This window comes from Thalassophryne amazonica, chromosome 6 (assembly GCF_902500255.1).
Source record: "Thalassophryne amazonica chromosome 6, fThaAma1.1, whole genome shotgun sequence".
Classification (NCBI taxonomy): domain Eukaryota; kingdom Metazoa; phylum Chordata; class Actinopteri; order Batrachoidiformes; family Batrachoididae; genus Thalassophryne; species Thalassophryne amazonica.
This window is the reverse complement of record NC_047108.1, coordinates 24,560,474-24,704,652: the sequence shown is the minus strand read 5'-3', so window position 1 is coordinate 24,704,652 and position 144,179 is coordinate 24,560,474. Positions and strand designations below refer to the sequence as shown.

Here is a 144,179-nt window from a genome sequence, read left to right as displayed (position 1 = left end):
ACGCGTGTGCGACTGACGTGCTTGATGAATTCCTGCGCAAAAAGTAGTTCCCAGATAATTGTGATAATTCCTGTGAGATAACGAGTATATATCATCTAAATTAATTCTAAACTTTACCAGTAATAAAATTACAAAGATAACTGAAGAGTAGCCATAATAAATATTTAAGAAACTTAAAGTTTATGAGCAACTTCACCTGTTATCGCTCAAGCACATTGTAAACATTGACACAATGGAGTTTGATGGGGAAGAGTTCAGAAAGATACGACTGGAATGTTTTGATTGCCATTTCCAGTTGGTGATGAAAGAGTTGGGTGTTAATTTTGTGTTAAAGTCAGAACAAGAAGCTGCATTGAAAGAGATCTATCTGGGAAGAGACACATTCAGTGTGTTGTTGCTCCAATGAGAGCGGCACACTGAGCAGTGTGGTGAAAGTAGTCCGGCGCGCTACCCATAAGTCCAAAATAGTAGAGATGTCCGTCCAATGAGAGCGGCACTCTGAGCAGGGTGTCCACTAAACCCTGTAATATCCTCCTTGAATCACGATGCATGGGCAGGTCACAAACATCTGGAATGCACTGCTCTATGTGGCACATTCCCTCCAAGCTATGTTGGTCCTTTTCATTAACAGGTTCGATTCCACCCTCATCTATTGTGCAGGTTCACAAAACATGAAAACTAGAGGCCTTGTGATGACGTTCTTCCTCTTGCGACTGCCAAAGCAAAATCTCCTGTTTTGCCCTCTAAAACCCCATCACATTCAGGGTTTTCATGTATCCCATAATCCCTTGCACGTTAATAAGAGACTGCTGCATGATACCCTGAAAACTTACTAAAACAATTATAACAAATAATCCGTGTCTGCTACGTTTAATCTGCGTGGAATTTAATAAACGCAAACTGAATTTCAGACATATTATAGTCTGTGATTCTCGCATGTTTACATAAAACAAACGCAATAACAATGTCTATAAACCCAGAGAATATATTCATGACAGTTTTAGGCACAATATAAAAATAGTTTTATGTTGCGATGTTAATGGTGTTGTCCATGTGCAGCGGTTAAAATGCAGCCCGATCAGAGTGTCTCAATGCAGTTCTCAATGTTACTGAGATCTCGCAGCATGGCGACCTCTCTGAGGTTTTACGGGATTTGAAACTTGAAAAGGGCGAATGGGAAGCAGAGCAGTTGGGGAGGCTTTGGAAAGTCCTCAGGTTCCTGAGGGTTGCACACTTCACCAGTTAAATCTCCTGCAGTGAGGCCACATATCAAAATTAACCTGCCATCCTGGGGTGACTTATCAATCAAAGTGTTATCACGCAACTGTTTTTGGTGGCCCAGCTCACCTAACTTTACCTCCAGCAGGTTTCCTCCAGCCTCTCATGGTTCCTTGCTGGCCCTGGCCCCATGTCTCTATTGATTTTGTTACCCTTTAGGGGGAAATTCTGGTATACTTTTAGTTATCAATTAAGCCTCAAAGTTGTCTGACATCAAACCACTACTTAACCTACCCACCAACATGCAGACAGCCAGGGTTTTGTTCAAACATGTGTTCTGCCCATGGAACTCATTTATTTGTTGAAGAACCTGTTGCCCTCTAGACGGCGTTACAGATCTGTCGAATCCCACACTGCCAGACTTACAAACAGCTTCTTCCCCCGCGCCATAAGACAGTCACAGTCTCCACTCGACCCCCTGATCACATGCACACATTGACTCACTGCGGTCTCGAGGACTTCCTTCTGCCTCAGCATATGCACCCACTGTGCACTTTAAGGTCACTGTGCAATTTTAATCGCACCGTAAACTTTAAAGACTGCCTCATCACATGGCACTATCTTGGAAGACTATTTTGTAATGTTCACACGTATTCTCTCACGAGCACATGTGTATATGCTGTTTTTAGCATTTTTTATTTTTTTTTGTAACTTACACCTTTTTTTCTTTATTTTATTTTTGTCATTTACATGTTTTTTTGGGAATGAGCACCTAAATTTCATTGTACGTGATTCTGAAACATTTTAGCACTCCATTTGGAGTTCAGATTGAAATAAGGAAAACTTATAGACCTCTCCATTCTTTGTAGGTGTGAAAACTTGCAAAATTGACAGTGGATGAAATACTTATTTGCCCCACTGTAACTGAAACAAGGCCAAGTTTGTTTGTCTTATTGGGCAATCAGGAGATGAGGTCAAGTTGTTTTTCTCATTGAGGATGTGCAGCTCAGTCAAGATGAGGGGGAGTTTGTATGACATTTCTTTTTTAGGTCATGATCAGCGCTGGCATACAAGAAGAAACAAGACTGCACTGCGCGCAGGATGAGAAGTGGACCAATCAAGAAGAATTCAACATCTTAGTGTAGTGACGCAGTGTTTAGACAGAAACTCCTATAGTATATGAGGTCTATTAGAAAAGTATCCGACCTTATTATTTTTTTCAAAAACCATATGGATTTGAATCACGTGTGATTACATCAGACATGCTTGAACCCTCGTGGGCATGCGAGAGTTTTTTCACGCCTGTCGGTTACGTCATTCACCTGTGGGCAGTCTTTGAGTGAGGAGTCGCCCACCCTCTCGTCGATTTTTTCATTGTTTAGGAATGGCTCAGAGACTGCTGCTTTGTTTGATCACAATTTTTTCAAAACTGTAAGGCACAACTGAGTGGACACCATTCGATAAATTCAGCTGGTTTTCTGTAAAAATTTTAACGGCTGATGAGAGATTTTGGTCTGGTAGTGTCGCCGTAAGGACAGCCCACGGCGCCTGACGGCGATCTGCGCTTCGAGGCGGCAGCGTCTCGCCGTTTCAAGTTGAAAACTTCCACATTTCAGGCTCTGTTGACCCAGTAAGTCGTCAGAGAACAGAGAACTTTCAGAAGAAGTCGGCATGAGGAGTTTATTCGGACATTCCATTGTTAACGGACATTTTGTAATGAAAGAACGTGCGGGCAGAGTCGCATGTCGGGCCGGACCCGACCGTGGGGGGTCGCGACAGGAAAAACACCTCCGTTGGAAACCTTAACGGGCAAGTTGGAACATGCCCAAGCTGTTAAACAATTTCTCAGTTGCTCACTTGTTGAAAGCCATCAAAAGCCGCCTGAATTTTACAAATGGTTTTCAACACGGAGGTGTTTTTCCTGTCGCAGCGCACACAGATTCACCGAGTCGTCACGGAAACGACTCGGCGAATTTGCGCACACGTCTTTCATTACAAAATGTCCTTAAACAGTGGAATGTCCGCATAAAGTCCTCATGCCGGCCTCTTCTGAATCTTCTCTGTTCTCTCACGACGTCCTGGGTCAACAGAGCCTTAAAGTAGGATGATTTCAGCTTGAAACAGGCCGACGACGGCGCCTGGAAGCGCTGCAGGACGTCCCGCTCCGTGGGAAGCTCTGACAGAGACAGAAACACCCCATAATCTCTCATCAGCCGTTAAACTTTTCACCGAAAACCAGCTGAATTTCTCAAATAGTGTCCACTTGGATATTCCTCACAGGTCCAGAAAAAAGTTTGATAAAGCAACGCGCACCGTCTCGAGCAGCGTGTGAAACAATGGAGAGCCGAGAGGGCGGGACCACATCTCACTCAAGGCCTGCCCACAGGGAAATGAAAACTCACGCATGCGCACGAGGGTTCAAGCATGATTGGTGTAATCACATGTCAATCAAATCCATATAGTTTTTTTTTTTTATAAAACTGCCGGTTAGTTTTATAAGATACCTCGTATATGGGTTCAGGGAGAGATAGACGGGGTTCCTGCTCAGAGCCTGATTGCTAGGGCAAACTAAATGTGAACCCAGATACTCTCTGTTACTTTGGCTCATTCTCTGTATTAAAGGCGAGATCAATCTGAGAACTGGACTGAACCTTGGTCATCTTTCTCTCTCTCATCAACGGACGGATGGGGTGTGACCGAGGTAAATTGTTAGTTTCATGTTGATGTTTTGGGTTTACAGTTGTGTGATACTGTAGTAAAAGGCTCGCTCCAACAGGCGCCAGCACGTGCAATTGCGCAAAGAGAATTTTGAAATGTTAAAAAAATCCTTCACGCATAAATGTCATGTTACGTGACGAAATCTGCTCACACACACGACGTGCAGCTCGTCAAGTGGAGTAAAGAAGTGAACAGAGCGAGTGGTTGCATCAATGGATCGCATCAGACCACAGCTCGTCTGAAGGATTATAATGAGATGTTAAATCTATCATAAACATACTTTAACAGCTGCAGACAAGAAGGAAAAATCATGCAACTGTTTTACCAAGCCATGACAATGTAAACATGACAAATAATTACCTTATTAGACGGCTCCAAATACATTCTCCAGCTCGTTCAGTGCGAACGGCACTACTGGAGCAGTCCTCTGTGATTCAGGAAGCAATTAGAGCCATTTTCAAAAGACAACTTGCAGAGAAACTGATTAATCCGCTACAAATTAATTATTTTATATACACAGCGTCCAGCACAGAGCGCGTGGCAGGCGGTGGAACAAAGTGTCCAGCTGGGAACACAGCGGGTGGGATCATCACAACAACGTGCGCGCAAGTGCGTGCATCAAAGTCATGCATGCGTCAGCGTATCTTAAGAGTGTCTTAAGCAGAGAAGATGGCAGAAAAGACAGAGAGGAAGGAGAGATATTCTCTGTATGTAGAATGGCAGTGATTCAGTAACACGCTGCCTGCTTGATGGCAATGATTTTTGTGGTTGGCTTCATCAGGAATGAGCTGACTTGTCACACACAGCGTAGTAACATAATAACACCTGAGATGAAGGTCATCACAACATTGTGATACTTGGCTATGGGAAAAATGCAAATTGCATGTAAATACATATTTAGATAAATACATACACACACACACACACACACAGACATATATATATGTATATGTGTGTGTGTGTGTGTGTGTGTGTGTAAATGGACTGCATTTATCTAGCACTTTTCCATCTGCATTAGATGCTCAAAGCGCTTTACAATAATGCCTCACTTTCACCCCGATGTCAGCGTGCTGCCATACAAGGCTCTCACGACACACCATGAGCAACTAAGGGATTGAGGGGATATATATATATATATATATATATATATATATATATATATATATATATATATATATATATATATATATATATATATATACGAGGGCTGTCAATAAAGTAACAGTCCTTTTTATTTTTTTCAAAAACTATATGGATTTCATTCATATGTTTTTACGTCAGACATGCTTGAACCCTCGTGCGCATGCGTGAGTTTTTCCACGCCTGTCGGTGACGTCATTCGCCTGTGAGCACTCCTTGTGGGAGGAGTCGTCCAGCCCCTCGTCGGAATTCCTTTGTCTGAGAAGTTGCTGAGAGACTGGCGCGTTGTTTGATCAAAATTTTTTCTAAACCTGTGAGACACATCGAAGTGGACACAGTTCGAAAAATTAAGCTGGTTTTCAGTGAAAATTTTAACAGCTGATGAGAGATTTTGAGGTGATTCTGTCGCTTTAAGGACTTTTCACGGTGCGAGACGTCGCGCAGTGCTCTCAGGCAGCGTCATCAGCCTGTTTCAAGCTTAAAACCTCCACATTTCAGGCTCTATTGATCCAGGACGTCGTGAGAGAACAGAGAAGTTTCAGAAGAAGTCGGTTTCAGCATTTTATCCGGATATTCCACTGTTAAAGGAGATTTTTTTAATGAAAGACGTGCGGACGGATCCGCGCGTCGGGACGCAGCCGACGCGGTGCGGCGGCACAGGAAAAACACCTCCGTGTTGATAACCATTTGTAAAATCCAGGCGGCTTTTGATGGCTTTCAGTGGAGTGAGTATATGAGAAATTGTTTAACAGGCAGGACATGTTCCAACTTGTCCTTAAGGCTTTCAACAGAGGTGTTTTTCCTGGCCGCACGTCTTTCATTAAAAAAATCTCCTTTAACAGTGGAATATCCGGATAAAATGCTGAAACCGACTTCTTCTGAAACTTCTCTGTTCTCTCACGACGTCCTGGATCAATAGAGCCTGAAATGTGGAGGTTTTCAGCTTGAACAGGCTGATGACGCCGCCTGAGAGCGCTGAGCAACGTCTCGCACCGTGAAAAGTCCTTAAAGCGACAGTCTCACCTCAAAATCTCTCATCAGCCGTTAAAATTTTCACTGAAAACCAGCTTAATTTTTCGAACCGTGTCCACTTCGATGTGTCTCACAGGTTTAGAAAAAATTTTGATCAAACAATGCGCCAGTCTCTCAGCAACTTCTCAGACAAAGGAATTCCGACGAGGGGCTGGACGACTCCTCCCACAAGGCGTGCTCACAGGCGAATGACGTCACCGACAGGCGTGGAAAAACTCAGGCATGCGCACGAGGGTTCAAGCATGTCTGACGTAAAAACATATGAATGAAATCCATATAGTTTTTGAAAAAAATAAAAAGGACCTATACTTTATTGACAGCCCTCGTATATACACATATATATATATATATATATATATATACGAGGTCTGTTAGAAAAGTATCCGACCTTTTTATTTTTTGCAAAAACCATATGGATTTGAATCACGTGTGATTGCATCAGCCAAGCTTGAACCTTCGTGCGCATGCGTGAGTTTTTTCACGCCTGTCGGTTGGGTCATTTGCCTGTGAGCAGGCTTTGTGTGAGCAGTGGTCCACCCCTCTCGTCAGATTTTTATTGCGAATAAATGTCTGAATGATTTGGAGCTTTGCTGCATCAAATTTTTCCAGAAACTGTGAGAGACCTCCAGCTGGACACCATTTGGAAAATTTAGATGGCTTTCAGCAACGATTTTATTGGGATTACACAGATTAAGGAGTGCTCCAGCCGGTTTAAAGACCGCAAAGAGCTGCTGAGAGCGCAGCGCGCTGAGAGTGCCCCATGCGCGGAATTCCTCCGCACGTCTGTCTCAATGTGCCGAAAAAGTACTGATGTCCACGTCTTCCGCAATTCCTGTGCTAGTCAGACGACATACCGGATCAAGACAGCGTCCAGTTTAGAAATAAACGGCACATTCCACTGTTACAGGAGTTTTTGTCATGGAAAGAGGAGCGGAGGAATTCCGCGAGTCACGGCAGAGCCGCATGGCGCAAAACAACGCCGTGATGAAGCCTCACAGGACATGTTGGGGCATGTCCAGCTCATGCATAATTTCTCGGATACTCACACGACTGAAAAGCAACCGGAAGCCGTCTGAAAGCCACCTGAAAGCCGTCCTGTGAGACCAACACGGAGGTGCTTTTGTCCCGCGCCATGAGCGGCACGGTGGTGCAATCCTCTGCTTCTCTTTCCATGAAAAAACTCCTGTAACAGTAGAATGTGCTGAAAAAGTGCTGATGTCCACGCCTTCTGCCTTTTTTGTGAAAGTCAGACGACGTCCTGGATCAACAAAGCCTTCACATTGGAAATGATCTGGTTGTTTCAGCGGGGTTTCAGCCTGTCGATCGGCGCTCGGAGCGCGGCGCACTCTCAGCAGTTGTGGGCGGTCTTTAAACTGGCTGGAGCACTCCTTAATCTGTGTAATCCCAACAAAATCATGCCTCAAAGCCATTTGAATTTTCCGAATGTTACCACCTGGAGGTCTCTCACAGTTTCTGGAAAAAATTGATGCAGCAAAGCTCCAAATCGTTCAGACATTTATTCGCCATAAAAATCCGACGAGAGGGGTGGACCACTGCTCACACAAAGCCTGCTCACAGGTGGATGACGCAACCGACAGGCGTGAAAAAACTCACGCATGCGCACGAAGGTTCAAGCTTGGCTGATGCAATCACACGTGATTCAAATCCATATGGTTTTTGAAAAAAATAAAAAGGTCGGATACTGTTTGGACAGACCTCGTGTATATACGAGGGCTGTCAATAAAGTAAGGGTCCTTTTTATTTTTTTAAAAAACTATATGGATTTCATTCATGTTTTTACGTCAGACATGCTTGAACCCTCGTGCGCATGCGTGAGTTTTTCCACGCCTGTCGGTGACGTCATTCGCCTGTGAGCACTCCTTGTGGGAGGAGTCGTCCAGCCCCTCGTCGGAATTCCTTTGTCTGAGAAGTTGCTGAGAGACTGGCGCATTGTTTGATCAAAATTTTTTCTAAACCTGTGAGACACATCGAAGTGGACACGGTTTGAAAAATTAAGCTGGTTTTCAGTGAAAAACACCTCCGTGTTGATAACCATTTGTAAAATCCAGGCGGCTTTTGATGGCTTTCAGTGGAGTGAGTATATGAGAAATTGTTTAACAGGCAGGACATGTTCCAACTTGTCCTTAAGGCTTTCAACAGAGGTGTTTTTCCTGTGCCGCCGCACCGCGTCGGCTGCGTCCCGACGCGTGGATCCGTCCGCACGTCTTTCATTAAAAAAATCTCCTTTAACTTTGGAATATCCGGATAAAATGCTGAAACCGACTTCTTCTGAAACTTCTCTGTTCTCTCACGACGTCCTGGATCAATAGAACCTGAAATGTGGAGGTTTTCAGCTTGAACAGGCTGACGACGGTGGCTGAGAGCGCTGAGCGACGTCTCGCACCGTGGGAAGTCCTTAAAGCGACAGTATCACCTCAAAATCTCTCATCAGCCGTTAAAATTTTTTAACTGAAAACCATCTTAATTTTTCGAACCGTGTCCACTTCGATGTGTCTCACAGGTTTAGAAAAAATTTTGATCAAACAACGCGCCAGTCTCTCAGCAACTTCTCAGACAAAGGAATTCCGACGAGGGGCTGGACGACTCCTCCCACAAGGAGCGCTCACAGGCGAATGACGTCACCGACAGGCGTGGAAAAACTCACGCATGCGCACGAGGGTTCAAGCATGTCTGACGTAAAATCATATGAATGAAATCCATATAGTTTTTGAAAAAAATAAAAGGACCGTTACTTTATTGACAGCCCTCGTGTATATATATATATATATATATATATATATATATATACGAGGTCTATTAGAAAAGTATCCGACCTTATTATTTTTTTCAAAAACCATATGGATTTGAATCACGTGTGATTACATCAGACATGCTTGAACCCTCGTGGGCATGCAAGAGTTTTTCACGCCTGTCGGTTACGTCATTCGCCTGTGGGCAGTCTTTGAGTGAGGAGTCGTCCACCCGCTCGTCGATTTTTTTCATTGTTTAGGAATGGCTCAGAGACTGTTGCTTTGTTTGATAAAATTTTTTCAAAACTGTAAGGCACAACTGAGTGGACACCATTCAATAAATTCAGCTGGTTTTCGGTAAAAATTTTAACGGCTGATGAGAGATTTTGGTCTGGTAGTGTCGCTTTAAGGACGGTCCACGGCGCCTGACGGCGATCTGCGCTTCGAGGCGGCAGCGTCTCGCCGTTTCAAGTTGAAAACTTCCACATTTCAGGCTCTGTTGACGCAGTAAGTCGTCAGAGAACAGAGAACTTTCAGAAGAAGTCGGCATGAGGAGTTTATTCGGACATTCCATTGTTAACGGTCATTTTGTAATGAAAGAACGTGCGGGCAGAGTCGCATGTCGGGCTGGACCCGACCGCGGGGGGTCGCGGCAGGAAAAACACCTCCGTTGGAAATCTTAACGGGCAAGTTGGAACATGCCCAAGCTGTTAAACAATTTCTCAGTTACTCAGTTGTTGAAAGCCATTAAAAGCCGCCTGAATTCTACAAATGGTTTTCAACACGGAGGTGTTTTTCCTGTCGCGGCGCACACAGATTTGCCGAGTCGTCACGGAAACGACTCGGCGAATTTGCGTGTACGTCTTTCATTAAAAAATGTCCTTAAACAGTGGAATGTCCGCATAAATTCCTCATGCCGGCCTCTTCTGAATCTTCTCTGTTCTCTCACGATGTCCTGGGTGAATTAAGCCTTAAATTAGGATGGTTTCAGCTCGAAACAGGCCGACGACAGCGCCTGGAAGTGCTGCAGGACGTCCCGCTCCGTGGGAAGTCCTTACACCGACAGAAACACCCCATAATCTCTCATCAGCCATTAAACTTTTCACAGAAAACCAGCTTAATTTCTCGAATAGTGTCCACTCGGATATTCCTCAGAGGTCCAGAAAAATTTTTGATAAAGCAACGCGCGCCGTCTCGAGCAGCGTGTGAAACAAAGGAATTCAGCCGAGAGGGCGGGACCACATCTCACTCAAGGCCTGCCCACAGGGAAATGACGTCACCGACACGCGTGAAAAAAGTCACGCATGCGCACGAGGGTTCAAGCATGATTGGTGTAATCGCATGTCATTCAAATCCATATAGTTAAAAAAAAAAATAAAAGGGGTCGGTTTATTATCTAAGAGGACCTCGTATATATATATATATATATATATATATATATATATATATATATATATATATATATATATATATATATATATATATATATATATTTAGGCCCTGCAACGGACTGGCATCCTGTCTGAGGTGGGCCCTGCCTTATGGTCTATGATTGCTAGCATAGGCCCCAGCCCCCCGTGACCCTTAATTGGACTGAGCGGTTGAAGGTGAGTGTGCATGTGAGTGTATAATTTTATCTTATATTTGTACATAGAGATTTTCATTGCACTGTTCTGTAGCATTTTATACTTATAACTATTTATTATACCTTTGTTTTGTTTTTTTACTTTATCTGTTTGCTTTGACACAGGAGTAGTTCTTTCCAACGTTATTGTACATTTTGTATAATTACAATAAAGGGCATTCTATTCTAAAGTCTATAACATTCATACAATTATTAATATCAAATAAATGTCACCAGCCGTATCCTAAACCCACCTATTTGAGATGAACTTTGCTTGTGTGCTGCAATCTCTGCTCTTGCTTTTGATTACAGCACGTACAAGCACTTCTCACATTCACCATTTGTGAGTAAACATAAGAATAACCTAATCAATATAACGTGTGTTGCCCGTGGGAATCCACAGGCAACACACTAGTTATATTGAGTTATATTGGGTACATTCACAAAAATGACTCAATGGATGAACTCAATTCAATTATGTGCAGGATTTCCATGTAATAAATATATATAGCCCCAACTAAAAAAAGCACATCCATGCAAGATAATTTAATTTAGTTTAGGACTACATATGCTTATTAGATGGAAATCCAATCCAATGAGTCAGGTTTTTGAGCGTAGTGTTTCTAAAATAGGTAGCTGACATTTTTCAAGGGTGGTAATTTTATGCAAAGTTTCTATATTGAATTGGAATGGAGCATGAGTCCAGAATGTTTTTAGAACCTAAAGGACCTTTCACACTGCACATGTTCAGGGCATTAAATATCATCAGTCTTTATTCCAGACACAAAAGGTCCATAAAAACATATACAATCATACAAAAATATATATAAATAAATAAGTTAATAGGATCTAAAAGACCACCGTACATGACATTATTCATAAAGTCACATATAAACTGTGACGCCAGTGATTCCATACTCTTGAAGTGAATCTGACTGTACTCATTGCAGGATTCACTAACATTAAAATTATGCTGTTGCATGACACAGTAAGTCTACAATTACATCTATACATAAGATTCCTGAGTACAGCAGGACATGTGGGTACATTAACATTTACAAACAAATGGCTAGCGCTACTCCATTTTGGTACTTTGAGCTGTAACTTCATACCATCATTGTATGCCACATAGAGTTTCTGTAAACTGCTTCTTTTATATTGACGCCACAAATGGGCATGTACATTGGGATACAGAAAGCTCTAAAAAGTGCTATTTTTATGGAAAATGAACATGATGAAACTGTTTAACAGTTTACCTCGGTCACACCCTGTCCATCCGTTGATGAGAGAGGGAAAGATGACCAAGGCTCAGTCCATTTCTCAGATTGACCTCTCAAGAGACACCCAAGCAATTTTGAATTATGGTGCATTACATACAACTGACACAACATATTTACATCAACCTCGGTGCAAGGCTTTGCCTTAGTTATAGTAATTATTTAAACAACTGCAAATGATAAAGAACACAATGCTCATATGGCTGAAGGTATTTTAGCATTGCGTTATATTTTTTAAATTACTGTCACTTTAGACAAATTTGCAGAAGCAAAATTGCTCAAACTGGGTGTTTGTATATATACAAAAGTGGAGAATTTTGGATTGAATGGGTCTGCTCCATCACCCCGGCTGCTTCATGTGGCTCTGCTTGGTCTGTGTCCTGAACCACAGCTGCTGCGTGTTGTCAAGTGTCACGGTCTGATCGATCGCACCATCTGATCAGTCCTCCCACATCTCTGCAGAGACTCGGGTTAAGTATTGAATATTTATATTGAAAAGTCATGTACAAAACATGAGCAAAAAAAAAAAATTAAGTCTTTCAAAATGAAGTGTGGTTTATTACCCAGATACACAAAAGTCATTTTCAAAATAGTTGCAAAGTGACCTAATGTAGTTTTATTACAAATAACTGCAAAAATGGCTTGAATGAAAACATTAATAGTATTAAAAACAAGAAATTCTGTTGGGGTCCACATAACGTGTTTTCAGGTTAAGTCTGGGAGCATGCCCTGGTGTTGTGCTTCATTGCATTTGCGCTTCAATGGAACCACTTTGGATCCTGTATGCCAACCACCCAGGGAGAGACAACTGGTCTATCCTCACCTCTCCAAAGTTACCATCTATCTGCTGCAGCAACGTGAAGGGTGAGCATCATCATGGTCTTCCCAGCCACTTGCGTCCTCAACACTGAGGACGTAGTGTATCTCTAGGTTCCTCGCACCCCGTGGCACATAATCACACACCTCTTCCACTTTTACCTGTTGCCTGTCACGATCCACACCTCCTAGGAACTCCAGCCTACTTCTCTCCTTTCTTGCTCTGCAGTCCATCTCAACATCATTTTTGGGTTTTCTCTTCTTTTTCCTTCTGGTGCCCAGGTCATTGCGCATTACAACCATTATCATGATCTTTATGGCCAGTCATCTTCATCTTGTACATTTGCACACCCATTCAATATCGTAACAATAGTACAGACTTGGAAAAACCAAGATAAGGGAGTGGACTTTCACCTTCAGGGATATTTATTTAATGATATGAATAGAAATAATAAGAATGGGGGTGGTGTGCCTGTGTATCTAAATTATAAAGTGGTTGAAAATATGACATCAGTGGTTGACAACATATTCGGATGTATACCAACAGAAATCTGAGTGGAGAAAAAGAAAAATGTAATTGTGAGTTGTGTATATATACGAGGTCTGTTAGAAAAGTATCCGACCTTTTTATTTTTTCAAAACCATATAGATTTGAATCACGTGTGATTGCATCAGCCAAGCTTGAACCCTCGTGCGCATGCGTGAGTTTTTTCATGCCTGTCGGTTGCTTCATTCGCCTGTGAGCAGGCTTTGAGTGAGGTGTGGTCCACCCCTCTCGTCTATTTTTTATTGCGAATAAATGCCTGAACGATTTGGATCTTTGCTGCATCAATTTTTTCCAGAAACTGTGAGAGACCTCCAGGTGGACACCGTTCGAAAAATTAATATGGCTTTCAGGGACGATTTTATGGGGATTAAACAGATTATGGGGTGTTACTGCCTCTTTAAGGACGGCCCACAACTGCTGAGAGCGCAGCGCGCTCCTAGGGCCGATGGACAGGCTGACACCCCGCACAAACAACCAGATCATTTCCAACGTGAAAGCTTTGTTGATCCGGGACTTCGTCTGACTTTCACAAAAAGGCAGAAGATGTGGACATCAGCACTTTTTCCAGCACATTCCACCGTTACAGGAGATTTTTTTTCATGGAAAAAGAAGCCGGGGGACGCGCCATGGAGCCGTTCATTACGTGGGACAAAACCACCTCGGTGTTGGTCTCACAGGACGGCTTAAAGGTGGATTTCAGACGGATTCCGGTTGCTTTCCAGTCGTGTGAATATCCGATTGTGATTGTGCATGAGCTGGACATGCCAGAACATGTCCTGTGAGGCTTCATCACGGCGTTTCTTTTCGCCATGCAGCTCCGCCACGACGCGCGGAATTCCTCCGCCTTTGTTCCTCTTTCCATGACAAAAACTCCTCTAACAGTGAAATGTGCCGTTCATTTCTAAACTGGACGCTGTCTTGATCCGGTATGTCCTCTGACTAGCACAGGAATTGTGAAAAGACGTGGACATCAGCACTTTTTGGGCACATTAAGACAGACATGCGGAGGAGTTCGGCGCGTCGTGGTGCAGCCGCTCAGTGCAAAGAAACGCCGTGATGAAGCCTCACATGACATGTCGGGGCTTGTCCAAGCTTGAGCTCAAGCTCAATTTCTCGGATATTCACACGACAGAAAAGCAACCGGAATCTGTCTGAAAGCCGTCCTGAGAGACCAACACCGAGGTGGTTTTGTGCCGCGTCAAGAGCCGCACGGTGGCGCGTCCCTCGGCTTCTTTTTCCATGAAAAAAAACTCCTGTAACGGTGGAATGTGCTGGAAAAAGTGCTGATGTCCACGTCTTCTGCCTTTTTGTGAAAGTCAGACGAAGTCCCGGATTAACAAAGCTTTCACGTTGGAAATGATCTGGTTGCTTGTGCGGGGTGTCAGCCTGTCCATCGGTATGAAAAAACTCATGCATGCGCACGAGGGTTCAAGCTTGGCTGACGCAATCACACGTGATTCAAATCTATATGGTTTTTGAAAAAAATAATAAGGTCGGATACTTTTCTAACAGACCTCGTAGAAGGCCAGGTTAAAATTGGTTGGATGAAACACTTTCTCAGTTGCTCCAAAAGTCATGTTCATCTGTGTGGATTTTAAAATCGATATAGTCCATCGAAATAATCATGAAATGAGTTTATTAACACAATGTACAGTATACATTCTATATCCAAAAATCACTAAGCCCACACTCTAAAAAAGGAACTGCTGTGTCAATGAGAAAAATTGATATAACAATTTGCATAGATTTTCTGACGTTATTTCAACTTAGTTATTTCAACTTTCAACTGAGTTAATGCCACAGGACTTCTCTAGTTATGTTAAAATAACTTTAGTTAAGTTGAAATAACAAACAAAATATCTATGTAAATTGTTACATCACTTTTTCTCATTGAGACAGCAGTTCCTTTTTTAGAGTGCAGTAGAATCTCAACTCGCTGTGCAGCATTAATTGACAACATATTAATTAGTAGTGATCATCTAGCAGATTTAACACTATATGACAGTATCTATATGAATGGCAATCGCAATAATAAACCAATATACTGTTCAAATGCGTGAGAACAGAGGAGTCCATGAATGCATCAAAAATAATTTACTAAAACAAAATTAGGAAATAATATACATGATATTAATGCATTTTAATCAATACTAAGGAAAATATTATATAATAAAATTGCCCACTAAAACAATACAGTAAAATAGGACTCCCCACACCACAAAAAAGAAACTGATAATCCATAATCCATGTATCACAATAGGATTTCAAAATATACATAAATGCACCACCCAACTGATTCCATCTGATACTCTTCCACTGAGGAATAGATTCCAAATCCTCAAGAATGAGGATGGACAGTGAAAATCCATCATCATCTGCTACTGCCCTGAGGGACACTCTTATAGCTGCTTGTCCCTGCCGCTCCTGCAGCTGCTGGTGGTGCTGCTGCTGCTCCTATGGACCTAATCCCTTGCTGAATTCACGACTGCTACATTCAGAAGGTGTTGTCACACTGTAGCTAACAGAGTAAATAGATTAGTTATGTAATTCATTATTTTGTCCAGAGGTAAAATTGTGTAATCCATCAGTCTCCAATGGATTTGAGGCTCTGATGGCTAGGTGACGACACATTTCCACTGGCAACACAGAGATCTGTATTCAGCAGAACCAGTTCCCAGTTTTAAGACATACACTGACAAAAAAATAAACGCAACAGTTTTGTTTTTGCTCCCATTTTTCATAAGCTGAACGCAAAGATCTAAAACACTTTCTATATACACAAAAGACCTATTTCTCTCAAATATTGTTCACAAATCTGTCTAAATCTGTGTTAGTGAGCACTTCTCCTTTACTGAGATAATCCATCCCACCTCACAGGTGTGGCATATCAAGATGCTGATCAGTGATTAGGCAGCATGATTATTGCACAGGTGTGCCTTAGACTGGCCAAAATAAAAGGCCAGTAATGTGTGTGTGTGTGTGTGTGTGTGTGTGTGTGTGTGTGTGTGTGTGTGTGTGTGTGTGTGTGTGTGTGTGTGTGTGTGTGTGTGTGTGTGTGTGTGTGTGTGTGTGTTTTAATACCTTTTGGGGAACAAAACCTGACAGCACACTCACAGTATGGGGAACAAATTTTTTGTGGGGAACAAAAACCGGGACCCCACTAGGGAATTCATTGAAATGGATGGAGGAGAGGATGCTGATATAGCTGGTGCAAAAATTTGATGAAAAAAAAAAATTCCCACTTTTCACAAAAACCTAGAGCTTTGTGTTTAAGTGTGTGTGGGGCTGGCCCCCTACAGACTGAAAAGGGTACTGCAAGTAGACTTTTTTTTAGCACTCTTCACACACGCTTCACTCCTCCCACCAATCAAACGCCGAGTTCACTGTCACGTGAGATGATGCTAATTTCCATGTTAGCTGGTGATGAGAAGAAGCGATTTAAGACAATCAAGGTAAGCTAATATAAAGGTATGTAGCTACAATTCTTACTAGATTCATATTTTGAAAGAGGAACAAGTGATTCTGACGTACGAATTTCAGAGTTTTAAAGAAGTGTAGATTTCTCTGCAATTAATTTTATTATTACCATTACGAACGTTAGCTAGGTAAGCTAACATATGAAATGCAATGTGCTAACGTTAGCTTAACTAACTAAATGTTCGATGTTATCTGAGCAAGAAGCTAGTTTATCATCTGTCATATTTTCTCAGTCAGCTGGACATTTGATGGAAGATGGCAGATTCAGTTGGTAACCAAAAAATAAGTTTAGTCAACCATTAATTTAATGACTTTAATTTACATTTATTTATTAATGTAATGTTAATCCAAAATAAATTGTACCAATAATTTGTGCGAGCGAGCCTCCATAGCACTCCGTGCCCATGACCTAGTTACACCACAGACGAGCTGTGTGCGGGCCGGGATGAGAGGAGCAGTGATGGAGCAGGTGCGGGGTGAGATCTCTCGGACAGCTCTGACCTCGGGAGGAGACACCACCGCAGGGACAGGTCAAGTGAAAGTTTTTGCGCTGGGCATTAGACATGTTCACAGTGTTTGTGCTGTTGTTTGTGCAGAGGAGAGTTAGCATCATAGCGCTAATACAAAGCTAAATGGCTACAGCCGCTAGCTAACTCGTGCTCTGTATTGGTGCACCGTGTTTGAGTTTTAAAAGAAGAGATGTAATGTTGATGTTGATGTTAATGACCTCACAAACGTGAAATGAGACGTGCAATTTTAGGAGAGAAGGGCAGAGTGCGTTGGAAGAGTGTAGTGAGCGGCTATGTAGCTTCACATTAAAGCAGTGTTGCCAGATTGGAAATATGCAACTATCGTACCTAAACCTAAAAATTATAGTATTTTGGGAGAAATTATTGTACACAAACAAAACGCATACAACGTAGCTATTTTAGCGTTTTTTTTTTTCCAGTGGTGACGGGGGTGGGCTAAGCTACGTATGTGCGCATGTGCAGCCAAAAGTCTACATTACAGGTCAGTTGTCTCTGGCCCAGGGAGGGAGGGGCAGGGCCGAGAATTGGGAACTCGTTACTTTGTATGGAGAGGGGGTGGTCTTTCAAATGACTTTGTCCCCGGGCCGGCCAAAGCTAGCAGCAGCCCTGTGTGTGGTGTGTCTTTGATGCCGCCTGAGTGCAACGCCTGCGAAATGATTCTTGGGTGTCAGAGAGAGATGCGTGTTTGGGCAACCAGCTGAAATTATCGTACATTTTGGATTTTTTTTTCCCATTATTGATCGTACAGAGGGCAAAACTATCGTACAAATACAATAATTATCGTACATCTGGCAACACTGCATTAAAGGGCCTTTCACACTAGACGCGTCAAAAGCCGAGCTACAGTGGCGCTTCTGACGGGAGCGCGCATTGCCGCTTGTCGGCAGGCTGATGCGGTCAAAGTTCAATCCAATCCAACTTTCGACACTGAGCTGTGACATACGCGTTCTTATTGGACAACACGCGTTGTCCAGTAAGAACGACGCGTCGGGCCAAAACACAGATAAGTGGCAGAAACCACTGATCTCTACAAAATGGATTGGACCAATCCATTTTCAGTGGTTTCTGCCACTGATCTCAAAACGGATCAGTGTAGAAACCACTGATATGTACAAAACATTAACGTGTCACAGGACTGCTCATTATAGAGCAGTTTTCGAAAGAAAAATCATTGGAAATGTTTTTTTTTTGTTGCTGTTACCTCAAAATTTCTGATTACTGTTAAAAAAAAGTTTAGAACACTTGTAATTAAAATAGCTAAGTAAATCAACAAATGGTTCTTTAGAAACCTTTCATCTGTAAATTAAAGCCACCTGTTATTTCAGATTAGATTTCTTGTTTAACATAAGGAACCTTGGACATTTATTTTAGACAAATAAAATAACATGGAAACTTGTACATTTTTTTAAAGTCTGGTAGATTATTTATATCTCATTTCAACCAGAAAAAGACACTAAATAAATATGTTTATTATAAATGCAACAGGAAATAATTTAACAGTGACTGCAGTGTGATTGTAAAGTAGGATTTCTGTGACATAAACCTCATGATGAATTTTTTTTATATAGTCATTTAAACTTGTAATTTCATCAAACTATGTAATTGCCTTTAATGTTGTTATCAGGACAGAGTCATTTCTAAAATATGAATTTGAGCACAATAAGTGGAGAGTTTCTCCTTGTGCAAATGTCTTTGGACTTTGATTCGTGGACATTTTTAATGATCCGTTCATTTATTGTTAAAATTAAAATGTAACAGCTTTTTAAAAATAATAAAATGGTTGCTGTTTAAAGAGCCTTTTATTTAGAAGCAGGTGATGTTCTGCTGGATTCTCGGGACCAGATGAAGGTCTCTTCTGCAGCTTTGAACTCTGGTGGTGTTGCTGAAAAGCAGAGATGTTTTCTTTCGACTGGACTTCGTGGTGTTCAGCTCATCATTGGAAGTGTAGTTGTCTGCACAGCAAATGTTCCTGATTGGGACAAATAAAAATATTTTTTTAAATATAAAGAAACACTAATCAGTTTTTTATATATATATATATATATATATATGGGGAAAAAAACACCCCAAAAGCTGTAGCTTTATTTGGTAAAAACAAAAAAGACTGAACCATTTAGAAATTAAAGTGTTCACTCAGATCAATTGTGCTAAAAGGCTACGCTAATGTTAGCCGATCATTAAACCTTCATAGCAGTTCAGTAAACGTCACGTTTTATTTTTACATTATTCTCACCTCGATAAAGCTGCAGAACTAAACTCCTTTGGGCAAACTGGGACTTTGTGTATATCCAAAAAGTGGGAGATTTCGGACTGAGTGGGTTTGCTCCATCACCCGGCTGCCTGTCTCGTTCTGCCCAGGAATGATGCTTGAAGGCCGGCTCCAACGTGCGGGTCGGCCCGCTGCCGCGGTTCGATCGATATCCCACCAAGTCTTCAGTCATCCCTCGGACATAAAGTAGCGAAAAAAAACCTTCTCCCATCAGGGTGATGGGAAAATCATTCTACTGCTGTTTTTTAAAGCTTTTTTGTGGTTCAGGCGACCCAAATTCAAGATGGCGATTGCTGAACTTTCTTCAGATTGTGGAAACAGCCAGAGTGTGACGTAGCCGCAATCTCCGCCCCCTTGCCACTTCCGAAGCAACACGTCTGACGTCATGACGCGTTGGAACGCATCGGCCTGATGCACTAGGGTGCGTTAAAGCGTCGCACTAAAGCGTTCAGTGTGAAAGGCCCTTAAAGAAGCCACTTCCAAAGTTTCCCTAAATGTGATAAAACCACTTGTCAAGTGAAATGGTACCAAATAATCATTTGACATTGTATAACAGCTAGGGTTGTCAGAGTTAAGTCTGTTTAATCATGATTAATCACAAAGAAAATTAACTGATTACTCATACATTAATCACACTGCATTTACACATTTTCACACAGATTTATGAAATACAAATGAGTTTGTCTGTTAAATGTGACCAAATACTTGGTCAGTATACTATTTTATTTCAAGTGTAGAAAAATTAATATGTAAATTACATCAATTGGTCAATAGTGATTAATACATTTTACTACACTATTTTTTTAAAATAATCCATTAACAGTGCAAATGTGTACACTATAATGTAATTATTGAAATATTTGTAGTGCAATTAATAAATGCTCTAGAAGGCAGGAAAATGGCATTGATTTCATAAAAAATGTTGACTACTTTTTGTGTTGACTCTGTAAATGATCACACATAATAATTTAATGGCAAAAGCAGCTCTACAGTTTTGAGCCCATGAGATGCTTGATTTTGGGTCAATGTTGTGAAGTGTGATCATGACGTGTGTGTATTATTACTACTCAAGCCCTAAGCAAGGTCTTACAGATGGAACCATCTGTCTTGACAAACTGAAGCATAAAATGATAAGTTGTGAACTTCCCTTTCTATCATTTCTCTACAGACAGAATGCAGAGGAGGAGAGCAAACCCTAAAAGAATGGCAGAACATCATGCCATCTAGGGCATAGATCAGACTGGCATGTTGGATATAAAATACCTAATCTCCACCAAAGGCAAGTGTTCCTCTGTAGACATACTTGATTGTGCTTGGTACCACACATATCTGATTATGATAGATTAGCACTAACTCGTGATCAAACAGCTGGCATAGTTGTGAAAATACCAGGTGACGGTGGCATTGATGGTCAGTGATAATACCGCCAAACACACTGTCTCAGGTTGTGCCCTGTGGGGAACTGGCATGAATCACATCTCCCACTCAGTCAGTCATTCTACAGCCACAGACACACACCGTCTCAGGTCGTGCCGTGTGGGGAACTGGCATGAATCCTTCCCCCCCTTAGTCAGTGATTTTACAGCTATACACACCCACAGTTTCAGGTGGTGCCTTGTGGCAACCATGCTACAAGTAATAATTTGATCACTGACTATACTACACTGACTGCACACTGCTAATTGTGCTTTTTAAGTCTGTCCTGTAACACAAGATTTTTAAAGGTACATGCCAGCTTAAATATCAAGTGGGTCACACACACAGTGACACAAAGTGATTTGTAATTTGATGCCTGTCTGTATATTATTTGTACACTATAGTGACTGCATAGTATAAGTATAGTGACTTACTTTGATTTTGTTTGGAATTACTGTACATTTGTAGAGGCCTTTTCAAAGACAGCCCTAAGTTAGGGGAATTAAAATGCTTTTCCTCCCCATGTCATGTTCCCAGTGCCACTGGCTTTTGAGAATCATTTATTTTCCGTTCATGGGTTCAGGCCAGTAGTGCAGAGAAACTCGTAGTGCACATTCTCTGTGTCAGATAATTCTGGATGATTAGAAATACTTGAATTTGCATAACCCCCACTCAGTCAGTCATTCTACAGACACACACTGTCTCAGGTCGTGCCGTGTGGGGAACTGGCATGAATCGCATCCCCCACTCAGTCATCTCGTCTCGTGTGCGTTCCCAGATCTGCTGGGGGCTACCCTACCATTTTGAGGGGGGAGCAGCACATTAGTATTTTAGCTTTTCCTCGATCCATGTAAGAGCTTTTGCAGTTTCTCTTAGTTTGATTGTATCTTCTTCAAAGATATCCTCAGTTGTTACTTTCGGGCACTCTTGGCTATTGACTTGCTGGCATTCTTCTACAACCCCTGGCAAAAATTATGGAATCACCGGCCTCGGAGGATGTTCATTCAGTTGTTAAATGTTGTAGAAAAAAGCAGATCACAGACATGACACAAAACTAAAGTCATTTCAAATGGCAACTTTCTGGCTTTAAGAAACACTGTAAGAAATCAGGAAAATTGTGGGCAGTCAGTAACGGTTACTTTTTTAGACCAAGCAGAGGGAAAAAAATATGGATCACTCAATTCTGAGGAATAAATATGGAATCACCCTGTAAATTTTCATCCCCAAAACTAACACCTGCATCAAATCAGATCTGCTCGTTAGTCTGCATCTAAAAAGGAGTGATCACACCTTGGAGAGCTGTTGCACCAAGTGGGCTGACATGAATCATGGCTCCAACACGAGAGATGTCAATTGAAAAAAAGGAGAGGATTATCAAACTTGTAAAAGAGGGTAAATCATCACGCAATGTTGCAAAAGATGTTGGTTGTTCACAGTCAGCTGTGTCTAAACTCTGGACCAAATACAAACATGGGAAGGGTTGTTAAAGGCAAACAATACTGGTAGACCAAGGAAGACATCAAAGCGTCAAGACAGAAAACTTAAAGCAATATGTCTCAAAAAAGTGAAAATGCACAACAAAACAAATGAGAACGAATGGAGGAAACTGGAGTCGACGTCTGTGGACCGAACTGCTAGAAACCGCCTAAAGGAAATGGGATGTACATACATAAAGCTAAACAAAAGCCATCATAACACCTAAACAGAGAAAAAACAAGGGTTACAATGGGCTAAGGAAAGCAATCATGGACGGTGGATGACTGGATGAAAAGTCATATTCGTGGATGAATCTCGAGATCTGCATTGGGCAAGGGTATGATGCTGGAACTTTTGTTTGGTGCCGTTCCAATGAGATTTTAAAGATGACTGCCTGAAGAGAACATGTAATTTCCACAGTCATTGATGATATGGGGCTGCATGTCAGGTAAAGGCATTGGGGAGATGGCTGTCATGAAATCATCATAATGCACAAGTCTACATGGATATTTTGGACACTTTCTTTCCCATCAATTGAAAGGATGTTTGGGGGATGATAATCATTTTTCAAGATGAATAATGCATCTTGCCATAGAGCAAAAACTGTGAAAACATTCCTTGCAAAAGACACATAGGGTCATGTCATGGCCTGCAAATAGTCCGGAGCGTAATCCAATTGAAAATCTTTGGTGGAAGTTGAAGAAAATGGTCCATGACAAGGCTCCACCTGCAAAGCTGATCTGGCACAGCAATCAGAGAAAGTTGGAGCCAGATTGATGAAGGTACTGTTTGTCACTCATTAAGTCCATGCCTCAAGACTGCAGCTGTTAAAAAGCCGAGGTGGTGCAACATAATACTAGTGATTGGTGTTGGAGCGTTCTTTTGTGTTTTCATGATCCCATAATTTTTTCCTCAGAATTGAGTGATTCCATATTTTTTTCCCTCTGCTTGGTCTAAAAAAGTACCGTTACTGACTTTTTCCTATTGTCTTATAGTGTTTCTTAAAGCCAGAAAAGTTGCCAGTTGAAATGACTTAGGTTTGTGTCATGTCTGTGATCTGCTTTTTTCTACAAAATTAAACCCTGAATGAACATCCTCCGAGCCGGTGATTCCAAATTTTTGCCAGGGGTGTCTTCCTCTTTCAGGTCTTTTCTACCTGGTGGATGGTCCTCTCATTTCTCTGTTATCTTTGAGGGTGGTGTTTTCTCTCATTGTTATCTTTGGGTGGTGTTTTCGTTATCTACATTTTATCTGTGTCCTCCTGGTGTTGCATTCTCTTGTTGTGCAAGTCGTCCTTTAATTTCTCTATTTCCATTTGGTTTGGCTGTTGCTTTTATTACTTGTTTTGTTTTCCAGCAGTTTTTTCTGCCACTGGATTAGCATTCTTTCTTTCTCCTGTTTCTGTGTAGGCTCTGTTTCTTTCTCCTCTGCCTTTGCTTCTCTTTCTTCCACTTTTTCTTCCTTTTTTTTTTTTTTTACCCTGTCGTCCTTGTCCTGTAGTTTTTCTGCTTGTCCTGGAGTTTTTCTCCAAAAGCTCTTCGCATTCCTCTCTCTCTTTTGCATCTCTCCTCCGGGTCTTTTCTTCTCTCTGTAGCAGCATTTCTTCTTGCTGTTTGAGTCGGTGTTCTTTGTCGATTGAGCTATTTTCCCACTCTGTTTCCTTTCTTTGTGTAGCAGTGTTTCCACATTAGCCTGGGCTAGGTGTTGCTGCTGGTCTGTATTTTTTCCTGTCTTTTTTGCTCCCTTTTTTCTCACATCTTGTGTACTTCTCTCTTCTTTTTGCCTTCGCTAAATGCTTTGTAGTCGAGGGTGTAGCGGTTCCTTAGGTCTCTCCTATTGAGGGAGGTTGTTGTTCCTATATCTTCCTTGCTTATTCCCTCAGTGTCTGCATCTGTGGTTTCTGTTGCCATGCTGTCATTGGCTATCTCGTCCTGGCTAAGTCCAGCCTCGTCATAATCCAAGTCCGTGTCTTCAAGTTCAGGATCCGTAATTAGTTTGGCATTTTTTTAGCTTATTGAAACAGATCTTCCAAACGTTGATCTGAGCCTTGGATGAATGATGTTACGTGCACTGTCAGGCGTGAGTGTAGGAGAGCTGAGCGAAAGTGGAAGGAGGACAGATCTCAGTTGTCCTTCCAGTTACTGCGTGACTGTTGGCGTTTTTATCAGAAAACTATGAAGGCTGCTAAATTCAAGTACTCTTCTGATGTTATTGATTCGAACTGTCATAATCCTCTTGTTCTTTTTAAGATTGTAAATTCTGTTTTAAGTGCACCACAATTGGATGGTCTGGAGAGCTCCACTGAATTGTGTGAGAATTTTGAGTTTTTTTTTTTTCTTAAAAAAGGTTGCTGGTATTAGGGCCCTCATTAGTTCTCCTGCTTATGACCCTTCTATTTCTGTGACATGCTCAGCTGTTTTTGACCAGTTTTAGTCTGTCAGTTTGCTGTCTTTGCGAGATATTATTGGTCATATGAAGCCTGCTGGTTCTTCAAATGACCCCTTGCCACCTCGTCTTCTTAAAGAGGCTTTTTCCATGTTGTCACCGTATGTATTGAATATTATTAATGGGAGTTTGGTTAATGGTATAGTGCCTACCAGTTTCAAGAATGCAGTGGTGACCCCACTTATTAAGAAATCTGGCTTGGCTTCTTCTGAATTGTCCAATTATAGGCCAATTTCCAAACTTCTGTTTCTTTCTAAAAGTTTGGAGAAAATTGTATACTGCCAGTTGAGTTCTTTTCTTAATAATCATGACACCCTGGAGTTGTTTCAGTCTGGTTTTAAATCCCGTCACAGTACTGAGTCGGCACTGCTGCGGGTTTTTAATGACATTTGTATAGCTACTGATTCTGGTCACTGTGTTGTTTTGGTCCTGTTGGATCTAACAGTGGCCTTCGATACAGTGGACCATCAGATCCTCTTGTCTTGCCTGGAAAACTGGGTGGGCATTAAGGGTGTTGTTTTAGACTGGTTTAGATCCTACCTATCAGAGAAGTTTTTGTGTCCGTATTGGAGCTGCTGAATCTTGTGCAGCGCCCCTTGCATGTGGGGTGTCTCAAGGCTCCATACTTGGTCCGCTTCTTTTTTCTTTGTATTTACTCCCAATAGGATCAATTTTTAGGAGACGTGATATCTCTTATCATTTTTATGCTGATGACTGTCAAATTTATCTGCCACTGAAGCAGCAAAATGCATACTCTGCGAACCATCTCCTAGAGTGCATTGGTGACATTAAAGCATGGTTGTACATAAACTTTGTACACCCGAATGATAAAAAGACTGAGGTGCTGCTGTTTGGGCCGAGTGACACTTCCAAAATCAATGTTGATCTGGGTCCCATGAGTCAGTATCTGACACAGACAGCAATAAACCTGGGTGTAAAGCTGGACAGTGATCTTAAATTTGCTGCTCAGATTAGGTCAGTAGTCAAGTCTAGTTTCTGTCAACTTAGACAACTGGCCAAGGTGAAGCGATTTCTTTAACTTTATGCCACGTCGCTAGCTCACTGCTTAGCTTGTGCTAAAGGAGCGCAGACCAGTAATATGACGGATCTTACCTTCGCCTGCTCGGTGGGCATGAAAGTAGCCGGTAAGTAACCCTTACCTCATATTTTAAAAGTAACAGAGATCTGGTCGCGGAATCTCAGCGAACTACCCGTAACTCCCGCCCGTCTTTAAAGAAACCGTGCCAGTGTTGTCATTTTGGAGCCACAGTGAAAACTCGCCAGTCAGTCATTCTACAGCCACAGATACACAGTCTCAGATCGTGCCGTGTGGGGAACTGGCATAAATCACATCTCCCACTCAGTCATTCTACAGCCACAGACACACACTGTCTCAGGTCATGCCGTGTGGGGAACTGGCATAAATCACATCTCACACTCAGTCAGTCATTCTACAGCCACAGACACACACTGTCTCATGTGGTGCTTTGTGGGGAACTAGACTGTCTCGACTTTAATTTGATGTCTTTTTGAGATTTTTCCAACTTTCCATTGTTTTGTTCATTCACATTTATACAGCTTTTGAACAGGGGTGACCAAACTTTCAGACTCAGCTGTACACCAAATCATTGGTGCCATTTGAAAATTCAGATTTCTTTTTACTCTGAACAATGTAAAGTTGGCAATTCATGTTTTAACCAGCTCTTAATTTTGTGAACAGGCAGGGGTGTGTTTGCAATGGCACCTTTTACAAAGGGGTAATTTGTTATGTAGTACCGTGGTCAACTGATTGACTTCATAGAGTCGGAGAGGAGAAGGAGAGTATACAATCCAAAATGCTCTGTCTTCATGTACGACTTGATGTGGCATGACAAGATGTAGTGGTAAGCATATGATGCAATATTCAGTGCATGATCTGATACCAATGATGTGCTTGGCTAAGCCACTAGGATTCTTTTTGTCTCTTGAAGCATTGATGCTGCCACTGAAGATGGGTCCTTCGGAAGGCTCGTAAATGATAACCATGTTGATCCTAATTGCAAAATGAAAAAGATCATCCTTGGGGAAAAACCACATCTGTCATTTTGTGGACAGAGACGTATACGTAATTTCCTCTCCTACGTTTAACTATGGAGATAGCAATTGGCCATGGAGACAAAAGGTTTGTAAGTGACTGATTCTGTATTGTATGCTTTATCTTTTGCATACATTTACATATTTTCATTAGTTTCTGCTTTACTGACCAAGTCATCCTTATAAAGGAGAGTTTGTTCTTTTTTTGCCCCATACTTAGGTGGAGACCCCCATCAAGCAAACGGAGGTAGAAACGGCAACTATGCAACAGGACCAGACCACACCCCACGCTTTGATGTCTTCCTTGGTCTACCAGTATGTTTGCCTTTAACAACCTTCCCATGTTTGTATTTGGTCCAGAGTTTAGACACAGCTGACTGTGAACAACCAACATCTTTTGCAACATTGCGTGATGATTTACCCTCTTTTAAGAGTTTGATAATCCTCTCCTTTTTTCAGTTGACATCTCTCATGTTGGAGCCATGATTCATGTCAGTCCACTTGGTGCAACAGCTCTCCAAGGTGTGATCACTCCTTTTTAGATGCAGACTAACGAGTAGATCTGATTTGATGCAGGTGTTAGTTTTGGGGATGAAAATTTTCAGGGTGATTCCATAATTTATTCCTCAGAATTGAGTGAGTCCATATTTTTTTTTCCCCTCTGCTTGGTCTAAAAAAGTAACCGTTACTGACTGCCACAATTATTTTTCTTGATTTCTTATAGTGTTTCTTAAAGCCAGAAAGTTGCCATTTGAAATGACTTTATTTTTGTGTCATGTCTGTGTTCTGCTTTTTTTCTACATTAAACAACTGAATGAACATCCTCCGAGGCCGGTGATTCCATACTTTTTGCCAGGGGTTGTATTTTTGGGAGTTTGCCATGGGGGGCGGGGGGGTTTATTATCAAATGCTCCAGAAAAAAAGGTATGTGCCAGTTTAGATGGCCAGCCATTTTATGATCATATCTGTAACTTTGGTTAGTTCTTCATCCTGTATGAGGTTGCTCTGACCTGTTGTTTTCTGTGGTTATGCAAGTGCATTCAAAATTACGGATTGCAGATAAACTTGTACCTCTTGTCTGTGCTGTTTCTGCTACAGCCAGTTGTTTTCCTGGAACATGCTCTACAACCACCTGAAACCTCAAAAGACACAGTTGTGTAATATGAGCTGGCGGTTGAGACGTGGCTGGTCTTGTGTCCGGTGTATTCCGGTGGTGTTGTCAGTGTCTGGTGTGTTGTTCTTATACATGATCTGGGCTGTAACAAAGATTGTACTGTTTGTGTTATGAAGCATTATGACAGTGTTCTCTTACTGAGCGCCTTGGGGCAACTGTTTGTTGTGATTTGGCGCTATACAAGAAAAAAGTTGATTGATTGATTGATTACTGTAGCTACAGCCTCGTGGATTAAGTTGTTGTGAGCTTTAGATAAAGTTTTTTTTTCTGCGTAAACACCACGTTGGTTGTGTAATGTTCAGGTTGCAATGAGTGCAGACATTTTTTTTTTTCAATAAGTGTGTAATTCAACTAATAGTAACCAAAATGATAGCCTGATGTCACACATAAGTTAATCAACTGGTATTACAGCTTATTAGCTTGTATGTTAGAATGACAATAAATGGCGCTATCCGCAACATTTAATGGATTATAATATACTGGACCCCCTTCTGTTCCTCAGAAGAACACCTTAACCTAAGATGTGTGTTAAATGTTCCTCAGAAGAATACCAAAACCTTAGGTGTGTTAAATGTTCCTCAGAAGAATACCAAAACCTTAGGTGTGTGTTGAGGGTCCCCAGTTGAATTGTTATACCCGATAAGTCCCCATATGGTGGGTCCCAGTCAGGTCTGAACCCAAGTTAAGAATATTGTTAATTTGAAGTGATTTTCATAGTCCTGAAGTGTATCTGATCATACCAGATTTTTTTCAGAGTTATGGGAGGTCTGGAAAGGGTGGCTCCCACAATGTAGGTTTCTTTCACATCTTCCCACAGCGTGACAAAAACGTGTGTGTGTGTGTGTGCGTGCACGCGCGCGCGCCTGTGGCTCCCCCAGCCTGTTGTGTGCACTTCTCCCTGTGTGAGTGTGTGGGTGTGCTCCCAAGTCTGATATGTGCACTTCTCCCTGTCTCCATCATGTAGGTGTGTGGGTGTGTCTCCCCCAGCCTGTTGTGTGAACTTCTCCCTGCTGCCGGTGTGTGTGGGTGTGTCTCTCCAGGTTCATTGTGTGTACCTGTCTCCCCACATCCTGCGTGTGTGTGTCATGCACGTTGCCACCGTACATACGCTGTGTCTTGTGTGTTTCCTGTCCCTGGCACTTGTTGATCATCGGTTTGGTTTATGTGTATGTCGTCCTGCCGCTTCGTGTGTGCATGGTTTATTTCTTTGTTCTATGTCTTTGTTTCGTGTTGATTTGGGTTTTGATATTGATCCTACTTTTTGGTTTTTGATTGTCATTCGTCTTTTATTACCTTGATGTTTCATTCATTTAGTTTTCGTATTCGGTTTGTGTTTGTCACCTCTAAGGTAGTCATTGATTTCTGTGTTGTGTGTACATCTGTATTACTGGCTGTGTCTTTATGTGTAGGGGGTGTATTTCAGTCCTCTGTCCTCTTTCTGTATTTTTATTTATATAGTTATGGTCTGTCTCCTCTGTCTGTGTGATCTAGCCCCTGTCTGTGCCCCGTTTTAAATGTCATTGTGTTTCTGTCCATATTCCTTCTGTGGGGTGTCTCTGCATTCTAATCCCGGTCGATGTCAGTTCGTCCTTGCGGCTTGTCCTCTGCCTGTGTCTTGTCTTTCCTGTCCATGTCTCTGTGTTTTGTCATTTGTCTCCTTTGTGTCAATTTCAATTTATTTTCATGCTACTGGTGCACAGGACAGGAGGATCGCCAACACGAATACAACTCCCATCTCTGGATGGAGCTGCACCTTAAACAGAGAGAAAAAACAGAATCAGGCATCAGAAAGACAAAAAAATACTGTATAATTTGCCAGCATTAAACAACAAGAAAAACAGAGAATTACTAAGGTGATCACCGGCCACTAGCCCTAAACTTCACTAAACGACCCAGAATTTAGGTAAAGTGAGGCCGCAGCCCGCATCCCAATTACTAATAATGAATTAAGAGTAAAAAGCGTAAAACAAAACTGTACCAGTATGCTAGCCATATGAAAGGGAAAATAAGTGCGTCTTAAGTCTGGACTTGAAAGTCTCCACAGAATCTGACTGTTTTATTGACGCAAGGAGATCATTCTACAGAACGGGCACGATAAGAGAAAGCTCTGTGACCCGCAGACTTCTTATTCACCTTAGGGACACAAAGTAGTCCTGCACCCTGAGAACATAAAGCCCGGGCTGGTACGTAAGGTTTAATTAGGTCAGCTAGGTAGGTAGGTGCCAGTCCGTGAATAATTTTATAGGTTAGTAGCAGAACCTTAAAATCTGATCTCACTGGGACAGGAAGCCAGTGAAGGGATGCCAAAATGGGTATAATATGGTCGAACTTTCTGCTTTGTGTCAAAAGTCTGGCTGCAGCATTTTGAACCAATTGGAGACCCCTAATGCTAGACTGCGGTAAACCAGAAAATAGAACATTGCAGTAGTCCAATCTAGAAGATAAATGCATGGATCAGGGTCTCAGCATCAGCCATAGACAGGATGGGACGAATCTTCGCTATATTTCGCAGGTGGAAGAAAGCAGTCCTAGTAATATTTCTAATGTGGAGGCCAAAGGATAACGAAGGATCAAAAATTACCCCAAGGTTCCTCACTTTGTCAGTCTGATGTATGACACACGAGCCGAGGCTGAGCGTTAACTGGTCAAATTGATGCCGATGTCTCACTGGACCAAGAACCATCATTTCAGACTTATCAGAGTTTAAAAGTAGGAAGTTTCTAGACATCCAACTTCTCACTGCTGCAAGGCAATCTTCTAAGGATTATATGTCAACGAGATTACCAGCAGTTATCGGAATGTATAACTGAGTATAATCTGCATAGCAGTGAAAGGTAATCCCAAAACGCTGCAATATGTGCCCAAGGGGTGCTATATAAAGGGAGAAAAGCAGGGGGCCTAAGACAGACCCCTGTGGAACCCCAAATTTCATGTCACTAAGGTTAGAGATAGTGTTACTGTACAAAACACAGTGAGAACTGGTCAAGTATGACGTCAGCCATGCAAGGGCACTCCCAGTAATCCCAAAATGATTTTCCAGCCTATCAAGTAGAATATGATGATCCACTGTATCAAATGCAGCAGTGAGATCTAACAGCAACAGAACCGTAGTGGTGTCTGAATCCATTGTAAGCAGAAGATCATTCACCAGTTTAGTGAGAGCTGTCTCTGTGGAATGATATTTTCTAAAAGCAGACTGCAGTGGCTCAAAGAGATTATTCTAAGTAAGATAGTCTACGAGCTGCCGTGACACCACTTTTTCCACAATTTTAGAGAAAAATGATAGATTTGATATCGGTCGATAGTTTGTCAATACACTAGGGTTAAGATTAGGTTTCTTAAGTAATGAACGGTTTAATCACTGCAGATTTGAAACATTTAGGAACAGATCCAGAAGTTAAAGAAAGATTAATCATTTCCAGCACAGTCGGCCCAAGAGTGGGCCACAGGTCCTTAAACAGTTTTGTTGGTATAGGATCAAATAAACAGGTTGTGCTTTTTGTTGACATTACGAGTTTTGTCAGCATGCCTAGTGAGATACTATCAAATTCTGTAAATCTCGGTAATACCTCAGTAGTGGCGCCCACCTCAATAGCAGGGTGTAGTGGCTGGGTTAAGGCATGCCGGGATATGTTTAACCTGATGTCTTCTATTTTCTTCCCAAAGTAATCCAGGAACTTTTGTGCTGTAAAAGGAGAGCGAACTACAGGTGGTTGTCCATGCATAAGTGTTGCAACCGTGTCCAACAAGAACTTTGAGTTATGCTTGTTTTTGTTGATCAAATCAGAGTAGTAAGTCCGCTTTGTAGCCAATAATGCATGCTTATAGTCTAAGATAGTATCACGTCACGCAAGGTGAAATACTTCTAATTTTGAACGATGCCATTTTCGTTCTAGACCTCTTGCTTTATGCTTGAGGTCACGCAGATAATCATTGAACCAAGGTGACTGTGATTTGGGGGAGTGCGGTTTTAACACAGGTGGTGCAGTCATGTCGAGTGTAGTTTTGAGCACTGAGTTTAAACTATCCACAAGTCTGTCTACTGACTGGGTATTGTTAAATGTGAAGCTAAGGGCCCTGTCCCACTGGCGTTTAGGAGGATTTTGCGGGTGGAATGAGGAGACAAAAGCTGAGCGTTCGCAACAAAGGTGGGCGGAAATGACAAATGTCCCGGGTGCATCAGCGAATACATGAGGAAGAAAAGCGGATATAACAGGGAAGAGAAGCGAAGGCGACCGCGGAGGCGCCCCCATGAGGGCCACAGTGGCCGTGATGCACTCGCTTCATCCGTTCCCACTCTGTCTGCATTAGAGGATGACATTTTTCAGGAATTCCCGTGGGTCACGTGATTCCTGCGGGATTCCCGCGGGATGGGAGTCAAAATTTTATCAATCCCGTGATTGGGATGGGACGGGAATAAAAATGAACGGGAGCGGGAATGCCAAAAATAGATGATGATTTTATCTATTTAATGCCGCGTTCACACCTGGCACGATCAGGCGCTACAAATTTGCGGGGGTCGCGTGGCAACGGACGCGCCTCCTTCGCCCGGTGTGTCGCTCTGCTTTTGCTGCGAAAATTTGCCCCAGTGCGTCATCAAATAGGAGGAGCTTCCATTCCGCTCGCCGGCTCCGGTTGTCAGTCAAGTTAACATGACGGACCTTGATCACATGGAGCGAGTTGTGAAAAGCTCCCAATACAGAGTGTATCATTATTTGCTGCAGGAGCTGCGTCTGGATGACGGCTGCTTTCAGCGGTCCTTCCGCCTCTGCAGGACCCAGTTTGAGGACCAACTGTCCCGTTCACTGCGCGCACATGTAAACAAAAAAAAAAAGAAACTCCGCTGCTTGCTGCAGCTCGCTCTTCCACCAAAAAACTGTCATAATGTTTAGAAACCAGTCACCATTTGTTCTATTATACATCTGTGTAGTTAATAAGTAAAATAATCTCCATTCGCTTGCGCGCGCATGTAACATAAAAAGAAAAAGAAACTCCGCTCCTGCTGCTGTGGTGCTGCTGCTCGCTCCAAAAACTGTCATAATTGTGAAATAAAGGACAAAAGAGACATAAGTCCTGCTCACAGGCTGCTACCAGCGACAGGACTTGTTCACATCTTCAGTCAAACTCCAGACATCTCCACGTCACTACATATACAGTCCCTGATGATCATCACGGCGCGAGACATACGGGGAGTGGAATGGGAGTGGGACTGATTTTTTTTTTTTTACTCCAGTCCAGGATTGGGACAGGATGGGATTTTTTTCTTCTGGGAGCGGGATGGGACGGGAGTGAAATCCACTCCCGTGTCATGCTCTAGTCTGCATGCGCGACATACCATTTGTGACCGTGATGTAGCCGTGCTGGGCACGCTCATATCTGTTTTGCACGCTGTCCCGGTCCGCCGCCAACCCGTCGGTTGCGGATATCAGTGGATGACAGGGATATGCGGCGCGTTGGTTGTGTATGTCCTGCGTATGTCTTCAGTATGTTGTTCAGGCAGTGATGCAGATCTCATCCGCAGCAGGATTTTGAGCCGCTCAAAAATCCTGGCTGCGGACATGCGTGCTCTGCGGATGATCACGGACGTGTTTCGGATGGCGGCCGACTCATACAGGAATGTACAACGTTATTGCGGTTGTTTGTTCGGATGTGGGCCACTTTGTGCGCATTCCATCCGCAAATCCTCCTAAACCGCCAGTGGGACAGGGCCCTAAGACATCAGGCAGTCTAGCTTCGAGTGTTCAGATCTTAGTTGAGGAGTTGAGCATCGTCCCGTAATGATTATAATGTGACTTTGCTTCCACTTCACACTTTATCCATTTTTGAGTTCCATATTACTTTTCTGCTCTTTGTTGACAGATTTAATTTTAGTCATCATTTAGTTCTTGTTTTGAATTTTTAGCAAATTTATTAAAAATAAAAACAAAAAATCACATGTACATAGGAATTATTTCACACCCTATGCAGCAATCACCGCCTCAAGTCTTCTTAAATATGATGTAACAAGCTTGGCGCACCTATCTTTGGGCAGTTTTGCACATTCTTGTTTGCAGCTCCTCTCCATCAGGTTGGATGGTGAGCATCGGTGCACTGTTACAGTTGAGCCAACTGAACCGAATGTGGACCAAAGAATACTGGGAGCTGTGGTGAAAAGCAGGTTAATAATTATTGTAAAGAAAGGATAACAGAATTTGGAAATGTACAATGAGACATTGGAGGCAGGAGACACTGACTGGACCAGAATAACTGATGTGGCAGAGAACCACGGGCTGGAATGAATAGGATTGACGTGGCTAACCTGAAAGGTAGGGTGGATGCGCATAGCCCTTGGGAGACGGAGGTGAAAAGAAATTGGATTAATAACTTTGGAAACTGGGAAAGGACCAACAAACCTGGGAGCTAGTTTTCTGGGCAGTTCTTTCAGAGGAAGATGACGTGTTGAAAGCCAAACTTTCTGTCCAGGTTCATATGCAGATGCGGAGGATCTTTTTCGATCGGACCATCTTATAGCTGCTGAGGACCGTAGTAGGGCCCTTCGTGCCCACTCTCAGGTTTGTCAGCAGCGGAGGATGAGTCCTAGGGCAGGGGGAACAGAATAATCAAGTGCTGGGATGGAAACAGAGGAGGTTGATGACCATAAACAACATGAAATGGAGAAAAACCAGAGGATGCAGTAGGGAGACTATTGTGTGCCAGTTTTATCCATGACAGTTTGAGCAGACCATCTTTCAACATCCCAGGCCACCAGCACCTCTGCTGAACAACAAAAGCTGTCTTCTTGATTCCTGGATAGCAAGAGAACGGCTGTCCGTGTCCCCACCTGATCACATCCCCCTGAGAATGTCCGGAACAAAAAGCCTACCCTGGGGACAACATGAAGGAACCGGAGTATTGCCTAAGGCAGACTGGACCTCAGACAAACAGTCGTGGTCGAAGCAAAAGGCTGGAGGTCAGGCACACACAAAGAGGCAGGCAGGACTATGGAACGCAGGAACAGAGCTGGAATGAAGGCACAAGGCACGACAAACTGGCGAGGGACAAACACACCCAGTGAGCTTATTATTATTGTTATTGTTTGCAAATGTCTTTAAAAAAGCAACTTCTGTCACATTGTCATTACGAGGTGTTCTGCATAGAATGTTGAGAGGGGAAAAAGAATTTCATCCATTTTGGAATAAGGCTGTAACATAACAAAATGTGGGAAAAGTGGAGTGTCATGAATACTTTCTGGATGCACTGTATGTTCATTTCTAATTCTCTCCATCACAGCATCTTCAGCTCTGCTACCTCCAGCTCCACCTGCATGCAGCTTGTGGAAGGCTCCACTCCACACGCTGCTCCTCCACTCACGGCAAAATATCCAGACAGCCAGCAGAAGGCAGAAAAGTGCTTCCAAAAAAATTTTTTTCACCATTTTTTGTTACAAGCAGGCATCTAGGCTAGATCAAGTCCATATATAGTAAGGTTTCACATCAGGGGCGATACCAAAAATAAAAATCATTTTTTGGCCATTTTGGGCCAAAACCCCCATTTTTGGGTCAAAATTCAAAAATGGTCCAATCCTTTTGATATATCAAATTACTCGTTTTGACGAGTAGAGTTCAAAAATATATAGTTTGACCTATTTTTGACCTTGCGTTACGTCACAGTGACCGAAAATGTGGAAAGGTCAACGCACTTTTCGTGAAGGGTCAAATTCATAAAATCTGTTATGATGGTCCGATTATGATAATTTTGGTGTCTAATTATATGTTTTCTTGCACAAGAAAACCAATAAGACAACTTACATAGACCATTATGCCAGTCTTAGCTATGAAAATATAATTGTCAGATAAGATATTGATTAACTTTATCCAACTTCAAAATAGTAATGACATCAAAATTGATCATAATTGGCCTCTTTTACATCAAGCACATTAATTAAATATAAAAACTGCATAAGTATGTTTTTTGTGAATATAAAGAAAATCAGAATACAAAAGCAAAGAAGACAGAGACATTTTAGAGTACACTATGGCTAATTTATTAAAATCATTTTTTATGATTCATTGTTTCCATTACACAACATACACTTGATACCTCAAGTATCAGAACCATTCAAAATAAGTTCAATACACCCACTGACATTTTTTTTGTTATTAGTACCAAACTGACAAATTTTAGTTACCTTAAAGGGGCATTCCATAAAAAATTAAAGTGATACCACCCATGTTATGGAAAAACATATTATGATTTGGGTAAAACTATGATTTGATGTGATTTGACATCATTTGAAGTATATTTGGGTGTAAATAGAAGGAAAAAGGGATGTGAGGCAAAATGCAAGACTGCAGCCTGTAAGTGCTTTAAGAGTGGTCAGTGTTGCATGGGTGCCTGTGGGTGCTGTGCAGAAGGCTGTTTAAACCCAAGTTGATTGCTTTAAGTAGCTAACACAACAAAACACTTAAAATGCAGTATTTTCAGTTTGGAATTTATATAGAATGTCCTTTGAATGTGTTTATTTGTAATCTAATTTCAGAATTATGCAGTTTTGGATCTACATTTATTACAAGAGAAAAAAGGTACCTCTTGGAACTTTAACAACACAATTTATAGCTCATGGCTCTGATGCTTGAACTTGCAAATTATGTGTAAAGTTAATGAATCAGAAAATGTGATTCTAAGAAAATTGATATTTTTTGCCCTAAGATGTCTTGTTTTGGTTGTTGTTTGTACCCTTTTTCCCTCTATTTACACCCAAATATACCTCACATGATGTCAAATCACATCAACTCATAGTTTTACCAAAATCATATTAATATATGTTTTTCCATAACATGGGTGGAAATCACTTTAATTTTTTATGGAATGCCCCTTTAAGGTAACTAAAATTTGTCAATTGGTACTAATAACAACAAAAAAATGTCAGTGGGTGTATTGAACTTATTTTGAATGGTTCTGATACTTGAGGTATCAAGTGTACATTGTGTAATGGAAACAATGAATCATAAAAAATGATTTTAATAAATTAGCCATAGTGTACTCTAAAATGTCTCTGTCTTCTTTGCTTTTGTATTCTGATTTTATTTATATTCACAAAAACATACTTATGCAATTTTTATAATTTAATTAATGTGCTTGATGTAAAAGAGGCCAATTATGATCAATTTTGATGTCATAACCATTTTGAAGTTGGATAAAGTTAATCAATAGACCCATCTTATCCGACATAATTGTATTTTCATAGCTAAGACTGGCATAATGGCCTATGTAAGTTGTCTTATTGGTTTTCTTGTGCAAGAAAACATATAATTAGACACCAAAATTGTCATAATTGGACCATCATAACAGTTTTTATGAATTTGACCCTTCACGAAAAGTGCATTGACCTTTCCACATTTTCGCTCATTGTGATGTAACACACGATCAAAAATAGCTCCAACTATATATTTTTGAACTCTACTCGTCGAGTAATTTGATATGCATATCAAAAGGATTGGACCATTTTTTTATTTTGACCCAACAATGGCCAAAAAATGATTTTTATTTTTGGCATCGCCCCTGATGTGAAACCTTAATATATAAGGACTTGATCTAGCATAGATGCCTGCTTGTAACAAAAAATGCCGAAAAAAAATTCTGCCTTCTGCTGGCTGTCTGATCAGGGAGATAAAAGGAAAAACTTTTCTATTTACATATACAGCTACGCGCCATCCAATCTCAATTTATTGTTGACTGAGCTGCAGCGACACTATACAGGTAGCCCCAGAACAAGGAGCTTGATCTCCTTAACACACAGCATCAGAAAACACTGAAAGGTAACTATAAGCAGGCCACAGGTACTCTAGGAAAAAAGACAAACTATTATTTCCATCTGTTTTCTATCCCTGCTTACTCCAACCATAGAAGTAGAGAAACCGGTAGGTTGAAAGATCAAGATATAATCCACATATCCCACACATGTCTGGAACTATTCCGATAAATATATCTTATATAAAACATAGATGATGCAGTCGATTAGCGACAAGGCAAGTTTTAAAAGACAGTTAAAGTCGATTTTATTTAGTCGGCTAAGGGAAGAGGAACGCAACCCTTTTATTTTTTTTTTTAAATGTGATTTCTGGTCCAAAAGACTAGCTTATCTTCTCATCCATTATTTTCTAGTCCGAATCTCTGTGCTAAATTTGTTGTCGCATACACTTCCACAGGGATACAGTTGGTATTCATTTTAATTTATTAAGATCAGTATGGACACAACTGCAAACTTACACGACTGATAGCGATCAAAAGAACCCCTTCTAAGTCTTTATATCCCAACGATGGGAAATTTCACTTTTTATTTGTGAGATACTGACAAGCCAAAATGAGGCGGGTGGTAGGGAGTTAATTAGTATAACAGGCAGGAGGTCAGTACACGTGTGGTCCAGCAGCGTGGCAGAGGTAACAGACAAGAGGCAGAGGCATAGTCAAAATAAGCACAGGTCAAAATACAGTGTTTGGTCTATCAGAGGCAAGACAAACTCGAGGTCAAAACAGGCAAAGTTAAAATACCAGCAAGCAAAATGGGACAAAACAAAACAAGGGACGGAGGCTGGAAAGTGACATGAAATCAACAATCTGGCAGAACTGTGGTGGCAGGGAGGAGTTTAAATAGGCTGGTGTTAACTAGGTGCACGTGCAGGTGTGTGGAAGGGGTGTGGCTGGGGAAGACAAAGGTAAGTGCAAAAGAGTGCAGTGAGACAAAAGCAAAGCAAACTGGGGCAAGATAACTAAGTGACTGAAAACCTAATGGTGCAAAATGTGAGGTGCTCAATAAACAATTATCGTGAACAAAACAAAATGGGAAAAACTAGGAAATAATGTGACTAAACTAAATAGCAGGAAACGTGAAGATCAATGTTTATAATCAAAACTAGAACAGAACTGATACTGATTAAAATAATAAATAAATAAACTAAATGCAATAAACGATAAGGGGTGAAACATAAATACCGGAAACGAACAGAACGACAAAACCAGAGACTACAGAGTAATGCAATAAATAAAAGGAACCAACTGATAAGCAATAAGTGACAAACGGAACATAATCAGATAAGAAACACTTGAAGATCAATAATAATCAAAACTGGTGACTAAAAAAAAAAACAATAAATGTGATAAACAGAATTAAACTGACTAAAGCAACATAAGGGATCAAGAGTGAAAGTAAAGAATAAAGCAAACCTAAATACGTGGTGAGGAAATGATACCCAGAGAATAAATGAAACAAAACCAATCATACCTAAAGCATAACCATGACAACCTGACATGATATGAATAGCAACATAGAAGGCTCCGAACCTGGAGGCCAATAAGAACCCACAACCTAAGACATGAACCCATTATGGGCAGGACCGTGACAGATCTTATTGTTCTCTGTTCAATTTTAGGTGAACTGGTGACACTAAATTGACTGTAGGTTTGAGTGAGATTGTGAATGTGTTTGTTTATATGTGGGTTCAGAGTTGGGTTGGTACTTGTATTTGCAATTACTTTTTCAGGTACTTAGACTTCGACTCAAATACTTTTTCAAAAATGATAAAAGTACTTGAACTTGCCCCAAGTACATTTGAAAAGTTTTTGAATCTTCAGGTACATTTCAAGTACTTCCAAACAGTTTTAATGTATTTTGAAATCAAGTATTTTTACATGGATTTTCCCATTAGTAAATCATATAATCAAAGTAAAATTAATTCCATATCGCATGGCTTGTTTCTTTTTTCTTAATTAAATGAACATTTGTAAACTTGATTAAAATGATATTGTTTCTCAATCAACTATGATGTTGTTTTGATGCATCCATCATAATTAGCAAATGTTTAAGTGATAGTTTGAATTTTCTTCCTTTTCATGTCTGTTAATTGATGTCATTAACAGAGCAATACATTTAAATATGTTGCCTTGATCATAAGTACTTGAGGTGGTTAATGAGTTTGTGAGTTAATTACAGTGGGTACTGAGAAGTTAAAATATTCAACTGAGAAGCTGAACTACTCTGGTGTGTGAAGTGAGGAGAATCTCAACATGAGTGAGGACTTACTGGGCTGCTGTATAAACAAGGGTGACATCTGGGACATCATTCACTCACTCAGCAAACTGACATCATGGACAAAAAGCAGTCTATTGTTTGGGATCACGACCCCTGAAGACAAATTAGCAGCTGTCAAGTCTGACATGAACTGTCTCATCACTGCCACCAGCCCAGCATCCACCACCCCCTCACCGACAGCTTCTGGTTACGACCCATACTGAGCAGTTTACAGTGTTGTCTTTTTGGTAATTGAGATACTCACATTATATACTTACGATTGTAGAAATGCATAATGAAAACAATAAAGATATACAAATTTGTTAATATTTCACATAATAGTAAAAGCAAAACCATTTATAGGTATATACTGCAATATCCTCCTCCCCCCCCCCCAACATATCACATTACATGAAAAGTACTTGTACTTGAGTACATGAGAAAATACTTGAACTTGGACTCATGTTCATTTTGCAGAATGCCAAAAGTACTTGGACCAATTACTTTTAAATGTATTTGACCCAACTCTGTGTGGGACTGCAACAGACTGGTGATCTGTCCAGGGTGTAAACCGCCTCTCACCCAATGGCCGCGGGATAGCCTCCAACTCCCCGGTGACCCTTAATTGCAATACACAGGTATAGAAAATGAATGAATGAACTTCCAGTTAAATTTTTAAAAATTGGTTTAGTAAATTTTATGCCTTGCAACTAGAGCCCATTGCCAGTAGGGAGTGCTGTAGCCCCTCAGCACTTCTAGTTCTAGCATCCCTGGTTTGTAATGGAAAGAACAAGGTCTTAACATCAGTTTACAAAACAAAACAAAAGTCGAATGGTAGAAGGGTTTCGAACTGGGTAAGGGAAGGTGGCCCCTGCTCCTTGGTGGAGGAATACTCTTTACTGAGTGTCACCACATATCTTTTTTTCATAGGTGGAAACTACATCAAGTTTAAACACAGAAGTAGAGAGACTGGAATGCCAACTCAAGATCTCGTTCCATTGTGTTATGTTTGTGAGCTTGCAACGAGATTTCAGCCACTAGGCTGTGAGAGTTGGGACAATTTACATCTGCCTGACACGGAGTTACAGAGCTGCAGCTGCATAGAGGCTTTAAATTAATTAAATAAATAATCATAAATTGTAAATATACGTAAATTTAATAGCTTAACTATTTTTATATTTATTTTGATAGCACCTCTACCTGGATTGTTGCTGTATATGGTTAAATGATTTTTAAAAAATTTGAAGTTCATTCATGAGTTCAGCGCAGTTGGAACCAAAATGGCGCTATGTTCTGAGTTGACGCCACACTCTAGTTGAAATGAGTCAGCCGGAAGTGTGGAAGTGGTAATTTAAAAATAAAACCATCTTTGTCATTTAAAAATTAGAACAAATATTAAAAATACGTGAACCATCACTGAAATAGTATGATTTTTTTTAAAAAAAAATAAGGCACTTTTTTATTACATTATTGTTTGTTTCGCTTGATTGAAATAAATTAGTGAAACACTCTTATTTTGGAAGTTTTGATTGTGGGTTTTTGTTTCGATAGCGGTAGCCTCTGTCTTGGTATTGTTAGAAGCCACGTCTCTCAGAGAACCTGATGAGCAGAGATCATTTTATCTCACTGTAGTTCTCGTGCAAATGGCTGATTTTAGCACGACTGGACTTTTACCTTCAGCTGCTCAGCATGGTATTTTACTGCTAAAAGCTAGCTATTTCAGTCAACTTCCTCTTTTATGGCATTAGCAGCTGTCTCATCAAACCGCTGGGTTTGCGGTGTTTTTGCGCAGAGAACCAGAAAGGTAAGGACGATGTACCTGTTGTCAGCGTTACAGGTATTTAGTTTAATAATAAAACCACTCGTTGATTTTTATCACTTGTGTTTTCTTTTAAACTCCACATCTGAGATATATGAAAGCTGCTGACAAACATATTGATGTTGGAAAAAACGTTATACTGTCAGCAGAGCACTAAGCTACATGAGGGGAAAAAACAACCTATTTTTAAAGTAAAGGTATGGATGCGAAGAGAAACGGGTTGATGATTCTGAGTGTGTTATTGTGCTGTTACTACCCATATGGGCTGGTGAACGGGCCCTATCTGGGCTGCCCAGCTGGGTCCCAGTTAAGCCTTGGTCACAACCCGCCGTACTTGCACGTGCGTGCAGTCTACTTGCAAAAACGTGGGCTAAATTTGGAGATCCGTACGTCGTAAGTACTGCCTCAGTACGAATTTAGGAGCACGCAGACACATGCAGACACACCGTAGAGGTTTTAGTGCATGCAGAACTTTCGCTGCGGATTCACCAGCAGTACAGATGACGCACGTTGTGAGTACTGCCTCAGTACGGATTCAAAGCAGCACATTTTCATTCAATTAAGCCCCGGTCACAACCCACCGTGCGTTTTTTTTTTTTCGCCGTACGTTTTCTGCGGATGCCACGGCCACTACGTTTTTGTGAAAACGTACGGAGGCAGTAGCAAGAGGAGGGAGGGAGTACGTTCAAATGTGCTGCTTTGAATCCGTACTGAGGCAGTACTCACAACGTGCGTCATCTGTACTGCTGGTGAATCTGCAGCCTGACCGCAGCGAAAGTTCTGCATGCACTAAAACCTCTACGGCGTGTCTGCGTGCTCCTAAATTAGTACTGAGGCAGTACTTACGAAGTACGGATCTCCAAATTTAGCCCACGTTTTTGCAAGCAGACTGCACGCACGTGCAAGTATGGCGGGTTGTGACCACGGCTTTACTATTGAATTAACCAAATCCGTACGTAGGCAGTACAGATTACGGCACTCACCACATACTATGGAGGCCGACAGACTTGCATGCACAACGCAGCTTCTCACTTGAACTTGGACTTTATTTCCAAACGTCAGCAACACACACTCCACAACTTCAGTCTGTTAACTAGCTGTAACTTTTCGAGGCAAGTAAACACTCGTACAACTGACCGCTGCAGGCTGGACATGCTCATGCATCGCTGATGCCGAAAAACACCTGCCGCTCCGGTCCCGCTCATAAAAAAGAAAAGCGACCCCACACACACACACACACACTGCTTTATTGTCAACTCTCTTTATCGTTACACTCCTAGAGACGTGCGTTGAACATACTCCCTCCCTCCTCTTGCTACTGCCTCCGTACGTTTTCACAAAAACGTATGGCCGTGGCGAAAAAAAAAAACGCACGGTGGGTTGTGACCGGGGCTTTAGTTGTGTCTGGGGCGCGAATTTGTGAAACGTAGGATGGTTGGCGAAGGTCCCGCCCTTTTCGCCTGTGATTGGCTAGAAGGTGAGCAGAAGGTTCCACCCTTTTCGCCTGTGATTGGCTAGAAGGTGAGCAGCAGTAGAAGTCTGTTTTGAAATGTTAGCTCATGCTCAAGCAGGGCAGACTGACTGACAGCTGAGCAGAGAGAAATGTTTTAAGATAAGTGGTAAATAAATCTGCAAAATAAGTAGAAGGCTGTACTTGGTTATCGCAGATGAATAGTTTATCAATGGGTGCCCACCATCGCATCTTCAGTAAAGTTACTATCCTAGTAGTAAGCAAACTAACATTAACTTTATCTATGTTACCATTTCTGCTTGACCTCCACATGGCTGCTTGCAGCTACATTTGTATGTGTTTGTATTTGTTTTTGGCTGCTCCTGCACCTTAATTTGAATATGTGCACAATCCCAGATTAAATAAGATATAGATTTATCAGTATAAACAGTCATTTCTATATTGCAGTTATTACATTTCATGTCAACCCATAAATGCAAGAGTCTGTTTTTCTTTGTTTTTTAATAATAGAATTCTACAATCGAGTAATAAACTATTACAAACTGGTTACTTTATACATGCTCATGCCTTATTTCCCTTATAGACCGTTTCTTCCTGAATGATGCCTTGAAAAAGTTCCTGGTGACCCAGTGTATCTTACTACCAGTCACCTCATTATTACTTCACATCATTAACCCATTTTATCCCAAATTTATATATATATATATATATATATATATATATATATATATATATATATAATTTCATGGAAAAGCGGGTGAAAATGTTTTTTTTTTTTTTTTTTTTTTTTTGGTCGGTCACAATAGTGACTGGTGGGATAATGTATTATCAGGGTTTTTCATGTGCAATTTACACATTTCTCTGTGTAGTCTTCAGTATTTTAACATATTTCAGCCAGAGATGTTTTGAATAGTTTGTCCTTGATCAGTTCTATGACATAGTTTTCAATGTTAAAGTTAGCATTAGTTGTTCGCATTCCAGCACGTTTGTGTGCATTTGTTTTCTGTATAATAAGTAATGGCTCTGCATTTGTTGTCGTTGTTGTTGTTGTTGTTTTCTTTGTGAATTACATCTTGATGTGCAGCAGAGCTGCAAGAGCTTAGCTTAGATGTATGGAAAGTCATTCATGCCAGTAATTTCTGAAAGGAAATGCTTTTGACAAAAACAACAGATTTTGTTTATTTCTATTTATGTTCAGAGATCAAGGATCCACCATGTAGAGTTTATTTATGTCCAGAGTTTAAGGATCCAGTGACCAATTTCATATTTATATACTTTAAGACTCATTAAAATGTTGTTGACATAGAAAACCTGTAAAGCCTACGTTTAGTACACAGAAAATTCACAAGAGGTAATGGTATCGATATCGATAAAATCTTATCAATGCCCATCTCTAATTGGGGCGAAGGTGAGACAGTGGTTGTGCTGTAAAGTGCGTAAGCATTGGGCTATTATGGCATGTTAGGCCCACTGGGGTGGGGTGGGGGGAAGTATGTTTACGATTATTATTTGAGTGTGTTGAATTAAGCTGGGACAAAATCATAGTAACATTTCTGAGTGAGATATGTTCATATTTTGATGATTGCACAGAGAAAAGTGTAAATTCTGGAAAATTTGCCAATCTTGGTGAAATGTTTATTTTAACAAACCTTTCTAAGGATTTGTTTGAGAGCATTGGTGTAACAATTTGATTCTCTCTGTGCCACTATAATGTAAACAGCTCTGGTCATGTGACAAATTGGACTAAGCACTTGATATTGCACATACTTCATTCAAATCCTTCCATGTCTCCATTTTTGCTCTACATGTCATTTACTGATGATTGATTCAGTAACATTTTTAAGCCCTTGAAAGTGTCAAATTTTTTTCCCGGTCACAGTTGTGACCGATGGGTTGAAATGGGTTAAGACTGGAGGAGATAGTTTACTGCATAGGCCTACATTTAGAATAGAATAGAATGCTTTTTATTGTCATTATACACAAGGTACAACAAAATTAAAAGACAACTCCCGTAGTGCAAAGGTGTAAAAGTAAATATAAAAAGACAAATAAGAATATGTACTTGTATTTACAAAGGAGCCACTAGGTGTATATAAATAGGTGTCTGTACTATTCATTGCATTCACCTTTATAAAAAAAAAATGCAATGAATAGTGCAGACTGTAGGCTAATGTGCATTCAATACTCGTATTGCACTTGGGTAGAACATGTTGTTGAGTCTGGATGTGCGGGCCTTGATGGACCGGTACCTCTTTCTTGAGGGCAGCAGTGAGAACAGGCTGTATCCGGGGTGTGAACCATCGAAGCTGATGCTTCTGGCCCTGCGCAGACATCTGGTGTTATAGATGTCTGACAGAGAGGACAGCTGCGCTCCTATGATGTTCTGTGCTGACTTCCTGACTCTCTCCAGAGCCTTCTTGTCAGCCTGAGAGCAGTTCCTGTACCACAGCAAGATGTTGTTGGTGAGGACACTCTCTACAGAACACCTATAGAAGGACAGCATCAGTTCCTGGGACAGGCTGACCTTCCTCATTGACCGTAAAAAATACAGACACTGCTGTGCCTTTTTCACAAGGGCATTGGTGTTGGTGCCCCATGTCAGGTCCTGAGAAATGTATGTTCCCAGGAACTTGAAGTCACTGACCCTCTCTATGGTGTCTCCCTGAATGAGAAGGGGGGGGGGGTGGGTTCTCCCTCTTCCGCCTAAAATCTAGCACCAACTCCTTTGTCTTTGAGGAGTTAAGTGCCAGGTTATTCAAGGAGCACCAAGTAGTGAGGTTCAGGACCACCTCTCTGTAGGCCGTCTCATCGTTGTTTTGAATCAGCCCAACCACAGTAGTGTCATCCGCAAATTTGACAAAGATTTGCGGATGACCCAGGCATTGCACAAGTCTGCATATGCTTTAATAGAATACTGTTCAACGCTTGAGAGCCATCAGAGTAAACAACAATCCAACATTGTGATAACATTGTAAGTTCACATTTTCATCACAAAACTACCCCAAAAAACTAAGACTAATCTAAATGCGCTCTAAAAAGGCCATGAAAATGTGAGCTTGGAATATAAATATAACGGCATGCATTTATTGCACTGTTATTATCGTTATAAGACAATGGCAGTTCCTGAACGTAAGATGACGTTTCACAGCCAAATCAAATAGCCAATCATGGTAGACACCTTCTAGCCAATCAGAGGCAAAAAAGGCGGAACTTTCCCCTATCATCCTACGTTTCGCAAATTCCATGGTGACCCCATGTGGGCTTGCCCTCATGGGCTGAAGGTGGGTTAGGGTTAGGGCACATGGGTGGTTTCGGCCATCTGGGGCCCACACTAGGTGGGACCCATGTAGGCTGATTATGGGTCCCTGGTAGGGCAGTCACAATTATTACAATATTTGTCAATCGCGATTATTTTTCATATTTGTGATTATTTTTCATATTCGCGATTACCGTGAATTATTTATTTTGTCCACAAAGTTGCATAAAACGACAAAGAATCTGACGTCATTGTGCTGCTCCAGCAGCCGCACGCAGTGTCGCAGCCTCACTCGGTCTGTTTCCCTCTCGTCTGGTCTGGTCGGATGGTTAGTGATGCTAGGATAATAGCATGGAAGGTGGGGACGTTCTGGTTCTAAAGCCACGTACCATGGCACTGCTCTGGATGCATTTCGGTTTTAAGCCTAACAATAAGGGAGAGCCCAGTAACGTGGAGGAAGTGAACTTTGCTGTAAAAAAGTACCAGTCAAAAGCGCTAACACAACAAATCTGAAACAGCATTATCCCTTATCGATACCTCGTGAATTTTGTACTAAAAGTAGGCTTTACAGGTTTTCTATGTAGTTCCTTGAGTCTTAAAGTAAATAAATATGAAATTAGTCACTGTATCCTTGATCTCTGGACATAAATAAAAATAAACAAAACTGTGTTTCGCTTTGAAGTTATTAATTCAGACTGAATTCTATCGTTCTATCTTGACTTGTCAGAGAGCCGCGCAACGTTTGGAGCTGTGTGAACAGAACGGAGGATGATTCTCGTTTCTTTCTCGCAACGAGACAGGAGTCCCAGTTAGTAACTTTAATCTGCACAAAAGTGAATCACAACTCATATTCAGGGATAAAAGTGGTGAAAAACAAAAAAAGCTGAAACCCAAAATTACCCCCCAACACCACCTGCACAAAAATGTTTGAATTCTAGAAGCTCTGAAATGCAATCTGGGACTCTTTTTGTCTCTTTCTCTAAAATTGTATATAATAATCATTTAGATTATTAATATATAAGCAAAAATAAATTTAAGGAATATTATAATTTGAAAATAAATGCACCCGAACGTGATGACGGCTGCAGTTGCTAAATGCTAACTTTTAACATTGAAAATGCCATAGACATGCTAACGCTTTAGCATCGCTCCCATTTTTAAGTTATAAAATACATCTATCAACTGTTTCAGAAGACCATTACAGGTCAGTTTAACATAGAAAAGGTAAATAATACTCACAGACGTATGCTCTTTAGGGTTTTAGCGGGGGAAAATTAAGAGAAAGAAATAAACGAAGCAATCGACCGAAGCATTACTTCAATCTGCAAACCACACTTCGATTGGTTCAAGGTTCAAAGCAAAGCCGCGCTGCAGAAAAGTTGATTAAGGAGGACCCGCTGCAGGGTCTGTAATCAGTGTAGAGAAATGATCATTTTCCTGACAAACACCCGCCAAAACAACGGCCACTCTGAAGGACCGATAACAGAATCGTTAAGCACAAAGCTTATTGATGTCGGTGGATCGAATCATTTCTTAACGATACCCGAAAGGAACCGGTTCTCGATACCCATCTCTAGTCTCAAGAGAGATGCTGTCTTAAGCCAAATAAGGTCAATATGTGTTCCTTGCCAGAAACCTACCTTGCCAGTGGGAGTGAAAACCTTGATGGGCTGCAGACATGATTAATGACAGGGATATGGTTTAGGGCAGGCCATCATATTTTTGTTATTTTCTTTTGGGGGGAGAGCAGGCACATGACTGTCACTTTAATTTCTTTGTATAGCACACAGCTATTCATGCTGTCATGTCAAAACACTTAAGTTTTTAACTTGTGTTTTGTTTTTGTTTGTTTTTTGTCATTTAATACTGTGAAAGCCAGAGTCTGAGAGACCAGTGCTGTTTACACTTTACATTGCCTAAAAGACAAAAATATACTGTTTTCCCTGTGCAGTTTTTGAAAACAGCAGAAAACGACTGTAAGTTTACTTGCTCTGGGGGGCATCTTGTTTTTCAAAACCTAAAAGGCAAAAGACACGTTGTCTGCATTGTACTGTTCAGTTTGTTTACTTTTGTACTGTGTAATTTGAAGGTTTTGTTGTGTGGGCCACCAGAAGAGGAGGTACTGCTGGCCCACCACCACCAGATGGCGCCCTGCCTGGAGTGCGGGCTTCAGGCTCGAGAGGGCGCTGCCACCACGGACACAGCCGGGGGTGACAGCTGTTACTCATCATCTCATGACAGCTGTCACCCATCTACACTTCATCATTCTCTTCCATAAAAACCGGACTTCATCTCCACCTCGTTGCTGAGATATCATCTACCAGTAAAGGTAAAACTCTCAGCCGTTGCTTTTGTCTTTTCTGACAAGTGTTTGTTACACAGTGTTTGCAGCCAGTTCCGTGAGTGCTCGCAGCCGGAGGCTGAGTGTGAGAGACGTGGAGAGCTGACGTCTTCGCTCCCCACGCTATTCTGTGATAAGTACTCTCAACTGCTGCACGTACCTGTTTTCTGGATAGGAGGTGGAGGTGGGATCTCCACCAGCGTTGTTACTGGGTGTACACACACCCACCTCTGATTGTTTCTGCTCCTCGCCAGCAGTACCAGATCCGACGCTCGGAGACGGTGGCCACCTGGGGATTCGGGACTTGGCGGCTCCAGTATTCTCCAGGTTCAGTGGCGGAGGAAATCGTGTGGTTCCGGTTCTTCTCAGGACAGACGTCTTCTATCCTCAAGCCTGCCCACACGTCACCTTTGTGATTGACTATTGTCTTACATTCTGTAATCTGTTGTATTGTGGTTGTGCTCATTCACAACAGTAAAAGTGTTCATTTTTGACTCTATCATTGTACGTTCATTTACGCCCCCTGTTGTGGGTCCGTGTCACGACACTTTCCCAACAGGATATCTCGGCCAGCGTCATGGATCCCGAGGGGCGTCACCCAGCCGTTGAACAGCCAGTGGAAGAGCAGGGTGCACAGGCGTCTGCAGGAGGCGTGTTTGGTGAGTTGCAGCAAATCCTCACCGCCTTTACTGCTCGGTTGGATCAGATGACCGAGCAAAACGTCATCCTTAATCGCAGGATGGAGGCTCTCACCGCACAGGTGGAAGCGCGCGCTCAGGGTGCTGCTGCAGCTCCTCCTCCTGCCGACCCAGTGCAGAATACAGACGTTCCACTGGTCGTTCAACGACCCCCCCACCATCCCCTGAAGCATACATAAGCCCCCCAGAGCCGTACGGGGGTTGTGTGGAGACGTGCGCAGACTTTCTTATGCAGTGTTCGCTCGTCTTTGCACAACGTCCCGTAATGTACGCGTCTGACGCCAGTAAGGTGGCTTATGTCATTAACTTGCTCCGAGATGAGGCACGCGCCTGGGCTACGGCGCTTTGGGAGCAAAATTCACGGCTCCTTCACACATATGCTGGGTTTGTGAGGGAGTTCAAAATGGTTTTTGATCACCCTAATAGAGGAGAAACAGCTTCAACTGTGCTGCTGTCAATGAGACAGGGGTGCCGGAGCGCAGCCGCTTATGCAGGCCACTTCCGCATCACGGCTGCGAGGTCTGGCTGGAATGACGCTGCGCTCCGCGCCGCCTTCATAAACGGACTGTCGTCGGTCCTGAAGGAGCACCTGTTGGCTAAGGACGAACCGTGAGATTTAGATGGGCTTATCAATCTCGTTATACGGTTAGACAATCGGTTGGAGGAACGCCATCGGGAGCGAGACGAAGGACGTGGCCGGGTACGCGCCGTCCCTCTCCCTTCCGGTTCCGAAAGGGTTCCGCCCTCCCCACGCTCCACAGCCGCAGCGCTCTGTGTGGCAACAGCTCCCCCTGCTGACGTTGCTAGGGAAACGCACAGGGCCAAAATGAGAACAGATGACAGAATGAGGAGGCTGGTCCGCGGGGAGTGTTTTCTCTGCAGCTCAAAAGAGCACATACAGAAAAACTGCCCCAAACGGCCAAAACGACAACACTCGCCCTTAGAGACTGGACTAAGGGGGGGTCATAACATTCACGTGGGACACACACGTATTGCCACACGACTCCCAGTTACAATCCTGAGCGGGGATTTAACCCTTCAAGCCCCAGCACTGGTGGACACGGGGTCGGAAGGGAATCTGGTAGACAGCAGATGGGCTAGGGAGGTAGGGCTCCCTCTGGTGGCACTCCCTTCGCCATTGCAGGTGCGGGCACTAGATGGCACCCTTCTCCCTTTAATCACGCACAAGACACAACCAGTAACTCTGGTGGTGCCTGGAAATCATCGGGAGGAGATCGAGTTTTTTGTGACTCCTTCTACCTCCCGCGTGATTTTGGGCTTCCCGTGGATGTTGAAGCACAATCCCCGGATTGATTGGCCGTCTGGGGTGGTGGTTCAGTGGAGCGAAACCTGCCATCGGGTGTGTTTAGGATCCTCGGTTCCTCCCGGTTTACATGCTAAGGAGGAGGTCAAAGTCCCTCCCAATCTGACAGCGGTGCCGGTTGAGTACCACGATCTTGCTGACGTCTTCAGCAAGGATCTGGCACTCACCCTTCCCCCGCACCCTCCATACGATTGTGCCATTGATTTGATTCCAGGCGTGGAGTTTCCGTCCAGCAGGCTGTACAACCTCTCACGACCTGAGCGCGAATCAATGGAGACCTACATCCGGGACTCATTAGCTGCTGGGCTGATTCGGAATTCCACCTCCCCGATGGGTGCAGGTTTCTTTTTTGTGGGCAAGAAAGATGGCGGACTCCGTCCATGCATTGATTACAGGGGGCTGAATGAGATTATGGTTCGCAACCGATACCCGTTGCCATTGTTAGATTCCGTGTTCATCCCCCTGCATGGAGCCAAAATATTTACAAAATTGGATCTTAGGAATGCGTATCACCTGGTTCGGGTCCGGAAGGGAGACGAGTGGAAGACGGCATTTAGCACCCCGTTAGGTCACTTCGAGTACCCGGGCATGCCGTTCGGCCTCACTAAGCCCCTGTGACGTTCCAAGCTTTGGTAAATGACGTCTTGCGGGACTTCCTGCACCGATTCGTCTTCGTATATCTGGACGATATACTCATCTTTTCTCCGGACCCTGAGACTCATGTCCAGCATGTACGTCAGGTCCTGCAGCGGTTGTTGGAGAACCGGCTATTTGTGAAGGGCGAGAAGTGCGAGTTCCACCGCACCTCTTTGTCCTTCCTGGGGTTTATCATCTCCTCCAACTCCGTCGGCCCGATCCGGCCAAGGTTGCGGCGGTGAGAGATTGGCCCCAACCAACAAGCCGCAGGAAGCTGCAACAGTTCCTCGGCTTTGCAAATTTCTACAGGAGGTTCATTAAGGGCTACAGTCAGGTAGTTAGCCCCCTGACAGCCCTGACCTCTCCAAAAGTCCCCTTCACCTGGTCAGATCGGTGTGAAGCCGCGTTCAAGGAGTTGAAACGACGGTTCTCGACTGCACCAGTTCTGGTGCAGCCCGACCCTAGCCGCCAGTTCGTGGTTGAAGTGGACGCCTCTGACTCAGGGATAGGAGCCGTGCTTTCCCAGAGCGGAGAGACCGATAAGGTTCTTCACCCGTGTGCCTATTTTTCCCGCAGGTTGACCCCGACCGAACGGAACTATGATGTCGGCAATCGAGAACTCCTTGCGGTGAAAGAGGCTCTTGAGGAGTGGAGACACCTGTTGGAGGGAGCGTCTGTGCCATTCACAGTTTTCACTGACCATCGGAACCTGGAGTATATCAGGACTGCCAAGCGGCTGAACCCCACGCAAGCCCGCTGGTCACTGTTCTTCGGTCGTTTTGACTTCCAAATCACTTACCGCCCCGGGACCAAGAACCAGAGATCGGATGCCTTGTCCCGGGTGCACGAAGATGAAGTCAAAACTGAGCTGTCGGATCCACCGGACTCCATCATTCCAGAGTCCACTATCGTGGCAACCCTCACCTGGGACGTTGAGAAGACCGTCCGGGAGGCCCTGGAACGGAGCCCGGACCCCGGAACTGGTCCGAGGAACAGACTTTACGTCCCACCAGAGGCTAGAGCTGCAGTTCCGGATTTCTGTCACGGTTCCAAGCTCTCCTGTCATCCGGGGGTGCGAAGGACCGTGGCAGTTATCCGGCAGCGCTTCAGGTGGGCGTCCATGGAGGCCGACGTCTGGGAGTATATCCAGGCCTGCACCACCTGTGCCAGGGGCAAAGCCAAGCACAAGAAGACACAAGGGCTTCTCCAGCCGCTGCCAGTGCCTCATCGCCCCTGGTCCCATATCAGCCTGGATTTCGTCACGGGCCTCCCGCCGTCCCAGGGCAACACCACCATCCTCACGATAGTGGACCGATTCTCCAAGGCGGCCCACTTCGTGGCCCTCCAGAAGCTCCCTACTGCCCAGGAGGCTGCTGACCTCCTGGTCCACCACGTCGTCTGTCTGCATGGGATACCAATTGACATTGTCTTGGATCGTGGTCCCCAGTTTTCCTCTCAAGTCTGGAGGAGTTTCTGCAGAGAACTGGGGGCCACCATGAGCCTCTCGTCCGGGTACCGCCCACAGACAAACGGACAGGTAGAACGGGCCAACCAAGAGCTGGAACAGACCCTTCGCTGTGTGACATCCACGCATCCGATGGCCTGGAGTAACCATCTGGCCTGGATCGAGTATGCCCATAACAGTCAGGTGTCTTCTGCCACCGGCCTCTCCCCATTTGAGGTGTGTCTGGGGTACCAGCCCCCATTGTTTCCCATGGTAGAGGGAGAGGTCGGTGTGCCCTCGGTCCAGGCCCACGTGCGGAGGTGCCGTCGGGTGTGGCGCACCGCCCATTCTGCCTTGCTGAAGGCCCGGACGAGGGCTAAGGCCCGTGCAGACCGCCGGCGGACCCCGGCCCCTGCATACCAGCCCGGGCAGGAGGTGTGGTTGTCTACGAAGGACATTCCCTTACAAGTGGACTCCCCGAAATTGAAGGACAGGTACATTGGCCCCTTCAAGATCCTCAAGGTCCTCAGCCCGGCCGCAGTGAAGCTCCAGCTCCCAGCTTCACTGCGGATCCACCCCATGTTCCATGTTTCCCGGATCAAACCACACCACACCTCACCCCTCTGTGCTCCCGGTCCGGCGCCGCCTCCTGCCCGGATCGTTGACAGGGAGCCGGCTTGGACCGTGTGCCGGCTCCTGTATGTCCGTCGGATGGGCCGGGGGTTTCAGTATCTGGTGGACTGGGAGGGGTATGGACCCAAAGAACGCTCCTGGGTGAAGAGGAGCTTCATCCTGGATCCGGCCCTCCTGGCCGATTTCTACCGCCGCCGCCCGGACAAGCCTGGTCGAGCACCAGGAGGCGCCTGTTGGGGGGGGTCCTGTTGTGTCGGCCGCCAGAAGAGGAGGTACTGCTGGCCCACCACCACCAGGTGGCGCCCTGCCTGGAGTGCAGGCTTCAGGCACGAGAGGGCGCTGCCGCCACGGACACAGCCGGGGGTGACAGCTGTTACTCATCATCTCATGACAGCTGTCACCCATCTACACGTCATCATTCTCCTCCATAAAAACCGGACTTCATCTCCACCTCGTTGCCGAGATATCATCTACCAGTAAAGGTAAAACTCTCAGCCGTTGCTTTTGTCTTTTCTGACAAGTGTTTGTTACACAGTGTTTGCAGTCAGTTCCGTGAGTGCTCGCAGCCGGAGGCTGAGTGTGAGAGACGTGGAGAGCTGACGTCTTCGCTCCCCACGCTATTCTGTGATAAGTACTCTCAACTGCTGCACGTACCTGTTTTCTGGATAGGAGGTGGAGGTGGGATCTCCACCAGCGTTGTTACTGGGTGTACACACACCCACCTCTGATTGTTTCTGCTCCTCGCCAGCAGTACCAGATCTGACGCTCGGAGACGGTGGCCACCTGGGGATTCAGGGACTTGGCGGCTCCAGTATTCTCCAGGTTCAGTGGCGGAGGAAATCGTGTGGTTCCGGTTCTTCTCAGGACAGACGTCTTCTATCCTCGAGCCTGCCCACACGTCACCTTTGTGATTGACTATTGTCTTACATTCTGTAATCTGTTGTATTGTGGTTGTGCTCATTCACAACAGTAAAAGTGTTCATTTTTGACTCTGTCATTGTCCGTTCATTTACGCCCCCTGTTGTGGGTCCGTGTCACGACACTTTCCCTACAGGTTTGTTAGTTGGGGGTTCCTTGCGTGGTTTCCTGTGCCACTGTGTGGATGGGAATTTGTTTATTAAGAAAGTCAGAGACTTTTTATCTGACCATTGACCTGTGCACTTTGTTCATTGACTAAGAAGTCAAAGAAACCTTTTGTCTGATCTGTGCAATACTTTCTGACAGTTTTAACCTAACAGACAGAAATAATGTAAGTTTGCTTCAAAGCTTGCCCTGTTGCAGTAGATTGATCACAATAAATCCTCTTCAGGAATGGAAAAGATACTAAGTCTGTCTATTTCGTGATATTCCAAACATCATTAAATTGCTCTTATACGAGGTCTGTTAGAAAAGTATCGGACCTTTTTATTTTTTTCAAAAACTATATGGATTTGAATCACGTGCGATTACATCAGACAAGCTTGAACCCTCGTGGGCATGCGAGAGTTTTTTCACGCCTGTCGGTTACGTTATTCGCTTGTGGGCAGGCTTTGAGTGAGGAGTGGTCCACCCCTCCTGTCGGAATCTCTTTGTCTGACTTCTTCCTGAGAGACTGGCACTTTGCTTGATCAAAATTTTTTCAGAACCTGTGAGGTGGATCGAAGTGGACACCATTTGAGAAATTCAGCTGGTTTTCTTTGAAAATTTTAACGGCTGATGAGAGATTATGGACTGTTGCTGTCGCTTTAAGGACTGCCCATGGAGCGGGACGTCGCGACGCGCCCTGAGCCGCCGCTGTCTGCCTGTTTCGAGCTGAAAGCTTCCAAATTTAAGCCTCTGTTGACCCAGGACGTCGTGAGAGAACAGAGAACTTTCAGAAGAGGTTGGGATCAGCAGTTTATCCGGACATTCCACTGTTAAAGGAGATTTTGTAATGAAAGAAAGTGCGGACGGGTCCGCGCGTCGGCAGGCAGCCACAAAACACCTCCGTTGGAAGCCTTAAGGACAAGTTGGAATATGTCCAGCTGTTTAACAATTTCTCAGATACTCACTCAACTGAAAGCCACCAAAAGCCGCCTGGTTTTTACAAATGGTTATCAACACGGAGGTGTTTTTCCTGTGCCGCCGCACCGCGCCGGCTGCGTCCCGACACGTGGACCCGTCCGCACGTCTTTCATTAATAAAATCTCCTTTAACAGTGGAATGTCCGGATAAACTGCTGATCCCGACCTCTTCTGAAAGTTCTCTGTTCTGTCACGATGTCCTGGGTCAACAGAGGCTTAAATTTGGTAGCTTTCAGCTCGAAACAGGCAGACAGCGGCGGCTCAGGGCGCGTCGCGACGTCCCACTCCGTGGGCAGTCCTTAAAGTGACAGCAACAGTCCATAATCTCTCATCAGCCGTTAAAATTTTCACAGAAAACCAGCTGAATTTCTCAAATGGTGTCCACTTCGATCTGCCTCACAGGTTCTGAAAAAATTTTGATCAAGCAAAAGCGCCAGTCTCTCAGGAAGAAGTCAGACAAAGGAATTCCGACGGGAGGGGTGGACCACTCCTCACTCAAAGCCAGCCCACAGGCGAATGACGTAACCGACAGGCGTGAAAAAACTCACGCATGCGTACGAGGGTTCAAGGTTGTCTGATGTAATCGCACGTGATTCAAATCCATATAGTTTTTGAAAAAATAAAAAGGTACGTTAGTTTTATCACAGACCTCGTACATTAAAGTGTACAGTGCAGCACAGAATGTGTATCATTAAAACAAATGATACTACGATAGTAGAATATAAAGAAGGAAAAAAAAATTGACAATATATTCCTCAATCGCAATTATTTGTCTGACAATTAATCGTCTCCAAAAATTACTAATCGTTACAGCCCTAGTCCCTGGTTGTACCCATAAGGGCAATAACCATTATTATTATGGGCTAACAAATCAATTTTTGGGGCTTATTTTACAGTCAGCACATACAGTTCTTTAGACAAGCTACAACTGGAGCTGCACTCGAAGCAACAACCTCTGCCAACAGTCACATTTTTCAATGTCATACTGGTGTAGTACGAAATAATATCGACCCTTCATTACAAATATATCATGTTATCATGGGGTTTGCTACAAGATCATTTGCAAACACTAGGTCAAGGTCATTTAGTTTCCACTTGAAAATTACACATAAATGTTGATTACTTGTGTTATACTGACACGAAAACATCAATTACATCATAACAAGTGGACTGTTAGCACTCAGTATTGGTATTCTGATTAAAAGTCAGCCAAAGCATCATCTCCAAGCAGTGGATTTGAAAACTGAATTTTTTTTTTTTTTTTGGTCAATTTTGACACTGACCAATTTTTTTGAGGTCAAGCTCATGGTCACACAAGAAGCGCCTTCCTATGAGGTGCAATGAGGGCCAAGTTGGAAGTTATGGTCACTTATGTTTTTCCACATTTTGCGTCACCAGGGTTCTCCCCAGAAATTTTTGGTATAGCGGTGCTGTTGGCAATTATCACCCGAGGTGGCATGCGTTGCGAGTCATTTTGACTTGTTTTATGTGCACTGAAAGCAAGAATAATAGACATTAAAAAGTTATCTTTTATAACGCTAAACCGATAAACCACCCAAAAATCAGAAGCTACAGCTAACCGATAACTTTAAGTATTGTCTCCAGTACACTCTCAGCTACAAGCCAATTTTGAGTTTTAACACCACGATCACAAACCCAAACAATGAGTCACCACTTCTGTCTTTGTGCGCCCTGCCCACTGCTGGAACCTCCTGTTTGCTACGTATGTTGCAGCAGTGAAGCAGTTGAGAGAGCAAAAAGAGCCTGACCACCAGGTTGCCACAAAAAAAGAAAAGTCATTATTCCTTAACAGCATACAGCAGTCCCCCGTGAGGCAGAAGTCTTGGAAAATAAAGCAGTTTTGACTTATGGTTTTGATTTATAAATCAAATTAATCCGGATAGAATAACTCCATTAATGACAATTCTGTCATTTGTACAAAGTTAAAATATAACACACATCTTTTAATTTTAAATAATGTACTAATTCTGAAGTTTTGTAACAAACACACACTGCAGGGCTATGAAAACTCAGAGGATCTGCGAAATTCTGTGGATTTCATCATGGGGGGGTGTTAGTGTTTTACTCTGTAATCGTGATCGTCACTGAGTTTTTAAAATCTCTGTCGCAAAGTGTTCTTTTTTTACGACATCGTACAAGTTTTATACGTCTAAGGCGGTCCGCGGACACTGTGTGTCACAGATACAAATCAGTGTCCTCAGATCTGCAGAGTTTTGAGGAGGAAAAAGCCTGGCTGTTGCGACAGTTGTCGTAAAGCAAGACTGGTTGATTGCTGCGGCGACGCTGTGTGTCTCCTCTGAGAAGCCACTAGAACTACCAGAGTGGTGCCAAATGGGACTTCTTGCTTTCATGAACAAGGTGGTGCCAAATGGCAGCTGTGAACAGCCCAGCTTGTCACCAGTGTTATGTAAATGAGGCCATTATGCTCTACTCAGCGGGGAGTTAGGGAGAAGGACAGAAATACCAAAGTGCTTTACAGTAAAAAAGACTGCTTTTACAGATGGGTAGATGAAGATAAACCTATGTCAGCTTGCGCTGCTCAAACTCTATATTAGAGTTTCAATTGAAGGAAATGAAATTATCCCATGTATGAGGTCTGTTAGAAAAGTATCTGACCTTTTTTATTTTTTACAAAAACCATATGGATTTGAATCACGTGATTGCATCAGCCAAGCTTGAACCTTCGTGCGCATGCGTGAGTTTTTTCACGCCTGTCGGTTGCGTCATTCGCCTGTGAGCAGGCTTTGTGTGAGCAGTGGTCCACCCCTCTCGTCGGATTTTTATTGCGAATAAATCTCTGAACAATTTGGAGCTTTGCTGCATCAAATTTTTCCAGAAACTGTGAGAGACCTCCAGGTGGACACCATTCGGAAAATTCATATGGCTTTCAGCAACGATTTTATGGGGATTACACAGATTAAGGAGTGCGCCAGCCGGTTTAAAGACCCCCCCACAGCGGCTGAGAGCGTGGCGCACTCTGAGCACCAATCGACAGGCTGACACGCCGCTGAAACAACCAGATCATTTCCAACGTGAAGGCTTTGTTGATCCGGGACGTCGTCTGACTTCCACAAAAAAAGGCAGAAGGCGTGGACATCAGCACTTTTTCGGCACATTCCCCTGTTACAGGAGTTTTTTTCATGGAAAGAGGAGCGGAGGGATGCGCCACCGTGCCGCTCATGGCGCGGCACAAAGCCACCTCTGTGTTGGTCTCACAGGATGGCTCAGATGGCTTTCGGTTGCTTTTCAGTCGTGTGAATATCCAAGAAATTGTGCATGAGCTGGACATGCCCCAACATGTAGGGCTGTCACGATTAGGAATTTCTGGAGACGATTAATTGTCAGACAAATAATTGCGATTGACGAATATATTGTCTATTTTTTTTCTTTTTTTTTCCCCTTCTTTATATTCTACTATTGTAGTATAATTACACAACTCTGGAAGAACATTTGGCTTCTGTGAGTGGAGAAACTGGGAATGGTGCAACATTTTTATTTGTATCTTCATTTTACATACAGTCCCAACTTTTTCTGAATTGTGGCTGTTTCTGTTGCATTTCTGAAATTGTTTCTCCTCATCAGTCACGTTTTGTGCTTAAACACTGCATTAAGCCCATATTGAACAAATAAATACCTTTGGAAAGTAACAACTGTTAAAGTTCAGAGTTCTCACCTGCTTTTTGTGATCTGTGCATCTGAACATCACCACAGCTTCTCCATGTCAGGGTTTTTTTTTTTTGGTTTTTTTTGTTTTTTTGTGGCTCAGTTCATTCATATATTCTTATTTTTTAAATATGTTTTTAAAGATATTTGACAGTTTATTTCATCTCATGATCTCATAAATTCAGCATACAATGCGCACATGGTGTGAACAGGACGGTAACGGCAGAATCACACCTTTAGAGAACGTTCAGAGAGAAGTAAAGGCAGCTTCACGTTTTCATTTTGTTAACATGTTCACTCGGGTTAAAATCCTCTCTCTGCTCTGCGCTCGCTGCGCACTGAACGTGTCACACCTGCATTCAGGAATCTCCCTCACCCACCCCCTTCCTCACAGTCTGCAGCCTGTTAACTCCACGCACGCGCGCACACACAGGCACAGACACAGACACACAGACCGACAGCTCCGCATTTTAGACAGCTTTTGATGAAGACGGCACTGTTTTAATCGGCCGTCATCCTCCTTGTTATTGTCCCGCCTTAAGATGAGAGCAAGGCTGCGGCACAATGACGTCAGATTCTGAGTCGTTTTATGCTTTGTGGATAAAATAAATAATTCACGGTAATCGCAAATATGAAAAATAATCGTGATTGATGAATATTGCCCTACCAACATGTCCCATGAGGCTTCATCACGGCGTTGCTTTGCGCCATGCGGCTCCGCCGCAATGCGTGGAATTCCTCTGCTCCTCTTTCCATGACAAAAACTCCGGTAACAGTGAAATGTGCTGTTCATTTCTCAACTGGACGCTGTGTTGATCCGGGACGTCATCTGACTAGCACAGAAATTGCGGAAGACGTGGACATCAGCACTTTCTCGACACATTGAGACAGACGTGCGGAGGGATTCTGCACGTCGGGACGTTTCCGCATGGCGCAAAGCAACGCCGTGATGAAGCCTCACAGGACATGTTGGGGCATGTGCCAAAAAAGTGCTGATGTCCAAGGCTTCTGCCTTTTTTTGTGGAAGTCAGATGACGTCCCGGATCAACAAAGCCTTCACGTTGGAAATGATCTGGTTGATTCAGCGGGGTGTCAGCCTGTCGATCGGCGCTTGGAGTGTGCCGCGCTCTCAGACGCTGTGGGCGGTCTTTAAACTGGCTGGAGCACTCCTTAATCTGTGTAATCCCCATAAAATCGTTGCTGAAAGCCATCTGAATTTTCCGAATGGTGTCCACCTGGAGGTCTCTCACAGTTTCTGGAAAAATTTGATGCAGCAAAGCTCCAAATCGTTCAGACATTTATTCGCAATAAAAATCCGACGAGAGGGGTGGACCACTGCTCACACAAAGCCTGCTCACGCATGCGCACGAAGGTTCAAGCTTGGCTGATGCAATCACACGTGATTCAAATCCATATGGTTTTTGCAAAAAATAAAAAGGTCGGATACTTTTCTAACAGACCTCGTATCCCATGTCAAATTTTTAGGCATTGTAGTGGATGAAAATTTTAACCAGAAACAACACATTAGTTTTAGCCACAAAAAAACACTAAGATCATTTGGAATCATCATCAAACTCAGACATGTAGATAAGGCTTGTCCATTGACCCTGTATTATTCTTTGATTTATCCATATTTGATTTACGGTAACATAATTTGGGCAAACACCCGTCCAACCTCCTTAAAATTTACACACTGCTGAAACCTTTTTTAAGACTGGCAACTTTTTCTAATTCCAGAGAAGCTTCTGCACCACTTTTTAAAAAAACTGAACATTCTCACAGTATACAATATAAATATTTATTAGATGTGTGTGTTTATTTACAACATGTTCTCACCTTTGTTTACCATCAGCATTTAGAAATTTGTTCATATTAAATTCACAGATTCATTCATATAACACCAAACAGAATAGTCATCTTCACCTTCCTTTCTATAAAACTAAACATGGTCTTTTTTCCATCAGATATTTTGTCGTACAAATATGGAATGATAAAAGAAATGTAACAGAGCTCACAGGGGTTGAATTAGTATGTGCATGTGCTAGTTTGTGCACGTATTATTTGAGCGGTGCACATAATTTTATACTCCACTAGCACTGGTGCACGTAACTTTATCCAAGTTTTATCAACTATAAGCACCAGTAGAATTAACCAGTAAAGGAATAAATAAGGAAAAAAACAATTTCCAGTGTGTTGTCTTTGTCTTTGCTGCGTTTCATGACTCTCACACATGAAGCGAGTTGCTGTGCTCTGTTTGTTGTAAAAAGCTGACCAACATCGCCAGTGGCACCGTCCCTGGGTTCACAACATCCTCATGAGACGTTCCCAATTCGGGGAGTTTCATTATTTGCTGCAGGAGCTTCAGGAGCTCCAGTTTGAGGACCTCCTGTCCCGTTCGCACGTGCACATATAAACAAAGAAAAGAAAAAAAAACTGGCTGCCGCTGCGGTTCCTCTTGCTCTCTCTCCCCTCAAACTCTATCATCATTGTGTTATATATACCAACCATATACCAACACAGTGCAGAGTAGCTACCTAAACTCTGTGAGTGACATAGATTATCTCATCAATAGTTTTACATCCTCATTGAGCACAACTTTGGATGCTGTAGCTCCTCTGAAAAAGAGAGCCTTAAATCAGAAGTGCCTGACTCCGTGGTATAACTCACAAACTCGCAGCTTAAAGCAGATAATCCGTAAGTTGGAGAGGAAATGGCGTCTCACTAATTTAGAAGATCTTCACTTAGCCTGGAAAAAGAGTCTGTTGCTCTATAAAAAAGCCCTCCGTAAAGCTAGGACATCTTACTACTCATCACTAATTGAAGAAAATAAGAACAACCCCAGGTTTCTTTTCAGCACTGTAGCCAGGCTGACAAAGAGTCAGAGCTCTATTGAGCCGAGTATTCCTTTAACTTTAACTAGTAATGACTTCATGACTTTCTTTGCTAATAAAATTTTAACTATTAGAGAAATAATTACTCATAACCATCCCAAAGACATATCGTTATCTTTGGCTGCTTTCAGTAATGCTGGTATTTGGTTAGACTCTTTCTCTCCAGTTGTTCTGTCTGAGTTATTTTCATTAGTTATTCCTCCAAACCATCAGTCTATTAGATCCCATTCCTACCAGGCTGCTCAAGGAAGCCCTACCATTAATTAATGCTTCGATCTTAAATATGATCAACCCATCTTTATTAGTTGGCTATGTACCACAGGCTTTTAAGGTGGCAGTAATTAAACCATTACTTAAAAAGCCATCACTTGACCCAGCTATCTTAGTTAATTATAGGCCAATCTCCAACCTTCCTTTTCTCTCAAAAATTGTTGAAAGGGTAGTTGTAAAACAGCTAACTGATCATCTGCAGAGGAATGGTCTATTTGAAGAGTTTCAGTCAGGTTTTAGAATTCATCATAGTACAGAAACAGCATTAATGAAGGTTACAAATGATCTTCTTATGACCTCAGGCAGTGGACTCATCTCTGTGCTTGTCCTGTTAGACCTCAGTGCTGCTTTTGATACTGTTGACCATAATATTTTATTACAGAGATTAGAGCATGCCATAGGTATTAAAGGCATTGCACTGTGGTGGTTTGAATCATATTTATCTAATAGATTACAATTTGTTCATGTAAATGGGGAGTCTTCTTCACAGACTAAGGTTAATTATGGAGTTCCATAAGGTTCTGTGCTAGGACAAATTTTATTCACTTTATACATGCTTCCCTTAGGCAGTATTATTAGACAGCATTGCTTAAATTTCCATTGTTACACAGATGATACCCAGCTTTATCTATCCATGAAGCCAGAGGACACACACCAATTAGTTAAACTGCAGGAATGTCTTACAGACATAAAGACATGGATGACCTCTAATTTCCTGCTTTTAAATTCAAATAAAACTGAAGTTACTGTACTTGGCCCCACAAATCTTAGAAACATGGTGTCTAACGAGATCCTTACTCTGGATGGCATTACCCTGACCTCTAGTAATACTGTGAGAAATCTTGGAGTCATTTTTGATCAGGATATGTCCTTCAATGCGCATATTAAGCAAATATGTAGGACTGCTTTTTTGCATTTGCGCAATATCTCTAAAATTAGAAAGGTCTTGTCTCAGAGTGATTCTGAAAAACTAATTCATGCATTTGTTTCCTCTAGACTGGACTATTGTAATTCATTATTATCAGGTTGTCCTAAAAGTTCCCTGAAAAGCCTTCAGTTAATTCAAAATGCTGCAGCTAGAGTACTGACAGGGACTAGAAGGAGAGAGCATATTTCACCCATATTGGCCTCTCTTCATTGGCTTCCTGTTAATTCTAGAATAGAATTTAAAATTCTTCTTCTTACTTATAAGGTTTTGAATAATCAGGTCCCATCTTAGGGACTTCATAGTACCATATCACCCCAATAGAGCGCTTCGCTCTCAGACTGCAGGCTTACTTGTAGTTCCTAGGGTTTTTAACACTGGGAGGTCCAAGCTTTTCTCTTCTACCTGTAAAGTCCACTGAGAGTCAAATGACCCCAAGATCCCCCGTGGAGAGCTACTTCTGTTATGTAAACAAGGAAGTCCCAGAACACCTCAGGGGAGGGGCTGACTTGGCTAGCCACATTCTTGTGTTTTCATGAGATGCACAGTCGGAATGACAGACTCATTCAAGGTGGAGGTGGGATTACATCAAGGATCAGCTCTGAGTCCTTTCTTGTTTGCAGTGGTGATTGACAGGTTGACGGATGAGATCAGACAGGAGTCCCCATGGACTGTGATGTTTGCAGATGATGTGATCTGTAGTGAGAGTAGAGAGCAAATTGAGTCTAGTCTGGAGAAGTGGAGATATGCTTTGGAGAGAAGGGGAATGAAAGTCAGTAGAAGCAAGACTGAGTCCATGTGTGTGAATGAGAGGGAGCCCAGTGGAATAGTGCAGTTACAAGGAGTAGAAGTGGTGAAAGTAGATGAGTTTAAATATTTGAGGTCAACTGTTCAAAGTAATGGAGAGTGTGGTAGAGAGGTGAAGAAGAGAGTGCAGGCAGGGTGGAGTGGGTGGAGAAAGGTGGCAGGAGTGATTTGTGACTGAAGAATATCAGCAAGAGTGAAGGGGAAAGTTTACAAAACAGTAGTGAGACCAGCTATGTTGTACGGTTTAGAGACGGTGGCACTAACAAAAAGACAGGAGGCAGAGCTGGAGGTGGCAGAGCTGAAGATGTTGAGATTCTCTTTGGGAGTGACAAGAATGGACAAGGTTACGAATGAACATATCAGAGGGACAGCTCAGGTGGGACGGTTTGGAGACAAAGTCAGAGAGGCGAGATTGAGATGGTTTGGACATGTGCAGAGGAGGGACCCAGGGTATATAGGGAGAAGGATGCTGAGGATGGATCCACCAGGCAGGAGGAGAAGAGGGAGGACAAAGAGGAGGTTTATGGATGTGCTGAGGGAGGACATGCAGATGGTTGGTGTGACAGAGGAAGATACAGAGAACAGGGTGAGATGGAAACGATTGATCTGCTGTGGCGACCCCTAACGGGAACAGCCGAAAGACAAATAATAATAATAAGAAGAAGTGCCTGCTTAGCTGAAAGGGCTGCTGATTTGTGCTTAGGTGGATAAATAACTACCCTGGGGGAGAGATGAAATTTTGTTTTCTGAATTGTATTGACATGCGACAGGTATACTTGTGGCAAATGCAGAAAAGACCTTCCATGGCAGTGTGGGGACTGTTAGTCATTGTGAGTGACTGTAACCTGTACCTATTGTATATATTTTGGTTTTCTGGTGTGTTTTTTGGTACATTTTGGTACATTTCAATAAAATCCAGAAAACAAAGTTTTCTTTTGGTGTGTATTTTGGTACTTTTCAATAAAATCCAGAAAACAAAGTTTTCTTTTGGTGTGTTTTAGTACATTTCAACACAATTCAGAAAACAAAGTTTTCTTTTGGTGTGCTTTTTGGTACATTTCAGTACAATTCAGAAAACAAAATTTCATCTCTCCCCCATGGGTAAAGTTATTTATCCACCTAAGCACAAATCAGCAGCCCTTTCAGACATTAAATATGCAAACACAAGAATGTGGCTAGCCAAGTCAGCCCCTCCCCTGAGGTGTCCTGAGACTTCCTTGTTTACATAACAGAAGTAGCTCTCCACAGGGGATCTTGGTCATTTGACCATCCTGTGGGCCTTTAGAGGTAGATTGGTCATTTGACCAGTCCTTGGTCTTCCAAGTGTTAACAGTAGAATAATGGGAGGCAGAGCCTTCAGCTTTCAGGCTCCTCTCCTGTGGAACCAGCTCCCAATTCGGATCAGGGAGACAGACACCCTCTCTACTTTTAAGATTAGACTTAAAACTTTCCTTTTTGCTAAAGCTTATAGTTAGGGCTGGATCAGGTGACCCTGAACCATCCCTTAGTTATGCTGCTATAGACTTAGACTGCTGGGGGGTTCCCATGATGCACTGAGTGTTTTTTTTCTCTTTTTGCTCTGTATGCACCACTCTGCATTTAATCATTAGTGATTGATCTCTGCTCTCTTCCACAGCATGTCTTTTTCCTGATTCTCTCCCTTAGCCCCAACCAGTTCCAGTAGAAGACTGCCCCTTCCTGATCCTGGTTCTGCTGGAGGTTTCTTCCTGTTAAAAGGGAGTTTTTCCTTCCCACTGTCGCCAAGTGCTTGCTCACACAGGGTCGTTTTGACCATTGGGGTTTTTCTGTAATTATTGTATGGCTTTTGCCTTGCAGTATAAAGCGCCTTGGGGCAACTGTTTGTTGTGATTTGGCGCTATATAAATAAAATTGATTTGATTTGATTTATAAACCAGTCACCATTTGTTTTATTATACATCTCTGTAGTTAATAAAAATATCTTCATGGACGATTAGTTTGCGCGCACACGTGAAAAAAATGGCTGCCGCTGCGGTTCCTCGCTCTCTCTCTCCTTAAACTCTGTCATAATTGTGTCATAAACCAGTCACCATTTGTTTTATTATACATCTGTGTAGTTAATAAATAAAATAATCTTCACGGATGATTTGGTTGCGCGCGCATGTGAAAAAAAACTGTCTGCTGCTGCTGCTCTCCCCTCAAACTCTCCCCAGAGAGGAAGAGTCTGACACATTAGAGGAGTTTTTAAGGTTGATATAAGACTGACTTTTGGTTGTGCAAGTAACTTTTTTTGGTGCAAGTTTTTTTTTTTTTTTTTTTGTTACTAGCACCAGTGCAAGTAGGTTAAAAAATGTATTTTGACCCCTGGCTCATCATCATTGCAAACTTTTAAAAGAAAACTGCCTTTACATTTAATTCATGAAGCTTAGTTTTGTTTTTTAAGTCTTACATTTGGTAAGACATCTGGTACTTCCTATCTAATGGCTGCACTTACATAAAAAAAGGTGGCCTAATGAGTTATAAATTACCCCAGCAGTGCCATTTGGCACCCTCTGGTCAGAATAGGAGGTGGATGGTTATGTCACTAAGGTTAGAGGTAGTGTTACTGTACAAAACACAGTGAGAACAACTGGTCAAGTCTGACGTCAGCCATGCAAGGGCACTCCCAGTAATCCCAAAATGATTTTCCAGCCTGTCAATTAGAATATGATGATCCACTCTATCAAATGCAGCACTGAGATCTAACAGCAACAGAACTGTAGTGGTGTCCTAATCCATTGTAAGCAGAAGATCATTCACCACTTTAGTGAGAGCCATCTCTGTGGAATGATATTTTCTAAAAGCAGACTGCAATGGCTCTAAGAGATTATTCTAAGTAAGATAGTCTACGAGCTGCCGTGACACCACTTTTTCCAGAATTTTAGAGAAAAATGATAGATTTGATACCGGCCGATAGTTTTTCAATACACTGGGGTCAAAATTAGGTTTCTTAAGTAATGGTTTAATCACTGCAGATTTGAAACATTTAGGAACAGATCCAGAAGTTAAAGAAAGATTAATCATTTCCAGCACAGTCGGCCCAAGAGTGGGCCACAGGTCCTTAAACAGTTTTGTTAGTATAGGATCAAATAAACAGGTTGTGCTTTTTGTTGACATTACGAGTTTTGTCACCATGCCTAGTGAGATACTATCAAATTCTGTAAATCTCGGTAATACCTCAGTAGTGGCGCCCACCTCAATAGCAGGGTGTAGTGGCTGGGTTAAGGCATGCCGGGATATGTTTAACCTGATGTCTTCTATATTCTTCCCAAAGTATTCCAGGAAATGTTGTGCTGTAAAAGAAGAGCGAACTACAGGTGGTTGTCCATGCATAAGTGTTGCCACCATGTCGAGCAAGAACTTTGAGTTATGCTTGTTTTTGTTGACAAATCAGAGTAGTAGGTCCGCTTTGTAGCCAATAATGCATGCTTATAGTCTAACATAACATCACGCCACGCAAGGTGAAATACTTCTAATTTTTAACAACGCCATTTCCGTTCTAGACCTCTTGCTTTATGCTTGAGGTCATGCAGATAATCATTGAACCAACATGACTGTGATTTGGGGGAGTGCGGTTTTAACACAGGTGGTGCAATCCTGTCGAGTGTAGTTTTGAGCTCTGAGTTTAAACTATCGACAAGTCTGTCTACTGACTGGGTATTTGTCAAATGTGAAGCTAAGACATCAGGCAGTCTAGCTTTGAGTTCAGTCTTCATTGAGGAGTTTATGCATCGCTGTAATGATATATAAGGTTGTTGTTCCACTAAACACGGCAGCGAAACTGTAAACTTAAGTGAGTGATCAGAGACCACTGATGTAAGAGGCATGATGTCAATATTTGAGACAGCAATACCACGTGCGAGAACCAGATCCAGGGTATTTCCACTAATGTGCGTCGAATCCCGAATGCATTGTAGAAATCCTAATGCATCCACAATTTCCATAAATGATTTGCAGAGGGCATCAGAAGGCTTATTTATATGAATGTTAAAGTCACCAATGATCAGAATGTTATCTACACTAGTTAATAAGTTAGAGATGAGCGCACCAAATTCATCTAAGAATTCAGAATATGGGCCAGGAGGCCTATATACAGTGACCAAGTAATACGGCTGATTTTTATTCTTCTGACCTTGGCAATGTTTAATATCCTGAGCAGAGCGGAGAATCAGATGCTCAAACGAGTTATATTTGTAACCTCCAACAGCTAATAAGCTAAACCTAGATTTATAAATAAGAGCAACACCCCCGCCTTGCTTCGCATCACGAGGGATGTGAATAAATGTATATGCTGGTGGGCAGGCGTCATTTAATGGGAGGACAGCTGTAGGTTTAAGCCAGGTTTCACATAGTCCCCTTGGTCTATGTGAAACTATTGGTGCATGGTCTTTTTCCATTACTGTTGGTGAAACTATTGGTCTATTGTTGCTTTATATGTAATGTGACATACAAAGCACTGTGGCTGTCAAAATCTTCCACGAATGTCACACGCCACCCTCATTTTGTCTCAATTCGTTGAGGTCACAACTGAGCTTGTTGATCCGTCTTGATTAGTGTTGATGCTTAATAGAGCGTGACAGTGTTTTTTTTGACGTGCGCACAATTAAACCCTGCTGCACTGCATTCAGTTTCATTGCTGCAGTATGCTGAAGAAGGACAGTGACGCCAAGTCAGCTAAAAGTTTCATTCCAGTGCTCCTCAGCACGCTCCTGCAGGTTTTCCACCTGCTGCATGTGCCTGATGTTTTGGAAAACGAGCGAGATGAAAGCCACATGGAGCCACACAACTGGCTCTTTGCCTCCTTTCTGCGCCACTCCATGGGACGAAGCCCAACTAAGCATGCAGTTACAAAGTTCTTCTGCTGTGGCTTTTGAGGAGCAAACTGGAGCGATGTGAATTGTTCAGCAACTGGCGGTTGGATGAATATGGGGGTGTGTGTGGAGATAATTTGCCTCATTCACAACGTGACAGAACTTAACAATGCGCTGTTACGCGATGGGTGATGGTGGTGCCAATCGTAATCATAAACATTACGTAATCGTAATGTGTAGTAACAGGTTGCAGCAGTTCCTGAGGACACTTGACGCCTCTGCCTCAAATCATCACATTCGTGATCAGCAGCCAAGAATGTATACTTTGTGGCATTCATGACGCACCATCGTTATGTGTAAATGCAGCATTAAGCCTGAAGTCCTTGTTGAGGTGTTGCCTATTACCCCCCATTGGTCCCGAGCTCCAATGAGCCACTTGGAGACAGTCTTCTTGGCATCTTCATGGGTGATTTGGCTGGTCATAGCATTTTTATTCAATAATGGTCTCTTCTTTCATATGTGCCAACACAACTCTCATCCACGACTGTAAAAGCAAATACGTTAAGAAAAGTGCTATGAGTAATTCCATATTAATTCAACACCAAAATCTTGATTTCGACACCATGGTCCTCTCTTTTTTTTATCAAAACATTCCTCTATGTCTTATTTGAATTAAACCAAAATTTCAGCTTGGTATCTTGTTTAGGTTCTGAGATATATTCCAGTATTTCATAAGCACCACTTTTTTTATATCCCTCTCTTCTCTTAATGCAGTTACATTCTTTCCTAAAAATTGAACACTGGGGCACTCCCCTGTGTAGTTGCCTAATATCACATTGAAATTCCAGTCCTTCCCACTATTGAATATTGATTCATTGAAACAAATCTATATTTTTTTTTTCAAGCAATGAAAAAGAAACCTTTTTTTTCTCATATGATCATGAATGTGGAGCACTCACATTTTTCAAAACCTGGAACATAAATAGTCCATGAGTAAGAGTACATCTTGAAGAAATTTTGAGATGGTTAGTTGTTATATTCAAAAGCTACAAGCCCTCAAAGTTGCCCAAAATGTATTTATTTTTTGCAAAAATGCCAATTCCATCGCCACATCTTCCGAAGAGGAAGCAGAGACTGGGGACTCAGAGGCGGACTCATCCATCACCCAGGCCGAAGTCACCGAGGTGGTCAGAAAGCTCCTTGGTGGCAAGGCTCTGGGGTGGACGAAATCCGTCCTGAGTACCTTAAGTCTCTGGATGTTGTGGGACTGTCTTGGTTGATACGTCTCTGCAACATCGTGTGGCAGTCGGGGACAGTACCCCTGGATTGGCAGACCGGGGTGGTGGTCCCTCTGTTTAAGAAGGGGGACCAGAGGGTGTGTTCCAACTATAGGGGGATCACACTCCTCAGCTTCCCCGGTAAGGTCTGTTCCAGGGTGCTGGAGAGGTGAATTTGACCGATAGTCGAACCTTGGATTCAGGAGGAGCAGTGTGGTTTTCGTCCTGGTCACGGCACACTGGAACAGCTCTACACGCTCTATTGAGTGCTCGAGGGTTTATGGGAGTTCGCCTAACCAGTTTACATGTGCTTTGTGGATCTGGAGAAGGCGTTTGATCGAGTCCCTCGAGGCGACCTGTGGGGGGTGCTCTGGGAGTACGGGGTCCTCATGCACATGCCTCTAAAATCCTCATTAGTCGTCGTAGTAACTCATACACAAACTGCCCCACGCTGTTGTTGCTAAATTTTGAACATCTTGAAATTCGCACCACGCTCAGAGAGGAGCCTCGTTAAGTGAAGATGATGCCTCTAAGAGCCACTCAGAGCCCCTATTCTCCAGTGGTAGTTGAAGAAACCCTCCTGTAGCAAAGAAAACATGCTGCGTGGCTCATTAGGTATCCTTCATTATTTGGTGGGACCAGGGCTACACCTGAGAAATAGCTTCTTTCAAGTTGAGGGTCAGGGGGAGAATGGGACAGTCAGAGAATGTCATTTTGAAGTTGATGGAACCATTTATGGACCAGGGAAGAGCTGTAACTATGGACAGTTTCTAAGGTTGAATTTGTTGAGCATTAAAATATTTAGCCTTGAAACCTAAAAAAAAAAAAATTCAACCTAAAAAAACTGTTGGGAAAGTGTAGTGACACGGACCCACAACAGGGGGCGCAAATGAACGGTCAATAGATGAGCCAAAAAGTAACAATTTAATGTTGTGAATGTGCACAACGAACATACAGACAATCACAGAATATCATAACAGTCAATACACAGAGGTGACATGTGGGCAGGCTCGAGGATAGAAGACGTCTGTCCTGAGAAGAGCCGGAACCACACGATTTCCGCCGCCCCAGAACCTGGTGAATACTGGAGCTGCCAAGTCCCGAATTCCCAGGTGATCACCGTCCCTGACTGTCGGATCTGGTACTGCTGGCGAAGAACAAAGACAGTCAAGTGTGGGTGTGTGTACACCCAGTAACAACAACGGTGGGAATGCCACCTCCACCTCTCATTCAATATGTTGCAGCGGTCTCAGCTGAAAAGGAGCGCCGTCTTGCACAGCCTCCTCACAAACGACCGGTTCTCCTGCAAATTCTCACAATAACAGAGTTACAAATCTCACAAAAAGGCTGAGAGTATTACCTCCTATGAAGTATGATATCTCGGCAACGAGGTGGAGATGACGTCTGGTCTTTATGGAGTGAGATGATGTTGAGTAGATGGGTGACAGCTGTCAAGAGGTAATGAGCGACAGCTGTCACCCCCGGCTGTGTCCATGGCGGCAGCGCCCTCTCGTGCCTGAAGCCCGCACTTCAGGCAGGGCGCCCTCTGGTGGTGGGCCAGCAGTACCTCCTCTTCTGGCGGCCCACACAACAGGACCCCCCCCTCAACGGGCGCCTCCTGGTGCCCGACCAGGTTTGTCGGGGTGTCGGCGGTAGAAGTCGGCCAGGAGGGCCGGATCCAGGATGAAGCTCCTCTTCACCCAGGAGCGTTCTTCGGGTCCATACCCCTCCCAGTCCACCAAGTACTGGAACCCCCGACCCATCCGACGGACGTCCAGGAGCCGGCGCACCGTCCAAGCCGGCTCCCCGTTGATGATCCGAGCAGGAGGCGGCGCCGGTCCGGGAGCACAGAGGGGTGAGGTGTGGTGAGGTTTGATGCGGGACACGTGGAAAACCGGATGGATCCGCAGTGAAGCCGGGAGTTGGAGCTTCACTGCGGCAGGACTGAGGACTTTGAGGATCCTGAAGGGGCCAATGTACCTGTCCTGAAGTTTTGGGGAGTCCACCTGGAGGGGGATGTCCTTCGTGGAAAGCCACACCTCCTGCCCGGGCTGGTAAGCAGGGGCCGGGGATCGCTGGCAGTCTGCATAGGTCTTCGCCCTCGTCTGGGCCTTCAACAAGGCAGAACGGGCGGAGCGCCACACCCGACGGCATTTCCGCAGGTGGGCCTGGACCGAGGGCACACCGACCTCTCCCTCCACCACGGGAAACAACGGGGGCTGATACCCCAAACACACCTCAAATGGGGAGAAGACACCTGGCTGTTATGCGCATACTCGATCCAGGCCAGATGGTTACTCCAGGCCGTCGGGTGCGCGGATGTGACGCAGCAGAGGGTCTGTTCCAAGTCCTGGTTGGCCCGCTCTGCCTGTCCGTTCGTCTGTGGATGGTACCCGGATGAGAGGCTCACGGTGGCCCCCAGTTCCCTGCAGAAGCTCCTCCAGACGTGTGAGGAGAACTGGGGACCACGATCTGAGACGATGTCGGAGGGTATCCCATGCAGACGGACAACGTGGTGGACCAGGAGGTCTGCTGTCTCCTGGGCTGTTGGGAGCTTCGGGAGGGCCACGAAGTGGGCCGCCTTGGAGAAACGGTCCACTATCGTGAAGATGGTGGTGTTGCCCTGGGACGGCGGGAGGCCCGTGACGAAATCCAGGCCGATGTGGGACCAGGGGCGATGAGGCACCGGCAGCGGCTGGAGGAGTCCTTGGGCCTTCTTATGTACAGCCTTGCCCCTGGCACAGGTGGTGCAGGCCTGGATATATTCCCGGACGTCGGCCTCCATAGACGCCCACCAGAAGCGCTGCCGGACAACTGCCACGGTCCTTCGCACCCCTGGATGACAGGAGAGCTTGGAACCGTGACAGAAGTCCAAGACTGCAGCTCTGGCCTCTGGTGGGACGTACTGACGGTTCTTCGGACCGGTTCCAGGGTCCGGGCTCCGTGCCAGGGCCTCCCGGACGGTCTTCTCCACGTCCCAGGTGAAGGTGGCCACGATAGTGGACTCCGGAATGATGGGCTCCGGTGGATCCGACAGCTCTGTTTTGACTTCGTCTTCGTGTACCCGGGACAAGGCATCCGATCTCTGGTTCTTGGTCCCGGGGCGATAGGTGATCCGGAAGTCGAAACGCCCGAAGAACAGTGACCAGCGGGCTTGCCTGGGGTTCAGCCGCTTGGCGGTCCTGATATACTCCAGGTTCTGATGGTCAGTGAAAACCGTGAATGCACAGACGCTCCCTCCAACAGGTGTCTCCACTCCTCAAGAGCCTCTTTCACCGCAAGGAGTTCTCGATTGCCGACGTCATAGTTCCGTTCAGCCGGGGTCAACCTGCGGGAAAAGTAGGCACATGGGTGAAGAACCTTATCGGTCTCTCCGCTCTGGGACAGCACGGCTCCTATCCTTGAGTCAGAGGCGTCCACTTCAACCATGAACTGGCGGCTAGTGTCGGGCTGCACCAAAACTGGCGCAGTAGAGAACCGTCGTTTCAACTCCTTGAACGCGGCTTCGCACCGATCTGACCAGGTGAAGGGGACTTTTGGAGAGGTCAGGGCTGTCAGGGGGCTAACTACCTGACTGTAGCCCTTAATGAACCTCCTATAGAAATTAGCAAAGCCGAGGAACTGTTGCAGCTTCCTACGGCTTGTTGGTTGGGGCCAATCTCTCACCGCCGCAACCTTGGCCGGATCAGGGGCGACGGAGTTGGAGGAGATTATAAACCCCAGGAAGGACTAAGACGCGCGGTGAAACTCGCACTTCTCGCCCTTTACAAACAGTCTTTTCTCTAACAACTGCTGCAGGACCTGACGTACATGCTGGACATGGGTCTCAGGATCCGGAGAAAAGATGAGAATATCGTCCAGATATACGAAGACGAATCGGTGCAGGAAGTCCCGCAAGACGTCGTTAACCAAGGCTTGGAACGTCGCGGGGGCGTTGGTGAGGCCGAACGGCATGACCAGGTACTCAAAGTGACCTAACGGGGTGTTAAATGCCGTCTTCCATTCGTCTCCCTTCCGGATCCGAACCAGGTGATACGCATTCCTAAGATCCAGCTTAGTAAAGATTTTGGCTCAATGCAGGGGGGTGAACACGGAATCTAACAATGGCAACGGGTATCGGTTGCGAACCGTAATCTCATTCAGCCCCCTGTAATCAATACATGGACGAAGTCCGCCATCTTTCTTGCCCACAAAAAAGAAACCTGCCCCCATCGGGGAGGTGGAGTTCCGGATCAGCCCGGCAGCTAATGAGTCCCGGATGTAGGTCTCCATTGATTCGCGCTCAGGTCGTGAGAGGTTGTACAGCCTGCTGGACGGGAACTCAGCGCCTGGAACCAAATCAATGGCACAATCGTACGGACAATCGGACGGACTACCAGAGTTACTGGTTGTGTCTTGTGTGTGAGTAAAGGGAGGAGGGTGCCATCTAGTGCCCGCACCTGCAATGGTGAAGGAAGCGCCACCAGAGGGAGCCCTACCTCCCTTGCCCATCTGCTGTCTAGCAGATTCCCTTCTGACCCCGTGTCCACCAGTGCTCGGGCTTGAAGGGTTAAATCCCCGCTCAGGATTGTGACTGGGAGTCGTGTGGCAATTTGTGTGTGTCTCACTTGAATGGTTTGACCCCTCCTTAGCCCAGTCTCTAAGGGCGGTTGTTGTCGTTTTGGCCGTTTGGGGCAGTTTCTCTGTGTGTGCTCAGTTGAGCTGCAGAGAAAACACTCTCCACGGATCAGCCTCCCCATTTTGGCCCTGTGCGTTTCCCTAACAACGTCAGCAGGGGGAGCTATTGCCCCACAAATGCGCTGCGGCTGTGGAGCGTGGGGAGGGCGGCGCCTTATCGAACCCGGAAGGGAGAGGGGCGGCGCGTATCCGGTCACGTCCTTCGCCTCGCTCCCGACGGCGTTCCTCCAACCGATTGTCTAACCGTATAACGAGATCGATAAGCCCATCTAAATCCCGCGGTTCCTCCTTAGCTACCAGCTGCTCCTTCAGAACCAACGACAGTCCGTTTACGAAGGCCGCACGGAGCGCAACGTTATTCCAGCCGGACCTCGCAGCCGCGATGCGGAAGTTGACTGCATAAGCGGCTGCGCTCTCGCGTCCCTGTCTCATTGACAGCAGCACTGTTGAAGCGGTCTCTCCTCTGTTAGGGTGATCAAACACTGTTCTGAACTCCCCCACAAACCCAGTGTATGCTGATAACAACCGTGAGTTCTGTTCCCAGAGCGCCGTAGCCCAGGCGCGTGCTTTACCCCGAAGCAGAGCAATCACATAAGCTATTTTACTAGCATCTGACGCGTACATGACGGGACGTTGTGCGAAGACGAGCGAACACTGCATAAGAAAGTCTGCGCACGTCTCCACACAACCTCCGTACGGCTCAGGAGGGCTTATGTATGCTTCAGGGGATGGTGGGAGGGGTTGTTGAACCACCACTGGAACGTTTATATCCTGCACAGGGTCGGCAGGAGGACGAGCTGCAGCAGCGCCCTGAGCGCTCGCCGCCATCTGTGCGGAGAGAGCCTCCACCCTGCGGTTCAGGAGGATGTTTTGCTCAGTCATTTGATCCAACCGAGCCGTAAAGTCGGTGAGAATGTGCTGCAGCTCACCAATCACGTCTCCTGCAGACGCGTGCGCTCTCTGCTCTCCCATTGGTCGTTCAACAGCCGGGTGATGCCCCTCGGGGTCCATGACGCTGGCCGAGATATCCTGTTGGGAAAGTGTAGTGACACGGACCCACAACAGGGGGCGCAAATGAACGGTCAATAGATGAGCCAAAAAGTAACAATTTAATGTTGTGAATGTGCACAACGAACATACAGACAATCACAGAATATCATAACAGTCAATACACAGAGGTGACGTGTGGGCAGGCTCGAGGATAGAAGACGTCTGTCCTGAGAAGAGCCGGAACCACACAATTTCCGCCGCCCCAGAACCTGGTGAATACTGGAGCCGCCAAGTCCCGAATTCCCAGGTGATCACCGTCCCCGACTGTCGGATCTGGTACTGCTGGCGAAGAACAAAGACAGTCAAGTGTGGGTGTGTGTACACCCAGTAACAACAATGGTGGGAATGCCACCTCCACCTCTCATTCAATATGTTGCAGCGGTCTCAGCTGAAAAGGAGCGCCGTCTTGCACAGCCTCCTCACAAACGACCGGTTCTCCTGCAAATTCTCACAATAACAGAGTTACAAATCTCACAAAAAGGCTGAGAGTATTACCTCCTATGAAGTATGATATCTCGGCAACGAGGTGGAGATGACGTCTGGTCTTTATGGAGTGAGATGATGTTGAGTAGATGGGTGACAGCTGTCAAGAGGTAATGAGCGACAGCTGTCACCCCCGGCTGTGTCCATGGCGGCAGCGCCCTCTCGTGCCTGAAGCCCGCACTTCAGGCAGGGCGCCCTCTGGTGGTGGGCCAGCAGTACCTCCTCTTCTGGCGGCCCACACAACAAAAACATCCTCAAAAAAATTCAACCTAAAAAAAAAATTCAACCTCAAAAAATAGAAAAGCAGATGTAGTTGATCCCTGTCTCAATCGTCGAAGGTTCAACCAATCACGTTTTGCTCCATTGGTCATGTGACACCGAGACCAAATCGAAAGAAGACAACATGATACATTGCTGAACATTGAATGATTGAGAGAGGGATTGATTGTTTCTCCATGCTTTTCTATTGTTTTGAAGTTTGTTTTTTTGTTTTTTTTGTTTGTTTTTTTTGGAATTTGTGAGGTTGAAATTTTTTTTTAGGTTGAATTTTTTTATGTTGAAGCTTTTGAGGCTGAATATTGTGATGCTCAACAAATTCAAGCTTAGAAATTCAACTTCAAACTCTGATTTTGATGCTAAAAAAAATTCAACCTTAAAAATTCTAAATCAAACTCTGATGGCACAGGTTTCCTTCCACAGAGATGGACCATACTGGCACACACAGTATGTTGGACTGATGAGACTTCATTGAAACAGACAGTTTGGCTTTTGTTATTACAGGTAGCAACCTCTGGGGGTGTGGCTGCAGGGCCGAGTGTTGCCGTGGAGACCTCTCAATATGCTAACATATTTAGAGGAATTAACATGTTTTGCAAAGAGGAGGAGGCAAGTAGCAGAACTGGAAATGTCTGGGCCTACAAGTGTTTTAAGCAACTGAGAGACGTGCAAACACACTGCCCGCCCAGAACAACAAACGCTCCATACATATTTAAAATCAACATGTTTATAACATTAGGGTATTGTGACACCTTTCCAGTATTGCTACAACTTAAAACATTATGGTAGGTGTGCATGTAGATAATGTAATATTATGTTCAAAGTATTATTATAATGTTCGAAGTAATATTACTTGGAACAGTTTCAAAGCCTTGAACTCTTTCTCCCTGTTTCGTTGTAGTGCCTGAATAGGCTGGTGGTGTAGGAAGGGAGGAAGGTCATCATCCTTCTTGTGGCCTCATCAAGAGTTTTATTTTTATTGTAAATCTTCTGAGGTCAGTGACTTCAGTCCAGTGAGCTGACCTGAGAACTACAGTAACTAATTCTGCAGGCAGCATCATTCGTCAGTCAGCTGCTGTTTATATACCTTTCTTATATTTTATCACTCAATTTATATGGAATGACAAGTACAGATAACACTAAACCATCAAATATGGTGACGCTAAATATAAGAAAAATACAATTTTAAGATTTACTTTAGAAGAGCAACTGAAGTCGAATTTGTACGTAATATCAACAGTCAGACTGTTCCACTGTGTAGGAACATGGCAGACAATGGCTCTAAAACCTACTAACGTCTTAACCCTGGAAAGGCACAAGAAGGCACATAAGGTTTAACAAGTTCAAAAAGAACTCTTTTATCAGAATCTGTTGTGTAAACAGGTGTGTATCGGATCAGAACTGAAAAAAATGTGGATTGGGCCATCTCTGATTTCACCAGTAATTCAGCAGATTATAGTATAGATTATATTGGGCAGCACGGTGGATTAGTGGTTAGCACTGTTGCCTCACAGCAAGAAGGTCATGGGATCGATTCCCACCTGTGGCCTTTCTGTGTGGAGTTTACATGTTCTCCCCGTGTTTGCGTGGGTTTCGTCCCACATTTAAAGACATGCAGTAATGCCTGGTTCACACGGCATGATAATTATGCCGATTTTAGACCCGATCTTCCCCTTCCGACAATCTCAAGGATGCACCAATTATCATGATGGCTCTACAGATAATCTTATCAGATATTCCTGCTGTGTGCGGTGTATTAAGGGCACTCTTGTCTGCTCGGAAGGACATCAGGAGTGCTTAGTCCGCAAATCGGGGATATTCAACATTAGGGATGGGTATCGAGAATGGGTTCTTTTCGAGAATCGTTAAATAATTTGATCCACCGACATCAGTTACTTTTTTGCTTAACGATTCCCTTATCAGTCTTTCACTTAGCTGCTCCGCTGGAGTTATCTTCCATGGCTTTAAACACACATCCACTTTCACGCAGTCACCCAAATTTTAACTTTGTGTTCGTCCAATGTTGACTGAAATATCACTCTTTTGTGAGCTGGCGTTCTGCCTAAATGCTCGTTTGAAGCGTGATGATGAGTCACTGCCTCAGTGCGCACACACAGCGGAGCTCATGTGATCCATTAATTCCAGAAGTGATTAGAGGTATTTTCGGCATCCAAGGTTTGTCAGAAAATGATTAATCTGCTACAAAATAGTTATTTTATGAGAGTCCAGCGCACAGAGCCAGTGGAATTGTGCGAGCAAGACAGCCGCTCCAAAAATAGCCTCTCAGGTCCTGCCTCAGTGCGCACACACAGCGGAGCTCATGTGATCCATTAACAAGATATTACATTAACATACTTTTACATACAACAGACATCAACATACATACTTTTACAGCTAGGAACTGTTTTATCAAGCTATAAAAAACATTAAAAATAATTACCTTAAGCTGTTCAAAATACATCCCACATGGAGAAAATGATTAATCCACTACAAAATATATAGAGTCCAGCGCACAGAGCAGGTGCAATTGTGTGCACAAGAGGAGGAGCCACTCCAAAAATAGCCTCTCAGGTCCTGTGAAGGTGCCAGGCGCATGGATAATGGACTTTTTGCAGACTCGTAAGCACCACGCAAATGCCTCTAAGCCGTCGCAGTAACTCGAACACAAACTGCGCCACGCTGTTGTTGCTAAATTTTGAACATTTTGAAATTAGCGCCACGCTCAGAGAAGAGCCTCATTAACTGAAGATGATGCCTCTAAGAGCCACTCTGAGCCACTATAATGCCACGATAGCTCACGAAACAAAAAAAAACAGGGTGCGTGGCTCCTTCTTCACTCCTTCACTCGGTGGGACCAAGGCTTTAACCCCTCTCAAAGCCATTTAAAAGATGTCAATGATGAGTCACTTTTGTGCAGCTTAAAGTCACTAACTGGGACTCTTGTCTTGTTGCAGGCAAGAAATGAGAATCGTCCTCCCTTTATTAGCACAGCTCCAAATGCTGCTCCGCTCTCTGCCGAGTCAAGTTAGAAAGATAGAGTCCGGTTGGAATTAATAACTTCAAAGCGAATCACCGTTTTAAATCAATTGACACCTTTTTCCAAACGATGTAATACAAACAACAAACTACAACAGACCAAAACGTGTTTTTCCTCCCAAAATGAGACGTCCTGCGTTCTTTATGAATTACATTGATGCTGACGTGCAGCGCAGCCGGCTGAGCTCAGCTCAGAGGTATGGAGTGACATTCATGCCATTAATGTCTGAAAGGAAATGCTTTTGTTTTGTTTTTTCTCTGTTTATGTCCAGAAATCAAGGATCCACCATGTAGATTTTATTTAAGTCCACAGATGAAGGATCCAGTGACTCAGTAGAATGTTGTTAACATAGAAAACCTGTAAAGCCTACTTTTAGTACACAGAAAATTCACAAGATGTATTGATAAGGGAATCGATAAGGAATTGGATCAATAAGCGGAATCGATGATGGCATTGATATTGATTAAAATCTTATCAATAACCATCCCTATTCAACATGTTGGATTGTCTTGGCCCGATACTGCAGTGTGTGTGGTGTCCCCGACCCCAAACAAGCACGCAGCCTGCTCAATGTGACGTGTAGCCAATCAGAAAGTGAGGTGAGGGATGCACGGAGTGGAATCTAAAATCAAAACAGCTGTTATGGCGCACCAGAAAGTCCGGTGGTCACGCTGTCTCCACTCCTTTAAAGAACGCCTTTTCTTTTTCTTTTTTTTTTTTACTATGTTAGAAATAGTCTACGAACTATCTCTGTTCATTTACTCTGAAGTCATGTTTAATCTTAAGAGATTTTGTGAGATTTTCTGTCTGACCTGGGAATGTTTTTGTGTGAAATCTGTTCATGTGTGGTGTGTTGTCTTGTGGCTGCACACTACACACTGTACAACCAAAACTGTTAGATCTATGATTTTTTTTTATTTTTTATCTCTACGTGTGTGGTCTCTCAGGTTTTGGAAACCTACAGACAATTTTAAAATGTTGCCGTTTGAACCAGGCTTTAGGTGAATTGGAAACTTTATAATTTGCCCAGGTCTTCCTTGGAAAAAATATCTCGATCTCAGTGGGACTAACCTGGTTAAATAAAGGTTAAATTAAATAGTCCAGTTTATTTTCTGTGATCATAATAATGTATTTCTCATTTATCAACTCATATTTCATAAATATTATGATGGAATAATAGTTAGATATTATTATTTGGAAAATTGTATATACTACTTCATTAATTTAATAAGTTTACATATTATTATTTTTGGGGGGGGGGGGGGTGGAGGTCTGGGGGGTGTTGAATTTCAGATAGATTAAAGTGAATTTATCCATGGGGATGAATACTGTGCTCTTTTATGTGTGCAGTGAAACTTAATCTTCAGAATTTATGCTTCTTACTTTTCGGATGCGTTGTTTCTTCCCTGCTTTTACTGTGTGTGTGTGTGTGTGTGTGTTTGTGTCTCCAGTCATGATGGACATAGTCTGTGGTACATTACATTATGTATGTAATCGAGTATTCTATCGATTATTCTATCGATTAATCAAGTAATCAGATAAAAAGTACTTTTGTGTTTTTAAACAATATCAATAGTGGCAGGGCTCTCCCTAAGCAGTGGCACAATGTCGCTGTGCCATCATGTAGATTTTTAAGTTTAGGCTGTTCATTCTCTCTCTGTTTTCCCGGGTAATTATTTATTTTTTCACATTATTAAGAGTTTCAATAATAGTCTGATTTGTTACATTAATGTTGTCACCTATACTGGTTCAATAACTAATAGGCCATTGGTTCTACAGTTTAATGTTAAATAAAAGTTTAAGTGGAAATATTGTTTAAGTTGGAAGCCTTAAGGACAGTTGGAACATGCCCAGCTGTTAAACAATTTCTCAGATACTCACTCCACTGAAAGCCATCAAAAGCGGCCTGGATTTTACAAATGGTTATCAACACAGAGGTGTTTTTGCCGGCTGCGTCCCGACACGCGGACCCGTCCGCATGTCTTTCATTAAAAAAATCTCCTTTAACAGTGGAATATCCGGATAAAATGCTGAAACCGACTTCTTCTGAAACTTCTCTGTTCTCTCACGACGTCCTGGATCAATAGAGCCTGAAATGTGGAGGTTTTCAGCTTGAAACAGGCTGACGACGGCGCCTGAGAGCGCTGCGCGACGTCTCGCACCATGGGAAGTCCTTAAAGTGACAGTATCACCTCAAAATCTCTCATCAGCCGTTAAAATTTTCACCGAAAACCAGCTTAATTTTTCGAACCGTGTCCACTTCAATGTGCCTCACAGGTTTAGAAAAAATTTTGATCAAACAAAGCGCCAGTCTCTCAGCAACTTCTCAGACAAAGGAATTCCGACGAGGGGCTGGACGACTCCTCCCACAAAGAGTGCTCACAGGCGAATGACGTCACCGACAGGCGTGGAAAAACTCACGCATGCGCACGAGGGTTCAAGCATGTCTGACGTAAAAACATATGAATGAAATCCATATAGTTTTTGAAAAAAATAAAAAGGACCTATACTTTATTGACAGACCTCGTGTGTATATATATATATATATATATATATATATATATATATATATATATATATATATATATACACACACACACACAGTAGTGTTCAGACTAATAGTGCTGTGTGACTAAAAAGATTAATCCAGGTTTTGAGTATATTTCTTATTGTTACATGGGAAACAAGGTACCAGTAGATTCAGTAGATTCTCACAAATCCAACAAGACCAAGCATTTATGATATGCACACACTCTTAAGGCTATGAAATTGGGCTATTAGTAAAAAAAAGTAGAAAAGGGGGTGTTCACAATAATAGTAGCATCTGCTATTGACACTACAAACTCAAAATTATTGTGTTCAAACTGCTTTTTTAGCAGTCCTGTGAATCACTAAACTAGTATTTAGTTGTATAACCACAGTTTTTCATGATTTCTTCACACCTGCAGGCATTAATTTTGTTGGTTTGTAACCAAGATTTTGCTCGATTACGAGTGTGCTTGGGGTTGAAACACCCATTTCAAGGGCATGTCCTCTTCAGCATAAGGCAACATGACCTCTTCAAGTATTTTGACATATCCAAACTGATCCATGATTCCTGGTATGTGATATATAGGCCCAACACCATAGTAGGAGAAACATGCCCATATCACAATGCTTGCACCACCATGCTTCACTGTCTTCACTGTGAACTTTGGCTTGAATTCAGAGTTTGGGGGTCGTCTCATAAACTGTCTGTGGCCCTTGGACCCAAAAAGAACAGTTTTACTCTCATCAGTCCACAAAATATTCCTCCATTTCTCTTTAGGCCAGTTGATGTGTTTTTTGGAAAATTGTAACCTCTTCTGCACGTCTTTTATTTAACAGAGGGACTTTGCGGGGGATTCTTGCAAATAAATTAGCTTCATACAGGCATCTTCTAACTGTCACAGCACTTACAGGTAACTCCAGACTGTCTTTGATCATCCTGGAGCTGATCAATGGGTGAGCCTTTGCCATTCTGGTTATTCTTCTATCCATTTTGATGGTTGTTTCCCGTTTTCTTCCACGCGTCTCTGGTTATTTTGTCCATTTTAAAGCATTGGAGATCATTGTAGATGAACAGCCTATAATTTTTTTGCATCTGCGTATAAGTTTTCCCCTCTCCAATCAACTTTTTTCATCAAACTACACTGTTCTTCTGAACAATGTCTTGAACGTCCCATTTTCCTCAGGCTTTCATAGAGAAAAACATGTTCAACAGGTGCTGGCTTCATCCTTACATAGGGGACACCTGATTCACACCTGTTTGTTCCACAAAATTGACAAACTCACTGACTGAATGCCACACAATGACCCCAAGCACACTAGTAACCGAGCAAAATCTTGGTTCCAAACCAACAAAATTAATGCCTCGCAGATGTGAAGAAATCATGAAAAACTGTGGTTATACAACTAAATACTAGCTTAGTGATTCACAGGATTGCTAAAAAAAAAAAGCAGTTTGAACATAATAGTTTTGAGTTGGTAGCGTCAACAGCAGATGCTACTATTATTGTGAACACCCCCTTTAATACTTTTTTTTACTAATAGCCCAATTTCATAGCCTTAAGAGTGTGCATATCATGAATGCTTGGTCTTGTTGGATTTGTGAGAATCTACTGGTACCTTGTTTCCCATGTAACAATAAGAAATATACTCAAAACCTGGATTAATCTTTTTAGTCACATAACACTACTATTATTCTGAACACTACTGCATATGTGTGTGTATATATATATATATATTAACAAGTTACATGACTTCTAAATTTCATCGTCTTGTAAAAATGACTTTAGAGCCAGTTTCATCAATCAGAAAAGTATTCGGGTGTTTTGACTACTTCATTTTTGCTTTTTTCTACCCAGGTAGTGCAGTGGAGGACAGGACACACCTGGACTGAGAGCAATCACAACAGCATCTGCAAAGCTGAGTGCCCGATTGGTCACTTGAAACATGAACCATTAAATCAGCCCATAGCTACTTCTTTTTTCTCACTCCTGTTGAGTCCCTTGGGGCACACAGGAAGAAAGCATAATGGTAGCTGGCAAGCAGACTGGTACGTTGTGGTGCTTCTTGTCACCATTCCGTACGAGACAGGAGAGAGTGGTGCTGACCCGCAGTGAGAGCCTGCCAGGGGAGCAAGTGCTGAAGATCACAGTCACAGAAACCACGGTTATCGAGACCGAGTCAGGGGCGTGGAATGGGCGCTCCTTGACCTACCTCTCCCTCTGGTACTTCTTCAGCTTCTGTACGTTATTCCTCAACAAATACATCCTGTCACTGCTGGAGGGGGAGCCCAGTATGCTGGGTAAGGACAGAGCAGAGGTTACTGCTACAAGTTTTAACAACTAATAGAGGTGGTACAGATCAGAAAACCTACTGTTTGGATCAGATATGTTTTTTAAGCCAAGGATCTGATCATTTTTTGGATCAGAAAAAATAGACAAATGCTACCTTGCTTTCATTTTTTTTTTTTTTTTTTTTTTATATTTTGAAATTATTGAAATATTTTTCAAGTTGAAGATACTTTATTGTTATATTATATTAAAAAGTGAAAAAACAAAGAAAAGAAATGGAGCACAGCTTATCTTAAGTTCAAATTCTTTTTCAACAAGATGACGTCTGAATTGTCTGGTGAGAGGGGAACAATCATGTTATTTTAGGATAAATACATTTGTCCTACCACCGCTGATCAGCATTCATTCAGATCAGTGGACCTGCCGAGCAGACACTTGGAAAAAGTCGGGATACAGTACTCATTATTTTCTGCTGTGGAGTTTCTGGGGTGGAGTCTGTACAGACCACGGGTCAGCTGTTACCTGTTACACAACTAGCAACTAATTGTTTTTTGTAGGGATGCACCTATCCCGATACCAGTATTGGGTATCGGCCCAACGGCAACAGGCTGTTCTGTCTGAACGCGAGGAAAGTATCCCATGAACCACAAAGAAAAAAAATAAAATAATGTTAAAATTACTCCATTTTGGCTCATGTTGCGACACACACATACACGTGTGCGACGCTGTGTGTGCGCACGCTGTGTGTGTGCACGCCGTGCTCTTCCAATATTACATGTTCCACCTTTGGGGAAAAAGCCATTTACGGTGTGTATTTGTGTATGTTACCGGCATGTATTTAATTAAAAGTTAAAAAATAGCGTGGAGAGTGAAAGTCTGTTTAGCTCAGTGTTGTAGATAAAAACAAAAACAGGCTCACAGCTGATAATGCAGAGAAGCTACTTCTCATCAAAATGAATCTGCCTCTCACATTTTCAAAAAAGGTTTTAGGACCTCACAGACATAATGTTATTGATAGATAGTTTCACTTCTGTTCCTGGTGTTGTGTATATTTTGTAGTGCCGAAGTCCACAGATTACATTTCAGTGAGATGTCTGGCAGTGTCATGTTTAAGAAACACACAGTTAATGTCAAAGGACAATTTGTTGTAGTTAAAAAGTGAAGTTACATGATTTAAGTGAAATGTTTGTTAATAAAAACAAAGCTAATGATATTGGTAGTAGGAATGGGACCGAGCCAATCCCAGATCGATATCTGGTTCCGATACGACATAATTCACGTATCAGAAAATACCGATCCAACCCGCAACATTTTCCGATACCGGAGAAGAGCCACTGTGAATTCTTTCAACTGCTGTTTACTGCCAACCGGGAGGAGGAGAGGGGAGTTTTCTGAAGCTGGGCTGTTTGAGAGAGCTCTCTTCTGCAGTGTTCTAGCTGCGGTTAGCTTCAAATTGTCTGTTCGTCGAGCATGGATTTTCCAAAAAATTAACTGAATTGTTGCTGAAAATGTGTGCTAAATAGTTAGCTGCTTCACTGTCCCGAGGCTATGAAATGCTACGAAAAGCCAGCTTAGTGTGCCGTCGAGGAGGAGAAGCCGAACAGAGATTCTGTCCGCTGAAAGGGAAATCCTGCGCATGAGCATCGCTGATGATATTTATTTTACAGTCGAAAGGCTTCGTGTTTCCCAAAAGTTCAAAGTTTGCACAGCACGAAAACAGCGAGAGAGGAAAAAGAGAGATGGAGGGAGAGAGAAAGTGAGAGAGAGAGAAAGAGCGAGCAAGCGAGAGACAGACAGCGAGGGAGAGACAGGCAGGGAGAGAGAGTGCTGTCTTTTCTCTTTAAGTCTATAAAGATAAGGGTATAAAAGTCTGTAAAAAAAATAAAAGTACTTAATTCTTTCACCAAAACATCAAATCTAGGCTTTCATCTTATATGCACCTTCTGGCAAATTGTAGCTCAACTATCAGGTCTCCTTTATAAGAAAATCCTCATATAAAATCAACAACAATAATAATAATAATAAAGCAAACAGAGCTCTGGTATCAGATTGGAAAAGTATCGGTATCGGCAGATATCCAATTTCAGGTATCGGGATCGGATCGGAAGTGAAAAATTGTGGATCTGTGCATCCCTAATTGGTAGCATTTATAATCAAAAAGTAAGGAACAACTGATGATAAAACATGTCATCATAAAATTGTAATGGTACCATTAAGTATTTGTATCAGTACTCGGTATCGATAAGTACCAAAATGTATGTACTTGTACCCGGTCTGGAAAAAGTGGTATCGGTGTATCCCTAGTTTTTTGTTGATTAATTTCTTTAGGAGGTTTTTATTGGTGGGTGGGTGGGTATATTTTATTTCTGTAAATATACGAGGTCTGTGATGAAAAAAGCGGTCCTTTTTATTTTTTTCAAAAAATAAATGGATTTGATTCATATGTTTTTACGTCAGACAAGCTTGAACCCTCGTGCGCATGTGTGAGTGTTTTCACGTGTGTCGGTGACGTCATTCGCCTGTGGGCAGGCCTTGAGTGAGGAGTGCTCCACCCCGCCCGTCGGAATCTCTTTGTCTGAATAGCCGCTGCGGACGGCGCGCGTTGCTTTATCAACCTTTTTTCTGGACCTGTGAGGAATATCCGAGTGGACACTATTCGAGAAATTAAGCTGGTTTTCGGTGAAAAGTTTAACGGCTGATGAGAGATTATGGGGTGTTTCTGTCGCTGTAAGGACTTTCCACGGAGCTGGACATCGCGCAGCGCTTCCAGGCGCCGTCGTCAGCCTGTTTCGACCTGAAAACATCTAATTTAAGGCTTAATTCACCCAGGACATCGTGAGAGAACAGAGAAGATTCAGAAGAGGCCGGCATGAGGACGTTATGCGGACATTCCACTGTTTAAGGACATTTTTTAATGAAAGACGTGCGCGCAAATTCGCCGAGTCGTCACGGAAACGACTCGGCGAATCTGTGTGCGCCGCGACAGGAAAAACACCTCCGTGTTGAAAACCATTTGTTAAATTCAGGCGGCTTTTGATGGCTTTCAGCAAGTCCCTTACCAAAAAGTAGTATATGCAAGTATGTTTCAAGTATACTTCTAGTTTACTTTTTATATACTTATAAGTACTATTTTTTGGTAAGGGGTGAGTAACTGAGAAATTGTTTAACAGCTTGGGCATGTTCCAACTTGCCCGTTAAGGTTTCCAACAGAGGTGTTTTTCCTGTCGCGACCCCCCGCGGTCGGGTCCGGCCCGACATGCGACTCTGCCCGCACGTTCTTTCATTACAAAATGTCCGTTAACAATGGAATGTCCGAATAAACTCCTCATGCCGACTTCTTCTGAAAGTTCTCTGTTCTCTGACGACTTACTGGGTCAACAGAGCCTGAAATGTGGAAGTTTTCAACTTGAAACGGCGAGACGCTGCCACCTCGAAGCGCAGATCACCGTCAGGCGCCGTGGGCTGTCCTTAAAGCGACACTACAGACCAAAATCTCTCATCAGCCATTAAAATTTTTACTGAAAACCAGCTGAATTTATCGAATGGTGTCCACTCAGTTGTGCCTTAAAGTTTTTGAACAAATTTTTATCAAATAAAGCAGCAGTCTCTGAGCCATTCCTAAACAATGAAAAAACGACGAGAGGGTGGGCCACTCCTCACTCAAAGACTGCCCACAGGCGAATGACGTAGCCGACAGGCGTGAAAAAACTCTTACATGCTCACGAGGGTTCAAGCATGTTTGATGTAATCACACGTCATTCAAATCCATATGGTTTTTGAAAAAAATAATAAGGTCCGTTACTTTTATCACAGACCTCGTAAAACACAAATACTTTATATTACTGCTCAACACACTTTTTTTGTTGTTGTGTACCATATGCCCTTACATTTAAATGTCTCAATTAGATCTTTGAAACATGCTTGAGATCAGTAATTTATCACATTTGTCACAATTATATAGTTGATAGAAGATAGAGTTGTGTGTGTATAATTTGTGTTCTGCTGCTGCCACCAGCAGCAGAACACTATGACAAAGTTGGCATTTAATGTAAATTAGTGTAAGATTTCGGACTTCCCCTAACTATTGTTTATTTTTTATCAATGTGTACCACTGGCCATTATTCCATTAAAGAAAAAAGCAAACAAAAAGGCTAGTCTTTCCTGGTAATTTGTCTTTTACAGTAAGGTTTGTAGTGCAGTCTACACTTAGCAATCAAACAGTAAAAGATTAAAGATTCAAGGTTTTGCTGTCATGTGTACAGTAAAGAAACATGCTTCCCTGTACAATGAAAATCTTTCATTGCTGTCCCCAGGTGTGTGCCAATAAAGAGAATCTGAGAGAAATAAAAATAAAAGCAGCATAATATACGCAATAAAAGCAATTATAGACAGCAGCATATAAAAAAATACAATATAAATATAAACTGTCAGAAACTGTCAGAAACTCTCCACTCCCCTCACCCTGGCTTCCTCCCTGCCACCCCGGAGGCAGCACAGTTTTTACTGCTGCAGCCTTCAACCCCCCAAGCTGGGCAGCACGGGCCCCTCTTGTTGCAGCCTTCACTCACTTTACCTCAATTCGGATGACGGACTGCTTCAAGTTTAGTGCACATAAACGTCAAATGTATATGTGTTGTCTTTAATTCTGATGTGTGCCATTATTATGGTAAATGAGTAATAATTGTGGATTAATTGCTGTATTTTGTCTGAGGTGATTGGAGTGTAAACGTAATTTCGTTGTTGTTGCACTCGTGTAATGACGACAATAAATCTCATCTAATCTAATCTAATATTAGGCTAAATGTGTAAATATTTTACATTAACTAAACTGCAAAAGTTTTAGGGTTGACAGAAATTTGATCATGTAGTGTTTGCCTTTTTTCCTCCCAATTTTTGGTGCTCATCTGTGGATCAAACAAAACTGAACTGTTACTAGCGTTCCCATGTCAATGAAATCAAATATGATTATTTTTCTTCTTATTATTATTATTATTTTGTCAGTGTACATGACAACAAAAAGAGTTGCCAGCTGCTGCAAAATTATTGTACACACTCTTGCAGGCACAGAAAAAGGGTCAGATTCAGTCACTTCAGCTAGTAATGTGAACACAGCATAAGTTCTAAGCCATCTTTACAAATAGGCAGGCTGTCCTTTTTTCCACAAGTGGGCCGATTCAGTCCCGTTTTTTTACACCCCATCTGTCTGCTTTCAAATGCCTTTTATTTTATAAACTGGCTGCCTGCCTCGTTTACTGTGTGATCCGCAGAGAAATGTGGTGCTCCCAGCTTGGGATAAAGTTGAATCGTCTCCGTGTGCGGCAGGACATGTCACGCAATTCAGAAAAAAGGTGCAGAAATTATAAGCCTGTGTGTGTATTTATAATTTTGTGAATGAGATATGCGTTATTTGGAAGAAAGTCAAGGTGTAACTGACTTCAGCCCATGAACTACCCCCCCCGACTTGTCCCTCCCATAAGATAAACCAGGAGGTGAACTGTACTCTGTGCGTGCCGCAGCCCTGCCCTTTCTTTCACCATCTCACTGCTTCAGCAAGCAAATGATTAGTCAATAGACGGTAATAGGTTCCTTTCTCAGCTCATGGAGCATAGGTTGCTTTGAAATTACATGAACATGTTTTTGTGGTTTGATTCTGATGGTTCTCATTGATTCCGTAGGTGCTGTTCAAATGCTTTCCACCACCATCATAGGCTGCCTGAAAATGTATGTGCCTTGCTGCCTGTACCATCACAAGTCCAGGACAGAGTACCCTGCCAACTTTATCATGATCATGCTGTTTGTTGGACTCATGAGGTAGGTCATCTCCAGAATGAATGGCAACACGTGCAATTGTGTATTGAGCAAAATTAGTTGTAACCTTCTTTGTAAGATAGCTGCTGTGGTTTTTCCTACATCAAAATGAGGTTGAGGTAGGACCCTACTACCGGACCACGCCTAGGTGTGAGGTGGGGGGGGCGTGTAGAGGATGTGTGCAAAATTTGCAAATGAAAAATGCAACAATGACCATGAACTGTTGCATTCTGTTATTGGGGACAGGTCAGGACTGCAAGCAGGCCTGCCCAGTGTCAGTACCCTGTTTTCTACTTCAGCCATGTCTTTGTAATGTGTGCAGAATGTAGCGTGGCTTTGTCTTGTTGAAAAATACACAGATGTTCCTGGAAAAGATGTCTTCTTCAAAGCAGCATATGTTGCTCTAAAATCTCAGTGTACTTTTTGAATTAATGCTTCCATCATAGAAGTGTGAATTACTTTTGCCAAAGGCACTGACACAACCCCATACCATGACAGACTCTGGCTTTTGGACTTGTTTCTGATTGTGGTCTGGCTGGTCCTATTTGTCTATGGTTGGAACCATATGGCATCCTTTTATTCCAAAAAACATACATGTATTCAGTGTGCGATTGTCCAACCCAGAGGTCTCAGAAGCCAGAGAAGTCAACACAAAACATTAAATATCTCTGTTTCATACTGGCTGGAATGAAACACGTCAAAATAAATGTCAGAATTATTATTCGCAGAATCTTTATTTGCATTTTCCGTATCTTCACAACTTTTTTCCTGATTTGGGATTGTAGAAATTCAGGCAAATAAACTTGCTTTGATTTAAGTCCAGTATTGACATGATTGGACACCTGGGTGTGTTTGTAGATTCATCACAGTGGTCCTGGGCTTGGTGAGCCTGAAGAATGTGGCAGTGTCATTTGCAGAGACTGTGAAGAGCTCAGCACCCATTTTTACTGTCATCATGTCACGACTGATCCTGGGAGAGTACACAGGTACAGTAAATTCATCGGGATAATGGGGAATTAACTGAATCCTCTGTCTTCATGTGTTCACCTTCATTCCTCAGAAACAGCATTATGTCAGAGAAGTAAATAAAGGTACCTGTGCCTGAAAAAAAATTCCTCTCAAACATTATGTTGTAATTAAAAAAAGATTGTGTCGATCTAGAACCAACTGAACAAGAAAATTATCTGACAGCAGGACAGTCAAAGTCAAAGTTCTCTATTAATTGTCTCCTTTAGGAGAAATTTGGCTTGGTGCAGAGGCGGGGGGGCTACTGCACAAACAATAAAACAAGACCAACATTTAAAACAATAAAAACTTCAAAAAATAAATGAAATCAACAATAAAATAACCTTTAAAACAATGAAAATGAGCATAAAATCACTACAAACAGCCTGCTATAAAATTACTAAAACAACACAGCCATTTAATAACTTAACCATTTCGAGCAGAAAGATGTGCAAAATTTAGCTTATAACAAAAAGACAAGAAAAAAGTGCAATTTTAAACTTGTTCATTGATAAGCTTAATAGACAATGGAACAAATGAATGTTTGTACCAGTTACATTTGCACAGAGGAATGCAGTACCTCCTCCCTGAGTTTAGCAAGGTACAGTATACTCTGAGTGCAGAACATGTGAGCTCTCTGTAAAAATGTTTTTTGCTTGTGCAATGGTTGTTTGGTCAGAGAATTCTTGAAAACTGTGAGGAGTGTGGCCCATGATCTTAACCGCGGTTTTAATGAGGGAGTGAATCTGTGCTTTCAGTTTGACTGGAAGGTTCCCAGACCAGCCGGTGATACCATAGCAAAGAATGGACTCAATTGTTGCTCTGTAAAATATCAGTATAATATTTTTGCAAACCCCGAATCAATCAATCAATCAGTCAATTTTATTTATATAGCGCCAAATCACAACAAATATAAATAAACAGAGTCTGCGCAGGAAATGAAGACTTTGATGAATTCTGGTGCAGACGGAATTGACCTGTGTCTGCCAGCTTAAGTTGCTGTCAATGTGAACACTAAGGTATTTGTAAGAGGTCACCTGGTTAATTGTAAGGTTATGTATGACAACAGGGCTATGGTCACTGGCTGATCTGGGATCCAGCATCATCTCCACCATCTTGTTCATATTAATCTGGAGTTTATGATTGTCACACCAAGTCACAAACTCATCCACAGCGGCCATGTGGGAAGAAACATCAAGTGACCTGGAAATTAGACTCAAAATGACATTGTCATCAGAAAACCTCACCACATGCTGGTCAGGCCCAAAGCTAACACAGTCGTTAGTGTACAGGGTAAACAGGAATGGTGAGCTGACAGAACAATATTTCCTGTCTATCTACTCGACTTTGGATCAGATATAATCATTCATTCATTACTTTGTTTTCTGGTGCTATTTCCTGGTCTGGATTGCAGTGGAAGCAGACTAAGCAGCTCAAACCACACTTCCCTATCTTCATCTCTCAAACCTTTCCTGGGGAATCCCAGGGCATTCCAAGTTACCTGGGCGATATAATACCTCCAGTGTAGCCTGGGTCTTCTCCTGGAACTCCTCTCAGTTGGACATCCTTGGAAGACCTCCCTAGTGAGACCACTAAATAGGAATGCTCACCAGATGCTCAAACCACCTCAGCTGGCTCCTTGTGAGGTGATGGAGCAATGGCTCTACTCTGAATCCCTCCCAGATCTTTGAGCTTTTCATCCTGTCCCTGAGTGTAAACCTGGATACCCAACAGAGGAACCTTATTTCCAGCACTTGTATCCCTGACCTTTCTTCTTTCTGTCAATACTCAAAGCTCATGGCCATAGGTGATGATAGGATGGTCTGGTGGAACATTCCCAGAGATTCTACACCTCCTATAAAATTAGTATTGGGTTAATTTTCAGACAGGTAACAGTGGCTTTAGTGACCACAAGAACTCTATTTAGCACCAGACAACAATAAGCAACTTTATAGTTCTGTCTCTATTTGTATGGTCTTTGTGTATTTTAAAAGATGTGAACGTTGTCCAAAATAGGAGGTTCACTGGTCCTCACTTGTGACTATTAGAAACCAGAATTTCAGAACTGAATATGCAGCAATTTTTGTATAGTTACATACTTAGAGAAATTTTTCAAACCCTTGACTGCATTACACCTATTGGTTTATATCTCTCGAGTAATTTCAGATTATATCTGAAACGTGTGGCAACAGTATTCTACATGTAGAAAATTCATGTTTGAATATGAAATCTCTGCTGTTGCTGTGCAGACTTTCTTTAAATATAACTTGTTCCAGATAGCTGCCTCCCCCCCAAGTTCTTATAGGCCTACTGCAGTTTCAACAATTTGCCTAACTCATCATACATGCTTCAATTACTTCAAGTCCTTGCCCCTCTAGTCCAGTAATACTGAGATTTGACACACCACTAATTGCCAAAAAATGTATTATGTGGTGTTCTCCTTTGATATACCCCAGGAATAACATATTAAAATAGAAAACAATAGATGGAGTGGAAGGGCCCAAAATATGCTAATTTACGTTAATTAGGTATGAACATCAAAGGAACTAGACAAACAACTGGAAATCTTTTATCTGTCATCAAAAGAAGGACTGAAATGCTATCCAAATTGTTACAAATACTAGAAACGGAAATTGGGTGCCCTTTTGGATAATTAGCTTAATTGTGTAATCATAATTAAGCTAATTAAGTATCGTCATTATTGAAAAGAACACCTATTATACCATAACGCTTAGAACTTCAAACAAATACATATGGGATAAATTCAAATTCAGGTGTTCAAATAACACATGTAAGAATCCTAAAGAGGTTGTAATTATGCAGATATGGCTTAAACAAAAAGTACACCTCATACCAGATAAGACACAACCCGGAGCGAGATGATTAGTCATTGAAACACATTTTGAAGCTCTCTGATTGTCAGATATCAACATCAGTCACAACTTCTGGATCCATTGCATTAGAGCAGATAGAACCTTTGCAGTTTCCACAAGCAGATGTACACTCAAGACCATGCAACAAGTGCATTTCAAAGTACTGCATCCGGTTTAACAGCTACAGTGAATAATTTCCGGTAGGCTGTCAGGAACTGGAGGCAGGTCTATCATTTTTTTCTGCATTGTATAGGGACACAATTGCCTTCACCCCAGCTTCAATAATTAGATCATGTTAAGTATCTGGGCCAGTCAGAAAGATTTCTGCATGTTTCCTGAATTTAGAATCATTGAGCAGCATGATTCTGAATTTGTACCAGATTTACCAATCCATTGGTGCAAAAGGGCACCAATTTCAGTTTCTAGTATTTATAACAACACTACAGGTGAATTTGGATGGCATTTCATTCCTTTTGATGACAGATACAATATTCCAGTTGTTTGACTGGTTCCTTTGATGTTCATACCTAATTAACATCAATTAGCATAGTTTGGGCCTTTCCACCCCTTCTATTGTTCTCTGTCTTTAATATGTTATTCCTGGGGGTATATCAGAGAATCCCACATGAAACTTTTTTTTTTTTTTTTTTTTTGCAATTAGTGGTGGGTTGGAGCCTTAAATTGAATAACTTGACTGAACTCTCCCTCAGATTTGGTTGTGCTACTAAAACAAGGATTAGCCTCAGGTGTATTCAGTTGAAAAGTGTGGTTACATAGTAATTATCTGTATTTATTTATTCTGTTTGTTTCCCTCCTGCAGGGCTGTGGGTGAACCTCTCCCTGTTCCCTGTCATGGTAGGCCTGTCCCTCTGCACAGCCACAGAGATCAGCTTTAACTTGCTGGGTTTCTCCGCTGCCCTTTCTACCAACATCATGGACTGGTAACACAGCATTTGGAGTAGCACTTAATGTGCAACACTGTCATGCTCTATTTAACACTGTGTTCTCTGGTTTTAGTTTACAGAATGTGTTCTCAAAAAAACTCCTCAGTGGAGACACATACAAGTTCAGGTAAAAGGAGATAAAAGAACCTTTCTTTTGGTAGCAGCAAATCTAAGTTTTTCTTTTCTGTAGCTTTTGTTATAAAGTCATCAGTTAACCTTTTCCTTCAGCCCTCCAGAGCTCCAGTTTTATACCAGTGCAGCTGCGGTCATCATGTTGATACCTGCCTGGGTGTTCCTCATGGTAAGTCTTTTAATTACATAAATTGTGCTCATCACATTTATTTCATTCGGTGTAATTTTTAGTCAACATGTACAGGTGTCATGTAGGCAGAACTGCCTGTCGAGAGCAAAACTGTTTTTGTGCCAAGCTGTATTACATGTTTATTTGCTCTAAAGGTGAACATTTTAATATGGACTTGAAAGGGAACCAGCTTGCTTTTGGACCTAGCCTCAAGTTGCCAGTTGAGGAACTGCAACTTTTTTTTCTGATTTGAGGTTATAGTGCCCTGCACACACAACTCTTAGTACTTTCTGCTGTACATCAAATCTAGCAACTCTTTCCAGTCATTATCTAAATATTCAGTCCCCCTACTGGTTCCTTGAACATCACTTTTGTCCTCTCGTGCATCTTCCCTGGGCACCCTGTATAGCCATGGGGCTTTGTCTGTAGTCTGGAGGCTTTGTGGTATCATTGCCATCTTTCCCACTCTGTGCATACATTCATGTCTTTCCCACATACATATATTTATGCAACTCATGTCTTCTCACCAGTAGTGGGCACAGCTAACTAAAAAGTTAGCTTTGATAACCATTAATCCGATAACTGGAAAGTTATCTTTTATTATGATACACTGATAAACTGCTAAAAAAAATGTATCTTTATTACAGATAACCAAAAGCTATTAGTATTGATTCAGACACGGCCACATCAGATTACACTGTTGGCTTCTGATAAATCAGTTTCACATTAAGCTCCGCAGGAGCTGCTGGGTAAATCCAAGGATCACAAACACCAAAAGAATGCATGAAAAATAAATGAATAACAAATAAAACCCCAAACATTGTCATTATCTTTCAAAAGCAGTAAAACACAGTATTAGAAGCCACAGTTTATCTCGGTATTAGATACACCGTCATTTACGAGCTAAAACCTGCTGCTTTTTGACACGCTTTGAACCCTGTGGCTTAAAAAAACGAAATGCGTCCATTAATGCATGGATTGGCAGAGTAAAATACACGTAGTAAATATAAATTCTTACCTGTTAGTTTCAGTGGGATTCATCTGAAAAAATAATCGTCCTGAGATTATCCAAAACGGTCTAAATGGTGAAGAAACGTCCGAGTCTGTACACAGCTGCACCGTGAGAGCTCCTCTCTCCCACTGAGTCTTGGCAATGCCATCAGCAACAAAGAAAATAAAATGATGTTAAAATTAGCCCATTTTTGTTTTTGTGTCGAGCGGGCTTCTTCTTCTTCTTTCTTTATGATCCAGTGGTGGACAGCACCAGCTTAAGGTGCATTTGCCACCACCTGGTGAGTGATCGCTGAGATTTTACAAAACCTTAACTTCTGGCAGCCATAGTTATTTGTTTAGATGTGATGAAGTAATCCAGTGTCCTTTAGATATTTAAATACATTTTTTTTGCATGATGTGTGACGGGTTTTGCAGCAGATTTCCAAGGGACAACACTGTAACATCCAAAGTGAACCTAAACTACACTACCCTCAATGTTTCCTGCGTCAACGTCCAGTCATGTTTTGCACTTCATGATGACATCATCAGCAAGTGACAGCCAGTCTGCCACAAATAAACACACAACAGATGGACTAAAATGTTTGATTTTAGGGTTTACAAACATTTTTGACCGTTAAACTTTGCTCACTTTACCAGCAAAAAAAAATGTTGTCGGACTGAAAGTTATCAGAACTACATTTATCGGAAGATAATTGGTCTGATGATGGTTTTAAAATTCATCTGAAAAGCTAATCCGCTAGCAAAAGCATTAGCTTCAATAATTATCTGCTATCGGATTAGCTGAACTGTGCCCACCACTACTCCTCACTATACCCAGTAGCTTATGTAATTCTCTGCATAATTCTATGATTTCTGCTATCATTCTCATCACCTCCTTTTTTCATCTCTCTCGTTACTGTCCTTGTCAGCATTGTTGTTATTACTGCAGACACTCTGTTGATGACGTTCCTCACTGTTGCTGTTATTGTCATTATAATTGTTTGTCTAATGATTGTTTTGAGCATTAGCACCTTAATTTATGGGAATAAAATGAGGCAGCAAACGCTGCTGCTCTATTAAAAAATTGTGTATATGGTATGAGCGGGCTTTACACTATATTACTGTATATTAGTATGATACAGTGCATCTGGAAAGTATTCAGAGCGCTTCACTTTTTCCAGATTTTGTTATGTCATACCCTATTAACCACCAAAAGCTGAATTAGCTGCAAATTGTGAATTATCTGCAAACCGTGAATTGAAAAATGTGGATACTGAAAGAGTATCTCCCAAAACGTGAACGCAGGTCTCGCAAAGTGTAACTCGCAAATCGTGAATTTCTTGACAATTTGGTGTTTCTGCTTGGCTGAGGAGCCAGTGGTGCGATGCTTTCATGTGTGGGATATGACTGCATGCCTCTCACTTTCATTGCACCATGGGGCTTCACGGGGCTTGAAATTGAGATTGTGAAGAGATGTTACATCTATAATAAGCATAACTTTACAGATACATTATATAACTCAAAGGATGGAATGAAAATGCACGTGTTTTACCAATTCATTACTTTTTAAATACAACCCCAATTCCAATGAAGTTGGGACGTTGTGTAAAATGTAAATAAAAACAGAATACAATGATTTGCAAATCCTCTTCAACCTATATTCAATTGAATACACCACAAAGACAAGATATTTAATGTTCAAACTGTTAAACTTTATTATTTTTGTGCAAATATTTGCTCATTTTGAAATGGATGCCTGCAACACATTTCAAAAAGCTGGGACAGTGGTATGTTTACCACTGTGTTACATCACCTTTCCTTCTAACAACACTCAATAAGTGTTTGGGAACTGAGGACACTAATTACTGAAGCTTTGAAGGTGGAATTCTTTCCCATTCTTGCTTGATGTACTACTTCAGTTGTTCAACAGTCCGGGGTCTCCGTTGTTGTATTTTGCGCTTCATAATGCACCACACATTTTCAGTGGGCGACAGGTCTGGACTGCAGGCAGGCCAGTCTAGTACCCGCACTCTTTTACTACGAAGCCACGCTGTTGTAACACGTGCAGAATGTGGCTTGGCATTGTCTTGCTGAAATAAGCAGGAACGTCCCTGAAAAAGACGTTGCTTGGATGGCAGCATCTGTTGCTCCAAAATCTGGATGTACCTTTCAGCATTGATGGTGCCATGACAGATGTGTAACACACCCCCATACCATCACAGATGCTGGCTTTTGAACGTTGCGCTGGTAACAATCTGGATGGTCTTTTTCCTCTTTTGTCCACAAGACACGATGTCCATGATTTCCAAAAACAATTTGAAATGTGGACTCATCAGACCACAGCACACTTTTCCACTTTGCGTCTGTCCATTTCATATGAGCTCAGGCTCAGAGAAGGCGATGGTGTTTCTGGATATTGTTGATGTATGGCTTTCACTTTGCATGGTTTTAACTTGCACTTGTAGATGTAGCGACAAACTGTGTTAACTGACAATGGTTTTCTGAAGTGTTCCTGAGCCCACGCGGCAAGATCCTTTACACAATGATGTCGGTTTTTAATGCAGTGCCACCTGAGGGATTGAAGGTCATGGGCATTCAATATTGGTTGTACGTGTAGAAAGTTCTCTAGATTCTCTGAATCTTCTGATTATATTATGGACTGTAGATGATGGAATCCCTTAATTCCTTGCAGTTGAACATTGAGAAACATTGTTCTAAACTGTTGGACTATTTTTTCATGCAGTCGTTCACAAAGTGGTGATCCTCGCCCCATCTTTGCTTGTGAATGGCTGAGCCTTTTGGGATGTTCCTTTTATACCCAATCATGACACTCAGCTGTTTCCAATTAGGTGTTCTTTGAGCATCCATCAACTTTCCCAGTCTTTTGTTGCCCCGTCCCAACTTTTTTAAAACATGCTGCAGGCATCCATTTCAAAATGAGAAAATATTTGCACAAAAACAATAAAGTCTATCAGTTTGAACATTAAATATCTTGTAAAAAAGAAGAAATAAATGGTGCAGCACAGAAATAAGTGCAAAAAGTCTTTAATAAGGTGCTGAAAGAAAACAAATGTTCAAAGGGACTGACATTTCGATGTGAGAGTCACAACTTCCTCAGAGTCCTGAGGAAGATGTGTGAAATGTTCAGTCCCTTTGAACATTTTTTTCCTTTCAGCACCTTATTAAAGACTTTTTGCTCTATTTCTGTGCTGCACCAGTTATTTCTTCTTTTTTACAAATTGGTCCTGCTTGGTTGCACCAGATTTGTTTGTGCTGTGCAGAAGCGCGGTGAACTCTTTGTCTTTGCATTAAATATCTTGTCTTTGTGGTATATTCAGTTGAATATAGGTTGAAGAGGATTTGCAAATCATTGTATTCTGTTTTTATTTACATTTCACATAACGTCCCAACTTCATTGAAATTGGGGTTGTTGTTATGTGTGTGACGCGGTCGGAGCACTGACCCAGCGTTTGACAGGACCCATCATAAAATAAGCAGAGCACGGTTCAAAAAATAACACATTTTAATGAAAGTGAGTGAAGTGATAAACAACTAAAAAGTCCGCGGTCTGGTGAGGTGAAAACATGGTGCGCTCTCAGCAGCGCAAACGGTCCAGAGCCACAGCAGTTCGGACCCAGGGACCCCGCCGACACCCCCCAGGTGGCCGCGACAAACCGAGTCTGTGAAGCAAGAAAACATGAGGTGAGTCCAACACTCTCCACACAGAGAGACACAGCTCAAAGGTGCACACAATCAACAAACACTTCCTGGCTTAAATATATATATCAGCTTCTCACCCTGCAGGCACGGAACAACTCAGTTCAAATCTCCACTGCAGCGGAAGCTGATTAGACAATTAGCATAACGTGACAGCTCAATACAACAAGGTGTGAGGGACACCAAATCCACTGTCATTACTTCATAAAAGTCACCAAAACCAAATTACCTCAGGAAGTGTGCTGAAGAGCGTGAGACCTCACCCAATCCTCCTTCACAGACTGTGGCGTCAAACCTGGAGCGGTCTCTGCGTCCGTAATGGTGAGATTGTTCTCCTGACGTCGATCTCACACGTCTGCTCACAAGGTCGAGTCTCTGGCAATCACACACTGTGCATTAAGGTTTAAATGCAGCAATCTCTGATCAAGACAGAATACACCACAGCTGTGAGTCCTGATGACCTGCACGTGAAAACAAGCCTCAGGTGTTCAGGGTGAGGTCCTAATGCTCAGCCACTCAGTCCTGAATGCATACCACCTGGTGGGAGAAACAGAAAAACAAAAACCAAGCTAGCCAAACACCCCAGCACACAACAGTTGTATTATAAATAATTAACTTTGAGATATTCCAAATGCATTTTTCACCACAGTTGTGCAAAAATGTCAGCTGTAGATAATTTGTTTGAGGTGATTCTGAGAGCGATGAGAGAATGGTTTCATCAACCAAGTTCTGAGAGCAAATGCATCATCGGCTATGAAATGATGTTGTCCAGCAGGACAAAACAGGTTGTATTGTCATGAGGAAGTGCGGCAGTGCGGGGATCTTTCATGTCCCCTAGTGGGTGAACAATCTAACGCTTGGTGAATTCTCCTTCATGTTAATGAGTTGACATCGAAGGATCAAAAAGTGACGTCACTATGAATGCTTGGCTGCCACAGGCCAGTTATCCCTGTGGTAACTTTTCTGACACCTCCTGCTTAAAACCCAAAAATCTGAAGGATTGTGAGACCCGCTTTCATTGTCTGTATTCGTACTTAAAATCAATATCAAGCGAACTTTTGTCCTTTGCTCCACGGGAGGTTTCTGTCCTCCCTGAGCTCGCCTTAAGGGACACCTGTGTATGACAGGTGCCACTGTCCTGCCACTGTCCCCAGAGCTCTGATCCCCAGAGAGCTGTAAAAGGCTGAGCATTGACGCTCCCCATCCAACCTGATGGAGCTTGAGAGGTACTGCAAAGAGGAATAGGCAAAACTGCCCAAAGATTGGTGCACCAAGCTTGTGGCATCATATCCAAGAACACTGGAAGCTAGTGATGGGTCAGTGAGGTGTCATGAAGCGTTACAACACATTGCCAAACTGTATTGATACTGCCGATACTGTGTCACTGAATACTGACGTCTGCTGGACCTTAAAAATCCCTATAGGCACCTGAGTTGAGACTCTCAACTGACACTGATTTCATGGCCTAGTATATACAATAATATAATCTAGGTCATTGTATTTCTTTTTGTATAATTTCATATCTTCATTCAAATTTAAAATCTTAAATAATAATAAATAATGTGAACATGTATCATAACATGAAAATCAGGGTGAACGTGTTGTGAATGAGGATGCTTGTGGACTGGTATTTTATTTTTTACAAATTTTTATTCAAAAAAAGAAGTTGTTCCAAAGTCTTGAATTTGAGTCTGTTACGCTTTAGAAAACACCCGCTCACAGGGCACAGATGAGGCTGGAGTGCAGAGAAATTGTAATGACAGCTGGAAGAGGTTTGGATATACTGTCTTGTGGTTGTCCCAGTATCTGAGAGGATCCTGGGACATGGCAATATTGGCCTCTGCCAGGTACCCCTGCACCTCCTGGATGGGATCAGCTGTGGCACTTTTGGTCTGCCTGCCCACTTCGATGTTGAGATGTTGCCAAAGGTCATTGAAAAACAACAGTGTGGCATTTCAGTACATGATTTCGAAACAACAACAAACAAAATGCTGAATAACATGCATGAAATGGGTGTATGCGACTGTTGTGCAGACGGTCCTGCCTGGGGCTCATTTGTGCTTCTGATTACAGACGCACATTCTGAACGCAGTCTATTGATGGCCTCATTGCACTTGGAGGAACTGCGGAACCCGAGTGATTTAAATCTGGGGTCTAGAAGTATTGCTCGGGTCAACACACTTAATGACTCCAGATTGGAAGCAGTGTCTGTGACTCGACGCTTCAGGTGTTCATGTAGGTGTGTGGCTGCCTGTGTGTGCAAGGTAGAATCATTGCGCTCTTGTGCAAGATAGAGCATTTTTATCATTGGGATGACCTTTGACCCTGACACTTGCCTCTCTTCAGACAACTCCACTGTAGCTTGATGGAAATGAGCAAGCACAAGAAGTGTTTCTCCTATGATGGTTTACTCATCAGCTGTAGGTGGAGTCAAATCTGTTTTTAGAGAGGTCAGAGAGACCCACACTGGTTCCCTCTCATCATGTAGCCTTGACAGCATTTCATATGTGCTGTTCCAGCATGTTGCTACCTCATTGATAAGTTTCAGGGTTGGTCGTCCCATCTGCTGCTGCACTTGAGCAAGCTTCTCCTTGGCTGTAGTGCTTGATCTGAAGTATGTGACAATGTGCCGAGCTTTGTGTCTGATGGATATAAGTGTGCTGATCTGATCACATGATTTTCTAACTAATAAATTGAGAGTATGTGCAATGCAAATTGAGTGCCAAATTTGGAGCTGTCTAGTGGATGCAATCATGTTTGGTGCTGCGTCGGTCACAAGACACTTTATTTTGTTGGTTATGGCCCAGTCCTCCATCATGCCCCTTTTGACTTGGGCCAGATTGTCAGCAGTGTGACTTTGCACACCCAACACAAATTTTCATTAATGTAGTGACAGGTAAGAGCCAAGTAAGCCTCCATGTTCACAGATGTCCACATGTCAGCTGTTATACTCACCACCACAGCTTGCTGTACTTCCTTTTCACTCGTTCCCGTTCCTCCTCATACTTCTTGGCCACCATTTGTTTGATGGTCTGAAAATGACACCAAGTCAAGCCAAAAGCAGATGAATATATTTAAATTAAAAGTTAAATAATTTTAATATATCAACTACTACTTTAGATAATATCCACACAAACCTGAAGAAGAACCTGAACCAGTTCCCTGAACCCTTCACTCTCCACAATGCTGAGCGGCTGGCAGTCCTTCAGGGTGAAACTCAGCAGAGCCTCATCCAGCATCTGCTTCCTGGAAGCTTGATGGTTAAAGATGAGGTAAAGAATAAATTAATAGGAATTAATTCTCAATAACTTAACTGTGAGTAAGTTGTAGAATGGCTGTATATCTGAGTTCATCCTGGGTGTATCTGCGACTTCATTCTCATGCCTGGCCGTATAATGTCTCAGCATTGAGGAGGTGCTCTTGTTTAAATAGGAAAGTTCTACTGAACAAATTAATAGTAAATTAAGAGTCACTTTGAAATTAATACGGATTCAGATAGATCAAGTGGAAACTGAGAGGAGTTGGATGAAACAAGGAAATTAAAACATACCTTATTTTCCGACATCAAAATGATCCCACACAGCGGAAACTTTCCTTTTTGTTTGCTGCTGCTCCATGACGTTTGGTGAATTTGATGATACATCACAAAAGATCCAAGATTCTTTTGTTTGGCCACTTTGGCACATCAGTGTCAGTTCGAAACAGTTCCTGTATCAGTCATGTGACTTTCGCAAAGCGATACACGCACCGACACGGGGTTTCGCTCTATGAGCTCGACGCATGCGCCGACACATCGGTGTTGCTGGACCCATCACTACTGGAAGCTGTAATTGCTGCCAAAGGTGCATCAACACAGTATTGAGGAAATGGGTGTGAATACTTATGTACATGTGATTTCCTAATTTTTTAATTTTTAATAAATTAGCAAATTTAAAAAAAAAAAATAACTTTTTCATGTCATTTTGGGTGTTGTGAGTAGAATTTCAAGGAAAAATTTAATTTATTCCACTTTGGAATGAGGCTGTAACATAACAAAATGTGGAAAATAGTGAAGCGCTGTGAATACTTTCTGGATGCACGATATCTACAGATGAAGGGTAAAAAAACAAACAACAAACAGAATACTAATAAAAAATACTGCTGCCCCATGTTAAACACTTTGTTGTTGATTTAATGTGTTGAATTTGAATTGTTCTTGCTTGCATTTGACTCCATGTATTTCATGTTTACACATTCATACAAGATTCATAAATTAAGTAAGAAGAGATAACTTAAACCAGTTAAAAAAGGTTGACTAATTGACCTTGCTTCGTATTAAGATTCCCCTTTTAAGAATGTGTTTGTATTCTCAGGACATTCCAGTTATTGGAAAAAGTCACCAGAGGTTCATCTTCAGCCAAGACATTATCATCTTGTTGCTGTTTGATGGCGGGCTGTTCCACCTACAGAGCGTCACTGCCTATGCTCTCATGGGACGGATTTCACCTGTTACCTTCAGGTAGGAGGCAATAAATAAAGTAGTAATAATAATAATAATAACCGAGGGGTTTATTGAAACTGGACATCAGGCTGCCTGGACTATTTCTGGTGCAGTTAAGTTCAGCTCTTGTGGCTGAAGCCCACTGCTCATCCAAATGACTGTTTTTGATTTTCTGATGGGGTTTATATTGGTAATTAGGTGTTTTGAAGCCACAGTATTTGGTACACCACCTTTCTACTAAATCAGATTGCCAGATTTTATTACAAAGATAATGATACTGGACTTTGGTTCGTGCTTACTAACGGTGTAATGCTGCATCGTGATGCATGATAATCATATCTGGAAGCCTGTTTCGACTCCTTTTTTTAGTATCATGAAATGGAAGAAATAATGACCTGATTTATAAACTATCACTCACTCAACTTCAACTGCTTATCTGGGATCAGGTCGCAAGAGCAACAGCTCCAGCAGAGAACCCCAGACTTCTCTTACCTGGGCCACATTGACCACTTCTGACTGGGGGATCCCGAGGTGTTCCCAGGCTAGTGTGGAGAGCTAATCTGTCCACCTAGTCTTGGGTCTCCCCCGGGGTCTCCTCCCACATGGACATGCCTGGAACACCTCCCTAGGTAGGCACCCAGTGGGCATCCTTACCAGATGCCCGAACCACCTCAGCTGGCTTCTTTCAATGCGAAGGTGCAGCGGTGCTACTCCGAGCTCCTCATGGATGATTGAGCTTCTCACCGTATCTCACATATTTCTAATCTAATGGATTTCGCGTCGAGGTTGACAAAACTACTGGTGGTGGATGGCGCGGGTATGAGCTGCGAGGCGAACAGCCGATCCACACAGCTTTGAACATGTGGCACTATAAGGGGCGTTAGCAGAATCAGGAGCTCACATATTTGTAAAATATGCAAATAGCAAAACTGATAACATCAAGGATTGCAATTTATACTTCAGTGTAATTTGTTTCTGTGAAGTTAAAACATTGGACACAGATGACTTTCTACATAGCTGGTGGGAACGGTGATGTATTATGTATCTCTTTGTATTATGTATCTATTATGTAAAGCTGTCCTGTGAGACCAACACGGAGGTGGTTTTGTCCCGCGCCATGAGCGGCACGGTGGCGCAATCCTCCGCTTCTCTTTCCATGAAAAAAACTCCTGTAACAGTATAATGTGCCGAAAAAGTGCTGATGTCCATCGCCTTCTGCCTTTTTTGTGAAAGTTAGACTACGTCCCGGATCAACAAAGCCTTCACGTTGTAATTGATCTGGTTGTTTGAGCGGGGTTTGAGCCTGTCGATCGGCACTCGGAGCGCGCCGTGCTCTCAGATGCTGTGGGCGGTCTTTAAACCGGCTGGAGCACTCCTTAATCTGTGTAATCCCCATAAAATCGTCGCTGAAAGCCATCTAAATTTTCCGAATGGTGTCCAGCTGGAGGTCTCTCACAGTTTCTGGAAAAATTGATGCAGCAAAGCTCCAATCCTTCAGACATTTATTCGCAATAAAAATCCGACGAGAGGGGTGGACCACTGCTCACACAAAGCCTGCTCACAGGCAAATGACACAACCGACAGGCGTGAAAAAACTCACGCATGCGCACGAAGGTTCAAGCTTGGCTGATGCAATCACACTTGATTCAAATCCATATGGTTTTTGCAAAAAATAAAAAGGTCCGATACTTTTTGGACAGACCTCGTATATATAGTATGCATAATTTGAGTGTATTTCGTTGGTCATAAAATAAAGAAAAATTGAAAAGAAGTTTGGAAAATCTTTTTTTCATCACATATTATAATACGATTGAACCTCACTTTTTCAACCAGGTCATATTTTTTTCAAACCAACCTCAAGGCAGTTGCATTGTGCGTTAGTCAATAGAAAACCCATGACATGAAAAATTAAAAGTAAATAAAAGGCCCTTGAGTCAATTTTAAGTACAAAAAAATTTAATTAAAAATGACCCTTGCGGACGTTACGCCGTCTGTCAAAACCAAGTGGGAGATATATATGGTTAAAAGTCGCATAAACTATAGATAACATTTACACTTAGATGGGCATTCTACTTTGAAATATGTATTCTCCGATATACATCGTCAATTTGTATAAAAGATACGCGTATTAAGAAATTATAACAAGTTGAAAACAACCTGAGAATTGTCTGTCAAATAGTTGAGTTATCTTGAGCTTTGTGGTTTATAAAAGAAATATATGTGTACTACAATTTCAAACTAGTTTGCAATAAAAACATGTAACTTGAAAAATTGACCTGTGTTACACTTTCATAACAGTTTAGCATATTGTGAGCCAGATGTCAGTCCAATGAGAGCGGCACTCTGAGCAGGGTGTGAGCGCTAATCAATGTAGCAGGCAATGCTACAAGGTTACAAAGCCGCACGCTGAGTAAAATAAAGCCTATTAAGAGAAAGGGTCTGTGCTGATTGAAACAGACTTATTCTGCATTTAAAGTGAAGCAGTGTGTTTGTATATTTTTAAAAAAAACACAGTTTGCTCCACTGGCCATTCTCCACCTCCGCAGATGAAGCAAAAGGATGTGCACTTTAAATGAATCATGTTTAACTATTGCAAAAAAAAAAAAAAAAAACATGCTTATATTCAGATTTGATAAGACTTTTTACCAACAGGCTGTACAGTTAATTTATCAGTGCAGCTGTTGTGGAAACGCTGAACTCCACAGCCATTTTTTAAAGGCTTTGTTATTCACCAAGCATCCACAGAAAACAAGAAATTTGACTTTTGTTTGAGCTGTACTCTCTCTGTACAGAATATACACTAAACACTGAATAAATCACAGTAATAAAAAGTGCAAATGAAATGTGCAATAAGAGAGAGAAAAAAAATAATGTCCTGTCTGCAGACTGAAGATTTCAGACCGCCTGGGCTTATGGTTTGGCAAAGCTCCAGAACTCTTAATAATGTGAAAAAACTAATAATGACCCAGGAAAACAGAGAGAGAATGAACACCCTAAACTTAAAAATCAGCATGATGGCACAGTGAGATTGTGCCATTGCTTAGGGAGAGCCCTGCCACTACTGATATTGTTTAAAAACACAAAGGTACTTTTTACTCGATTAATCGATAGAGTATTTGATTCCAGAAATATTCGATAGCTGCAGCCCTACTCTATCTGCAAATTTCTTATAGAAATATTTGAGATGCGGATTTTCAGATTGACCTCATTCAGGTGCACATAAATCATAAGGGTTATTTACATGTGTGGCGTCATTTGAAAATGCATGCTTGAGGGTCGATTTTACTGTAATGCAAACAGCATACCTCACGTTTAAGGTACAACAAGCCATCAGTTTGCTGTATTGATAGAAATCATGATTTTGCATATTCCTGCTGTACGTATTGTATTCTAGTTGGTTAACTGGACATCACCGGTTTTCCTTTAGTTGCATCGCTGTCAGTGCAGTCTGTTGGAGGCCCCCACGAAAAATCTTTCACTGAAAGAAAATACGTCTGGTGTACTGCAGAGATTGTTTCCGGCCTTTGACCTTGTTCACAGTATGAAAAAAACAAGCTAAGCACCTGCACACAAAAGGACACGACTATGCTGTTGTTGCCTCCACCTCACTGCCAAACAGTTTAGCATCCTGGATGGCAACCACCACCCAGACAGACATCTGGTCTGTCTCCCACCTGTTGAAGGTAACAGTCTATCAGCTGCAGTCAAATGAAACATATGTACATGTCTCCAGCCACCGGGGCCCTCAGTACTGAGGCACCTGCATACACAAGTGTTTTCTGTGAGCTGTAGTCAGCACTGTGACTGGCAGCTCTCATTGGATAAAATGTTATAATTCTTAATTTAATGATATAATTCTTAACTTGAACTTTAACCACTGCTATTATTACAATTTCAGTCTATTTGATTTTTTTGTTTCATCTTTAACAAAGGACACACTGTGCAGGTGTGCAAGCACACATATTTTAAGAGGCCTGGTAGGTGCACTTCCAGTGTTCATCGTGTTATGTTACATGAGCGAACTCTTTAAAAAAAAAAAAAGACTCGTTAATTTGTGAACTTCATCAAGGATCTCTAGTTTGGACATATATTTAACATATTTCTTGTATGCTTTTCTAACTGGTGACCTAAGGTGACATCTAAATGTTTTTTGAATGAGGTCTTTTTGTAGAATTCTTGGGTTCTGCTGGAGTGACATCGTGTCAATTGAAGGATGACTTAGGTAGTCTCTGAGGAGTATTGCTTGCACTGAGAGGTAACATCATTTCAGTTATGGGTACAGCATTTTGGACAAGTGCCTCATTTCTCTAGTCTGAACACAGCGTAAAAGTGTGGAGGACCCCAGCAGCTGGGGAAGGCCAATGGGATGCCTATGTTTCACCTGGCTGCAGCAGATAGATGGTTACTTTGTAAAGGTTGGGATGGTAAATGGACTGCATTTTTATAGCACTTTTCTATCTGCATCAGACGCTCAAAGCGCTTTACAATTATGCCTCACATTCACCCCGATGTCAGGGTGCTGCCATACATGGCGCTCACTGCACACCGGGAACAATAGGGGATTAAAGGCCTTGCCCAAGGGCCCTTAGTGATTTTCCAGTCAGGTGGGGATTTGAAACCATGATCTTCTGGACTCAAGCCCAACACCTTAACCACTAGACCATCACCTCCCCTGGGACTGGGTGTCTTCCTGGATTATTGCCATCCAGGAAATGGGGCAGTTCCATGGGGTGGCACGGCACAATTGCATGCTCCTGGCTCTGACTGAGGATGCACTTTGCCAGTGTGTTTTATCGTCACTGATGCACACCCTCCTTTATTCCCAGTTATTCATCTTTATTGAATGTAATTATTTTGGAAGTTTGTGTACTTGTTTTCCTTTGTTGAAATTATTTAATTTGGGCAGTATACCGAAAACTAAATGAGGTCAGTTTGTTTTTTGTTTGTCAGACTTGTAATTTGATGCACACACTGTACAAACTGCAAGGAGACTAATCTGACTGGCACTCCTAAACAGGTAAATAAAACCTTTATCCTCTCTGTGTTAACATGAGCTTCTTGCCTTGTAATGCTAAACTTCATGTGCTCATTTAATTACAGTTACTTCTTCTGTAACACAACATGTTTGTGATGGATATCACTGACCCAGAAACCAATTATTCCCATGTTACAGTGACACATGTATCCTGGTGTAGTACCATCTGTAAGCATACCCAGTATTTAGCCTCAAACTTCATTCATTTATTTATGACTGCACAGACCATTATGTGGCATTTCAGTGACAGTCATTTCTTGAAACCAATATTGTGTAAATTTCAATCACTTAATTCACAAAAACTATTAAATGCACGATATCAGAGTTTGATTCCATTGATCTGGCTGCTCTGCAGGACGTCCTGATAATTTGTGGGATCCCCAAGCAGTTACTGCACATCATAGCTGGCCTATAAAGTGATACCGTGAGTGCTGTGTGGCGTGGAGTGGAAGGAATGCAGCTGCATGTTTACATCAAGTTGTGAAGCTTGCTGAAACTAGAGTCCCTTAATTCAGAGAGTAGAGACATGATTAGCTGCCATCTTGGGTTCGAAATACCGTTCGCTGTTAATCTGTCTGCATGTAAATCCAGTTATTTTATTTATTTATTTGCTGAAAATGCCAGGTTGCTGTGCATTTGGATGCACAAATAGACACAACAAGGGCTTCAAGATGTACAGATTCTTTTCAGATCTGAACAGAAGAACAATTTGGGAAAATAAAGTCAGCCGTGTGGGATGTAAGTGACTTCATTGTCAAAGAGACATGTACAGTAAAACTCACCTAAACCGTCATCGTATAAACTGGATATTCGCAGTTACTGGACAAAAAAGGTCCCAAAGTTTTTGTATTGTTTTCCATGGAATGTTGTTGTTGTCCATTCGGCACCTCCCGTTTTTTGTTTGGGGTTGCCACAGCGCATACAGCCAGATCCACATTGGTATTTGGCACAAGTTTTATTCTGGATGCCCTTCCTGATGCAACTCCAGTGCAATCTGGAGAAGCAATCACAGCCGCTGGTGTTCCACTGGTGTTCCAAAGAGGTCTCCCATTCTAAGAACTATCCAGGTACTGCTTATACTGCTTAGCTTCTGAGATCTGACGGGATTGTTTTCCATGGAATAAACACTGTATATCATGGATTTTGTAGAACGGATTTTTCGCTCACATCAGATAAAATGTCCTGGCTGATAGCAATGCATTTCCATTAAAAACCTCTCGCACGTGGGACTAGAGTCATTTCCATGATTGAAAGCCCGACCCTTTATTTTTTGCAAACCCCACTCAGACTTGGACCCACAGCCTGATGTGCACCTGTTACATCAGACACAGCAAAAGGCTGTGATTTGACACTTTTCTGCTTTCACTCCTTCATCACCATCATATTATAGTACTTTTTGCAGTATGCACGCTGATTACAAATGGATCAGAAAAAGCTGCACATTTATAACATGGAGTCGTTGAAAATTGGAAATTGTACACCTTACCTTTGATTTGGAGGTGATGATTGCAGAAAAAAAACTTGCTGAGGGTTAAATTAGTCCAGAATAAAGCATAATCCAGTGATGGAGCACAGAGTAACAGCTGCAAAGGCGTAAATCAGGCTTTAAATTGATTAAATAAAGCATCATAAATTGTACTCATCATAAACTCATTAAAAAAATGTTGAAAACACAAAAAGGGTCATTCAGTAGTTCAGCACAATTGGCCCCAAAATGGCACCATGTTCTCAGTTGATGCTACTCTCTCAATAAAAGGACCCTAGCTGAAACTAGAGTGCTTTGATTAGAGAGAGTAGCGACATAAGTCCAAAAAAGAAAACAGTCATGGTGCCATCTTGGGTTCAAAATAGTGTTCGCTGTTAATGTGTCTGAATGTAAATCCAGCTATTTTATTTATTTATTCACCGAAATGATGGGTTGTTGCGCATTTGGAGGCACAAATAGACACAACAAGGGCTTCAAGATGTACAGATTCCCTTCAGATCTGAACAGAAGAAAAATTTTGGAAAATAAAGTCAACTGTGTGGGATGGAAGCGACTTCATCACCAAAGCTTTGAGAGGTAAATTTATTGTTCAGTCCCATGTACAATAAAACTCACCTAAACCGTCGTTGTATAAACCAGATATTCACAGTCACCGGACAAAAATGTCCCAAAGTTTTTGTATTGTTTTCCATGTAATAAACATCATATATAACTGATTTTGTACAGCTCATTTTTCGCTCACATCTGATAAAATGTCCTGTCCAATCGCAATGTACGTATTTCCATTAAAAACCCCGAGCAGTCTGGACATGCAGAGGTACAAATTAAGGTTCAGCTCTGACACTCGATTTGTGGAAAGTGTGAGAGGAGTCATTTCTGTGATTAAAAGACCGGCCGTTTAATTTCTCAAACTGTACTCAGGCTCGGACCCACAGCCTGGACGTGCAGCTGTTAAATCAGATACAGAAGGCTGTGATTTGACACTTTTCTGCTTTCAATCCTTCGTCTTGCATCGTATTATAACTGTTTTTGCATCATATTCTAACTGTTTTCATAGCACGCACTGATAAATTGATAACTGATAAAGGAAATTGTTCAGCTTACCTTTGATTTGGAGGTGATGATTGTAGACAGAAAAGCTTGTTGAGGGTCAAATTAGCCCATAATAAAACATAATCCAGCTGGGACAGTGGTATGTTTACCACTGTGTTACATCACCTTTCCTTCTAACAACACTGAATAAGCATTTGGGAACTGAGGACGCTAATTGCTGAAGCTTTGTAGGTGGAATTCTTCCTTGATGTACGACTTCAGTTGTTCAACAGTCCGGGGTCTCTGTTGTTGTATTTTGCGCTTCATAATGTGCCACACATTTTCAATGGGCGACAGGTCTGGACTGCAGGCAGGCCAGTTTAGTACCCGCACTCTTACTACGAAGACACGTTGTTGTAACACGTGCAGAATGTGGCTTGGCATTGTCTTGCTGAAATAAGCAGAGACGTCCCAGAAAAAGACATTGCTTGGATGGCAGCATGTGTTGCTCCAAAACCTGGATCTACCTTTCAGCATTGATGGTGCCATTACAGATGTGTAAGTTGTCCATGCCATGTGGACCAACACACCCCCATACCATCACAGGTGCTGACTTTTGAACTTTGCAATCTGGATGGTCTTTTTGCTCTTTTGTCCAGAGGACACAACGTCGACGATTTCCAAAAACAATATGAAATGTGGACTCATCAGACCACAGCACACTTTTCCACTTTGCGTCTGTCCATTTCAAATGAGCTCGGGCCCAGAGAAGGCAGCGACGTTTCTGGATGTTGTTGATGTATGGCTTTCACTTTGCATGATTTTAACTTGCACTTGTAGATTTAGCGACAAACTCTGTTAACTGACAATGGTTTTCTGAAGTATTCCTGAGCCCACGCGGTAAGATCCTTTACACCAGTGGTCTCCAAACTATTCCAGAAAGGGCCGAGAGGGTGCAGGTTTTCTTTGCAGCCACTGACTTCAGCAGGTGATTCACTGATTAACATCCCTTTGAACAGGTGGGATGAGTTCATCAGTGAAATCACCTGCTGAAGTCAGTGGCTGCAAAGAAAATCTGCACCCTCTCGGCCCTTTCTGGAGTAGTTTGGAGACCACTGCTTTACACAATGATGTCGGTTTATAATGCAGTGCCACCTGAGGGATAGAAGGTCACGGGCATTCAGTGTTGGTTTTCAGCCTTGCTGCTTACATGTAGAAAGTTCTCCAGATTCTCTGAATTTTCTGATTATATTATGGACTTTAGATGATGGAATCCCTAAATTCCTTGCAATTGAACATTGAGAAACATTGTTAATAAGCTGTTGGACTATTTTTTCATGCAGTTGTTCACAAAGTGGTGATCCTCACCCCATCTTTGCTTGAGAATGGCTTTTGGGGATGCTCCTTTTATACCCAGTCATGAGTGTCCTCAGTTCCCAAACACTTATTGAGTGTTGTCAGAAGGAACGGTGATGTAACACAGTGGTAAACATACCACTGTACCAGCTTTTTTGAAATGTGTTGCAGGGATCCATTTCAAAATGAGCAAATATTTGCACAAAAACAATAAAGTTTATCAGTTTGAACATTAAATATCTCGTGTTTGTGGTGTATTCAGTTGAATATAAGGTTGAAGAAGATTTGCAAATTATTGTATTCTGTTTTTATTTCCATTTTACACAACGTCCCAGCTTCATTCGAATTGAGGATGTATTTTAATAGCATCTGTACCTGGATGTGTTGCTGTATGTGGTTAAATGATTTATCTGATGATTTCCATGATTTTCCTTTATAAATCATTGGTTGTTTGGATCAGCAATTTCAGTTAAATGTCTCATATAGCAGACAAACACAGTGATGTTTGAGAAGTGAAATGAAGTTTGTAGGATTTACAGAAAGTGTGCAATAATTCTTTAAACAAAATTAGGCAGATGCATAAATTTTGGCACCCCAACAGAAAAAATACATCAATATTTAGTAGATCCTCCTTTTGGAGAAATAACAGCCTCTAAACGCTTTCTATAGCTTCCAATGAGAGTCTGGATTCTGGTTGAAGTTATTTTGGACCGTTCTTCTTTATAAATCTCTAGTTCAGTCAGGTTTGTTGGTTTCTGAGCATGGACAGCCCGCTTAAAATCACACCACAGATTTTCACTAATATTCAGGTCTGGGGACTGAGATGGCCATTCCAGAACATTGTACTTGTTACTCTGCATGAACGCCTGAGTAGATTTTGAGCAGTGTTTAGGGTCGTTGACTAGAATCCATGTGACCCTCAACTTTAACAAGATTCCAAGTACCTGCACTGGCCACACAGCCCCACAGCACAATGGAACCACCTCCAAATTTTACTGTACGTAGCAAGTGTTTTTCTTGGAATGCTGTGTTCTTTTTCTGCCATGCATACCGCCCCTTTTTTATGTCCAAATAACTTAATTTTAGTTTCATCAGTCCACAGCACCTTATTCCAAAATGAAGCTGGCTTGTCCAAATGTGCTTTAGCATACCTCAAACGACTCTGTTTGTGGCGTGTACGCAGAAAAGGCTTCCTCTGCATTATAGCATCATACAGCATTTCCTTGTGCAAAGTGTGCTGTATAGTTGAACGATGCACAGAGACACAGTCTGCAGCAAGATCATATTCTAGGTCTTTGAAGCAGGTCTGTGGGTTGACTATGACTGTTCTCACCATCCTTCACTTCAGTTTATCTGAGATTTTTCTTGGCCTGCCACTTTGAGCCTTAACTCGTACTGCGCCTGCGGTCTTACATTTCCTCACTATGTTCCTCACAGTGGGAACTGACAGCTGAAATCTCTGAGATAGCTTTTTGTATCCTTCCCCTAAACCATGATGTTGAACAATCTTTGTTTTCAGGTCATTTGAGAGTTGTTTAGAGGCTCCCATGTTGCCACTTATTATAAGACATGCAAAGAGGGGAAACATTTGCAAATGGCCACCTTAAATACCCTTTCTCATGATTGGATTATACCATACCATACCATACCCTTTATTTATATAGCACATTTCACAAACATAGTTTCCAAAGTGCTGTACAAAAAAAAAAACAAAACAAAAAAAACACAGAGGACCACACACTCACGCGGTGTTAAAAGCCAAAGCATAAAAATGGGTCTTTAGACGAGACTTAAAACACTCTACAGTGGGGGCTGTTCGAATGTTAAGGGGCAAATCATTCCACAGCTGAGGGCCCACCACAGAAAAAGCCCTGTCTCCCCTAGTTTTAAGTCTCGTCACAGGCACCACAAGCTGGAGCTGGCCCTCGGACCGCACAGCACGGGAAGGCTGATAAATTTGGATGAGGTCCGAAATGTACATTGGGGCCAGTCCATTCAAAGCTTTAAAAACAAACAATAAAATCTTAAAGTCAGCTCTAAAACGAACTGGAAGCCAGTGCAGAGACGGCAAAACCGGAGTGATGTGCTCTCGCTTTCTGCTACCATTTAAGAGACGCGCAGCAGAATTTTGGACCAACTGTAAGCGAGAAAGTGCATTTTGGCTGATGCCAATAAAAGTGCATTACAGTAGTCTAAACGAGAGGAGACAAAAGCGTGCATGACTTGTTTGAAAGCATTAAAAGATAAAAAAGGTTTACGTTACCTATTCACCTACTGATTCACCTATGTAAAGAGGTCAGGGGTCAGTGAGCTTACCAAACCAATTTTGTGTTCCAGTAATTAGTGCTAAATGTATTCAAATTAATAAAATGACAAGGGTACCCAAATTTATGCACCTGCCCAATTTTGTTTACAGAATTATTGCACACTTTCTGTAAATACTAGAAACTTAATTTCACTTCTCAAGTATCAGTGTGTTCATCTGCTATTATGATATATTTAACTGACATTTCTGATCCAGACAACCAATGATTTATAAAGGAAAATCATGAAAATTATCAGGGGCGCCCAAACTTTTGCATAAAATTGTAACAGCACCAGCACCTGCTCAGCAACTGATCAGTTCAGATCAGTTGGTTGGACTAAGGCATTTATCCTGAAAGGATTATAAATGAAGTCATTATTGTTGCTCTCTCACCAGACGATGTAGACATCCTCATCTTTTTGAAAAAGAATTTGAAGTTATAAACTTAGATCAGCTTAGGTAAATTTTTTTCTTCTTTTTTTTTCATGAACAGCCTTTTTTTTATTCACTGATGCTGTTATTATTGCAGCTTAATACTACAGTATAGGGTTTTATTTAAAAAATACGAGGGCTGTCCGTAAAGTATAGGTCCTTTTTATTTTTTTCAAAAACTATATGGATTTCATTCATATGTTTTTACGTCAGACATGCTTGAACCCTCGTGCGCATGCGTGAGTTTTTCCACGCCTGTCGGTGACGTCATTCGCCTGTGAGCACTCCTTGTGGGAGGAGTCGTCCAGCCCCTCGTCGGAATTCCTTTGTCTGAGAAGTTGCTGAGAGACTGGCGCTTTGTTTGATCAAAATTTTTTCTAAACCTGTGAGACACATCGAAGTGGACATGGTTCGAAAAATTAAGCTGGTTTTCAGTGAAAATTTTAACAGCTGATGAGAGATTTTGAGGTGATTCTGTCGCTTTAAGGACTTTTCACGGTGCGAGACGTCGCGCTGCGCTCTCAGGCGGCGTCATCAGCCTGTTTCAAGCTTAAAACCTCCACATTTCAGGCTCTATTGATCCAGGACGTCGTGAGAGAACAGAGAAGTTTCAGAAGAAGTCGGTTTCAGCATTTTATCCAGATATTCCACTGTTAAAGGAGATTTTTTTAATGAAAGACGTGCGGACGGGTCCGCGCGTCGGGACGCAGCCGACGCGGCGCGGCGGCACAGGAAAAACACCTCCGTGTTGATAACCATTTGTAAAATCCAGGTGGCTTTTGATGGCTTTCAGTGGAGTGAGTATATGAGAAATTGTTTATCAGCTGGAGATGTTCCAACTTGTCCTCAAGGCTTCCAACAGAGGTGTTTTTCCTGTGGCGGAGCGTCGCGGCGGCTGCGAGCCGACGCTGCAATCCGCCTGCACGTCTTTCATTAAAAAAATCTCCTTTAACAGTGGAATATCCGGATAAAATGCTGAAACCGACTTCTTCTGAAACTTCTCTGTTCTCTCACGACGTCCTGGATCAATAGAGCCTGAAATGTGGAGGTTTTAAGCTTGAAACAGGCTGATGACGCTGCCTGAGAGCGCAGCGCGACGTCTCGCACCGTGAAAAGTCCTTAAAGCGACAGAATCACCTCAAAATCTCTCATCAGCTGTTAAAATTTTCACTGAAAACCAGCTTAATTTTTCTAACCATGTCCACTTCGATGTGTCTCACAGGTTTAGAAAAAATTTTGATCAAACAAAGCGCCAGTCTCTCAGCAACTTCTCAGACAAAGGAATTCCGACGAGGGGCTGGACGACTCCTCCCACAAGGAGTGCTCACAGGCGAATGACGTCACCGACAGGCATGGAAAAACTCACGCATGCGCACGAGGGTGCAAGCATGTCTGACGTAAAAACATATGAATGAAATCCATATAGTTTTAGAAAAAAATAAAAAGGACCTATACTTTACGGACAGCCCTCGTATATCTAAAACATTGGGTGCCTTCTTTTCATTCAGGACCACAAACAAAGGTCCTTGTTTTCATTATTCATTAAGTTCTTTTAAAAAATGGAACACAAAGTAGTATTTCTTTCTTTTTCTTTTTCTTGTCCATAAACTATCCGATCTGTGACTTAAAAACCATGATCCAATCTCAACCTTGGGTTTTGTTGTGACAGCATGACGTGATATAGGGTGCATCTTGATGGTAAACCTTGGTTCAGGTGTTTTATTAATGCAGGGGAGGAATCTTGCTGTTGCCTTCAGGTGTTTTCCACAAATAATAATAATAATAAATTTTATTTATAACGCACTTTACATTTACAAGAAAATCTCAAAGTGCTGCAGTATAAAAATAAATACATTAAAATTACACATTAAAAGCCTTTCTAAATAAAAATGTTTTAAGCTGCTTTTAAAAGACTCCACAGACTGTGGCGCTCTCAGGTGTTGGGGCAGGGCGTTCCAGAGTCGTGGGGCAGCTGCCTGAAAAGATCTGTCCCCCGTGGTGCGGAGCTTGGTCCGAAATTGGCAGATGCGATTTGAGTCAGTGGACCGGAGGCTTCGGGTGGTGGTGTGTGAAGTGAGGAGCTCTGTCAGGTAGTCTGGGACGCGGCCATGGAGGCACTGGGAGGTCAGCAGGCAGATTTGGTAATCAATCCTCTGCTGGACAGAGAGCCAATGGAGGGACTGAAGTATGGGGGTGATGTGGTCATATTTGTGCCTCCTCATCAGGACCCGGGCAGCGCAGTTCTGGATGTGCTGGAGCTTCTGCATGCTCCTGCCCGAGATCCCGACGAGGAGGGCATTACAATATTCGGGCCTTGAGGAGATGATGGCAAGAAATATCCAATGTTACAGTATAATACTGTTAAGAGATGAAACACCATGTGGCATTTGATCAAGAGGGGAGCAAGAGAATGTTTAAAATAAAAAAAAAACAACTCTTGAAAGATTGGTTTTGCAAATACTGTTAGCTGAACTAAAATCAAAGGGATTTGTTCTTGAAAGTTTTTTTTTTTTTTTTTTTAATCAACATCATCACAGTGCAATGACTGAATTCAACACAGGAACCCTTCCATACCCTCTAAAGTGCCCCAGAGTAAGAACAAGGTTTCGAACTGTGAAAGTGAGACCAGACTTTAAAAAAGCAAAAAAAAAAAAAAAACAGAGTAACCCAAACCACCAAACAAGTGTGTTTGAAACAGTGATGCCGGTAACGCATTACTAAGTAATGCATTATTCTAATCTAACCACTTTTTTTAGTAATCAGTAATCTAATGCGTTAATCTTTCCAAATCAGTAATCAGATTAAAGTTACTTCTCCAAGTCATTGTGCGTTACTATTATTTTTACATTGTGGGTCGATAGCAGCATTAAACTTGGTCCGTGGGCAGGGGGTCGGGGTTCAACTGAACTGCCCACTTTAAGCGAGCTGTGAGCTTTTCATCCGTGGTTTTCTGCAGCAGCTCGTCCTCACCTCTTAAAGCACGGTGACAACAGCACACCTTCACTGAGCTTTACAAAGACATTTTTATGCTTTTTTCTCCTTTATTTTGAATTCTGAGCTGAGCCGCTCCATATCGTCTCGTTAAAAACAGCTGATCCTCCACGACGCGTCAACAACTAACACTTTTTTCCCACTCAAATGCACCTAAACTCTTTCAGAGGACCACATGATGTGAAAACTCAATAAAACTTTCTTACCTGTAAATCTGGTCATGTTTTCTGCATAAATAAATGTTATCCATTCTTTGTGCTCAAACACCAAAGCAGGGGCGAATCCAGATGGAATGGGTGCATGGGGCAGGGCAGGGATGTGCCCCCCCCACAACACCCCTAGATTAAAGGTCCAGTTTTGAAGCCTTTTTTTTTTACTACAGCTACTAATACTACTTATAATAATAATTTCGACAAGTAAAATGTTTAGAGAGAATTTAAATGTTAGAAAGATGTTAGAAAGAATTTAATAGTTACATTTATAAACAATGTAGGTTAGAAATTGCAAGATTTACTGTTACAGTGCTGCCAACAGTTAAATATGAGGTCAAGAAAGAGGTCTTTATTTAACTTTTTATAAAACAAGTATTTATTTTCATTGAAGTCAAGAAAGGGTGACTATAAAGTGAGTTTTGGCAAAACAAGTATCATTGTCATGTTTAGGTGGCAGAGGGTTGTTGTCGGCAGCTGGGGAAAGTAACTAAAAAAGTAACTAGTAATCTAACTTACTTTTACAATTGAGTAATCAGTAAAGTAACTGTTACTTTTTCAAGGAGTAATCAGTAATTGAATTACTTTTTCAAAGTAATTGTGGCAACACTGGTTTGAAGCCTATCACGGTCGTTCAGGTGTGAAAGTGCTCCTAAAGAGCAGGTGTACCAAATAAAGTGGCCACTGGATGTAGGTCCGTAAAGTGACTTCAGGAGGCCGGGTGTATGGCTCTTACTGTGATGATTAAGGTGTGGTATTCCAATCAACTGTTCAGTGTTTGAGTAAACGTTGTGTTCTTTGTCAACATGATCTCGCGTATAATTCTGACTGATGAGCCGCGTCTCCTCCGCAGTGTTGCCAGTACGGTCAAACACGCCCTGTGTGTGTGGCTCAGCATCATCGTGTTCGGTAACCAGGTCACTGTCCTCAGCGCTGCAGGCACCGTGCTCGTGTTCATCGGGGTCTTACTGTACAACAAGGCTAGGCAGCTGCAGAGGGAAACTTTACAGGCCATGGCTGCCGAGCAGAACCACAAGGACCAGGACCAGGACTTCCAATCCTCGCAGGCTCTTTAAGGACTCGACAGTAAGGGATGTAATGCTGCCTGTAATGTGATTTGGTTTCTGCCCTGTGGCTGTCCAATACGTGGACTTGATTTTTTTTGGTTTCCCTTCACCTCGTACTTTTATCCAGCTGCTGGGGCTGCTCACTGTTCTTCTCAGGTTCAGATTTGGTGTTTGCTTTACACCCTCAAGTCCCACGTGTCAGACGGCATGATGAACACTTCAGTTTGATGAAGATGTGGATTGTCCTGTGGATCAGCACACAAAGAATTTCTTTCTAACTTAATGACTTATTTGTGAGCAATGTTTTAACATATTTTCTTTTATTTTTAAAAAATGTCAGTAAAGAGGACGATCAGGGCTTCCTTCAGCATTTTGAAGACAGTGACTTGTTCCATTCCAGAGTGTGCTAGAATTCCTCTCATCTGTGCTCAGATCAGCTGCTAAATGTACACTATGAATACTGATGGAGTATCTGATGGCGTTTCAGGGCCACTGTTGATCCATGTTCAATGGTTTGTTCAAGGACACATTGAGATTAAACTACAATCAGGAATAGAACCCACCGGTTTTTGGAAAACTGCACTAGTGACTGAGTTATGGTGACCCCATAATATTCAATATGTTGTCAGTTTTCATTTTTGTCCCCTGGTTTGAAAAATCAGAGGATACAGTGATCAGCATGTCCATCCGTCTATCCATTTTTGCTTGTTAGAGCGATATCTCAAGAACCAGTTGACTAATTTCATTCATATTTAGCATGAGCGGGTACTTGGGTGACCCTCCGACACTTTGTATGACTGATTTGTGGGGACCAGGAGGATATGTCAACTCCTGATGACTCTTGTTTTAAATTGCTTTTAAATATGTCCACTTGAATTTTAAATTTAGTTTAATATCTTATGCTGGGCTTTCATCGCTGATATTTGGTACCCAATTGTGTATGTTTTTGCTGCAAAAAAAAAAACTCTGATACCCAATTGTGCCCGGGACAGCTGGTGTAAGAAAGTCCCTTGGCTTCTCCCTTTCTTCCACTTGGGTTCACCACAGCAGAGCAGAGATAGTTCTGTATTTTTGATTTGGCACAAGATTTACACCACATACGTTTCTTGACGCAACTCCATATTACAAGGACAATGGGCAGAGTTGGTCTTCAACCGGGAGCCTTCTGATCTGCTAACAAGTGCGTGCTCTGTGGTAAAATTAGTGTTGTAGAACTTTATGAGCAATCTGGAAATTTCCAAACATGTTTTAAAAAAATTTTGTGACATGGGGGCACATCATTGTCAGCAAAACATGAATAACGATTTGTACTTTAATTATATAGACGGCTTTGTTTTTATTTCATTAATGCATCTTGAAATAATTTATGCATGAATGTGTCTTTTACTGCTCAGTTATTTTGATATCAGGCTACAATTTAAGCTAAAGCAGGGTGAAAATTGACCAGAGTGGAGACCGATCTTGTGCACAGCTACAGTGGCTGTGTGTGTACTGCTCCGGGATTGATCCGCTCGTCGCTCTGGCAAAAGCACAGATATCGTACACGTGTATGATATCTATGTGGCAAATGTAGGTGATGGTGGACATGGGGGTACAACATGCAGTGATGGGGACCTGCCCTTCTGTGAACAGAAACCTCTTTCTGATTTTCCTCTACAACATAAATCTATAGCATAATTTCTATGAAAAGTGTTCCATTTTCTTCAGCAGAACACAGTTTTGAAATGTTAACAGATGTTGCTGTGTGGAAAGTGTTGTAAATGGCAATACCACATAGAATGTATGGAGTAGCCTTGTGTAGCACATGTGCACAAGCACTTGCCATGGGGCTCACCGTACTCTGGTGTAATAGGCAATAATTGTGGGAAACACAAATTTGGCCTATTTTAATAAATCAAGCTTGATTACCTCATGTTTGGAATTGGGACCAAAAATCTGCAACGGGAGCCCAACTTCAGACATGTTAACTTTATTCTGTGACAGTACATGATTTCTGTCAAAATATTCTGACTTTACTCCCTTTTCTTCTTTTGTGAGGTGGCCCTGACACTTTGTCAGAACTTGAGGCTGTAACGTTAAGTTTGTGATAATGTACCTTAATCACACAGTGTTTGATTGCATTGTAATGGAAGATGCAACTATGACGCCTGTGCTTGAGATAATGAGGCTTTTTGGAAAAACACTTTGACCAAAATATAGGATGGCTCTCTGTAAAATCATTTACAGACATACCTCACCATGCATTCTGAGACTGCGTAATGCACAATCCCTCCTTTTTTGTGTACTCTGTCCCATTCCACTATTTCCTTTGTATGATGTCGTAGGTCGTCTGTGCTGCTTGGCAAAGCTTCTTACTGAACACAAGTGCCACAGTGACACAGGTGGTCATCTAATAAACCTCTCATGCTGTTTGTTCAAGCATTCTTCACACATGCACGATCAGCTGTCTGTTCTCTAAGGACATGTCTGTTGGTCAGGCTGAGAGAGAAGGCCTTGCTAATTTGATTCTTTCAGAAACACTTGTAATGCTGAATGTGTTTTTGTTTGTTTTGTATTTGTGCCTCAAGATTTTCTTGCATGTGTTGTCCTAACAAAATCAGTTTTTATTTCCATGATCATTCTGCATGTTTGGGACATGGTCTCTCCCAAAGTGCTGCAAAAACATTACACAGGTCTTTTCAGTGCTGCTTCAAGAGGCAAGATTTTGTACATATTTGTATGATGAATCAAATTGTTGAATGATTGTAGCAGTTTTAACCTGTACATATGATAAGATAAATCAAATAATTTTGAGATGTTAATATTTACTGAAGTCAGTCTGAACTTGAGATGTAGTTGTCAGTGGATGGAAAATAAAAGCTTTTCATCAGTAAAATGTTGAATGTCTTTGAGTACATAAGAGTACTGATGCAGTGACCTCAAGGTATCGGGATTAGTATGCCACAAAAAAACAAAAATTAGGTTGTCCATGAGTATTTTTAGAGCAGCTTCTTGGGAACTCATTGCTGGATTTCACTGGTGTTTCACACAGTGGTAACATACCAAGTGAAGATGAGTATTAATGAAAACATTTCCTTCCCAATATTTTCAAGGAGAGATAATTGGACTCCAGTCATTGATGCGTTATACTGCATGATATTGATATTATATTTCTTAAGTGCAACTCCTAAACCACTTGATGGATTTCAGTGAAAATTTACATAATGGTGGCACACCATCTGAAGATGAATTAATTCTGGTTTGAGTTCTTCAAGAAGAGCTCATCTTGCTTTTGTTGTTGTTTTAATAACGGCACATCTGGAAAGTATTCACAGCACTTAACTTTTTCCACATTTTATGCTATATCCTTATTCCAAAATGGTGTAAATTCATTTCCCCCCTCAGAATTCTACTCACAACACCCCATAATGACAACATGAAAAAGTTTATTCTTTATTTTTGCTAATTTATTAAAAAATTTTAAACTAAGAAACCACATGTACATGGGTGTGTCCGCGATGGGTTTTATCCCTGGTATCCTTAGACAGCTCTTTGGTCTTGGCTATGGTGGACAGGTTGGAGTGTGATTGATTGAGTGTGTGAACAGGTGTCTTTTATACAGGTAACAAGTTCAAACAGGTGCAGTTAATACAGGTAAAGAGTTCAGAATAAGAGGGCTTCTTAAAGAAAAATTAACAGGTCTGTGAGAGCCAGAATTCTTGCTGGTTGGTAGGGGGTCAAACATTTATTTGCAGCAGTAACATACAAATAAATTATAAAAAAAAAATCATACATTGTGATTTCCGGATTTTTATTTATTTATTTATTTAGTTAGTTATTTTTAAGATTATGTCTCTCACAGTGGACATGCACCTAAGATTAATATTTCAGACCCCTCCATGATTTCTAAGTGGGAGAACTTGCAAAATCGCAGGGTGTTCAAATACTTATTTTCCTCACTGTATATGCAGTGAGGAAAATAAGTATATATATAATATATATATATATATATAAAGTTTAACTGCTGACACTTTCTGTAATTGTGTATATTTTACAGTGTTGTATTGCTGGTTAGATCTGATTTTTACTTATATCGTCATTGGTGGAACTTAATGAACGAGTTTAAAGATTTTTTTAAAACTTGTATTTTAATTTTTTTCATCTGTGATCTGTTAATGTATTTATATGTACCGGTACATGTCTGACAAACAGTTAAATGAATAAATAAAACAAAACACCAGCATGTGCTACAGCACATAAAGATGCCACAGGAAGTGCTACGAGAAATACAAAAAACAGCAGCATCTGCTGTGACACATACAGATGCCAGCATTTTTTATACTTTTATATTTATTTTTTTTCATCTCTGGTCTGCTTATGCTTTTACGTGTACGCGTCTGAAAATAAATAAAACTGAAAACACCGACATCTGCCTCAGCAGGCAAATAAAACACCAGCATCTACAACAGCACATAAAGATGCCGCCAGAAGTGCTACGAGAAATACAAAAAAACAGCAGCAGCTGCCGTGACACATACAGATGCCACAGGAAGTGCTGAGACAAGATGCTGCTGCTGCAAAATGCACCTGCCCTTGTTGAATATTTACATATAAAAATTAATTAAAAATATGAACAGATTTAAAATGCAAAAACAATAGCCGTATCTCATGCAGCCAGTGGAGCACTATGATTCCACACTGATTTTGAGACAATTGATCACACGAGCTGGAAGCTATTGAGCTAAAAGGCTAATATTTGCGTATAAAAATTACTTAAAAATAAGAACATATTTAAAATGCAAAAACAAGAGGTGTATCTCATGCAGCCAGTGGAGAGTATGATTCCACATAGATTTTGAGTCAATTGATCAAGCATAAGGCTAGAGGTCGAGAAAGGAAATGGCGTCGTTCAAAATTAGAAGTATTCCACCTTGCGTGGCATGATGCTATCTTAGACTATAAGCATGCATTACTGGCTACAAAGCGGACCTATTACTCTGATTTGATCAACAAAAATAAACATAGCTCAAAGTTCTTGTTCGACACGATTTCCTGGATTACTTTGAGAATAAAATAGAAGATATTAGGTTAAACATATCCCAGCCACTACACCCTGCTATTGAGGTGGCGCCATTACTGAGGTATTACCTGTTGGGAAGGTGTCGTGACACGGACCCACAACAGGGGGCGCTAAGGAACGGACAATGGATAAGCCAACCAGTAACAATTTAATGTTGTGAAAACACACAACGGAATACAGACAGAGATATGGATTGCCAATGAGACACCAGGTGACGTGTGGGCAGGCTCGAAGATAGAAGACCTCTGGCGAGAGAAGAGCCGATTCCCACACAGCTTCCACCACCAGCGGGCCTGAAGAACACCGGAGCCGCCAAGTCCCGAGTCCCCAGGTGGCCTCTGACTTCGGCTGTCGACCCTGGTACTGCTGGCAGAGAACAGAGAAAATCCGGGTGAGTGTGAATCCGCACACTCAGTAGTCCACTCACAGTCAATGTTCTTTTTGGGAGGGAGCACCTCCACCTCCAATCACACACTCGTGCAGCTCCTGTGTAACCACTTATCTGCTACGGAGCGTGATGCGAAGTCGTCGCGGTCACGCCCTTCTCCAGCTCCGATAAGAACACCACAGGGCAAGCGGCTGCAAGGAAGAGTTATGTTAGCAGAGAAAATTACCACAGAGAAGATTACCTCTTGGTTGCTGATTTCTCGGCGGGGAGGTGGAGTTGTAGTCCGGCTTTTATGGTGATGTGGTGAATGAGTGACAGCTGGTGCTGATGATGAATGACAGCTGTCACTCTCCGTTGCTCCGACGCCCTCTCGTGCTTGAAGCCCGCACTCCAAGCAGGGCGCCATCTGGTGGTGGTGGGCCAGCAGTACCTCCTCTTCTGGCGGCCCACACAACATTACCTAGATTACAGAATTTGATAGTATCTCACTAGGCATGCTGATGAAACTTGTAACGTCAACAAAAAGCACAACCTGTTTATTTGATCCTATACCAACAAAACTGTTTAAGGACCTGTGGCCCACTCTTGGGCCGACTGTGCTGGAAATTATTAATCTTTCTTTAACTTATGGATCTGTTCCTAAATGTTTCAAATCTGCAGTGATTAAACCATTACTTAAGAAACCTAATCTTGATCCTAGTGTATTAAAAAACTATCAGCCGACATCAAATCTATCATTTTGCTCTAAAATTCTGGAAAAAGTGGTGTCACGACAGCTCGTGGATGATCTTACTGAGAATAATCTCTTTGAGCCACTGCAGTCTGCTTTTAGAAAAGATCATTACACAGAGACAGCTCTCACTAAAGTGGTAAATGATCTTCTGCTTACAGTGGATTTGGACACCACTACAGTTCTGGGGCTGTTAGATCTCAGTGCTGCATTTGATACCATGGATCATCATATTCTACTTGATAGGCTGGAAAATCATTTTGGGAGTGCCCTTGCATGGCTGACGTCATACTTGACCAGTTGTTCTCACTGTGTTTTGTACAGTAACACTAGCTCTAACCTTCGTGACATGAAATTTGGGGTTCCACAGGGGTGCGTCTTAGGCCCCCTGCTTTTCTCCCTTTATATAGCACCCCTTGGGCACATATTGCGGCATTTTGGGATTACCTTTCACTGCTATGCTGATGATACTCAGTTATACAGTAGTGTTCAGAATAATAGTAGTGCTATGTGACTAGAAAGATTAATCCAGGTTTTGAGTATATTTCTTATTGTTACATGGGAAACAAGGTACCAGTAGATTCAGTAGATTCTCACAAATCCAACAAGACCAAGCATTCATGATATGCACACTCTTAAGGCTATGAAATTGGGCTATTAGTAAAAGAAAAAAGTAGAAAAGGGGGTGTTCACAATAACAGTAGTGTGGCATTCAGTCAATGAGTTCATCAATTTTGTGGAACAAACAGGTGTAAATCAGGTGTCCCCTATGTAAGGATGAAGCCAGCACCTGTTGAACATGCTTTTCTCTTTGAAAGCCTGAGGAAAATGGGACATTCAAGACATTGTTCAGAAGAACAGCGTAGTTTGATTAAAAAGTTGATTGGAAGGGGAAAACTTATACGCAGGTGCAAAAAATTATAGCCTGTTCATCTACAATGATCTTCAATGCTTTAAAATGGGCAAAAAAAAAAAAACAGACGCGTGGAAGAAAATGGAAAACAACCATCAAAATGGATAGAGGAATAACCAGAATGGCAAAGGCTTACCCACTGATCAGCTCCAGGATGATCAAAGACAGTCTGGAGTTACTTGTAAGTGCTGTGACAGTTAGAAGATGCCTGTGTGAAGCTAATTTATTTGCAAGAATCCTCCGCAAAGTCACTCTGTTAAATAAAAGATGTGCAGAAGAGGTTACAATTTGCCAAAGAAAACATCAACTGGCCTCAAGAGAAATGGAGGAATATTTTGTGGACTGATGAGAGTAAAATTGTTCTTTTTGGGTCCAAGGGCCACAGACAGTTTGTGAGATGACCCCCAAACTCTGAATTCAAGCCACAGTTCACAGTGAAGACAGTGAAGCATGGTGGTGCAAGCATCATGATATGGGCATGTTTCTCTTACTATGGTGTTGGGCCTATATATCGCATACCAGGTATCATGGATCAGTTTGGATATGTCAAAATACTTGAAGAGGTCATGTTGCCTTATGCTGAAGAGGACATGCCCTTGAAATGGGTGTTTCAACAAGACAATGACCCCAAGCACACTAGTAAACAAGTAAAATCTTGGTTCCAAACCAACAAAATTAATGCCTTGCCAACCAAATACTAGTTTAGTGATTCACAGGATTGCTAAAAAAGCAGTTTGAACATAATAGTTTTGAGTTTGTAGTGTCAATAGCAGATGCTACTATTATTATGAACATCCCTTTTTCTACTTTTTTTTTTTTTTTTACTAATAGCCCAATTTCATAGCCTTAAGAGTGTGCATATCATGAATGCTTGGTCTTGTTGGATTTGTAAGAATCTACTGACTTTACTGGTACCTTGTTTCCCATGTAACAATAAGAAATATACTCAAAACCTGGATTAATCTTTTTAGTCACATAGCACTACTATTATTCTGAACACTACTGACAACACTAATCTCATTCTCATAAAATACTTAGATTGCCTTGCATCAGTGAGAAGTTGGATGTCTACAATCTTCTTACTTCCTCAGTGCTGCTTTTGATACTGTTGACCATAAAATTTTATTACAGAGATTAGAGCATGCCATAGGTATTAAAGGCACTGCGCTGCGGTGGTTTGAATCATATTTGTCTAATAGATTACAATTTGTTCATGTAAATGGGGAATCTTCTTCACAGACTAAAGTTAATTATGGAGTTCCACAAGGTTCTGTGCTAGGACCAATTTTATTCACTTTATACATGCTTCCCTTAGGCAGTATTATTAGACGGTATTGCTTAAATTTTCATTGTTACGCAGATGATACCCAGCTTTATCTATCCATGAAGCCAGAGGACACACACCAATTAGCTAAACTGCAGGATTGTCTTACAGACATAAAGACATGGATGACCTCTAATTTCCTGCTTTTAAACTCAGATAAAACTGAAGTTATTGTACTTGGCCCCACAAATCTTAGAAACATGGTGTCTAACCAGATCCTTACTCTGGATGGCATTACCCTGACCTCTAGTAATACTGTGAGAAATCCTGGAGTCATTTTTGATCAGGATATGTCATTCAAAGCGCATATTAAACAAATATGTAGGACTGCTTTTTTGCATTTACGCAATATCTCTAAAATCAGAAAGGTCTTGTCTCAGAGTGATGCTGAAAAACTAATTCATGCATTTATTTCCTCTAGGCTGGACTATTGTAATTCATTATTATCAGGTTGTCCTAAAAGTTCCCTAAAAAGCCTTCAGTTAATTCAAAATGCTGCAGCTAGAGTACTGATGGGGACTAGAAGGAGAGAGCATATCTCACCCATATTGGCCTCTCTTCATTGGCTTCCTGTTAATTCTAGAATAGAATTTAAAATTCTTCTTCTTACTTATAAGGTTTTGAATAATCAGGTCCCATCTTATCTTAGGGACCTCGTAGTACCATATCACCTCAATAGAGCGCTTCGCTCTCAGACTGCAGGCTTACTTGTAGTTCCTAGGGTTTGTAAGAGTAGAATGGGAGGCAGAGCCTTCAACTTTCAGGCTCCTCTCCTGTGGAACCAGCTCCCAATTCAGATCAGGGAGACAGACACCCTCTCTACTTTTAAGATTAGGCTTAAAACTTTCCTTTTTGCTAAAGCTTATAGTTAGGGCTGGATCAGGTGACCCTGAACCATCCCTTAGTTATGCTGCTATAGACGTAGACTGCTGGGGGGTTCCCATGATGCACTGTTTCTTTCTCTTTTTGCTCTGTATGCACCACTCTGCATTTAATCATTAGTGATCGATCTCTGCTCCCCTCCACAGCATGTCTTTTTCCTGGTTCTCTCCCTCAGCCCCAACCAGTCCCAGCAGAAGACTGCCCCTCCCTGAGCCTGGTTCTGCTGGAGGTTTCTTCCTGTTAAAAGGGAGTTTTTCCTTCCCACTGTAGCCAAGTGCTTGCTCACAGGGGGTCGTTTTGACCGTTGTGGTTTTACATAATTATTGTATGGCCTTGCCTTACAATATAAAGTGCCTTGGGGCAACTGTTTGTTGTGATTTGGCGCTATATAAAAAAAATTGATTGATTGATTAATTACTTTAAACTCTAATAAGACTGAAATGATGGTTCATGGTCCAGTGAGACACTGGCATCAATTTGACCAGTTAACGCTTAGCCTAGGCTCATGTGTCATATATCACACTGACAAAGTGAGGAACCTTGGGGTAATTTTTGATCCTACATTGTTCTTTGACCTCCACATTAGAAATATTACAAGGACTGCTTTCTTCCACCTGCGAAATATAATGAAAATAAGTCCCACCCGGTCTGTGGCTGATGCTGAGACCCTGATCCATGCGTTTATCTCTTGTAGATTGGACTACTGCAGTGTTCTATTTTCTGGTTTATCGCAGTCCAGCATGGGGCTCTCCAATTGGTCAAACAGTGAGATTCTGTGGAGACTTTCATGTCCAGACTTAAGAAGCACTTATTTTCCCTTTCGTATGGCTAGCACTGGTATAGTTTTGTTTTAGTTTTACACTTTTTACTTTTTAATTCATTTTATTAGAAAATGGAGTGTGCTGCGACCTGAACTTTACCTAAATTCTGGGTCTTTTAGTGAAGCTTAGGGCTAGTGGCCGGTAATCACCACTTGTTGTTTAATGCTGGCAAATTATACTGTATTTTTTGTCTTTCTGATGTCTGATTCTGTTTTTTTTTTTCTCTCTTTTTAAGGTGCAGCTCCATCCAGAGATGGGAGTTGTATTTGTGCTGGAGACCCTCCTGTCCTGTGCTCCAACAGCATTTCCTGTATATTCGTCCGTGAATTGTTTTGTGAATTTTTCTGTAATGTATGTCTGTGGCATGGCCCAAGCAGAGGGTCACCCCTTTGAGTCTGGTCTGCTTGAGGTTTCTTCCTCAGAGGGAGTTTTTCCTTACCACTGTTGCTCTGGGGGTTAGTAAGGTTTGACGTTACTAGTTTAACACAAGTTGCCTTGAGGCAACTCTGTTGTGATTTGGCACGATATAAATGAAAATAAATTGAAATTGAAATTCAGTTGATCACATGACCTGGAAGCAACTGAGCTAAAATGCTAATATTTACATATAAAAATTAATTAAAAAGAAGAACAGATTTAAAATGCAAAAACAAGAGGCATATCTCATGCAGCCAGTGGAGCTGTTATGTGTCGGACGCAGCTCGGAGAACCGACCAGCGTTTGAAGGACCCAGTATGAAATAAGCAGAGCACGGTACAAAGGCTAACTGAATTTAATACATAACAGTGATACAAAACAACAAAAGAGTGTGCGGTCTGGCATGGTGGTGATACGGTGCGCTCCCAGCAGCGCTAACGGTCCGGAGCCAGAAGCCGTTCGGACCCAAGGACCCCGCCGACACCCCCCAGGTGGCCGCAACAAACCGAGTCTGTGAAAGAAGGAACCATTATGTGAGTCCACACTCTACACACAGAGAGACCACTCAAAGGTGTACATAAACAGCAAACACTTCCTGGCTTAATTACTAATCAGCTTCCCAACCTGCAGGCATGGAACATCCAGTTCACAAAACTCCACTGCAGTGGAAGCCGATACATGACTAACGTACAGCTCAATATAATAAGGTGTGAGGGACACCACATTTACTGACTGTATAAACGTTAGTCACAAAATCTAACGTACCTCAGGAAGTGTGCTGACGAGCGTGAGACCTCACCCCCTCCTCTTTCACAGACCGTGCATCAAACCCTGGACGTTCTCTGCATCCACTGATGATGAGATGGCTCCCGAGACGACGATCTCACCCGTCTGGTCACAAGGTCGAGTCTCTGGCAAATACACACTGTAAACTCCAGTCTTAAATGCCACCATGTTCCAATCCATATAGATGCACCACAGCTGTGAGTCCTGACGAGCCGCAGGTGATCAGGGTGAGGTCCTGATAACCTCAGCTACACAGCCACTCAGTCCCAAATGCAAGCCACCTGGAAGGAAAACCAAAAGACAGAAACAAAAAGGCAGCCAGGCCCCCCCAGCCATACAACAGGAGCACTATGATTCCACACTGATTTTGAGTCAATTGATCACATGACCAGGAAGCTACTGAGCTAAAAATGCTAATATTTACATATAAAAATTAATTAAAAATATGAACAGATTTAAAATGCAAAAACAAGAGGCGTATGTCATGCAGCCAGTGGATGATGAGCCATGCAGCATGTTTTCTTTGCTACGAGAGACGGCTTTTTGTATCCTTCCCCTAAACCACAACCTTTGTTTTCAGGTCATTTGAGAGTTGTTTAGAGGCTCCCATGTTGCCACTCATTAGAAGAGATGCAAAGATGGGAAACATTTGCAAATGGTCACCTTAAATACCCTTTCACTTGATTGGATTCACTTGTGTAAGGAGGTCAAGGGTCAGTGAGCTTAACAAACCAATTTTGTGTTCCAATAATTAATGCTAAGTGTATTCAAATTATTAAAATGACAAGGGTGCCCAAATTTATGCACCTGCCCGATTTTGTTTAAATAATTATTGCACACTTTCTGTAAATAATAGAAATGTCATTTCACTTCAATCAATCAATCAATTTTTTTTTATATAGCGCCAAATCACAACAAACAGTTGCCCCAAGGCTCTTTATATTGTAAGGCAAGGCCATACAATAATTATGTAAAACCCCAACGGTCAAAACGACCCCCTGTGAGCAAGCACTTGGCTACAGTGGGAAGGAAAAACTCCCTTTTAACAGGAAGAAACCTCCAGCAGAACCAGGCTCAGGGAGGGGCAGTCTTCTGCTGGGACTGGTTGGGGCTGAGGGAGAGAACCAGGAAAAAGACATGCTGTGGAGGGGAGCAGAGACTTCTCAAATATCAGTGTGTTTGTCTGCTATATGATATATTTAACTGAAATTTCTGATCCAGACAACCAATGATTTATAAAGTAAAATCAAGAAAATTATCAGTGGTGCCCAAAACCTTTGCATAAAACTGTAATATGCCAATCTCACAGAGACAGGACACCAGTGAAGAGATGCCAAAAATGAATTAATATGGTCAAACCATCTACTTCGTGTCAAAAGTCTGGCAGCAGCATTTTGAACCAATTGGAGACCCCTAATGCTGGACTGCGGAAAACTAGAAAATAGAATATTGCAGTCGTCCAATCTGGAAGAGACAAATGCATGAATCAGGGTCTCAGCATCAGCCATAGACAGGATGGAATGAATCTTCACTATATTTCGCAGATGGAAGAAAGCAGTCCTCGTAATATCTCTCGTGGAGGTCAAAGGACAATGTAGTATCAAAAATTTCCCCAAGGTTCCTCGCTTTGTCAATATGATGTATGACACACAAGCCTTGGCTAAGCACTAGCTGGTCAAATTGATGCAGATGTCTCACTGCACCAAGAACCGTCATTTCAGTCTTATCAGAGTTTAAAAGTAGGAAGTTACTCAACATCCAGCTTCTCACTGATGCAAGGCAATCTTCTAAAGATTTTATGTGGATGAGATTACCAGCAGTTATTGGCATGTACAATTGAGCATCATCAGCATAGCAATGAAAGACAATCCCAAAATGCCGCAGTATATGACCAAGGGTTGCTATAGAAAGGGAGAAAAGCAGAGGGCCCAAGACGGATCCCTGTGGAACCCCAAATTTTATGTCACTAAGGTTAGAGGTCGTGTTATTGTACAAACCACAGTGAGAATTACTGGACAGGTATGACACCAACTATGCAAGGGCACTTCCAGTAATCCCAAAGTGATTTTCCAGCCTATTGAGTGAAATGTGATGATCCACGGTATCAAACGCAGCAATGAGATCTAACAGCACCAGAACCGTAGTGGTGTCCGAACCCATTGCAAGCAGAAGGTCATTCACCACTTTAGTGAGCGCTGTCTCTGTGGAATGATGCCTTCTAAAGGTGGAGTGCAGTGGGTCAAAAAGATTATTCTCAGTCAGGTGGTCCACGATCGACGTGAATCCACTTTTTCCAGAATTTTAGCGCAAAACGATAGATTTGATATCAGCCTATAGTTATTCAATACACTAGGGTCAAGATTAGATTTCTTAAGTAATGGTTTAATCAATGCAGATTTGAAACATTTAGGAACAGATCTAGAAATTAATGAGAGATTAACATATTCCAGCACAGTAGGCCCAAGAATGGGCCACAAGTTCTTGAACAGTTTTGTTGGTATAGGATCAAATAAGCAGGTTGTGCGTGTTTGTAAATGTTACAAGTTTTGTCAGCACACCTAATGAAATACTATCAAATTCTGCAAATTTAGGCAACACCTCAGTGGTTGCATCCACCTCAATAGCAGGGTGTAGTGGCTGGGTTAAGGCATGCTAGGATATGCTCAACCTAATGTCTTCTGTTTTCTTCTCAAAGTAATCCAAGAAGTCCTGCACTGAAAAGGGAGCGTGTCTATTATACATATCTGTTATATAAATACAATGGTGGACACTGTTCAGCTAATCCGATCACCGATAACTGTCGAAGGTAATGTTTTGATAGTGGATTAGCTTTTCAGATAAGTTTTAAAACCATCATCGGACCAATTACCTTCTGATAAATTTAGTTCCGTTAACTTTCAGTCCGCTAACATTTTTTTTTTTTTTTTTTTTTTTTGCTGGTAAAGTGAGCAAGGTTTAACAGTCAAAAATGTTCGTAAACCCTAAAATCAAATATTTTAATCCCTGTGGTTTATGGCAGACTGGTTGTCGCTTGCTGATGACATCATCATTAAGCGCAAGACATGATTGTCCCGTCGACGCAGGGAGCATTGTGGATAGTGTAGTTCAGGTTCATTTTGGACCTTACACTGTTACCGTCTGCTCGACACAAACAAAACGGACTCATTTTAACATTATTTTATTTTATTTCTTTGTGGCATGGGAAAATTTAATCGCCAAGACTCAGTGGGAGAGAAGAAATCTCATGGCGCAGCTGTGAGGGACTTTTCTTCACCGTTTACACACCGTTTTGGATAATCAGGGTGCTTTATGTGGAATATATTCTTCAAAATTTAATAAATCCCACTGAAACTAACAGGTAAGAAATATATATATATATATATATATATATATATATATATAGATAGATAGATAGATAGATAGATAGATACACACACACACACACACATAAAAAGCATAAAACGGTGAACCCAAACGCAGGGAGCAGAAAAGAGAGTTGAATTAATCAGAAATGGATTTACTTGACAATCAAATGTGCTAAAGGTTGTGGAGAAATAATACAGATGAGGCCTGGAGAGTGGATACATGGCCCACACAGCGGTGGAACCAGGGAACCGCAGTAGGAACCAGAGTGGTGAGTAGATGATGCACGCCAGGAGGTGCAGCAGTGGAGATGTGGTTCCAGGAGCCAGGTGACCACCGGCAAGCTGTCGACGTGAGTTCTGGAGGAAGAGATAAACAGGTGAGTGGCGTGCAGAGCACACAAACCCAGTAACAGTTCCGGAGTTAGAGTCAAGTTCAGCGTAAAGCATATGACGTGCGTGAAGCATGGATAGTCTCTTAGCTTTATCCAAACACAGTGAGCGTGATGACAGCTGAAATGACAGATGAAAAGAAGCTGAGCTTGGTAGCCCAGACAAAGCTGCAGGAAAAATTGCAGCGCACAAACTACTGAGTGTGGAAGCTTGGAAAATAGCTGGGTAGGAACACACAAACTGAGTTGACAGAGAGGCCAGGTTACCGTGTGAGAATCAATGAGTTTCTGCCGACGATGATGTGCAAAGCCGGGGCTTAAATATAGAAGCTGAGATGAGCAGCAGGTGTGTCGATCAGCTTGGCAATAATAAAATAACCTTATATCCAATAGCAATAATAATCTTAACTCAAACCTTTCACTGAATTGAGAGTGTATTGATTCAGCAGTTGTGTGGCTTCTATGGCAGACAGAATTCCTGTACTCCGCCATACCATCCATCTGTGAATGAGCAATGTGAGGGTTTGAATAGAATGCTTCATGATTTGTTGCGTACATTGCCCATGTCTCGGAAGCGCGATTGGGGTTCCTGTCTGCCACAGGTTCTGTATGCTTACAACACCACTCCACATCAAGGAAACTGGTGAGTCCCCTTTCCTGTTGATGTTTGATCATGAGCCAAAGCTTGCAGCTAATTTTTTTGTTGGGCCACGTTCAGGAGCCAGTTGGCGTCTTCGTTCATGAGTGGATCCGAGAGCACCAGACTGCTTGCAGATGACTTTTGATGGAGCTCGGGATCGGCTGAAGGCTGCTGCAGAGTGCCACAAAAAAGATCATGATGGTTCCTTCTCTGGCCCCTGTGGAGCAGTTGCAGTCGGAGGACAAGTGGTTGTGCAATGGCGGGTGGTTGGTGTTGTCCTCACCCAGTGTCTACTCCTGTTATGGCAGCAGGATTGTAGCAGGATGAATGGGTCTTAATGATTTTCAGCTGGTGTTTGATTCCAGCCAATCAATGCAGGAGAATGTTCTCATAAATGCTACTGGAGAGCGCTTGTCTGTCTCTTGCTTGTTCCTTGAAAAAGAACTTCAGGGTGACCACAGAAAATAATGAACTGGGGCATGGGGGCGTGGCCATGTATGTAGATCAAAGCATGCAGGTCAAAAGGAGGAGCTGACTTGGAAAGAGATGATGAAGATTGTAGAATGTATGTGGCTACAGATCTGCTCAAAGAGACTTCCTATTTCTGTATCTACCCCTGGTTGTGGGGACACTTCACCATCCCTCAGGAAAATGTAAGACAGTGCAGCAGATGACAGAAAATTATTTTATTGACACAGTGGATCAGATCAGTGTCTCCCCCCTGCCCAATGGGGCTCTTACTCTGTGGCGACTTTAACCATCTGTCTGTCAAGATGTTTAAAAAGTCTCATCCAGCTATGAAGCAAATTGTAAAGGAAAACACCAGGGGACATTCTATTCTGGACCTGTTTGTGACCAATCTCCACAGTCTCTACCGGCATCCCACTGTTCTGGAACCACTCTGCACTACTGACCATAAATGTCTCTTCCAAGAGTCAATGAGGGAGGAGAGTGGACGTGAAGTGGAAGGTGGGGAGACGGAGAGGACATGAGAGAAAGGAGGCCCTGGCAAACACAGAGTGGCCACCTGTCTGTGAGGTGGAAAAAGTCAAACCAAAAGTGGAGAAATTTAATTCCATCATAGAAACAGCTTTGGATGTTTGCATGCCCTTAAAGAGGAAAAAGATAAGTCCACCTGACAAGCCGTGGATGACAGAAAACAAAGACAACCATCAGGAAAAGACAAAAAGTCCTCGCCAGATGGGGCCAAACAGTGAAAAGGAAGGAGATGAGAAATAGGGTGCAAGAAGATTGAAGAAAACTACTACAAAAATGAAATCCAACATATGAAGAAGGATATGCGGATCACATTGGGCTGTCACAGACCATCCCTCTAACAGACATACCCACTGATACATCAATGGCAAAAGAGGCCAAACACAGTTGTGACCACTACAAAATACCTTGGATTTCACCTGGACTCTGACCTCAGTGGAGACACCCACATCAAAGAGGTGATAAAGAAGGCATCTAAACGGTTTCACTTTTTGACTGTCTTGGCCAGACATGGCCTCACTTGTGAGGACCTGGTCAACATCTACACCACTGCGATGAGACTGTGTCTAGAGTATGGCAGTCTCCTTTTAGTGGGCAGCAACAAGGGTCAAGCTGCGCAGCTGGAGAGGCTGCAGAACAGGCCCTCAAGTTTTGCTCCAGAGGTCACACGTCACATCTGCAGGTTCCATCTCTCCAAAATAGGAGGGAACAGCTGTCAGCTGTCCAATTGGTTAGAGAGATGTCAATTAACCAACATCCACTCCATGACCTCCTCCCACAAACCAGGGAGGAAGATACACAATCTCACAACCATCACCTGCAATAAAACCAAAACAGCAACATTTCCCACAGCTATTAAATTATATAAATTATCAATGATGGGAAAATGGCTTAAAGATAAACACACTTCCCGGATCAGAAAAATGTGTGTTTCTATAATGTTAGCTGTTTTGTTTTGTGCTGTCTTGTTATATCTTTTGATTTCTAAATTTTTTTATGCCCTTTCAGCTTATTAGACTCTTTTGTAAATTTTTCTCTGATTCAGTTTTTAAGTGTAAAGCAAATGTAAATAAAATATATATAAACCATATATATATATATATATATATATATAGATATATATAGATATATATATATATAGATATATATATATATATATATATATATATATGGGATAGAAAGAGGGAGGCGCCCAGATTGTCCGAAACAGAGCTGAGCTGGACTGCATGTGGCGCGCGCTTCGAGTGAAGAACGCTTCTTCGGGACTTGTTTGTTTGTGTTCGTTTTCACGGAGGTTTTTCACATGGAAAAAGTGCTCCTGGAAGTAGCAAACAAACATTTGTAACTTGTTCCGGCGGTGGCTGAGGAGGAAATTCAAGAGGGTTTACTTAATATTGTTCGTCGTGTTTCTGTCATGCCCGGCAGGTGCCAGGCATGAAAGACTGGATGGATCCGCAGTGAGGCCGGGAGTTGGAGCCTCACTGCGGTGGGACTGAGGACCTTGAGGATCCGGAAGGGCCCTATGTAGCGGTCCTTTAGTTTGGGGGAAGCCACCTGGAGAGGTATGTCCCGTGTGGATAGTCATACCTGCTGCCCGGGCTGATATGCGGGAGCCGGGGACCGTCGACGGTCTGCATGGGCCTTTGCCCTCGTCCGGGCCCTCAACAAGGCTGAACGGGCGGTGCGCCACACCCGACGGCATCTCCGCAGGTGGACCTGGACCGAGGGCACACCGACCTCTCCCTCCACCACAGGAAACAAAGGGGGCTGGTACCCCAGACACACCTCGAACGGGGAGAGGCCGGTGGCAGAGGACACTTGGCTGTTATGCACGTACTCGATTCAGGCCAGGTGTTCACTCCAAGCCGTCGGGTGTGCGGATGTAGTACATCGCAGGGCCTGCTCCAGCTATTGATTAGCCCGTTCAGCCTGTCCGTTGGTCTGAGGGTGATACCCAGACGAGAGGCTCACGGTGGCCCCCAGTTCCCGGCAGAAACTTCTCCAAACCTGCGAGGAAAACTGGGGACCGCGATCTGAGATGATGTCTGTTGGTATCCCATGCAGACGGACGACATGGTGGACCAGGAGATCCGCTGTCTCCTGGGCCGACGGGAGCTTCGGGAGGGCCACGAAGTGGGCTGCCTTGGAGAACCGGTCCACTATCGTGAGGATGGTGGTGTGCCCCCGGGACGGCGGGAGGCCCATGACGAAATCCAGACCAATGTGAGACCAGGGGCGATGAGGCACAGGAAGCGGCTGAAGGAGTCCCTGTGCCTTTTGGTGGTCCGCCTTGCCCCTGGCGCAGGTGGTGCAGGCCTGGATGTAAGCCCGGACGTCAGTCTCCAGAGACGCCCACCAGAAGTGCTGCTGGACCACTGCCACGGTCCTACGCACCCCTGGGTGGCAGGAGAGCTTGGACCCGTGACAGAAGTCCAGGACGGCAGCCCTGGCTTCTGGTGGGACGTATAGTCTATTCTTCGGTCCTGTTCCGGAATCCGGGCTCCGTGCCAGGGCCTCCCGGACGGTCTTCTCCACGTCCCAGGTAAGGGTAGCCACGATAGTGGACTCCGGTACGATGGGTTCTGGTGGATCCGACAGCTCGGTCTTGACTTCATGTTCATGCACCCGGGACAAGGCATCCGACCTCTGGTGGTCCCGGGGCGGTAGGTGATCCGGAAATCAAAACGACCGAAGAACAGTGACCAGCGGGCTTGCCTGGGGTTCAGTTGCTTGGCGGTCCTGATAAACTCCAGGTTCCGGTGGTCAGTAAAAACTGTGAAAGGCACTGACGCCCCCTCTAGCAGGTGTCTCCACTCCTCAAGAGCCTCTTTCACCGCAAGGAGCTCTCGATTGCCCATGTCATAGTTCCGCTCTGCTGGGGTCAACCTGTGGGAGAAATAGGCACACGGGTGAAGAACCTTATCGGTCTCTCTGCTCTGGGATAGCACGGCTCCTATCCCTGAGTCAGAGGCGTCCACTTCAACCAAAAACTGGCGACTGGGATCGGGCTGCACCAAGACGGGTGCAGTCGAGAAGCGCTGTTTCAACTCCCTGAACGCGGCATCGCACCGATCCGACCAGGTGAAGGGAACTTTTGGTGAGGTCAGGGCTGTCAGGGGGCTAACTACCTGACTATACCCCTTAATGAGCCTCCTGTAAAAATTTGCGAAGCCGAGGAACTGTTGCAGTTTCCTACGGCTCGTAGGTTGGGGCCAGTCTCTCACCGCTGCGACCTTGGCCGGATCCGGGGCGACGGAGTTGGAGGAGATGATAAACCCCAGGAAGGACAAAGAGGTGCGGTGAAACTCACACTTCTCGCCCTTCACAAACAGCCGGTTCTCTAACAACCGTTGTAGGACCTGACGTACATGCCATACATGGGTCTCAGGGTCCGGAGAAAAAATGAGTATATCGTCCAGATACACGAAGACGAATCGGTGCAGGAAGTCCCGCAAGACCTCATTTACCAAAGCTTGGAACGTCGCGGGGGTGTTAGTGAGGCCGAACGGCATGACCAGGTACTCAAAATGACCTAACGGGGTGTTGAATGCCATCTTCCATTCGTCTCCCTTCCGGACCCGAACTAGGTGATATGTGTTCCTAAGATCCAGCTTTGTGAATATTTTGGCTCCATGCAGGGGGGTGAACACCGAATCCAACAAAGGCAACGGGTATCGGTTGCGAACCGTGATCTCGTTCAGCCCCCGGTAATCAATGCATGGACGAAGACCGCCATCTTTCTTGCCCACAAAAAAGAAACCTGCTCCCATCGGGGAGATGGAGTTACGGATCAGCCCAGCAGCTAAGGAGTCCCGGATGTAGGTCTCCATTGATTCGCGCTCAGGTCGGGAGAGGTTGTACAGCCTGCTGGACGGGAACTCCACGCCTGGCATCAAATCGATGGCACAATCGTACGGACGGTGCGGGGGAAGGGTGAGTGCCCGATCCTTGCTGAAAACGTCAGCAAGATCGTGGTACTCAACCGGCACCGCCGACAGATTGGGGGGAACTTTGACCTGCTCCTTAGCCTGGGAACCGGGAGGGACCGAGGATCCCAAACACACCCGATGGCAGGTCTCGCTCCACTGTACCACCACCCCGGACGGCCAATCAATCCGGGGATTGTATTTTAGCATCCAGGGGAACCCCAGAATCACACGGGAGGTAGAGGGGGTCACAAAAAACTCTATCTCCTCCCGATGATTCCCTGACACCACCAGAGTTACTGGTAGTGTCCTGTGTGTGATTAAAGGGAGTAGGGTGCCATCTAGTGCTTGCACCTGCAATGGCGAAGGAAGCGCCACCAGAGGGAGCCCTACCTCCCTGGCCCATCTGCTGTCTAGCAGATTCCCTTCTGACCCTGTGTCTACCAGTGCTGGGGCCTGAAGGGTTAAATCCCTGCTAAAGATTGTAACTGGGAGCCGTGTGGAAATATGTGTGTGTCCCACGTGAATTTCTTGGCCCACCCTAAGTCCAGTTTCTAGGGGCAGGCGTTGGTGTTTAACCGTTCGGGGCAGTCTCTCAATTGGTGCTCAATTGAGCCGCAAACAAAATACGCCCCGCGGGGAAGCCTCCTCTGTCTATTCGGTGGTCTGAATGTGGCCCTGCTCGTGTCCATAGCTTCGTCAGCAGGGGGAGCTGTAGCCACACGGGGCGTAGAGGCCATGGAGCGTGGGAAGGGCGGACCTTTTTCGGACCCGGAAGGAAGAGGGACGGCGCGTGCCCGGCCACGCCCCTCGTCTCGTTCCCGACGGCGTTCTTCCAACCAATTGTCTAACCGTATAACAAGATCGATAAGCCCATCTAATTCCCGCGGTTCGTCCTTGGCCACCAGGTACTCCTTCAGGACCGACGACAGTCCGTTTACGAAGGCGCGGAGCACAGCGTTATTCCAGCCGGACCTGCGGAAGTCGACTGCATAAGCGGCTGCGCTCCGGCGTCCCTGTCTCATTGACAGCAGCACAGTTGAAGCGGTCTCTCCCCTGTTAGGGTGATCAAACACGGTTTTGAACTCCCTCACAAACCCAGTGTACGTGTGAAGGAGCCGTGAATTTTGCTCCCAAAGCGCCGTAGCCCAAGCGCGTGCCTCTCCTCGAAGCAGATTAATTACATAAGCTACTTTACTAGCATCAGACGCGTTCATGACGGGACGTTGTGCAAAGACGAGCGAACACCGCATGAGAAAGTCCGCGCACGTCTCCACACAACCTCCGTACGGCTCTGGGGGGCTTATGTATGCTTCAGGGGATGGTGGGAGGGGTTGTTGAACAACCACTCGAACATTCATATCCTGTACAGGGTCGGCAGGAGGAGGAGCTGCCGCAGCGCCCTGAGCGCTCGCCGCCACCTGTGCGGAGAGAGAGCCTCCACCCTGCGGTTCAGGAGGATGTTTTGCTCGGTCATCTGATCCAACCGAGCCGTAAAGGCGGTGAGGATGTGCTGCAGCTCACCAATCACGCCTCCTGCAGACGTCTGCGCTCCCTGCTCTCCCATTGGTCGTTCAACAGCTGGGTGACGCCCCTAGGAGTCCATGACACTGGCCGAGATATCCTGTTGGGAAAGTGTAGTGACACGGACCCACAACAGGGGGCGTAAATGAACGGACAATAGAGGAAGTTAAATTTGAACACTTTACTGTTGTGAATGTCACAACCACACACAGCAGATTATAGAATAAATACAAGTCAATGAATGAAGGTGTCGTGTGGGCAGGCTCGACGATAGGAGATGTCCGTCTGGAGATGAACTGGAACCACACGATTTCCACTGCCACCGAACCCGAAGGATACTGGAGCCGCCAGGTCCCGAAGTCCCCAGGTGGCCACCGTCTCAGCGTGTCGGATCTGGTACTGCTGGCGGAGAACAAAGACAGTCAAGTGTGGGTGTGTGTACACCCCGTAAAAATAACGGTGGGAATTCCACCTCCACCTCTAACACATACTCGTGCAGCGTCTGAGTACCACTTATCTGGTGGGAAGTAGGACGAAACAGTCGCGACCCACGCCGGTCCTCTGGGTAGACAGCTGCAACACAGTAGCTCTTGGAATCAAACAATATAGTATGCAGGCAGAGAAAGTTACCTCTCAAAGAAGTACGATATCTCGGCGACGTGGTGGAGGTGTCATCCTGCTTTTATCCGGGGAGAAGTGTAGATGACCGGTGACAGCTGTCATAGTTGATGAGTGACAGCTGTCACCTCGGCTGTTCCTGTAAGGCGGCAGCGCCCCCTCGTGCCTGAAGCCCGCACTTCAGGCAGGGCGCCCTCTGGTGGTGGGCCAGCAGTACCTCCTCTTCTGGCGGCCCACACAACATATAGATGATGTTTAGTTTTATTTTTATGGTCTGTATCCTGCAGTGGAATGCTAGAAGTCTAATTGCAAATGGTCAAGAGTTTAAAAAGTTCATTAAAGATCTTAGTGCTAAACCAGACCTCTTGTTTGTGCAGGAAACATGGCTGAAACCGTGTCTTGACTTCTCTATTCCGGGATATGAGTGTCTACGCAAGGACAGGGTTGATCGGCAGGGAGGTGGATGTGCTACATTTATTAAAACGGGGTTACAATACAAATGGTGTGAATGTGAAGTGTCGCTTAAATGTGTGATTGTTGAGGTGTGGACTACTGAGGGTAAAATTCATGTAGTTAATTGTTATAACCCATGTAAACCCCTTGTACTCGCCGAGCTTGAGGAGGTGTTAAGTAAAATGGGTGCTCCTGCCCT

At 42.8% G+C, this 144,179-nt stretch overlaps 1 protein-coding gene and 1 long non-coding RNA gene across 2 annotated transcripts; both read left to right on the top strand.

The window, feature by feature from the left end:
• Positions 1–23,723: 23,723 nt before the first annotated feature.
• LOC117511970 lies at positions 23,724–27,322 on the top strand. Its single transcript, XR_004561165.1, has 4 exons — positions 23,724–26,618; positions 26,706–26,896; positions 27,029–27,123; positions 27,268–27,322. It is a non-coding gene; the product is annotated as an uncharacterized LOC117511970 (long non-coding RNA).
• Positions 27,323–41,605: 14,283 nt separating this feature from the next.
• On the top strand, positions 41,606–123,554 carry LOC117511969 (solute carrier family 35 member E2A-like). Its single transcript, XM_034171903.1, has 9 exons — positions 41,606–41,832; positions 84,284–84,726; positions 90,391–90,526; positions 91,382–91,509; positions 95,222–95,342; positions 95,419–95,472; positions 95,574–95,646; positions 104,709–104,854; positions 120,536–123,554. Exons 2-9 carry the CDS (start codon positions 84,453–84,455, stop codon positions 120,756–120,758), a joined length of 1,155 nt encoding a protein of 384 aa, XP_034027794.1. The 5' UTR covers positions 41,606–41,832; positions 84,284–84,452; the 3' UTR covers positions 120,759–123,554.
• The last annotated feature ends 20,625 nt before the right edge of the window (positions 123,555–144,179 follow it).

Bases quoted from the DNA above. Each gene is read 5' to 3' on its own strand.
- LOC117511969 (XM_034171903.1), top strand. From the start codon at position 84,453: ATGGTAGCTGGCAAGCAGACTGGTACGTTGTGGTGCTTCTTGTCACCA. The intron at 95,343-95,418 runs GTAACACAGCAT...CTCTGGTTTTAG, and splicing joins TCTACCAACATCATGGACTG to TTTACAGAATGTGTTCTCAA. The intron at 95,473-95,573 runs GTAAAAGGAGAT...CTTTTCCTTCAG, and splicing joins GGAGACACATACAAGTTCAG to CCCTCCAGAGCTCCAGTTTT.